Genomic DNA, 139,112 nt, shown 5'->3' on the forward strand with positions numbered 1-139,112 from the left:
GGATGGAGAGAGGGATAGATATATGTATAGAAATGTAATAAAGCAAGTAGAATAAAATGTTAACTGTAGAATCTAGTTGGTAGGTGTATGGGTGTGTCATGTAAAATTCTTTCACCTGTGTTGAATGAAAAAATTTGTAATAAAATGTTGGGGACTTTTTAAAAAAGGTGAATCAATGTAAGTAAAAGTATTAAATATCATTGCTTTATGAATGTGACAAAAATTTTGAGAGCGGTACTTGAATGACTGAAGTGGAGAAGTAGAACATTACTTCATTGAATCGGCACAGCAACTTTATGAGCTCGGTTAGGTACTAATAAAATCATTGTTTCAGTAATGGGGGAACTAAGGCACGGAAAGGTTAACTGACCTGCAGTGTGGCATGCCAGGATATTAACCCAGGTATGTTTTGACTCCAGCACACACTATGCTTCACTGTTTGTGCAAAAAATCTTTATTTCCCTGGGTTAATATATTACTTTGTATGTTTCTCAATTATGGCCTTTGCTACACTATAGTGATGTCAGGTATTTAGGCATCCGCATCCTCCTTTATACCATAAAGGGGTATAAAGGCCAGGGGAAAGTTTCCATCTTTGTAGCCTCCATACTTAGCATTGTTCTTAGTGTAGTGCTAACTAGCACATAATAACCTTTCCCTTAGGTTGCTGAATGGATGCAGGAAGGAAGAAAGGAATGCTCTCTAACTTGGATGATGCTTTCTGGCTTAACCTATCTCAACAGCGTACTCTTCCACCACTTTCTGCAGGATTCATGCCTAACCAGACCATTTGATCAGGGCCTATAGTTGTTAACCTGACTTAACAGCTGTGGGGCTATTTATGGTTACCTGACTGTAGGGCTGGCTTGTACAAGCTCCAAAGCAGCAGAATTTGGGACAACCATCTCTGGAGTAGCTGAGGAGTAGCAAAGACCTGACTCTACCTCGGGAAGAGCATTTATCAGTTTACAGACTATGGCTATAGTACAATTTGTCCAGAGTCTGACATCCACTGAATGGACAAATGAATGAATAAATGATGATGAAAGGCAACACAGATCAGTCATGGCAATTAATTCCTTGATTTGCCTCTCATAACGCCCCTCTCCTCATTGGGAAAACAGCTCTGTATTACAGTGTTTGTAAATAACCTTTAGGTTTCCTGGCTTAAGACAAGACTATTTCATTTATTTATTTATCTTTGAAAACTAACTTTATTCTAAAGCAGTAGTTTTCAAACTCTAGTGTGCACATGAATCACATGAAGAACTTTCTAGAATCTGAGAATCTCACCCCTGGGAAGTCTATTCAGTGGTTCAAGGGTAGGGTCCAGGAATATGTCATGTTTAAGAAGACCTTCAAGGTATTCTATTATAGGTAGTCCCCAGGTTACACTTTGAGAAACATTAGTGAAAAGAAATTGGCTCATATAGTTTCTGCAATTTCAGTTATCTCTGCCTCAAAAATAGCCCTGTCTTGTTTTCAAGTACTTTCCACCACAAAACTATGGCACCACTGACTTTTAGAACCATCTCCTTCCTCCTAACCTTTAGTGTCAATCAGCCCTAGAAGAGAAGTTACTATGGATATTGGTAACTTTGTGGATAGAATTGTTATCATTTATTGAGCATCTACTATCTACCAGAGACTATGTGAAATGCTTTACAAATGTAATTGCACCTAATTCTTACAACTTTGCAGGGTAGGTGGTATTGCTCTTATTTTAAGGATGAGGAAAAACTCTCAGAGAGGTTATGTAACTTGTCCAAGGTCACGTAACATAGCTGACAGACTTGTGATTCAAATGCAAGTCAAAGCCATTGCTTTTTCAAACATATAACCCCCATTATTATTGTATGAAATTATTAATATTAATTATTATTATTATTTCTATGCAGTCATGCCCTAAGCAAAACACCTTGGTCAATGGTGACTTCAGAACACAGGGCCTTTAAGGCTCATCCATCCATTCATGTATTCATTTAACAATAATTAAGCAACTACTATGTGCCAGAAACTGTGCCAAGCACAAGGGACACAAAGGTGGAGGTCTCTAGCATTATGGAAGTTACATGGATACAGACCAGTACATAGGCAATTATAATACAGAGTGAGTGCTATAATATAATTCACCTAATTAATCTACAAATTTAATATATCTCTCAATAATTACATAAAAAACACTGTTTCTGGAACTGGACAAGCTGACCTGAAAGTTCATTTGGAAAAATAAAATTGTAAACAGAACCAGGAAACTCCAGAAAAAGAAGAGTAGTGAGGGAGAAGTAGGCCTATGTCATTAAAATAAAGCTATTAGGGCAGCTTGATAAGACCACATGAATAGATGGATTAATGGAATGGAATAGAGAATCCAGAAACAGACTCAGATACAAATGGGAATATAGTATATGTATATATGTATGTATTTCACACCAGTAGGGAAAATATAAGACTATTCTGTAGAGGTGTTGAGGTGAATGTGTATCAACTAGAAAGATCAAAAAAAAAATTCCAAATGGATCAAAGACTTAAATATGTAATATAAAATTATAAAGGTACATAAAGGAAACATGGGATAAATGAACGCTGATTGAGGAGGGTATAAGGATGGTGGGAGGCTTCTACTGCATTGACTTTTTTTTGGCCTCACCACACAGCAGCAGGATCTTAGTTTCCTGATAGGGTATCAAACCAAGGACCCCTGCAGTGGAAGCGTGGATTCTTAACCACTGGACTGCCAGGGAACTCCCTACTGTGTTGACTTTTGTATCTTTAAAAACATATTAACAATGTATTACCCACTAAAAAATGTTTTGTTGTTAAGAGTGTTTGGCTAGGGAAATAAAAGTTTAGCTCTAGCACAGTGAGTGAGAGGTAGGGAGTCTTAATGAAGCTGGAGAGGTAAGAAGAGTCAGATCATGAAAGAACTCGACATGGCCGCACAGCCCGGCTTATGGGATATTAGTTCCCCAACCAGGGATTGAACCCGGGCCCTCAGCAGTGAAAGTGCAGAGTCCTAACCACTGGACCACCAGGGAATTCCCAGGACTTCACATTTTTTAAACGCGGGCTCTATAGTATGAATAATGGGGAGCTATGAAACGTTTTAAAGCGGTGGGTTGATACAATCATATTTGCATTTTAGAGAGATCACTCTTAGCTATAAAAAGAGTGCATAGATCTATAAGGGATAAAACTGAAAACGGGGAAGTGGACTTCTACCGGGTGAGGGATGATGATGGCCTGAACCAGGCAGGTGGTGAATGGCATGGTGAGGTGGACAGATTTGAAAGATGTTGAGCAGTTAGAATCTTGTTGATTGGATGTTGGAGATGAGGGAGAGATCTAAGAATGACAGCCGGACGGAGAAGTGGTGGTAGTAGGGGATTGGGGGAGTAAGTATAGGTGAGATAACGCATTTAGTTTAAGCGACTTCCAGATGTCCAGTTGGAAATGACTAATAGCCAGGCTTAAAACCCTGGAGCTTGACAGAGGGCTATGACTGGAGATAATGAATTTGGGATTCATTAGCATATAGATGGTAACTGAAACCCTGTGAGTAGATGAGATCACCCAAGGAGAGCACCTACTGTGAAAGGACCTAAGACAGAACGGATGAAGAAGAAAAAAAGAAAATGTTCCCTGAGAAGGATCTAGAGAAGGAAAATTTGGAGAGTGATGGGAAGAAGTCAAGTGAAAAGTGTTTCGGTAAGGAGAGAGTGGTCCTCAATACCAAAGGCTAGGGGTAGTCCAGATGAGGATGAAATGTGTTATTTGATTTAAATACAGGGGTATTACTGAAGATCACGGGAAGAATAGTTGAGGGGAGGGTTTAGGTTAAGCAGAAGATGAAGCGGAAGCATCTTGTCTCCGAAGTGCAAACATCTTGTCTCCGAAGTGGAGACAACTTGTTTCAAGTTCGCTAAAGACGGAGAGGAGAGTGCAGCAGCTGGGGGAAAGACATGAGCTTTTTTCTTTTTTAAGGATCAACTGAGCGTATCTAAAATGATGATGACAAAGAACCAATACTTAGGGAGATAGAGGAGAGAGGGAGGAATTGAGTAATACCAGATGCGAGGGGTGGGATCCGAGCAGATGAACCGCCGTGCCTTAGATTAGGAGGGATGCTTCTTGCATCGTAAACGAAGGGAAAGGAAAGGGGAAAGCTGGCAGATTCTAAAGGTTTGGTGCAGGGAAGCTGATGGAATTTCGGTTCGATGGTTTCTATTTAACTCCGTAAAATACGCCTGGAGTAAGGGGGTTGGCTGTGAGTCGAGGTTTGAGGAGACTGCGGATTTGAAAAGCCGTTTAGAAATTCCGGGCCGCCCAGGCTGGTCCACGCTGGGGCTTCGCTAGGGAGGCCCCGAGTGGAGCTCCGAGGGGGACGCCGCGGTGCGTCGCCATGGCAACCGAACCGCCGGTCTAGGCCCAGGACCAATTGTAACTCGAAACAGCCGCAGCGTTTTAACTCACTACTCCAGAAATCAGGGGAGGAGCCAACCCGAGGCGACCAAAGTGAAACCACAGATCCCGCGATATCACGGCCGCAACCTGCGAAACTGCACGTGACGCTACCGCCACGCAGCGCGACAGCGAGTATTAAACGTCATGGTACCGCGACGCAGTCGCTCTAATACAACGCTCTCCCGGAAGTGGTCGCTGGATCGGGCAGTGAAAGTGGTAGCCAGTTGTACCCGGTATCAGATCTCCGGAGGTCGTAGCTGAGCTCTCTTTTTGCGTTTCGCCTCGATCCTTCCTGAGTCATCCAGGTTCTCCACCATCATGGGGGGCGGAGACCTGGTAAGTGAGGGAGCCCAGGGCTGGGGGAGGACTGAGGCCGGAGACCGACTGAGGCTGGGGACGGAAATTGGTGGGGGTGGCAGTGGGTATTCTTGCAACGCAGCCGTTGGGGACAGGGAGCTGTAGCCCTGGACAGGGGACGGATAACTAAGGCCATGAGGGACCGGGCGGAGACTTGGGAAGATATGTGAGGTGGGTCGCCAAGGAGGGGAGATGGTGTTTGTTGACAGGGAGCCCCTCTGGCTGGAAATTCTGGGAAGACTCGGGGGCGGTTGGAACCATGGCTAGGAAAGGAGGCAGGTATGGAGGACGTGTCACTTTGTTTTGTATATCTTGTCTTGGGATACATCTCCTTTCCTCAGCTAGGAGTTCAGTCATGTCCTGGGCTGTAGTAGGGGTGATTTGTGCCCCCGTTCTCCTCGTCCCTGAGCCATGTCCTGGGGTCACGGAAGATCTTCCTCATGTTCACTTTTCTGACTTCCACTCCTTCTTCAGTGCTGCATTCTGATCTGTAGTGGCAGAGCTTTCTTCTGAATTCATAGCACTTAATACAAGTTATATGGCTATTTCTCTTAAACTGTATAGTTCATTTGTAGGGGGCTAAGCCTCCGAATTGGGCAAATGTACCCATAAGAGCATGGTGCAAGATCAGCAAAATGCTAATCTCCTGAAAGTGTAGCTAATTGAATCAGCAAATAGATTCGTTTAGCCACCTGTCCAGTAGCTATATTAGAGTTTGTCAGGTGTTATCAGTTAGAATGAGTTCCAAGATACCATCAAGGTTCTTCTGACTTAGTGTCTTCAAGTAGCTGCATTTAGGGATAGGAAAGCTCTAATCCAGAGTTTCTCAACCTCAGTGCTATTGACATTTTGGGCTGGAGATAATTCTTTGTTGTGTGTGTGGTCCTGTGCATGTAGCAGCATCCCTGGCCTCTAGCCAGTAGCACCTTTCTCCTTCAGTTGTGACAACCAAAACTGTCTACAGACATTGCCAAATGTTCCCTGGGAGGCAAAATCACCCATATTGAAGGCGAGAGACGAGGACCATTAGGACAAGGTGGAGGGTTGGGGAGGAAGGACTGAACAACCTGATGAGGGGAAAGGGAGTACAAGAAGAGAGAGAGAAAAGGAAGCTCTCATTAAAAAAAAAAAATTATTTTGGCCACACTGAGCAGCATGTAGGATCTTAGTTCCCTGACCAGGCATTGAACCCTGCCCCCTACAGTGGGAGCACAGAGTCCTAACCACTGGACCACCAGGCAATTCCCTCATTTAGGTTTCTTAACTGGTCTCCTGGCTTTCAATCCTGATTCTCTCCAATCCATTCTTTACATGCTAGTCTGGTCATGTCTCCCACCTGCATGTGAATGTTTAGTGTTTTCTGCTGTCAACAGGATAAAATCCAATCCCTTAACATGGCTTATAAGGCCCTTAATCTGTTGCTTTCTTAGTTGGCTTCATCTTGAGCCCCTTCCCATCAGCTTGCTCTCCTATCTCCAGCCATGCTGAATTATTTGTTCTTTCTCACCACTGGGCCTGCAGTTTTGTGTGCTGTTACCACTGTGTGGAAATCTACCCCACTCCTTCCCGCTTCCTGCATCACTGGGCTAATTTATAATTATCCTTGGATGTCACTTCCTCCAGGAAACCTTCCCTGGTTGGGAAGCTGAACCAAAGCAGTGGCTCATGGGGAGGAGGGAGAGGAGAAGCATTCCTTGAGGGTGAGGAGGAAGATCAGAACCAGGGGGAGATTCTTGGGAAGGAAGGTTGAAAGAGGTACTAGGTGGGGTTGTAAACCATGCAAGTTTAAGGCACGTTAAGTGGACTCAAGGAAAAGAAAACTGTGTTCATAAGAATGAACGTCCAGTGCCAAAGGCACTTGAATTCTTTTGCCTTTTAGAGTCTATACTTTCCTGCTTCTCTACCCCATTCCTCCTGTATTGTCATCACCAACCCTCACTTCAGGCAAGGCTAGTGGAAGTCAGACTCACACATTTCAGGTTAGAAGTATTTGAAGGGAATCTCGGAGGGGCCTGTTTTATCCTGAAGCTTTATGTACTTGAACAACCTCTCTCCCGCCCCGCCATGTGTGAGATTTTTGGGTGCCAGCCTTGCCATTGTTAAAGACATCTTGCCCTTACATGCCTGCCTTGGCATGAATATAGGGGTGGGAAAGGGAGGGCCAGTTATACTCACCACCCACCCACTCCGCGCATTGTTTTCTCCCTCCTTTCATTTACCACAGAATCTGAAGAAGAGCTGGCACCCGCAGACCCTCCGCAATGTGGAGAAAGTGTGGAAAGCTGAGCAGAAGCATGAGGCGGAGCGGAAAAAGATCGAGGAGCTTCAGCGCGAGCTGCGGGAGGAGAGGGCCCGGGAGGAGATGCAGCGCTACGCGGAGGACGTTGGAGCTGTCAAGTACGTGAGGAACTGGGGCGATTTGGCCTGGGGGTGTCTTGGTGTGTGGGGAATTGCAGAACTGCCTGCCGGTGCATCGTCCAGTTGTTGCATAATAGCTGGTTAAGAGCATGAGTTTGGAATCAGACTGGCCTGGGTTCTGAGGCTGGCATGGCATGGACTAGCCTAGCTGTGTAACTGGGAGCAAGTTTGGGAGCCTTGGTTACCTTAGTAGAACCGGGGGAATGAGAGTACCCAACTCCTAAGGTTTGTTGAGGATCGAATGAGATGACATATAAAGGGCTTAGTGTAGACCAGGTTCATGGCAGATGATTGCCAAACAACTGTGGCTGAGGATGATTGCCTATACCCTGCTTCTCAGTATGTGTTGAGGCCTCAGTCCTGCTTTTGTTTAGTTATGGATTGCAGGCTCATTTTAGGGAGGCAGAGAGGTCCCATGGAAGGAGGTAGATGGTGTGTCTGTCAGTAAAAGCTGTGTGAATGCGGGCAGTCTCATTCGATATTCCCTGACTTCAGTTTCCTCTTGTATAATATAGGATAGGAGTAACAGACAATAATTACTCTACCCATCTCATAAGAGGGGATGGGAATAAATGTGTTCTGAGAAAAATTAAAAGCATAAAATATGCAGTGCAGGTTTCCCAGAACCTGGGATTCTAATCTGGGGTGTGAGGATAGACAGTGGGAATGTTCTTCTTTACTGATTTCTGTAATTTAATAAGGCGAGATCAGCTCCGGGCCCAGCCGGGGCTCTTGGCCAGGAAGTGGCCGCGCAGTGGGGAGGGTGCCCTCAAGCGGAGGTTCCGCGGCCCAGGGAGGGCAAAAGCAAAGTCTCTAACTTGTTCTCAGAGGGAGGTTTCTTGAGCCAGGGAGGTGGTCTGTGGTGGCACTAATGGAGTTAGCACTGGATAGAAGCTAGGTGTTGTGAGAGCGCCCCAATTTTTTTTTTTTTAAAGCCGATCCAAATTTCCATCTCTATTTTCTTTACTCTTTCTTGTTTCTAAATGTTCAATGTACTTTTTCTGCAGCTAATGAAAAGTGAAGGTCTTCAAATGTCATGTTTGAGAGTACAGGTAGTATTCAGTAGAAATTGGGAGTCGTCAATGTTTTTTTTTATCCCAAGAACATAAAACAATCTGTACATACATATTTTTTGTAAATTTTTTTTTTTTTTTTTTTTGCGATACGCGGGCCTCTCACTGCTGTGGCCTCTCCCGTTGTGGAGCACAGGCTCCGGACGCGCAGGATCAGCGGCCATGGCTCACGGGCCCAGCCGCTGCCGCGGCATGTGGGATCTTCCCGGACTGGGGCACGAACCCATGTCCCCTGCATCGGCAGGCGGACTCTCAACCACTGCGCCACCAGGGAAGCCCTGTAAATCTTAAATGTAAGAAAATATAGTTAAAAATCACCTGCTTTAAAATCAAATATAAAATTATTCTTTGGGAATTTGTTTTTTTAAAACAGTGAAAAGCAATGAGTAGTGAATATACTAAAGATATTTATAATTTCTGACTTATTTTAATATACTTGAAATTTTGTTTCTGGTAAGAGCTTTTGCTTTCTTGTTTGACTTCCTGATTAAGGTTCAGTAAAATGTGCATATAATAACAACAAACTGTATTCTGTATGAAAAAAACAAATCCGAGAAAACCCACGTCTTCACTGGAACGATCACCAATAAATCGGTATTTTTTAATTAAAAAAAAATATGCAGTGCATTCCTAAATCAGAATTGAATAAAAACTCCAGATAGACTAAAATTGACTTATCTGTACTATCCCTTGTTCATATCCTAGTGGGCAAGTCTCCAGGGTGACATGTGACATACTTCCCCTGTTGGATATACAGGGCTTTTCCTTAGTAATTTCATGACAGGAGGATTTGTGACATTCAGAGGCATGTGTGTGTGTGTGAGAGAGAGAGACTTAGTTTCAGTTCGTGGAAATGGCATTATGGAATTTAGGCAGGATAATAATTACATTCTTTCTTTTTTTGTTGTTTATTTTATTTATTTTTTATATAGCAAGTTCTTATTAGTTACCTATTTTATACATATTAGTGTATACATGTCAATCCTGATCTCCCAGTTCACCCCCCCCATTTCCCCCCCTTGGTGTCCATACGTTTGTTCTCTAAATCTGAGTCTCTATTTCTGCCTTGCAAACTGGTTCAACTGTACCATTTTTCTAGATTCCATATATATATGTGTTAATATACGATATTTGTTTTTCTGTTTCTGATTTACTTTTACTTCACTCTGTATGACAGTCTCTAGATCCATCCACATCTCTACAAATGACCCATTTTCATTCCTTTTTATGGCTGAGTAATATTCCATTGTATATATGTGTACATTCTTTCAGGATTGGCAGAAGGCCATTCTGACTTAAGTATAAAATTTGAAATGTTTTAAAATAAATGGAGTCTTGGCGTTTTTAAAGTACAGCACAATATATTTAGGGCATTAATATATAAAATGAGGTAAAATAATGAAATGTTATAAGTTTTTTTTAACCATAGATACACATTAAATTATTTTACTTTATACACTTTGTATAAATTATATTCTTTATAATTTAAACTAAATAAATTTCACACATTTGAATTAATTCCTGGGCAGCTTATATGACATTTTTATATGTGAGGTTTGAGATTTTGTGAACCCTTGATTTTAAAACAAATGTCAATTTTAGACGGAATACCCATTAGTTATAAGAGTTTACTTTCCCACTAACCAAAAGTAAAAAATTATTTTGAAATTTTTATTCAGCCAAACATTACATATTCTGTGCCTGATATGTCAGAAATTTGGGCTTTGCAGAGTCTAATTAATGAGGTCAGAGTATAGATGAGCAGCTTCAGAGCTGGGAGTCAGTGTATATCCTGTTGCTGACCCTCATGCCCTCTTGTCTGTTGGGAATGGGAGGAAGGTGATTTTATATTCTTTTGATTTTTTTGCCCCCTCACATATTCTCCAATGTTATGAAACTCAAAGGTTAGCACGTAGGTCCCTTTTTTTGGTCTTTACTTGCAGATGTATTTACACGATCTGCTTGTCCAGCTGACTGGTTTGTGTAGTCCTTTGCATAGTGTCGTGCTTTTCCTTTATCCAATACAACCCTTTGCTATTTAACAATTCACTTGTACGGTTCAGATAATCTTTTCTGTGTTTATTATACAGCTCTCTTAGAACAAAGAAAAAACCTCAATATGCATGTTATCCTTGATCTCCATCCAAATCCCTCTTTGCAATAGGATGTTGTTTAAGTATTTACTGATAATATTAGAAAATTGTGTTTTCTTTACCAGCATTTTTCAACGCTTGCACTTTAGGGTGTCCTTGGAAGATTAGATAAATGAAGATGGGAGTGATTCCCACCCAAGCAGGCTCTCTAAGATTAGCAGGAGGTGTCTGGGGCTAGGGCATCTGGATACTTTAAGAGCTGCCCGGGTGACCGTCATGGGCAGCCTCAATTGAGAACCTGTTCTATATCCTTAGTGATAGCAACAGCAAAAATCTATACACCATTTCATTTTTATATGATTTTTACCCCAAATGTTCTTTCATTTAAAAACTCAGAGAGAGGGTCTCACTTTAAAAATGATGAGAGATGGCAGTTACCAGCTCCATTTTAGACGTGAGGATATGGAAGTGCACAGAAGTAACTTGCACGTTTACCCAGCTGGGTCGTGGCGGAACCAGGTCAAGTCCAGTGGCACTGGATCTCAGCGATACAACATGTTCTCTTACTGGAGGGCCTGAGCAGGACTGATATTAGTTGAGTCCTTTGAAGACTAGCTGTAGCCCTGAAAATACTACTTTATAGAAGTATCTGTCTTCATTTTTCCTATCCTTTCTTCTGGATACGTCTTGCTCCTTTGCCTGCCTATTCCTGGCCCTCCTTCCTCTTCATCCCGTCTCTTCTCTTTTATTCACTTGCTTAGCTTCTTTTCCCTCATCCAGTAACTGCTCCTGCTTCCCAGGGCTCACTGTTCTTCTCCCTTCATTCCTGTGGTACCAGTGTCTGCTTCATGCTGACGACTCCCACGTTTATCCCACACAAACTCTTGTATCTCTGTACATTCAGGCAGTTCTGCTTCAAGTGTCCCACAGTTACCCATCACATACTTAGCTCTCAGCAGCACTGTTCCGTAATTACTTGACCTCTGTGCCTCATCTGGTAGCCTGTGAGCAACTCAGCTGCCTGAATCTTTGTCATCTTTCTGACCTTCTTCCTCTGCCTGGCACATAGGAAATGTGCCGAGTCGTCGTTTACAAATGAAAAAACAAATATTTATTTCCAGTTTCCCCATCTGCATTCGTGTCAGGCATGCATAAGTATGATCCCTTGAGCCATCTTTGACAAGTCCTTTTAGGATCCCCCCCCCACTCGATCACTGAGACCTGCTTTTCATTCAAAAAGTACTGCCAGTTCCAGACCCATTGCCCATGAATTGTCAAACACTGAACATACTAGGCAACTGTCTGGGATTCATTCCAGCCATCTAGGAGTTTAAAAAAACCTGGTGGGAGATACAAAACACATACATAGAGAATAAAAAGACTAGCTAGTGGGAACATCAGTGATTATCCCCAGGGTAAGAAGACATGACAGAACTACAGGGTAGGTTATGGGATAGGAGGGGCAAAGAAATTATGAAGTACATATTTTATCTCAATACATTTATGTTTCTTCTGCCAGTTGATGAGTTGCCCTTGAAGTAAAACAAAGACAAAACAAAACAGACTAGCTAGTGTTTATTTAGTACTTACTTTGTGCCGTGCACTCTTCTGAACACCTTAAAAATTCATTGACTTATTTAATCCCCAACAACCCTATGAGGCAGGTACTCTTTTATCCTCATTTTACAGGTGAGGACACCAGTGCTCAGATGAGTTGCTTGGCTTTAGAGCCGGGATTCAAATCCATGTTGCCTGACTCCAGAGCTTGTGCTCTTAACCATTATGTTATACTGCCTTTCAGGAAAATGAGCTTGCCAGAATATTCTAGTCACCACCGGTCTTCTTGCTCAGACCTCTTTAAGCTCTTATGTAGTCTGCCTTTCACAGTCAGTTCCCTCCAACCCCCAGGAGTTTTTTATTGTTTGAATAACAGAACCCACAAAACCAGGCAGAGAAGTCTCCAAGGAAATGATGGTTTTGTTTCACTGTTATTTGTCCCTTGGTTCTTCATCTTCTAAGCACTTATTAGTTTCTTTTAATGCTGTTAGACATGTATTTTGATTATAAATACAGTCCAACTGTGAATAAATAACTGTATTGTCTTTTTACACCCATCCCCCATGTTCCTTTAAATAGAAAAAAGTGCTCACTATCTCTTAATAGCCTATTTGGCCATGGTTGTCTCACCTGTGATTTAAAAATACATTGTATCTTGATCTTCCAAAATCCTTCTTGAATTACAGCTTATTCTGTTAAAGAAATTCTGGGAAAGAACTCATTGATATTGTTGATAGTCTCCAAAAGGTGAGGGTGGTAACTGAGTTGAAGGCACCGGGGATGGATCTTCAGCAAACCGAGGACCATTGGGAAACTACACAGAGGCAGATCTTGTCAGTAAGATACCAGCTCCTCCAATTAACCCTAGGAGAATGCCACCAGTCACAGCTGACCCAGCAACTGTGGCCACTGGTCCCTTTTGGCTGCCAATATGACTCCTGTGAAGGCTTCACTTGTGACAGAATTCCAGAGGTCTTTCTAACATGCACCATCCAGCAGAGAATCATGGAAAACAGACCTCCCCAAACTGCAAAGCCACCTCCTAACTGTGGAGGCCTGTTTTTGTTTTTTTTTTTGGCGGTACACAGACCTCTCACTGTTGTGGCCTCTCCCGTTGCGGAGCACAGGCTCCAGACGTGCAAGCTCAGTGGCCATGGCTCACGGGCCCAGCCGCTCCGCGGCATGTGGGATCTTCCCGGACTGGGGCACAAACCCGTGTCCCCTGCATCAGCAGGCAGACTCTCAACCGCTGCGCCACCAGGGAAGCCCGGAGGCCTGGTTTTAATAGCTGTCAAACTCCCACGTAGTCTCTGGTTTACTCCCACTGGAGAATGGTGAAAACCTTTAATTGCATAAAAGACACTACTACCTGTGGTACCCATCATAAAGGCCCCACCACAGTTTTCCACATAGTTCTCCGGGGCACGGCTCTCACTCTTGCTCCTCCATCTTGACCCCAGTGGTGTGAGTGAGATTGGGTAAGCTGGGTGGAGCCTGACCCCTGTGGCCCACAATCAATTCTGTTTTCTTTTTTTAAAATAAATTTATTTATTTATAGCTGCATTGAGTCTTTGTTGCTGCACTCAGGCTTTCTTCAGTTGCGTTGAGCAGGGGTTACTCTTCGTTGTGGTGCACGGGCCTCTCATTGTGGAGGCTTCTCCCGTTGGGAAGCACAGGCTCCAGGCACGCGGGCTTCAGCAGTTGTGGCACACGGGCTCAGTTGCTCCGCAGCATGTGGGATCTTCCCGGACCAGGGCTCAAACCTGTGTCCCCTGCATTGGCAGGCGGATTCTTAACCACCGCACCACCAGGGAAGCCCCACAATCAATTCTTAATCATAGACTATAGTGTTTCTCAAGCCAATCCTTATAATAGGAAAAGAAATCTGAAGGGTTAGACCCTCTATTATTGGTTTAAATTATTTTTATTAAAGACATATGCAAAGATATAACTAGGAAGGTATTATTTATGCTCATAGTTGTTATATAATCTTAAACAAAAATAATTATACAAAATTTAAAAGTCATAGTCAAAAACCATTGCACCTACTGTTATAGATAATATTGTTTCGCTGAACCTGCTTTGCTACTTGTAGTGTGAATGTGGTATTGGCTGCTCCAACACGTGCTCTTATGAATGAGTTCAACACACCTTTACTGTCCGTTGTGTGAGGGCTCAATTTTCTCACCACTTTTTTTCTCTTAGAACCACAGGAAAATATTTGGCATGATACTGTGACATAATTTGGCTTCCCTCTTTTGGCTTGAAAGCATAACTTGTTATTGCTGGTCTTTTCTCATTATCCCCTCGAATGTATATTACCACTGGTGCCAAGGTGACAGTAAGCACCGAAACACACAGTAAACACAACTGCATATGTGGTCACTGAAATTGTTTTGGTGATGAGCTGATCCAGAACATGCATGTTAGCTCTTTCAGATTATCCTCGAAATGAAAGCACAACATAAAGACTTTGTAAAGGAGACTTGAGAAACCCTGAGCAGAAGATCCATGCCCCAGGCTGAGGAACTTTTTTTTCCTCATAAATTGCTTTAGGTGTGTGGAAATGATCTCTCTCCTAAAATGTAAACTCCATGACAGCAAGTACCGTTTCTTCCCAAGTGCCCCATGGGGTGTGGTGTTTAGCCCTTGCTAAGGGGCCTGTAGAATGAGTCCAGTTCTGACCAGCTGTGCCTTTTTTTTTTTTTTAAGTTTGGCCACGCCTTGAGGCCTGCAGGATCCTTGTTCCCTGACCAGCAATGATCAAACCTGCACCCTTGGCAGTGAGAGCATGGAGTCCTAACCACTGGGCCGCCAGGGGATTCCCACAGCTGTGCTTATCTATCCCTCATGTTCAGGTTTTGTGTGTAGGTTTGAGAAGTCTACATTTTCTTTGACTGTATTTTTTTTTTTCTTCAACTAGGAAAAAGGAAGAAAAATTGGACTGGATGTACCAGGGTCCTGGTGGGATGGTGAACCGTGATGAGTACTTGCTGGGGCGTCCCATTGACAAATACGTTTTTGAGAAGATGGAGGAGAAGGAAGCAGGCTGTTCTTCTGAGACAGGACTCCTCCCAGGCTCTATCTTTGCCCCATCAGGTGCCAATTCCCTTCTTGACATGGCCAGCAAAATCCGGGAGGATCCGCTCTTCATCATCAGGTACTGATGAGCGGCTGAGAAGGGGTTTTATTACAGAGATGCTTAGCAGAGATGGTATCTCACCTCTTGCTTTGCAGTTGGTTTCCTGTTGGCTTTTGTCTGCCATGTAAAAGGATTTGTCTCCATCTGGGCTTCTGATGTTGAAAAGGAGGCTCTATTAAGGGTGCCTGAACTAGGCTGTTTGGGAAGAGATTGGTAAATGTACCAGGCCAGACCAAATTTATTCATTTACCTTTGGCCCTTAAACAAAAATAAGAGGTAGAAGCAAGGTGAGAAAGACTGGCAGCTTCTTAGAAATTGGGGGATATGTGTAGAGTTGGCTGGGGGGTTGAATAGGCCTTTTCCCCTCCCCTCTACCCCTCCCTTTTGTTTGTTTTTTGCAGCAGAACCCTTTGAAAAGAAACTTTAGAATTTTATTTAACCCTAATATGTAACAGATCAAAGTAGAGCTGCATTTTGGGTGTTAAATGAAATCATGTGGTGCGTTTTTTTTGTTTTTAATTTCCATTTATTTTATTTCAAGTGTGTAAGGTTGAACATTAAAAAATGTTTATTTCTTATTTAATTTCTTTTGAAAATTCTTTTAAAGTTATCTATATATTACAGATATATATTTATATGTAAATATTTTCTCCCATTTTGTTAGTGTCAATTAATTGTGGTAAAATACACATAACATAAAATTTACCATCTTAACTTCTTTTTTCTTTTTTTTCAAGTTCCTTAAACTCACCAGCGTACAAATGTGAGCAGGCACTCTTCCCACACTCACATTGTATCATGAGTACATGTTTGGGTTTTTTAAATAAATTTATTTATTTTTGGCTGCATTGGGTCTTCACTGCTGCACACGGGCTTTCTCTAGTTGTGGCGAGCGGGGGCTACTCTTCACTGCGGTGTGCGTGCTTCTCACTGCGGTGGCTTCTTTTGTTTTGAAGCACAGGCCCTAGAGCGCATGGGCTTCAGTAGTTGTGCCGTGTGGGCTCAGTAGTTGTGGCTCACAGGGTCTAGAGCACAGGCTCAGTAGTTGTGGTGCACAGGCTTAGCTGCTCCGTGGCATGTGGCATCTTCCCGGACCAGGGCTCAAACCCATGTCACCTGCATTGGCAGGCAGATTCTTAACCACTGCGCCCCACGGAAGTCCCATTTTAACTATTTTTAAGTGTACGTTTCAGTGGCAGTAAGTATATTCACAGCATTGTGCAACCATCACCACTACCTATCCTTCTCCAGAACTTTTTCATCTTCGCAACTGAACCCTTATACTCATTAAACAGTAAGTCCCCATTCTCTCCTCTTCCCAGCTCCTGGCAGCCACTTCTACTTTCTGTCCCTATGAATGTAACTACTGTAGTTACCCATATAAGTGGAATCATATGGTATTTGTCCTTTTGTGACTGACCTATTTCACTCAGCATAATGTCATCAAGGTTCATTTGTGTTACAGCATGTGTCAGAATTTCCTTCTTTTTAAAAATTGTGGTAAAATACACATGACAAAATTTACCATTTTAACCATTTTAAGTATATATATAGTTCAGTAGTAAGGGTATCCAAATTGTTGTGCAACCAATCTCCAGAAATTTTTCATCTTGCATAACTGAAAATCTGTATCCATTAAGCAACAACTCTTCATTTCCTTTTCGCCCCAGCCCCTGGGAACAACTATTGTACTTTTCATTTCTATGAGTCGGACTATTCTGAACCTCATAAAAGTTGAAATCATTCAATATTTGTTTTTTTGTGACTGGCTTATTTTACTTAGCATAATGTCCTCAAGGTTCATCCATGTTGTAGCATGTATCAAAATTTCCTTCCTTTTTAAGGCTGAATAATATTCCGTTGCATGTGTATACCACATTTTTTAATCCATTCATCTGTCGTGCACATTTGGGTTATTTCCACCTTTTGGTTATTGTGAATAATGCTACTATGAACATTGGTGTACAAATATTGTGCATATTATTTTATAAACTCCTTTTTATCACCTAATCATATATATGGGACATTTTTCTGTGTTGCTGACTGTACTTCTGTCACATCATTTTTAATATCTATATTGTATGGATATACCATAATTTATTTATTTATTTTAAAACATTTTTTTGACACCTTCCCTTTCTTTTTTTTTGTTTTGTTTTTTAAAATTTTTACTTATTTATTTTTGGTTGCATCAGGTCTTAGTTGCGACACGCAGGATCTTTCATTGTGGTGCGTGGCCTCTCTAGCTGTGGTGTGTGGGCTTAGTTGGCCCAGCATGTGGGATCTTAGTTCCCTGACCAGTGATTGAACCTGCATCCCCTGCACTGGAAGGCGGATTCTTAACCACTGGCCCACCAGGGAAGTCTCTACCATAATTTATTAATATTCTCCTGTTGGATCCCTAACTTGTTTCCAAGTTTTCATTGTTATAACATGAACACCTTTTTAGTGACCTTCCTTGATTATATCCTTTCAGTAACAAATTCTTGAGGAAGCATTTGTAAGATTAAAGAGTTTGTGAGTATGTACAGGCTGTGATAAATGTTGCCGAATTGTCCTCCGGGAAGGTTGACCAGTTTACCCTCCTATGAACCCTATGTGAGAGTAAGACTTCTTGAAAGAGGTGTATCCATTCTGTTTATTTCCCAGGGGTTATCATGCTAAACAGTGGAGGTAGTATTGAAATGTTGCATACGTTTGATACACAAGATGACATACATTTACTTGACCAGTTGGGAAGCCCTGAGCATGAAGCTTAATAAGCAACAGACCAAACTCACTTTCTTGCACAACAGGGAACCAGTGTGAACTTTCCCCACAATATTCAATCCCTTATGCAGATTTGGGAAAGATTTCTGGCTTCCACACAATCATGCAGATTGCACCATGGGGCCTGTCTGCCTGCACTGAGAAGAAAGATTGCTGTATAGAATCATGGAGAGTAGAATGAATGGTTTAATCCCCTTTTCTGAAAGAAAGAATCATGATTTTTATAACTTCTCTTTAGGAAGAAAGAAGAAGAGAAAAAAAGAGAGGTATTGAATAATCCTGTGAAAATGAAGAAAATCAAAGAATTGGTAAGTAGTACATCAAATAAGCATCAAGAGCTACTTAACAGGAAAACTCCTCTCCATTTACTCTTATGAGAGGGAAAGCAGCATGGCTTTAAACATTTTTGTCTTTTAGAGACCTTCTCCTGGTGATTTTGTGCAATCTTAACATATAAAGCTTAATTATGCTTGATTTTCTCTTTTATGTCTTTTGGTTGGAAAAACAGCATGTGACATCATTCTTCCAGAAAAAGAGGGGTATTGGGATGTGCCTGTGGACAGCATGATCATGCAGTGTGTTCAGGAGACCAGGTGGTTTCAAGCCTTTAGGGCCCGTTCATCACTCATGTAACATATTATGTGATTGTTCTTGGATTGGAAAATTTAAAGGTTGATCTTGTGGTCCCTGCTTACTGTCAGCAGAGTTGCAGTCTTTTGACAAATGGGAATTCCTAAGCAGTGGTTCTGGGGACTGTTTCAAAACACAGATTCCCAGCCCCACCCACCAGAGGGTCCGTTCAGTAGTCTAGGGGCGTTTGTGCACAACCAGGGTCCAGACCCTCTAGTCTTCTCGACAGGGGACGTCTGATCATGTCCTGGACCCCTGTAGACCCTGAGGCCTGGAGGCAGGTAGTTTACACATGACCCTGGCCCCTCAGAGGGACTGACAGGGGTCCCAGTAATCTTGCGCGGTTATGTTCTGGGCATTTTCTAGTTGCAAATGAGTCTGGAAAAAAAGGAGAAGAAGAAAAAGAAGGAGAAGAAAAAGAAGCACAAGAAACATAAGCACAGAAGCTCAGGCAGCGATCGTGGCAGCAGCGAGGATGAGCACGGCCGGGAGAGGTGAGTGTGTGGAACGGCGTCCTGCACCGTTGATTCACTCACTCATTCATTCCACAGATACGAACTGAATACCTGCTCCGGGCCAGGAGCCACCAGGTTCTGGGGGTTCAGTGGAGAACACTTGCACACCGGCCCTCTGCCCCCAGAGCTGGCCAGCTAGCACTTGAGTTCCCGGAGGAGTTGGTGAAACCCCCAGGGGAGCTGGCTGTAGCTGTGTCAGTCTTAGGTCAGACATCCTGGATATGACTTTCATCTCAGCTCTTCATTCCTGCAAGACTTACGTGGGTTTTATAGAGGCTTTTTTTTTTTTTTTTTTCCCAAATGCATTAATGGGCCCATCTGGACCTGTTCTGTGTGTCTCCTTTGCGGGAGCCGCCAGCGTTGTCTCTGCTGACTCACTCGTAGTCCCTAGAATAGCAGCACGAGGTGAGAGGAGAATGTGCTCGGGCGCTGGGGCTGAGAAGCAAGGCCCACGGTTTTTCTCAGTAAAAACATGACTGTGCTGATGCATCTTCCAGCAAAGATAGAGAAACACACTCCCATGTGAGAGCCGGGAGGTGGGAGAGGTCACGTTTGAAACAGGAAGCACATCTCAGCACAAGAGCTGTAAACTGGACCCTTAGGCATTTTCTTTTTCAATGAATATGTGTTTTAATCTCTTAGATCTCAAAAGAAGATGGCAAATTCTTCCCCTGTTTTGTCCAAAGTCCCTGGATATGGCTTACAGGTAAGGATATGGGCTTCTCAAAGGGAGTGACTGAGGGACTGGAACGTGCCAACCTGGGTACCTTTTTGGACACAGAGCATATTTAGCAGCCAATCAGACGTGCGGAAAGAAGGGAGTTTGGGCGGCACAGACTGGAGAACAGGCCCATTCCTTATCCCTGAGCCTCTGACTATGGCTGAGGGCCCTCTGAGCAGAGAGGCTAAACTACCAGTGGGCATTTAGGCATTCCGTCCATCCCTCTGCATATAACTTACATGAAATGCGTACATGTTAAGGGTTGATGACTTTTTGATAAATGTACATCCCTCTGGATTCCTTTTTTCCCCTGAGTATGTTTAACCTGAGGTCCTGTCCTCCTCCGTATTCTGCCTCCTGCTCCTCCTTAGGCTGTAGCAAAGAGCCAAGCCAATTTAGGTGGTTGGGTGATACATCCTCTTAGGGCATTCTGAGGATAACTTTCGTAAGTTTATACAGCTCTCAGTGGTAACTGTGTGATGGGATTGGTATACCCAGTTGGCTCCTTACAGAACCTCAGTGCTTATTCATTTTCTTGTTTCACTGCATCTTTTCCTGAGCTGCTAGATTTTCCTATGAATAACTTTTCTTCCTTTCCTTGATGATATAGGTCAGGAACTCTGACCATAGCCAGGGACTGCAGGGTCCTCTGACAGCTGAGCAAAAGCGAGTGCGTGGGTTGAAGAATTACTCCAGGTCCAGAAGCTCGTCTCCCTCACCTCCCAGACATGCCAGCAAGAAGAGCACCAGAGAAGCAGGGTCTCGGGACAGGAGGTCTCGATCCCCAGGCAGAAGGTCACGGTCCCCAAGGCCAAGCAAACCGTGAGTATGGGAATTCAGCGGGAAATAACCTGTGAAGGTGGGGGCCTGGTTACAGCTGGTATTTACAATGTCTGTTCATCAACTCTTCCAAATGTCTTTGCTTTGTTATTATCTTTACTTTTTTTTTTAATGTAAAGCTCAGACCCCTAGAACTACATATTTATATATGTGGAATCTCTAGAGTGAGATTAATATCAAATCTTATGTATCCTTATGCCTTTGTTTTTCTTCCACTTCTTCCCTCTATTTTCTTCAATTTGGATTATAGTTCTAAAACTGTTAGCTTTTCTTCCATCATTTGACGGACATGATAAAAGCCACTGTATTGAAAAAGCTCTTCTCCTCTCTGCCCTCTGTGTCTGTTACAGGCACAACTCTAAGGTAAATAGGAGAGACAGAGGCCGAAGTAAGAGCCTATCACCTAAAAAAGACATCTACCAAAGGCGGCATGGTCATGGGTACACCAGGTGAGTCAAGAGCCCAGTAGGTTAACTTCAGACTTTCAGGCCCGAGTCTTGGAATGGCTCAGACCAGGGCAAGTGGATAATCTATATCACCTTTTTCGCCCATCCCTCTTTTATTCATCTTGGTCAACTTTTAACCATCTGCCCTGCCCCCCACCCCATGCGAGTCACATTGAAAGGACAAAGTAAATAGTTTTGAACTATTGAACTAATGACCAATTCACTAAGTGATTGTCTCTCAACACCTGTAAACATGTTATTCTCACAGAGATTTCTACAGGAAGCTTTTCTTAAGAGTATGCTCCTTTCTTGAGGCATCAGCTGAAAGGGAAGCAGGAAGGTGGTCTCCTTGAGGGCAGACACCCTAAGATAAACTCTGTATATGAGTTGGGTGTGGTGTGGGTCAGACAGAACATGGGTGTGCAGTCATGGGACCTGAGGGGAGTTGGCTGTGCCCATGAAAGGCTGTCCCTAGGGGTCTCGATTGCTCTTAGAAGTTTAGATGAGGGAATTCCCTCGCAGTCCAGTGGTTACGACTCGGCGCTTTCACTGCCGTGGGCTCCAGTTCAATCCCTGGTCAAGGAACGAAGATCTCATTAAAAAAAAAAAGTTTAGTTGACTTGGGCAACTTTTGTGCACTTCCTTTAACTGCCTCCCCCCGTTGGCTGCACATTAGAATCACCTGGAAAGCTTAAAGAAAAACCAAAATCCCAATCAATCCCTTGTTGCACCCCAGCCCTATTACATCACAGTCTCTGGGGATGGGCCCAGACATCAGTATTTTTAAAGCATCCCAGTGGTTCCAGTGCACAACCAGCACTGAGAACCACTGAGAGTTCCTAACAACCTCTTCTATTCAGTATGCTGTTAGAAGAGAGGCAAACCCTAAACTCCCTTTTAACTTTTAATTGCCTGATTCCCTAAGTTTAAGGTTTCATTTTCACTGGCAACTTTTCAAAATACGCATGTACATATTTCCCTGCCTTCCCAGAGAGGGAGGGTATATTATGCATAATTTAATCTTTTATTGGTGACACTGGGTCAGTTCTTCTGCTGTGCTATAATTCATGCTGTTCTTAGGGATGGATGCTCATGAGTGTATTTTTTTTGATGTATTTTAAGGCTCTTGGTCAGCGCAAGGTCTGCTTTTTCAGATCCCGCTTTGTTTTTCTGTCTCTTTTGCCATCTGCCATCACTTAAATTTGTCTCACTTTGTCAGCCTTTCTTATCGCCCTTAGAATCTTTGTTGAATTTTGTGATTTAAAATGAGTTAGAATAAACAACAAGGTCCTACTCTATAGGACCAATAGACCAATACTTCAATAAAGTTTTTTTTATAAATAAATTTATTTATTATTTTTGGCTACGTTGGGTCTTCGATGCTGTGTGCGGGCTTTCTCTAGTTGCAGCTAGTAGGGGCTACTCTTCGTTGTGGTGTGCGGACTTCTCATTGCGGTGGCTTCTCTTGTTGCGGAGCACGGGCTTTAGGCATGTGGGCTTCAGTAGTTGTGGCACTTGGGCTCAGTAGTTGTGGCTCACGGGCTCCAGAGCTCAGGCTCGGTAGTTGTGGCACATGGGCTTAGTTGCTCCGCGGCATGTGGGATCTTCCCGGACCAAGGCTTGAACCTGTGTCCCCTACATTGGCCGGCAGATTCCTAACCACCGTGCCACCAGGGAAGTCCCAGTAAAATTTTAAAAAAATAAATAAATAAAGTGAGTTAGAGCCCTCAAGACTTTTGTCTTCCAGGAATGGAAACACAGAAACTTGAAAGCATGGATTCTATGATATCTCTTTGTTTTGGTTTGGTGTTCCAGGGAGTTGAACACCAAAGATGGTGCTGAATTAAGACAAAAGAAAAGTTTTGGCTGTAAAACCTTTCTTAGCACTACTAGTTCCACTGTTTCTCAGATTGAGAATCACTGGATATTTCCTCAAGGGCCTGAGAGTTCTGTAAGAATAAAAATTTTTTGAGTTCTCTTTTGTGTGTATGTTTTGTTTTAATTAGTGATCTAAAACAACTTTCTTGTCAGCTGAAGCTTTTCTTTAGCAGTGAGGCTCTCAATTTAAAGCGATTTTTACAGACTAAGACTTTTTTTTTCTCTTAAGTTTTTTTGGGGACTGAGGGATTCCACATTATTTTTCCATTGCTTTCAGTGCTTCCTAAATTTCTTATAGTCAACACAGCACTTAAAAAAAATTATTCAAATGTAGTAGTTGATTTGCAATGTTGTATTAATTTCTGCTGTACAGCAAAGTGATTCAGTTACACACACACACACATATGCACATTCTTCTTCATATTCTTTTCCATTATGGTTTATCACAGGATATTGAATACAGTTCCCTGTGCTATACAGTAGGACCTTGTTTATGCATTCTATATGTGATAGATATCACGATATCACAACACTTTTTTTAAAAAATTTATTTAATTAATTTATTTTTGACTGCGTTGAGTCTTCCATGCTGTGCGTGGGCTTTCTCCAGTTGCAGCGAGAGGGGGCCACTCTTCATTGTGGTGTGCAGGCTTCTCATTATGGTGACCTGTCTTGTTGCAGAGCACGGGCTCTAGGTGCGTGGGCTTCAGTAGTTGTGGCATGCAGCCTCAGTAGTTGTGGCTCGCAGGCTCCAGAGCAGAGGCTCACTAGTTGTGGTACATGAGCTTAGCTGCTCTGTGGCATGCGGAATCTTCCTGGACCAGGGCTCAAACCCACGTCCCCTGCATTGGCAGGCAGATTCTCAGGCACTGCGCCACCAGGGAAGCCCCGCAACACTTATAATTTTAAAAAATGTGTATGCTCAAAACAAACTAACAAAAATCACTACTATAAGGTCATACCCCAGAAGTGGCTAAAATTCCTTCTGTTGGGCTTGTAAATTGCCCAGAACAAAGGTGGCAATAGGAAATAGAAAATGGAGTTACTATTCTTGCATTAATTACTATTATTAAGGCACAATTTCTTTAATTGTTTTGATCAAATAATAGACACCTTTTTTTTTTTTTTTTTTTTGCGGTACGTGGGCCTCTCCTGTTGTGGAGCACAGGCTCCGGACACGCAGGCCCAGCGGCCATAGCTCACAGGCCCAGCCGCTCCATGGCATGTGGGATCTTCCCGGACCGGGGCACAAACCCGTGTTCCCTGCATTGGCAGGTGGACTCTCAACCACTGCGCCACGAGGGAAGCCCCAACAGACACCTTTTTTTAAAAGGTAGTTTATTTATAATATTATATCAGTTTCAGGTGTACAACATAGTGATTCAATATTTTTATAGATTATACTCCATTTAAAGTTATTATAAAATATTGGCTATATTCCCTGTGCAGTATAATATATCCTTGTATCATATTTATTTTATACATAGTAGTTTGTACCTCTTATTCCCCTACTCTTATCTTGTTCCTCCTCCATCCCCCTCCCCACTGTTTACCACTAGTTTGTTCTCTACATCTGTGTGTCTGTTTTCTGTTTTGTTATAGTCATTCATTTGTATCATTTTTTAGATTCCACATATAATAACATACAGTCTTTCTCTGAGTTATTTTACTAAGCATAATATCCTCCAAGTCCATCCATGTTGTTGCAAATGGCAAAATTTTCACTCTTCTTTATGGCTGAGTAATATTCCATTATGTACCACATCTTCTTTATCCAGTCTTCTGTTGATGGACACTTAGGTTGCTTCATATCTTGGCTATTATAAATAATGCTGCTATGAACATTGGGGTGCATGTATCTTTTCAAATTAGTGTTTTTATTTTCTCTGGATATATACTCAAGAGTGGAATTGCTGGGAATTCCCTGGCAGTCCAGTGGTTAGGACTCTGTGCTTCCACTGCAGGGGGCACAGGTTCGATCCCTGGTCAGGGAACAAAGATCTTGCATGGCGTGGCAAAAAAAAGAGTGGAATTGCTGGATCATATGGTAGTTCTATGTTTACTTTTTTGAAGAACCTCCATACTGCTTTCCATAGTGGCTGCACTAATTTACATTCCCACCAGCAGGGTAAGTAGGGTTCCCTTTTCTCCACATCCTCACTGACCTTTGTTATTTGTGGTCTTTTTGACACCAGCCATTCTTCAGGTGTGAGGTGATATCTCATTGTGGTTTTGGTTTCATTTCCCTGATGATTAGCAATGTTGAGCATCTTTTCATGTACATGTTGACTATAAGAAGACTAGCCAACATGCACAAGAAGATATAGAAGACTATATCTTCTTTGGAAAAATGTCTTAACCTAACAACTTTTTTTTTCTTTTTTTTTCAAGTTCCTTAAACTCACCAGCGTACAAATGTGAACAGGCACTCTTCCCACACTCACATTGTATCATGAGTACATGTTTGGGTTTTTTAAATAAATTTATTTATTTTTGGCTGCATTGGGTCTCCATAGCTGCACACGGGCTTTCTCTAGTTGCAGCGAGTGGGGGCTACTCTCCATTGCAGTGTGCGGGCTTCTCACTGTAGTGGCTTCTCTTGCTGCGGAGCATGGGCTCTAGGCGTGTGGGCTCATCTTGTGGCATGCGGGCTCAGTAGTTGTGGCTTATGGGCTCTAGAGCGGAGGCTCAGTAGTTGTGGCACACGGGCTTAGATGCTGTGCGGCATGTGGGATCTTCCTGGACCAGGGTTCAAACCCATGTCCCCTGCATTGGCAGGTGGATTCTTAACCATTGTGCTACCAGGGAAGTCTCATTTTTTTTGTTTTGTTGATAGTTTCCTTTGCTGTGCAAAAGCTTTCAAGTTTAATCAGGTCCCATTTGTTTATTTTGACTTTTGTTTCCTTTGTCTGAGGAGACAGATCTAAACAAATAATTGCTGTGACTTATGTCAAAGAATGTTCTGCCTATGTTTCTTTTTTTATATATTATTTTTAAAAATATCTTTATTGGATTATAATTGCTTTACAATGTTGTGTTAGCTTCTGTTGTACAACAAAGTGAATCAGCTATAAGTATACACATATTCCCATATCCCCTCCCTCTTGAGGCTTCCTCCCATCCTCCCTATCCCACCCCTCTAGGTCACCACAAAGCATCGATCTCCCTGTGCTATGGAGCAGCTTCCCACTAGCCATCCATTTTACATTTGGTAGTGTATGTATGTCAGTGCTACTCCCTCACTTTGTCCCAGTTTCCCCTTCCCGCTCTGTGTCCTCAAGTCTGTTCTCTACATCTGCATCTTTACTCCTGCCCTGCCACTAGGTTCATCAGTACCGGTTTTTTAGATTCCATATATGTGCATTAGCATACAATATTTGTTTTTCTCTTTCTGACTTACTTCACTTTGTATGGTAGACTCTGGGTCCATCCACCTCATTACAAATAACTCAATTTCATTCCTTTTTATGGCTGAGTAATATTCCATTGTATATAAATGCCACACCTTCTTTATCCATTCATCTGTCGATGGATGTTTAGGTTGCTTCCATGTCTTGGCAATTGTAAATAGTGCTGCAGTGAACATTGTGGTACATGTATCTTTTTGAATTATGGTTTTCTCAGGGTATTTGCCCATGAGTGGGATTGCTGGGTCATATGGTAGTTCTATTTTTAGTTTTTTAAAAAACCTCCATACTGTTCTCCACAGTGGCTGTATCCATTTACATTCCCACCAACAGTGCAGGAGGGTTCCCTTTTCTCCACCCCCTCTTCAGCATTTATTGTTTGTAGATTTTTTGATGATGGCCATTCTGACTGGTGTGAGGTGATACCTCATTGTGGCTTTTTTTTTTTTTTTTTTTGCCATACGCAGTCCTCTCACTGTTGTGGCCTCTCCCATTGCGGAGCACAGGCTCCGGACACACAGGCTCAGTGGCCATGGCTCACGGGCCCAGTCACTTCGCGGCATGTGGGATCTTCCTGGACCGGGGCATGAACCTGTGTCCCCTGCATCGGCAGGCAGACTCTCAACCACTGTGCCACCAGGGAAGCCCTCTCATTGTAGTTTTGATTTGCATTTCTCTAATGATTAGTGATGCTGAGCATCTTTTCATGTGTTTGTTGGCAATCTGTATATCTTCTTTGGAGAAATGTCTATTTAGGTCTTCTGTCCATTTTTGGATTGGGTTGGCTTTTTTTGTTTGTTTTGGGGTTTTTTGTGTGTGTGTGTTTGTGGTACGCGGGCCTCTCACTGTTGTGGCCTCTCCTGTTGCGGAGCATAGGCTCCGGACGCGCAGGCTCAGCAGCCATGGCTCACGGGCCCAGCCGCTCCACGGCATGTGGGATCCTCCTGGACCAGGGCACGAACTGGTGTCCCCTGCATCGGCAGGCAGACTCTCAACCACTGTGCCACCGGGGAAGCCCCTGGGTTGTTTTTTTGATATTGAGCTGCTTGTAAATTTTGGAGATTAATCCTTTGTCAGTTGCTTCATTTGCAAATATTTTCTCCCATTCTGAGGGCTGTCTTTCTGTCTTGTTTATGGTTTCCTTTGCTGTGCAAAAGCTGTTAAGTTTCGTTAGGTCCCCCTTGTTTATTTTTGATTTTATTTCCCTTAGTGTAGGAGGTGGGTCAGAGAAGATCTTGCTGTGATTTATGTCAAAGAGTTCTGCCTATGTTTTCCTCTAAGAGTTTTATAATGTCTGGCCTTAACATTTAGGTCTTTAATCCATTTTGAGTTTGTTTTTGTGTATGGTTTTAGGAATTGTTCTAATTTCATTCTTTTTTTTTTTTTTTTTTTTTTTTTTTTTTTTTTTTTTTTTTTTTTTTTGTGCTGTACGCGGGCCTCTCACTGTTGTGGCCTCTCCCGTTGTGGAGCACAGGCTCCGGACGCACAGGCTCAGCGGCCATGGCTCACGGGCCTAGCTGCTCCGCGGCATGTGGGATCTTCCCAGACCGGGGCACGAACCCGCGTCCCCTGCATCGGCAGGCGGACTCTCAACCACTGCGCCACCAGGGAAGCCCTAATTTCATTCTTTTACATGTAGCTGTCCAGTTTTCCCAGGTGCACTTATTGAAGAAGCTGTCTTTTCTCCATTGTATATTCTTGCCTCCTTTGTCAAAGATAAGGTGACCATATGTGTGTGGGTTTATCTCTGGGCTTTGTATCCTGTTCCATTGACCTATATTTCTGTTTTTGTGCCAGTACCATACTGTCTTGATTACTGTAGCTTTGTAGTACAGTCTGAAGTCAGGGAGCCTGATTGCTTCAGTGCTGTTTTTCTTTCTCAAGATTGCTTTGGCTATTAGGGTCTTTTGTGTTTCCATACAAATAGTAAAATTTTTTGTTCTAGTTCTGTGAAAAATGCCATTGGTAATGTGATAGGGATTGCACTGAATCTGTAGATTGCTTTGGGTAGTACAGTTATTTTCACATTGTTGATTCTTCCAATCCAAGAACATGGTATATCTTTCCATCTGTGTGTATCGTCTTTGATTTCTTTCATCAGTGTCTTATAGTTTTCTGCATATAGGTCTTTTGCCTCCTTAGGTAGGTTTATTCCTAGGTATTTTATTCTTTTTATTGCAGTGGTAAATGAGTGTTTCCTTGATTTCTCTTTCTGATTTTTTGTTGCTAGTGTTTAGGAATGCAAGAGATTGCTGTGCATTAATTTTGTATCCTGCTACTTTACCAGATTCATTGATTAGCTCTAGTAGTTTTCTGGTGACATCTTTAGGATTTTCTGTCTATAGTATCATGTCATCTGCAAACAGTGACATTTTACTTCTTCTTTTTCAATTTGGATTCCTTTTATTTTTCTTTTCTGACTGTTGTGGCTAAAACTTCCAAAGCTATTTTGAATTATAGTGGTGTGAGTGGGCACCCTTGTCTTGCTCCTGATCTTAGAGGAAATGCTTTCAGTTTTTCACCATTGAGAATGATGTTGGCTGTGGGTTTGTCACATATGGCTTTTATTATGTTGAGGTAGGTTCCCTCTATGCCCACTTTCTGGAGAGTTTTTATCATAAATGGGTGTTGAATTTTGTCAAAAGCTTTCTCTGCGTCTACTGAGATGATCATATGGTTTTTATCCTTCACTTTGTTAATATGGTATGTCACATTGATTGATTTGCGTATATCGAAGAATCCTTGCATTCCTGAGATAAACCCCACTTGATCATGGGGTGCGATCCTTGTAATGTGCTATTGGATTCTGTTTGCTAACATTTTGTTGAGGATTTTTGCATCTATGTTCATCAGTGATATTGGCCTGTAATTTAATTTTTTTGTGACATCTTTGGGTTTGGTATCAGGGTGATGGTGGCCTCATAGAATGCATTTTGGAGTATTCCTCCCTCTGCTATATTCTGGAAGAGTTTGAGAAGGATAGGTGTTAGCTTTTCTGTAAATGTTTGATAGAATTCGCCTGTGAAGCCATCGGGTCCTGGGCTTTTGTTTGTTGGAAGGTTTTGTTTTTTTTTTTTAATAAATTTATCTATGTATTTGTTTTTTATTTGTGGCTGCGTTGGGTCTTCGTTGCTGTGCGTGGGCTTTCTCTAGCTGCAGCGAGTGGGGGCTACTCTTCGTTGCGGTGCATAGGCTTCTTATTGTTGTGGCTTCTCTTGTTGCGGAGCACAAGCTCTAGGCTTGTGGCCTTCAGTAGTTGTGGCTCACGGGCTCTAGAGTGCAGGCTCAGTAGTTGTGGCGCACAGGCTTAGTTGCTGCACGGCATGTGGGATCTTCCCAGACCAGGGATCGAACCCGTGTTCCCTGCATTGGCAGGCAGATTCTTATCCACTGCACCACCAGGGAAGCCCCTGTTGGAAGGTTTTTAATCACAGTCTCAATTTCAGTGCTTGTGATTGGTCTGTTCATGTTTTCTCTTTCTTCCTGGTTCAGTCTTGGAAGGTTGTACTTTTCTAAGAATTTGTCCATTTCTTCCAGGATGTCCATTTTATCGGCATATAATTGCTTGTAGTAGTCTCTCATGATCCTTTGTATTTCTGCCGTGTCAGTTGTTATTTTTCATTTCTAATTCTGTTGATTTGAGTCTTCTCCCTATTTTTCCTGATGAGTCTGGCTAATGGTTTATCAATTTTGGTTATCTTCTCAAAGAACCAGCTTTGAGTTTTATTGATCTTTGCTATTGTTTCCCTCATTTCATTTTCATTTATTTCTTACCTGATCTTTATGATTTTTTTCCTTCTGCTAACTTTGGAGGTTTTTTGTTCTTCTTTCTCTAATTGCTTTAGGTGTAAGCTTAGGTTGTTTATTTGAGATGTTTCTTGTTTCTTGAGGTAGGATTGTATTGCTATAAACTTCCCTCTTAGAACTGCTTTTGCTGCAGCCCATAGGTTTTGGGTTGTTTTGCTTTCATTGTCATTTGTTTGTAGGTATTTTTTGATTTCCTCTTTGATTTCTTCAGTGATCTCTTGGTTGCTTAGTAGCATATTGTTTAATCTCCATGTGTTTGTATTTTTTACAGGTTTTATTCCTGTAATTGATATCTAGTCTCATAGCATTGTGGTCGGAAAAGATGCTTGATACGATTTCAGTTTTCTTAAATTTACTGAGGCTTGATTTGTGACCCAAGATGTGATCTGTCCTGGAGAATGTTATGTGTGCCCTTGAGAAGAAAGTGTATTCTGTTGTTTTTGGATGGAATGTCCTATAAATATCAATTAAGTCCATCTCGTCTAATGTGTCATTTACAGTTTGTGTTTCCTTATTTATTTTCTGTTTGGATTATCTGTCCTTTGGTGTAAGTGGAGTGTTAAAGTCACCTACTATTACTGTGTTGCTGTTGAGTGCCCCTTTTATGGCTGTTAGCATTTGCCTTATTTATTGATGTGCTCCTATGTTGGGTCCATAGATATTTACAATTGTTATATCTTCTTTTTGGAGTGATCCCTTGATGATTATATAGTGTCCTTCCTTGTCTCTTATAATAGTCTTTATTTTAAAGTCTATTTTGTCTTATATGAGTATTGCTACTCCAGCTTTCTTTTGATTTCCGTTTGCATGCAATATCTTTCTCCATCCCCTCACTTTCGGTCTGTATGTGTCCCTAGGTCTGAAGTGGGTCTCTTGTAGACAGCATATATATGGGTCTTGTTTTTGTATCCATTCAGCCTGTCTGTGTCTTTTGGTTGGAGCATTTAATCCATTTACATTTAAGGTAGTTATCGATACGTATGTTCCTATTACCATTTTCTTAATTGTTTCGGTTTGTTATTGTAGGTCTTTTCCTTCTCTTGTGTTTCCTGCCTAGAGAAGTTCCTTTAGCATTTGTTGTAAAGCTGGTTTGGTGGTGCTGAATTCTCTCAACTTTTGCTTCTCTGTAAAGCTTTTGATTTCTCCGTCAAATCTGAATGAGATCCTTGCTGGGTAGAGTAATCTTGGTTGTGGGTTTTGCCCTTTCATCACTTTAAATATATCTTGCCACTCCCTTCTGGCCTGTAGAGTTTCTGCTGAAAGACCAGCTGTTAACCTTATGGGGATTCCCTTGTATGTTATTTGTTGCTTTTCCCTTGCTGCTTTTAATATTTTTTCTTTGTGTTTTTAGTTTTTGTTAGTTTGATTAATATGTGTCTTGGCGTGTTTCTCCTTGGCTTTAATCTTTGTGGGACTCTGTGCTTCCTGGACTTGATTGACTATTTCCTTTCCCATGTTGGGGAAGTTTTTAACCATAATCTCTTAAAATATTTTCTCAGACCCTTTCTTTTTTTCTTCTTTTTCTGGGATGCCTATAATTCGAATGTTGGTGCACTTAATGTTGGCCCAGAGGTCTGTGAGACTGGCCTCCATTCTTTTCATTCTTTTTTCTTTATTCTGCTGTGCGGCAGTTATTTCCACCATTCTATCTTCCAGCTCACATATCCGTTCTTCTGCCTCAGTTATTTTGCTATTGATTCCTTCTGCAGTATTTTTAATTTCAGTTACTGTGTTGTTCATGACTGTTTGTTTGCTCTTTAGTTCTTCTAGGTCCTTGTTAAAGGTTTCTTATATTTTCTCTATTCTATTTCCAAGATTTTGGATCATCTTTACTATCATTGCTCTGAATTCTTTTTCAGGTAGTTTGCCTATTTCCCCCTCATTTATTTGGTCTTGTGGGTTTTTATCTTGCTCCTTTGTCTGTAAGATATTTCTCTGTCTTCTCATTTTGTCCAATTTACAATATTTGATGTCTCCTTTCCCTAGGGTGCAGGCTTGTAGTTCCTCTTGCTCCTGTTCTCTGCCCCCGGTTGTGGGGTTGGTCCAGTGTCTTGTGTAGGCCTGCTGATGGGAGGGCCTGGTGCCTGCGTTCTGGTGGGTGGAGCTGAGTCTTTTCCCTCTGCTGCGTAGGGCCGTGTCAGGTGGTGTGTTTTGGGGTGTCTGTGAGCTTAGTATGACTTTAGGTAGTCTGTGTGCTGATGGGTGGGTTTGTGTTCCTGTCTTGTTTGTTGCTTGGTGTTTGGTGTGATGCATCCAGCACTGGGAGCTGCTGGCAGTTGGGCGGAGCCAGGTCTTGGATTCATATAGAGGCCTCCGTGAGAGCTCTCTGCGATTAATCTCCCCTGGGGCCAGGAATTCCCTATTGGTCCAGCATCCTGGACTTGGTGCTCCCACTCCAGAATCCCAGGCCCGACTTGTGGTTGAAGGACCAAGACCCCACAAGTCGCTCATCCCAGCAATAAAGGGGATTAAAAAATAGACTAACAAAACCCCAGACAAATGGTAAACAGTAAAATCAAACAAACAGAAACAAGGAAGCACACACACAAAAGAAACAAGAACAGAGCTAAATAAATCAAATAGCAAGGTAACAACCAGACAAACAAAAGAACCCAAGAACGAAATCAAACAATTAAGAAGAAAGCTGACAGAAGCCCCGAAACAAAACCAGAGCAGAGCACCAACCGAAGAATGAAGCAAAGAAACGAAACAAACCGACAAAAAGTGATATAAAAAGAAGAAGAGAGAGAAAGGGGAAAGAAGACAGAACAACAGAAAAGCAACGTAGAAACAGACATATAAAACAATAAAATAGAAAATATATTAAAGAAAAAGACAAAACCCTGGAGAAATGGTAAAAACAAAATCAAACAAACAAAAGCAGAAACAAGGAAGCACACACTCATGTAAAAGAAACAAAAACAGAGCCCAGTAAAACAGAAAACAGGAGAACCAGACAAAGAGAAGAACTCACAAATGAAATCAAACAATTAGGATTAAAACTAGCAAAAACACATGATCTAAAAACAAAACCAAAGCAGTGTGCCAGCTGAGGAGTAAAGCAAGGAAACAGAATAAACTGATTAAAATGATTAAAAAGATAATAATAATGAAAGAAAATAAAAAGGGAAAAAACACAGGACGACAGAAAAACAAAGTAGGAATGAAAAGATTCAAAAAAGAAAAAGAAAATGAGGAAGGAAGAAAATAAGGGAAAAGAACACAGAAGAGCAAAGTAAAAATAAAATTGTATAAAAAATAAAAATAAACAATAAAAATATGTAATAAAACATGGAGATCCCAAAAGACTGAAAAAAAAAAAAACTAACGCAACAACAAACAAAAAAAGAAACCAAAAAAAAAAGCCAGAACCAACAACAGAATGAATCAAAACATAATAAAATTAATAGTAATAATTATGTTTCCCTGGGGTCTCTGCTGTAAGTGTCCTTTCACATGCCATGAGCCACAGCCCACCTCCGCCTCCCCAAGAGGCTCCTCTGCCTCTGGGCTGGTCTCTGGACCTGCTGTGGGCCCTGTGAGCACCACTCAGACTCAGATCTGGCACAGTTCCTGTGTGTGCTTGCCCCCAAAGTCCACAGCTGCCAGAGCTAGACCGTTTTCATTTGTGGGAAACACTCATTGTCTACTCAGATATTCCACAGACGCAGGGTCTACCTAGCTGATCCTGGGGATTTAATCTGCAGCTTGTATAGCTGATGGAAAGATTTTCAATCTTCTTCCTTAGTTACCCTGTCCCTGGCGTTCAGCTTTGGTTTTATCCCCACCTCTGTGTGTGGTCCACCCACAGGAGTCTGGTCCTGAGGCTGCCTTGGAGCTCTTGGGTCTGCCCCTGTGAGGACGGGGTACAGAGGTGGTCCGACTGCTTGGATCGCGGGAGCCCGGGCCGTGCCAAATGCGCAGGGAAGCCGGCGGCCACGAGCGCAAGAGATATGGCCCTAGTGAGGGCCTTTTCTGGCGCCCAGCATAAGGCACGTGAGGGCCAGCCCTGGCCGGGGTTTTTCTGGCATCCGGCAGCAGGCGTGTGAGGGCCAGCCCTGAGCGGGCTTCTTTTATTGTCATTGGCAGGCGCCGGCGTGTGGGGAGAGAGAGGTTACAGTAGTGGCTCCTCCCCATGCATGTGACTCAGCAGTAGCGCCTGCTTTCATGGCAGTCCAGTCGTCCTACATAGGCATTTCCTGCTGCAGATTTCCTCCCTCTCGTCCCCTCAGTTCATCTTGCCACATCCAGCAGCGGTTCTCACTCTGGGCCCGTTCTCCAATCCCCATGCACCAGCTCCCAGCCCCCTTGCACACCTGTGAACACACGTCCCAGTCTGGGGCCTGCAGGCCCGCGGTACGGACCATCTGTGTATTTCTCACTCTGTCCCGTCTGCCACAGACTGGCCACTTCACCCTCTTCCAACAGCCTCAAATGCTTCCCTTCTGTCCCAATCGATTTTCCCGTCGGAGAGGGGGTTTCCCCGAATTCAGGACTCTCTCCTCTGCTTCAGCTCCCCCGCCCCAGAGTGCAGGTCCCCATCCGCTTCCTTTCTTCCTCCTTCTCCCTTCTTTTTTTTCCATCCTACCCAGTTATGCAGGGATCTTTATAGTCCTTTCTGGGGTCCAAGGTCTTCTGCTAGTTTTCAGCCAGTGTTCTGTGAGAATTGTTGTATTTATAGATGTATTCCTCATGTATCCGTGGAGAGAGATGAACTCCACGTCCATAAAACTAGGAGTTTTATGGTTTCCGGTCTTACGTTTAGGTGTTTAATCCATTTTGAGTTTATTTTTGTTATGTGATGTGAGAAAATGTTCTAATTTCATTCTTTTACATGTACCTGTCTGGTGTCATTCTCCTGTGTGGTTCAATTTCTCAGAAACTACTGGAGGGTCTGCCTTCTGGAGGGTCTCCTGTAGATGTTCGGGAGAGTAGTCACGGGCTTCCCCGAGTCAGGCATGAGGACCCCAGAATGTCTTAATTGCTCCTTATACAGACCTTAAATGAGTCCCTTTGTTTTCAACCCTGAGCACCACCCTCCAAAGTGCTTGGTTCCTGCAGTCCCTGAACCTTTCCCGGATTTTACATTGTGAATATCTTGCTTCTGATCAGTATCAGGCACTTAGGATTCAGTTTCCTCTAATCTGTTAACGTGGTTACTACTCCTTCATCCACTTCCATCTTCTGACAATTTGTTCACATCTCTCATTTAGTGTTATTTCCTCTTCCGTCTTCTTGTGCTTTTATGTATTTTAGTTAGTGGGGTTTTTGAAGGGGAGGCTTTTCATTTCGCTATAGATAACTAAATGTCAAATTTTAGTATCTTAATTTTCTCAAAATTGGGCTCCCACTCCCTTATGGGACTCCGATACTTATTTTTCCTTTTAAAGGGGGATCAGTACATCACACAAATTTGAGAAGCAATGGATATGGATGTCTGACATTGGTAGTGATCGAGCTGGTTCATCACCTCCTCTTCTTGCTCTTCATTTGCAGTGAGTGCCAGGAAAGACCTACCTATTACTGTCCGAGGCTAAATTGAATTCTTCAGACATCTTGCTTCTAGCTTAGTCCTAAAGTGGTATACTCGTGCACTACGTCCATGAATTTCTAAGCACCTCTAGTGGGTAGGTGGTAGATGTTAACCGTTACATGGATGAACTTAGTCCCCTGTTTTATAAGTTGTTGAGCAAACAACTGGAATATAATTGCCATAGCCTGAGGCTCCTGATTAGTTCTCAGTTTATTTTTTTGTATTTAATGTTTCAGAGTAATTACTCCAGAGATTATTGAGTGAGAGTATGGAATCCTTCACTAAAAGTCTTTGAAATTTGAGTGCAACCACCTGAATAAGATATTAGGAAGGAAGGAAACTCATGCTGAGTGTGGCACTGGGCTGGGCATTTCTGAGAGAAGAGAGCCATGGGCTAGAGAACCTGGGGTCCTACTTGGTTTCTCTTCTCCCTGTGGTGTTTCTCTATTTGTTGTTGTTGTTGCTGGGAGAGAAGTAGATCTTAGGGTGATTTTTGTGTTCAACAGAAAGCTCTCATCAGAGGAGCTAGAGCGAAAACGGCAAGAGATGATGGAAAACGCCAAGTGGCGGGAGGAAGAGAGGCTGAACATCCTCAAGAGGCACGCTAAGGATGATGAACGGGAGCAGAGGCTGGAAAAGCTAGACTCCCGGGATGGGAAGTTTATCCAGTGAGTGCATCATTTTCCTGCCTATCAGCTTTTGTGGCGATGGTCCCAAGGAGGCAGTTGGGCAACTGGTTCATTCATTGTGTTCCCAGTGTTTCTGTGTCGGTGCGGAGCTCAGCCCCCAGACACCATTGTTACTACTCCCAGCTTCTGGCCAGACAGTGGGACGTTTTTCATCTGAGGGGAGGAGAAGTGAATTGGTATTTTCACTGAATCTCCTTGGCCTTCTCCTAAGAATTCATGGCTCAGGAAGCCTTTTTCAAATGAAGCTTGGACTTATTTTCCAAAACAGATACATTTCCCTTATAAATTTATAAAAAATTGAGTTCCAGATGGAGTCACTCGAAAGTTATCTACATGGGCTTAAGAGAGTTTGTGCTTCTGCAGCTGCTTTATGGCTAGCAACCTGTTTCTTCTTACTCCGCCAGATAGTTGACCAGTTGACAAATGCATGTTACTTAACTTTCACCTGTCTTCTCTTCCCAGCCGCATGAAGCTAGAGAGTGCATCTACCTCCTCTCTGGAAGATCGGGTGAAGCGGAATATCTACTCTCTACAGAGAACCTCAGTAGCTCTGGAGAAGAACTTTATGAAAAGATGAAAGCCATCCCCTCTCTTGCTGGTTTTCCTGAAATTTCCAGGGAGGCTGCTGATCCCTTAAAAATTCTCTTTATAAGAGTTCAAATGGCTTCTTCCACAGATGTCAAACCACCACTGTTCAAAGTGACTGTCCTCCATGGATTCCAAAAACAGCCCACTTCTTTTGAGAACCAGTGTGACTTGCTCTATGGGACCCTCAGTAACTTGCTGGGTGCAGAGCAGGTCTTAACTGTTGTTAAATGGGTGGGCACTGGAACATCAAGGTGTGAGCACTCGTCTTGCTCTGGAAGGAGGCTCCCTTATGCCTCTTCCCTCCACCTGTGTGAACAAACCTATTCTGCCACCTCAGAATAGACTGGACCTTTCAGAAACCTCTCTCCCCAGAGTCACCCAGATAGTTTGTGCTTACCAGGGTAAACGAACATTTACTTGATTTAGTAGATAATGTGACAGATGATGTCAGATTACGGCAGAGCCAAGGGAGTGACAAAGAATCTGGAAGGGAAAACAATGCAAAAAAAACCCCTAAATGAACTGTTGAACTATTTGGACTATCTTTCAAACTATAAAGTATATTGTGTATATGTATAATTTTTACATGCTTTAAAAAAAAGTAGTTAGCTTTGTTAGAATATCTTGTTTGGTAAGTGGCTTTACTATGTAATAGAACCACATTGTATCTTGTTATCCAGTAACACAGTAAGGCAGGTCAGCTTTTCTTTCCTCTTGGAATCTGGCTAGTTGTGGAGGGGCCTGGGTTTATTGATAGGATCTAGGGTATCTATCCATTTACACTGCGTACGGTCTCTGATGTGGGCAGTGCAGTGTTGAAGTCAAATGATTTTAGTAGTCAGGACCAAACTGCCAGTATGCTCCCTGGCTCTTAAAAGAAAACATAATGGAAGCTGTTTATTTCATGGCTTCCCTTTTATCATGTAGTAATCTTATTACAATTCTCGATTTTCAGGAGTTGTTTGCTATTATTTTTTAGTCAGGTATTAAACAAAACAAAACAAAAAACCCAGACTCATGGGATCCATCTCCTTGTCTTTACCCCTTTCCCTTCTCTTTTATCAGAAGCCCTCATTTGACCCAGGAAGTCCTAGGCACTCTTGACCCACACATTAGCTGGGCCAGTTCCTTGTTCTGCTAATTCCTAACTCTGCTTAAAATGAATTTGGGTTTATATTTTTGAGCACTTATGATGCCAGGCACTGTTATGCTTAAAACCCAGTCTTTCCCCAGAGAGAAAGTAACATACACTTGTTAGGCATTTAATCACCTTATCCTGCTTCCCTATACTAGGGTTAATTATGTCTTTTATTTTATTAATTGGTAATAAAGGCTACATTTATTTTTGTAACTGTGCAAAAAGCCACCTGTGCTGAGTAACGAATTCCCATACAGAACAATATTGATCCGCAATTTGTGTCCAGTATAAAATGGAGAGCCTTAGTCTGAGAGGAATTATGTAACAAACCGTGGACAGTTTACTCAAAGATTTCATCAAGTGAGCCAGAGAGTAAGATGATTATAATTCTCTACCGAAGGATAGGTGTCTTACGGTGCCGGCCTGTCCCTTAACTGGACCCTTTGGCGGGAGGAGGTCGGCAGCCAGTGGGTGGGAGCGGGACCCATTCATAAAACCCAGGGCTCCCGGCTGGCTCCTTTCATTGGCCCTGGGGGGAGGAGGCGTGTCCTGCGGGTGGAGCGAGCCCCGGGGCCCAGGGGAGTGGGAAGATCCACGCCTGGGTGCAGCGAGGGGGCGTTTCTTTCCTTTCCCGGCAGGACTTTACCCCTCGCTGTGGTCCTCCTCTCTCCCCCGGGGTGGGGATGGTACGTCCCACCCTCCTCGCATTCCCGCCCCTCCGCCCCTCCTCCCCCCCGGAGCAGTGGCGCCGCCGCCATCTTGGCACGTCAGGTTGAGGAAAGAGCCAAACGCTAAATTTTGGGGCCCCGAACAGGGAGACCCTCCCGCGGTAGACAGCGAGACCTACCCAGCCCTCCTCCCCTCCCCGCTCGGCCGCGGGGCTCTGAGGCGCGCGGAGGCCGGCTCAGTTCCTGTCAGGCCCGGGAAGGAAGAGCGGGCCTGGCGGCCGCTGCCTCCCCAAAACGGGCGATACCACCCAGGCGGGGAGGAAAGGGCCTGGTGACTGCGGGGCTGCTGCACCGCCCGGGGGCGGGGTGCGGAGCGGGCCTGCCGGCTCCCTGGGGCGGGGCGGGAAGGGCGGAGCGTGGGGCGGACGGAACCACCGGGGCGGGGTGGGGAGGTAACGGGACGGGCGCGACCATGGCGCGGTGAGGGAGCGGGGGTGGGGATCGGTCCGGGGGAGGCCTGGGACCGCTGGCTCGTGTGCCGTCTCGGACGCCCCCCCTTTCGCTGCCGCCGCCGCCGCCCCGGGCATGTCGTCCAACTGCACCAGCACCACGGCGGTGGCGGTGGCGCCGCTCAGCGCCAGCAAGACCAAGACCAAGAAGAAGCATTTCGTGTGCCAGAAAGTGAAGCTATTTCGGGCCAGCGAGCCGATCCTCAGCGTCCTGATGTGGGGGGTGAACCACACGGTAACCAGCTCCCCGGCGCGCGCCCCTCCGAGCGCGGCCCCGCGCGTGCTCACGCCCCCCGCAGTCCCGGGCCTTTGCCCGGCGGGCCCCGCCAGTGACGCCTGCAACCCCTTGGCAAGCCAGTTGCACGCCCACCCCACCCTTGCACGCCGTCCCGGCCGGGTGTGCCTCCCCGCGCGCCACGCGAGGCCTGGTGTCACCGTCGGTGGTATGCCGTCGCGTCCTTCCCTTCTCTCCAGTCCCTCAAGCTTCCTGCGTCTGGCTTCGAGCAGCTCCTGGAGCGCAGAGGGAAGGCCTGGGTGGGGTGGAATGGCTTTCATCCCTTCTTCCTCTCTTCTCGCCTCACCCCGTTTGTTGCATTTGTTTTCCCCCATGTTCCTTATAATTGGCTGCCTAGCTCACTGTCCAGTTGACAGGGCAGGTGGCACTGGCCTGCCTGAGTATTCCTCTATTGCTGGTCGTTTGGTTGGTGTGACTGCTCAGAGTTTCCCCGTCCTCCAGTGACCTCCTGGCCACTGACTGGAAATCCTCCTTGGGTTTCCTTTTTTTCTTCTTGAACGGGATGTATCAACTGAAGAAGCACAGGCTTCCTTGGACCACAGACACTTTACCAGGGTCTTCCTGGGTTAGGGAGAAGGGAGAATGTAACCATTTGAGAGGGAGTGAGGCCTGCTTATGAGGACCACTCATAGTAGAAAGGATGTGTCTTCCTGAATACTGTGGTGTTCATGTCAAAGATGTTGACTTCTCAGTTACTGAGCTTTCTATTGTATGGTCATGAGGATGTGATAATGGACAGTGATTAAGATGAGAGAGAGGTTCCCTGGATCCTTGGGGTGTTTTGAGATTGGCCAACAGCTCCTGTTAGGAAGTTGGAGCCCCGCACAGTGTTTGATCTGGAGGACTTCGTTTGTGTCCTGTTTGTTTGGGATCTTCTTTCTCTTCCAGCCACTTGCTCCTTGCATTCTGACCATTTCATTGAGTCCCTACACCGGAAATGAGAAGAGGAAGTAAGAGGACCTGAAATGCCAGCTTCACCAACTAAAAGTTTGGAATGAGAAAAATGAAGCTAATGGCTTGAGTTTCCCGTGAATATCAGTTCTTTAGGCTCCCTGACTTTTCTGAGCACTTGAAATTGCCCACAAGACCACATGATGACAAAGGGGCGCAGGGCCAGCAAGACTTTTTGCTTTGCTTTTCTAGAAGAGCCTCTGGCTGGAGATTGATGAACCATAGTCTGAGCTGGGGTTTTAGATCCTTACCGCTAATACAGAAGTGCACATGGGGGTCTTGGGCAGGTTACTGTTTTCAGTAACCTCACTGAGGTGGACGTCCTGGCCAGGGTAGGGAGAACCGTTGGTTTAATGCCTAGACTTCTGGGAGCTGCTTTGATTCAGTAGTCCAGCAGCATTTGTTGCCACTGCTTCCTGCTGCCTCAGGGGTCATCTGACAACATTGCAAGGGAAACTGGGTCATCAAAATGTGAACCCTGTGTCCCTGCCTTGAAATCAATCCTTGATTTTGTTGTGCAGCTTGTTTCTCACTAGAAAGCATCCTGTCTGTATGGAGAATTGGTAGAGGTCTGAGAGTCAGGAATGTTACAGCTAGTCGTAAGGGACTTCGGGCCCCTGATTTTATACATGAAGAAATGGAGGCCCTGGATGGAGGATTAGGTCGCCTGTGGTCACAACAAAAGACGCAGCTCGTTGTGCAGTACTGTGGGCTGTGTTGGCCGATGGTGGTGCTTGAATAGGAGGTCTCATTTTATTTGCCTCCTTTTCCTTGTCCTGCCTCTCATCCAAGTGCCAGGACAGATGGGAATTATGGTCTTGTTAGAGAACCTGAATGTTACGGTCAGGAGTGTGTGCCTGTGCCTGCCAGTTCCCAGGAGTGTATGTGGTGCTTGGTTTTCTGATAGGCAGGCAATGAGTCTCTGGCAGATGAAGAGGCAACTGTGATTCCTAGTCACCCTCTATTTTTGTTAACTTTAAGAAAGTTTGTTTGAGAGCTAGCTAAGCAAGACCCAAGCCTCTGGACACAATGAACGAACACCTCAGGGGAGATGCACTGGGCACCACTGCCCTGGACAGGCCGAGCTTTGGAGCTCAGTTAGTCAAAAGTTTTCTTGCTTTCACTTAGCCTGCAATAAGGTCTAGAACTTCGTGGGTCCCCTTGGGAAATGGAGCATCTCCCCAGAAGACTATAAAACCGTGCAGTTCTCAAGGGGGTCAGGACCACATTGTTTTGGTGGATTGATAGCCTTTCTTGGAGGTCGCCTTCCTTCAGAAGCCCATCTTGCAACTTTTTGCAGTCTTTAAGTTTTCAGATACCACCTTTTCTTTGATTCTTTAGTTTCTCACCCATTTAAGCGTTTAGGCTGTGATGGTCTATGGTTGATGGTGTATGAGACATGAAGGATGGATATGTCTTTATCTGTAGTACAAGTCAGTTACATACTCTCTCATGAGGTGGTTGGTTTACTTCTGGGTGGAAAAAGAGGCCTTTGAACTCAGTGTTGTAACAGGAGCTCCTCTTGTGGACAAGAGATGCAGCCCCTGGACTTTGTGGAGGAAGACTGTGTAGGAAACAGGGAGAAAAAAATCAGAAGACTTTGGATCTGTCAGGGGAGAACTAATGGAGAGAGAAAACCAGAGTTTTAGTGAATGAAATACAGCCCAGAGGGTCTGGAGTTAGGAAAGAGGTGGGCTGGGAGAGGATGTGGAGACCGGAGGAGGCAGACCTGGCTTGATAACCTGTTGGCCATTTTAGGAACTGCGTATGTACGAAGCCTCATCCCAGTGATCAGAAGGAATAGGGGAGGTTGATGGTAACTATGTTTAGCTATTTGGAAAGCTGCCTGACTGGTTCTTCAAAGTGACTGCACCATTTTACATTTCTACCCGCAGTGTGTGTGGGTTCCAATTTCTCCACATCCTGTCAACACTTGCTATTGTCTGTCTTTTTCATTATAGCCACCCTAGTCGATTTGAAATGGTATCTCATTGTGATTTTGATTTGTGTTTCCCAGATAGCTAACAACATCGAACATCTTTTCATGTGCTTATCGGCCAGTTGTATATTTTCACTGGAGACATATCTATTAAGATCCTTTGCCAATTACTTTTTGCCCATTTTTAAATTGGGCTATTTGTCTTTTTATTATTAACTTGTAAGAGTTCTTTATATATTGTAAATACAAGTCCCTTATCAGATACATGATTTGCAAATATTTTAGCCCATTCTTTGGGTTATCTTTTTTACTTTCTTTTTTAATTAATTAATTTTTGGCTGTGTTGGGTCTTTGTTGCTGTGCGCGGGCTTTCTCTGGTTGCAGCGAGCAGGGGCTACTCTTCGTTGCAGTGCATGGGCTTCTCATTGCAGTGGCTTCTCTTGCTGTGGAGCATGGGCTCTAGGCACGTGGGCTTCAGTAGTTGCAGTGTGCGGACTCAGTAGTTGTGGCTCGTGGGCTCTAGAGCACAGGCTCAGTAGTTGTGGCACACGGGCTTAGTTGCTCCGCAGCATGTGGGATCCTCCTGGACCAGGGCTTGAACCTGTGTTGCCTGCATTGGCAGGCGGATTCTTAACCACTGCGCCACCAGGGAAGCCCTTTTTTACTTTCTTGGTGGTATCTTTTGAAGCTCAAGTTTTTAATTTTGATAAAGTCCAATTTATCTATTTTCCTCTGGTTGTTTGTACTTTTGGTGTCATATCTAAGAAGGGTTTGCTTAACCCAAGATCGTGAAGATTTACTCCTATATTTTCTTCTAAGAAAAACTCAGCGTTTTCTAAGAAAAACTCTTTTAGTTTTAGCTCTTACATTTAGATCTGTAATCCATTTTGAGTTAATTTTTGTGAATGGTGTGAGGAACAGATTTATTCTTAAGTCTGCTCAGTTCTCTCCCACATTCTACCCCCATTCTGTCCACACATTTTCTTTGCCTAATGCAGACCCAGCACCTCCTTTCCCTGCCTTTTTCTCTTTTCCTGCTACTTTAAAAATCTTTAGTAAATAGGGACTTCCCTGGCAGTCCAGTGGTTAAGACTCCGCGCCTCCAACGCAGGGGGCATGGGTTTGATCCCTGGGAGCTAAGATCCCATGTGCCGTGCAGCGTGGCCAAAAAAAAATCTTTAGTAAATATTCCTGCTCTAGTGAAGCCTTTGGATGAATTTGTCCTTCAGCAAACCTTCCCACCTCACAGCGAACACTGGGACTCAAACAGGAAAAGAAAAGCCAAGGTGTAAAAAGGAGGAATAAACCCAGGGGTGGATTTGTTGGCACCTGTGGCTCTCTGTTCTTGCCCCTTTCCTTTCTGGAGTTTCACATCTCGCTTGGACCTCCTTGGTCTCGGGAATGTGTTCCCCGACACGTCATGTTTTCTGATGGTGGCAGGTAACAAATGATTGTCAGTGGTGGCCAGCCCATTGATGAGCCACCCACAGAACCCTGGGACATGTCAGGAAGCCTGCATGCCCAACGCGCGCCTCCTGGGTAGCAATCCCTATGAAGGTCGCAGAGGGAAGTGGAGGCTTCTGGAATCAGAAGTTCACCGGACTAGAACTAGTGACTGAATTCTCGTGTCCAGTAGGATCAGCACAGAGTAAACCCTCTGCTTCTAAGTTGTTTCTCACGCAGCTTGTTTAGCCTCCTCATTATTTATGCTGATGGCTCATAGAGTTAATCTTGTGGATAATCCAAAAACCACTTACATGATGTGAGATACAACAGATTTACCATCCTAATATGTTCTGTTTATCATGCTACTCCAATGAGTTTGCATTCCGCAAGTGCACTTCTGCTGAAGGTGAAGGAGGTTGGCCGAGAAATGTGCTAGATAGTAAAGGAAAGGCACGTCTTCCTGAAACATTGCTTTAGTCACAACCTTTCATGCTTCAAAGCTTTTGGTCACTCTCCTTTATTCCCCTCTCCCTGGCATTTAAGACTCTTCACATTCTGGTCATAGCCTCAGTAGCTAACCTTAATCATCTTTCAGGCCATGAACCTTAGGCATGGTCACACCAGCTTTGCTATCTCTTTTTTTTTTTTTTTTTTTTTTGCATTACGCGGGCCTCTCACTGTTGTGGCCTCTCCCGTTGCGGAGCACAGGCTCCGGACGTGCAGGCTCAGCGGCCATGGCCCACGGGCCCAGCCGCTCCGCGACATGTGGGATCTTCCCGGACCGGGGCACAAACCCGTGTCCCCTGCATCGGCAGGCGGACTCTCAACCACTGCGCCACCAGGGAAGCCCTCTCTTTTTCTTTTTATCCTAGTGTTAGCCATCTTTCAGTCCCCCTTTTCTAGCCATCCATCCCTCCAACCAACATTTATTGTATAACTAATTGTGCCAGCCATTCTGCTAGGGACATAAAAATGGGTAAGGTAGTCTCTTCCTTCTAGGGGCTCACAGTCTAGTGGAGAAATGAAACATGTAAGCAAACAATAACCCAAGCGAATGTGATATTTACGATATAAAGATGCACATGGGAATGAGTAACTAGTTCAGCCTGGGGAAGACAGGGAAGCTTTCACAGAAGTGTTATTTAGTGAGATCTTGGATGATTCTCTTAGCTTTATTCAAGCTTCTTCTATTCTTGCTGCCATAGTCTACTACCTGAACTATTGTGATAGCCCCCTAAATGGTCTTGCTGCTTCTTATCTTTGCCCTGTCCAATCCTTACTTGATTTTGATTTCAGAATTACCTTTCTGTACCACCCATCTGATCATGTGAATTCCCAGACTTAAACCTGATCAGACTTAAACCTGAGAGGACTTCCCATTGCCTGCAGAGTTAAGTCCAAATTTATCATATAGTGGACAAACTAAGTTCAAATTCAGGCTATGTCCCTTATAGCTTTGGAGTAGTAATTTTTCTCTCTGAGATTCATTTTCCTTTTCTATAAAATGAGCATAACACTTTCCTTGCAGATTATTAGGACAGAGGAAAGGAATGGAAAACACTACCTTAGCCAAGGTAGCTGCCCATAAGAAGGATCGCACAGCACAGTGTAAAGAGCCCAGGCTTTGGCACCAGCAGACCTGGGAGCAAATCCTGACTCTACACATATTGTCTGTGTGACCTTGAGCGAGGTGCCTTGAACCTTTTGTAAAAGGCAAAATCAGATTAATAATAATTAATGTGACTATTAAATATTAGAAATATAGAATAGGATATATATGTGAGATATATGATATATAATATATAATAATATAAAGCACTGGCCACTTACAGACATTCCATAAATAGAAGCAGCTGTTATTTACTAATATTGATAATATGTGAGGCTGCTCACCTGTCTTTCCTGTACTGTCTCCCTCCACTACTTATTACCTCTGTCCTACCCTGCCACTCTCCCCCCGCCCCCCTACCTAAAATGGGCAGTATACTTTTACAGCTCTGAGGCTTGTTTCTGACTGTTCCCACAGCTGGGATTCCCTTCCTCGGGTTTTGTGTTTTGTTCCTTTTTCTTTTGGAGAACTACCCTCGTAGGCCTTTCTCACAGGTATTTCTCTATAGCTTCCTCTAGCCACCAGCTCTCCCATGCCCAGGCAGAATCAATCATTTCTTAAGCTACTTTTCCGTCTACCTTTATTCATAACTCTATAGCACTCATCACGTTGTATTTGTTATTTGTTATCTGTCTTCCCAGGTAAACAGAGACCATATCTTTTCATTTTTGTATCCCCAGCTTCTGGCACATAGTAAGGCTACACTGAGTAGAAGTTAACTGAATAGAAGTTTGGCAGCGTCTGAGCCAGATCAGGAAAGACCTTGATTGCTAGGCTGAGGAGTTACAACTTCACCCTGAGGTTGGTGAGGAGCCATGGAAGATTTTTAGGCAGGGTGTAACGTGATCTTGTTGTGGGTTCTTCCAGTGTCAAGTGCTCTTGGCAATACCAGGAGGGGCATTAGGTTCCGTTTCTAGCCTGATGTGTAAGGGCTGGGAGTCTGACTCTGACCATATTAACCTCACCCTCCTCTGACATGGCTGTTCTGTTCACCGTCCCTGTGTTCTCACTTACTTAAATGCTCCTTGACTTCCAGATTTACTGTATCATAGGTTTGTGTCATCTCCCGGATGAAAGGATAGGCCTCCCACTTCTGTGTGCGCAGTGCACACAGCGCTTCCCTTGCTGCACCGCCCCTTCTCCCTAACATAAAATGAAGCATGTAGTAGGTATTTCAGTAAGTGCTTGTTCAACTGAAATTGAATAGAACTCTCTGGGGATGTAAAATGTAGCACAACTAAAAAAAAGAAAAAATAGTACAGCTAATCCCTAGAGTGAATCGTCTACATGTGGCCCAGTGGAAATGAGGGTGAGTCTGCGTAGTTCAGCTATATGGATTGTCCAGCAGTATTTTATTATCTGTTAGGAATTTCCTGCTGTTGGATTGTATAGTCAAGAATAGATATGAATTGAGAACTAAAAACTGACCAACTTACAACTATTCAAACTATGCTGCACTTAGAATTACACAGAGAATTAACGAATGGAACATCCCTGAATAGCTCTTATTAGAATGATTCATCCTGGCTAAGGGGCAATTGACCCCTCGCAAGCAAGTGTTTTAGTCTTTCCTTCTCCCAGTAACAAGCCCTGGCCATGGCATAGAGTCTGGATTTTAGACTAACCCAAATCAATCAGTAGCAGATACTAGAACCTTTTGGTATAAAACCATATTCTTTGAGCCAGTGATATGTTCTTTCTAGCATGGTGGAATAAGCTAGAAAAGGCAGAACTTAACTTTTTTAAACTCTCAGAGCCAGGCTTAATATGCCAGGAAAAAGGAAGTGGGACAGCTACAATGAATTGTTTCTATTGGCAGAAAAATGATGCGAAATGGTTTCCTCTCTAGTCGCTCACTAAACAACCAGCTTGCCTTGTGAGCACCCCCTGGCATGGTAACTGGCAGAACTTTTTTCTGTGGCTGTTGAGCCAGTGGTGGGCATCTCAGACCTGGATGCTGGGAATTCTAAGTGTACGAGTTGAGGACTTTCGACAAAATGATGTACTCACGTAGTCATCATCCTAAACAACATATAGAACGTTTCTAATAGCCTAGAATTGCGCCTCTTATGTCCCTTTATAATCATCCACACCCCTCACAGCCCAGGCAGCCTCTTACTGGATTTCTGTCACTATAGATTCTAGAATTTCATAATAAATGAAATGGAATAAATAAATGGAATCATACACGCTGTACTTCTTCGTTTATGCCAGTCAGTTATGCCAGCAGTTTATTGTCTCTGCCCCACTGCCAACTTACACTGCTACCCTGCGGCCCCTCCCCATACACACACACTCCTTCATTTCCCTGTGAGTAAATTGGGTTTTTCACCAGCTCTAGGAAGGTATGGTTTCCCCAGCCCAGTTACTACATTAACTTGAACTTCCTCCATCCTCTGCCATTTCTAAATAAAAAAGGTTTGGAACATGAAAGGAGCAGCAAATTACATGGTATTTCCCCCCATTTATGCTCCTGGAGGAGTCCTAATGACTAGGTTATTCCCTCACTGCCACATGGGGCCTCATTGAGATAATAGGATTTGCAACGAAAGTATCCAGGAGACACAAGACTGTGCTCCCCCTGCCCCCTATCCATTAAGTCGGGACTAAGGTTCCCTCTCTAAATCCTGAATGCATTAGTGGCAACTGGGTTGAGGGTCAAATGTCAAATACTCTGCTGTGATGGGAGAGGACATCTGCGGCTAATTAGACCACTAATTGGCTAAACTGGGGATGGGGAAGGGCAGGAGCTGCCCTCTCATCTCTGCACCAATGGGAAGCCAGTTCCCTGTGCAGCCTTCAGCTCCCTGAAGCCGGGATGAAGGACAATGAGAAGGTTTGTTTGCAGTGGGGGCAAGGCACCCTCCCGCATCTCCCCCAGTTCAGCACAAGAGAGGACATGGCTTTAGGGCCTGGCCCTGCTTTAATTAGGAGAGTAAGAACGAGCCAGTGGCCAGATGTCTACCTCTTCTGCTCACTTTAATCCTTTACTTTGGAGATAAGAGTTACATACCCACATAAACCCATCCAGCTTTTTTCTTGCCCCAGGCTGATTTCTTGAGTGATCCCCAATTGTAATGAAGATGTTCAAAGCCCTCAATTAATACTCATATAGGTTGGGTGATATTTATTCATAGATCCATTTATTATTGCATTTGATAAATACATATATAGTACCTGCCATATGCAAATCGTGGTGCCAAGTACCATGTGTGGAGCCTCCAAGGTCAGTTAGATGATCTTTGCCTACAAAGATCAGTGATAGGATCTTGCCTAGCTTATAGTCAAGCAGGCTTGTGAGGTTTGTAAGTGTTAACTGCAATGTGAGGGAGGCTGTGAGACGGCCAAAGGATGGATACAAACAATGCTTCAGGAATCCCGAGATAGGAAAGAACATTTATGGTCCAGAGAATCATGGAAAGCTTCATAGGGGAGGTGCCTTTTGAGCTGGACCTTATCAGGTGGAGAGAATTTCAGTAGGTAGAGATGAAGTTGGGAACTTATTTGAAGAAAAGAACAGAAATAAAGATAAGGAGGGGGGCTTCCCTGGTGGCGCAGTGGTTGAGAGTCCACCTGCCGATGCAGGGGACACGGGTTCATGCCCCGGTCCCGGAAAATCCCACATGCCATGGAGCGGCTGGGCCCGTGAGCCATGGCTGCTGAGCCTGTGCGTCCGGAGCCTGTGCTCCGCAGTGGGAGAGGCCGCAACAGTGAGAGGCCCGAGTACCGCAAAAGAAAAAAAAAAAAAAAGACAAGGAGGGAATCCATGGACATGTGTTTGGTGAGATGGTGGCATCCACGGTGTAGCATATTGTCTCTCTGAGGCAGGTGCCTTGGCTGAGAACCTCACTTTCCCCTTGCTTTGCAGATCAATGAGCTGAGCAATGTCCCTGTCCCTGTCATGCTAATGCCTGATGACTTCAAAGCATACAGCAAGATCAAGGTGGACAATCATCTCTTCAATAAGTAAGTTGCCTGCTGAGTGGGCTCAGGTTTTGTGGCAGTTCCTTCCCTCAAGGCAGAGAGCTTCCCAAACCTCACCGTGGTGAGGACAGGCAAGCACCTAGCAGGGTGTGACAGCAACACCTGGCTCACAGAACTGAAAAACTGGCTGGGAAAATGCATTCATTATGTGCCTCTCCCCCTTGTGCCGTCCTGTCATCTCTGTCCTTTATCAGCCTACCTCCAGTGTCCCTCAGGGCTTGTGGCTCAGCCCAGGGTGATTCATCTAGGGCCAGTTTAGTTAACAGTGAGCTGCTCGGGAGCTGAGGTATCTAGTACGAGGCTGACAGCAGTGGCCCTATCTTGATCTTAGTCTGAGGCAAGAAGCTGCCAGGCATGTTCCTGGCCTGGGATGCAGCCAAGCTTCTTTCTTTCCAACTAGTGTGTGAACAACAGGCTGAGCATGGTGCCCAGGGGCGCTATCTAAAATCATTCTTCCCATTTTTGCTCATTGTGGCTTCTTGGATTAACACTGGTGTCTTTGTCTCAGACTTTGATGGAGCAGCTGCCTCACCTGGCACAGTTTGGGGCTTGCTGTAAGCCCTTTAGAGGCCTTGCTTTTTCATCCTCCTGTGGGTCACCCAAGGAAATATTTGCAGCTCACACTCTCTTCCTTTCTGCATTTGAATCCTGGTTCCACTCTCCATTGTCTCACCATCTCCACCACCTCACCAGCTGGGCTCTGTCACCCCACCATTCCCAGACTGTTAGCCCAGAGGAGAAGCTTGATTTGAAAACATCCATTAGTGGCCTCTCTCTGCCATAGTAAGTAATAACATCATATTCTAGAAGCTGTCTGTCTTCATAGCTGCTACTTGCTAAGTGGCCACCTGTATAGAAGAAAAACTGTTTCTCCTCTACTCTCACATCACTACTCACTTCTAATACCAAATGTGTGTGTTTCCCACACATCAAGCAATTCTTTAGGACACTAACTAGGTGTCCTACAATTCAGTTCAGTTCTGACACTCTCGACCTGGAGTTAGCATCAGGTCTCACAGGTTAAGGGCTGAGTCCCAGAGGACCGCCCCTCCACCCCGCTTCGGACGCCAGTCTCCAGTCCAGGTTGTCACCTGTGCTTCTGACGAATTTGCTGTAGATCAGAGGTTCCCATGACCCTCCCCCTTGGGTTGGATTAATTTGCTTGAGTAGCTCACAGAACTCAGGAAGACAGTTTACGTACTAGATTACCGGTTTTTTATAAAAGGATACAACTCAGGAACAGCCAGATGGAAGAGAGGCATAGGGCAAGGTATGTGGGAAGGGGCAGGGAGCTTCCATGCCCTCTCCAGGCACACCACCTGCACCAAACCTCCACGTGTTCACCAACCTGGAAGCTCTCGAACCCTGTCCTTTTGGATTTTTATGGGGACTTTTTTTATGACAGCGTGATTGATTAAGTCGCTGGCCACTGGCGACTGATTCAGCCTCGAGCTCCTCTCCCCTCCCTGGAAGTCAGGGGCATGGGACTGAAAGTTCCAACCCTCTAGTCCTGGTTGGTTCCCCTGGCAAAGAGCACCCATCCTTAGAGGCTTAACAAAGGTCACCTCGTTAACATAAATTCAGGTGTGATTGAAGGGGGTTTGTTACAAATAACAAAAGACACCTTTATTACTCTTACCACTTAGGAAATTCCAAAGATTTTAGGAGCTCTGTGCCAGAAACAAGGACAAAGACTAAATATATATTTGTTATTATATCCAGTATCACACCACCTAAGGAAGGAGAGGCAGTGCTACCCTGTGAGGCAGGAAAGGGGATTGTTCTGTGCCAGAGGTCAGGGCTCAGGTGTGGTCATTGTACCAGGGTCCGTGGTGTCCACCACATTGACATCTTGGCCTAAAGTGGACATCCAGTATCTTTATTTGTTTTTTCATCTTTCTTGATTCCTTTTGTCTTTTCAACAACTGTTTACATGCTAGTTATTAGACTGCAGTGCTGTTTACTAGAAGATCAGGCCCCTGCCTTCATGAGAGGCCACTGCTTTTTATTTCCTTGAAGTCTACCATCCTGGAGTAGTCAGAGGGACATACTTCTTTTTTTTTCCCCTCAGTTTTATTGAGATATAATTGACATACAGCACTGTGTAAGTTTAAGGTGTACAGCATAATGATTTGACTCACATGCATCATGAAATGATTACCACAATAAGTTTAGTGAATAGCCATCCTCTCATATAGATACAGAATTAAAGAAATAGAAAAAAAATTGTTCTCCTTGTGATGAGAACAGAGGGCCATGTTTCTGAAAGGGAGTTCCCAAGCAGGTTGACTGTTGTCAAGATGGAGGATTTGGAGGAGGCATCCCTTCAAGTTGATCTCCTTCCTCCTGGGAGTCTGTGGATTGACTAAGGAGTGGGGAGGACGTAGACTGGTGCCAGCAGCCAGCAAACGAGGCTTCATGGAAAGATGGGATCCCAGTCAGTTGACTGAGGACCTCTTCAATCTAAAGCACCCTCTCCTTCCATCCCAGTGGAAGCCAAGGGCAGGACTTGCTGGGTGTAACCATCTTCAGGATGTATTGATAGGAGCATCCCCAGAGGAGGGGGGTCCTTTGATGAGAAAAGCCTTTCCCTTTAGCAGTCAGACTGACATTTACCTCACAGCAGCTCTTCACATGCGGCCACCTACCTGCAGCAAGTACAACACTTGTGAAGTAGGGCCAACACTCAGTCTCACTTCTCTGCAGGTAAGGTTTTTTTTCCCTTTAATGTAAATTTTATTGAAAGGTAGCATGTACTCAGGAAAAGTACACAAATCATAAGAATACAGCTAGATTAATTTTTACAAAGTATATACAAGGAATGTGAAGTTTTTAAACTTTTACATGCTCAGAATCACCTGGAGTGTGTGTTAAAAATGCAGATTTCTAGACTGACCTCCAGGATGCTGAGGGCTTAGCAGCCTACATTTTCAGTGCTGCAGATTGCTCCGATCCAGGTGACCTGTGGACCACACTTTGAGAGGTCCTGGCGTATGAGTTAGAGGAATAAGAAGTTCACAAGAACATGTCTCTGCTTTTCCCCAGAGAGAACCTCCCCAGCCGCTTTAAGTTTAAGGAGTACTGCCCCATGGTGTTCCGAAATCTCCGGGAGAGGTTTGGGATTGATGATCAGGATTACCAGGTATGGGGTGTCTTTGCAAAATCGTAGGGGTTAGGGAGTGGAGGGGGGTCAGGAAGCCACAGGACAAGTAGGGAACCAAACGTGTCTACTGTTCTTGTGCTGCGTCTTCCTGTCATGTCTCACTCCAGCCCAGGCAGTCTTTCTGCAGTGTTGGTGGGCTCTTGGAGGAGTGAGGGCCTTAGAAGTGCTTCTCCTGATGCCTCACAGGCTCAGGCTCCTCTCCCTGGGAGGGAGCACAGTGGGAGGGAGACGGGTCTACGGAAGCTGCTTCATTTTAGTCTGACATTCCCAGTCTAGGCCGAAGAACCCTTCTCCTTCGTAGTTTGACTTAAAAGAGAGAATTATTGCCAGCGGGAGATGAGGCCTCTTAAAGCTGATAAGACAGATTATAAAAGGAAGACTTCAAGGGTAGTGTAACTTCTTGCCAGGTATGAGTGCCACCTCCTAAACTCCCCTGTCCTAACGTTGGGAGGGGGGCTAGGCATGGCAGGGCAGCTGCCCCCTTCAGGGGGTGATCATGTCACAGAGGCCTTTGGCCTATTGGGAGGAATCAGTCCCAATATCAGGGACATTCTAGTCTGACTCATTGTCTGGGGCTTCTGTTACTTCTCCACCCAGCACCTTCCTTGGACTTCCTCCCCTGGCAGACAGCCTGGTGGTGAAGGTGGGAGAATTTTCCACTTCACTTGTGCAGTAGTAAGAAATACAGCTGATTTTCAGTTGTCTGTTGGGGGAAAAAAGGAGTGTACAGCCTAGTGAAATCTAAAATGGATGCTCACATCTTGTAAGATACTGTCATTCCTCCCATCCCGCTCCCAGGAAGTCTTTCACAGAGTAGATCATGAGAAGCAGGGTCTCCTTCTCCTCTGTCCTCCATCCAGGGGGCCTCCTGAAGAGGAGGGTGAGGGAACGTGAGAGGAGGAAGAGATGCCAGGGACTTGCACAGTCAGGACCAGCCGTGTCCAGGAGGTGCTGGGAGGGCCTCCAGCCCCTCCTATTGGGACCAGACCCTGAACTAAGTCATGCCCTGATTGGAGCATGAGGTTTTTGGAAAACTTCTTGCCATTATTGGCAAGGTTGCTCGGGTATCTTCCTTCCATGGTGGCTCTTTCCCTTCCCCTTGGCCATCTAGCCACATCCTGTATTTTTTTTCTAATAGACTTTTGGGCAGATAATTGTGCTCAAAACTGAAATAGGGGCAGGGAAGATGGTGTTCAGGGAGGGGACTCTCTGCTCTTAGACTACCAGTGACTCAGAGAGACAGGAGATTCTGCCTGGAAATGAGGCAGGAGTAGAATTATGCTTGTCAACCCTCTGTCTTGTGACCTCCCGAAGGTCTTTTCCCAGCATCTGCTCTGTGAACACATCTCTTTGGTTGACTCGCACCTTCCCCTACTCCCTCCCCGTTTGAGGCTTCTCCTGCCTTCTGATCCTAATGGGAAGGGGGCTCCGAGAAGGAGCAGGGACAGAGCTAGAAAAGCTCCCTGGATCTGCCTCGTAGCTCTGCAAAGACAAACAGGAGTCTGAGGTCAGGGGAGAGGTGTTGCGCAGAGTGGTGAGGACCAGCTTCCTGCTTTGGGAAAGGTTTTCCAGCATGAGGGTACATACAGGAGATAAAGATGACTGTGTCCACTCCTTCTTCACGCTTGACTTCTTGAATATTTCCTAAGCTTTGTCTTCGTCACCCCCAAGAGACTGGGACAATCATCTCATGTTGCAGGTGAGGAAACTCAAGAGTAGAGGAGTTCCGTGGCTCACCCCAGGTCCTATCACACGTGAGCGTCAGGGTTAGAGCCCAGGCCCCTAACATCTGAGGCCGAGTTTTAGTTTCTAGAGCAAGTTCTCTAGGATCAGAATGAAAAGAAATATTTCAGTCAGTCCTCTTCCCATCCCAGTCAAGGATTAGGAGCAGGTGGTAAGGAACAACCCTTGTCTCTCTTATGGAAGACTTTTTGGGAAAGATGTGAATTTCCCATAAGAAATGGGGTAGATAAGGTCCCATCTGTCTCAGTGTTGTTGGCCTTAGAGCAATCTGACCCATAAGAGAAGACTCAGAATACAAGTCAGAGTCTTCATTCCCCTCCCAAGACCAGCTTTTGTCTTGGTCCATCAGAATTCAGTGACGCGCAGTGCCCCCATCAACAGTGACAGCCAGGGCCGATGTGGCACACGTTTTCTCACTACCTATGACCGGCGCTTTGTGATCAAGACTGTGTCAAGTGAGGATGTGGCTGAGATGCACAACATCTTAAAGAAATACCACCAGGTATGGTGAGTCAAGAGCCTCAGCAGCAGAGGATGGGTTGGTGGAAGAGGGAGAGGAGCCCCCGGTAGAGCTTCTTGGGGAGGGCTTGGTCCTCTTTGGTAATGGCAGGTACCTCCTGGTAACCAAGCACTTGCCCTCCCCCAGGGCCGTGTTTCTGTGAGGTGAAGTGCCTACTTGAGAAAAAGAGAAAAGAAATGAAGGCACGTTATGGATGCAGGCCCAGTTGAACAGCTGTGTCTCGTCAGAGTTGGAAAGTTTTCACACTCTGGCACCTGCCTCATTTCTTCTAAAAGAGGTCCTGTTGGCTCAGCAGGGCTGCTGCTTTTCCCGCTCCCATTCTCCTCTCATCTGGAACTTGCCCATGAGAAAGGCAGGGAGTGCCTGTCCGAAGCCTGCCTGGGTCTTCAGGGAAAGCTGGCTTCTCTCTGGCCACCTGAGAGGTGGTGAAAGGGACTTCTGGTGTTTCGGGAATTACAGCAGAAAACCCTGGGGCCTGGCATGGGCGAGAGCTTTGGGTACGAAGCCATTCAGTTTTCCCAGGCGACCCCATCACAGCCCTGCCTCTGCATCCTCTCTCTCTGCCCTTTGGCTTCCCCATTTCAGGCTGGCAGAGAAGATGCAAGTCCTAGATCAGTGATTTTCCTGCAGAATCCCAATCGGATGAAACCAAAGGGGCTCTGCACTGCCTGCTCAGCCTCTCCCTCTGCCTTGCCAGTTAGGGGTGGTGGCGGCTGTTACCTGTTGTAAGTCTGAGGAACCCCCGTGACTTCACAGAATCCAGTTTGGAAACCACTGGTCTAGAGGCTAGAATCCCAGGGAGCATGTTAGCCCAGGAAGAGCCCCGTCCATCCTGGCACCTTCACCTGTTCCTTCCCTGCCTTCCTTTCTAGTTCATAGTGGAGTGTCACGGCAATACCCTTCTGCCACAGTTCCTGGGCATGTACCGCCTGACTGTGGACGGCGTAGAAACCTACATGGTGGTCACCAGGAATGTGTTCAGCCATCGGCTCACTGTACACCGCAAGTATGACCTCAAGGTAAGGGGCCCTGTGTTTCCCAGCTCTGTGGCCTCCCTCTCCCTGAGGCGTGGAGGGGCCACGACTCCGACTTCCACATAATGGGAAAGCCGGAGTGTATGTTTTTGCATGGGCAAGTGGCTCTGGAGTTGATGTGCCCAATTCTTAGGAGCCAAAGGCTGTCTCAAGTCCAGGTGACAGTGACAAGAGGTTATTGAAGCCCCCAATGTACCATATTTATGTAACAATTGATGTGCACACAGAGGGCAGCAGTACGGGGACAGGCTGTGCTGACGCAGGCACCCTGGCAGCTGTCCAGGCCCCATGGACTGACAGCACAAGCACATTTCTAGACACGGACAGAAACACACGCGTGCCTGTGAACCACAGCACTCCGTTGTTCTTGAACCTGGCTTCCTAACTCCTGTCTCCTCACACCACTCTCCCTCTCTCTGCTGCGGCTGCGCTGGTTTCCTTTCCGTTCCTGCAGTGCCTGTGCTCTCCGCCTCCCCAGATCTCACATAGGCTGCCTGTGATCTTTTCTCTCCCTGCCCTTTTCTCCACCTCCACCTTCCCCCACCTAATTACTTCCTACTTAACCTTCCGAGCTCGGCTCAAAATCAGTTCTTCTAGGAAGCAGGCTTTGGCCACCGCCCCTCCCCAGTCTGGTCCCTGCCCCGGTACTACATGCTCTCAGAGTCCTGCCTTCTCCCCTGTACCACTGAGCACCATTGTAATTAATGGATTAATTAATCGTGTAACTCCTGCTTACTGTCTGTCTCCCCTGTTAGAAGGAGAGTTCCTTAAGGGCAGGGACTGAGTCCCTCCGTTCAGCCCGATATCCTGAGCGTGTGTCTGGTATATAGTCAGAGCTCTGTAAGGGGTCTGTGACAGAGGAAGTGAACAAGTTGCTGCCTCCTGGCCCCTCTAGGAGTCTAACCAGCCTACTTGAGTTCACCTGCTGCCTCTCCCTAAAGACCGGTGCATGTTTTTTCGATCAACGGAATTTGCCTCAGCTGGACTTCTCCTGATGGCTCTTATCCTTTCAGGGTTCTACTGTTGCCAGAGAAGCGAGTGACAAGGAGAAGGTATGCTGGGGCCTGTGCTGATCACTTGTGGAATGGGTCGCTGGGAATCAAAAACACCTTCTGTTGGCCATCCTGTCCCTTCCTCTGCTGCCGCCCCAGCCTAGTTCCCAGACATGCGGTCTGTTGATGTGAAATGCTGTGTCACTGAGCTTGTGTCTGTCCTCATCCTTGGCCTAGGCCTTGGTCTCCAGCCTTTTCCTTTGCCCTTGCTGGGTTCTTCATAGTCCTGGAGGGCTAGCAGTTTCCATCTCAGGCCAGCCTGAATCCGTGGGTGGCTGGCTGCTTGAGCTCTGAGGTAGTCTCAGGGCTCAGCAGGAAGTCCTTTGGTCAGTCCTCATTGTCTGACTCGTGCTACATATTTGCCATCCATCCCTGCCTGCCCGAAGCTGGGACTGTAGACTCCTGGACTGAGCTGTTGATTTGGCAGCTTGGCCACCTTTGTGCTGAGGACCCTTTCCTTTCCTGTACCATTGCCCCCAGCAGAGGACTCCTTGGGGTGAACAAATCAGGCCACCAGCCTAACACTGCTATTGCTCTCTCAGGCCAAGGACTTGCCAACCTTCAAAGACAATGACTTCCTCAATGAAGGGCAGAAGTTGCACGTGGGAGAAGAGAGTAAAAAGAACTTCCTGGAAAAACTGAAACGGGATGTAGAGGTATATATTTACCCTCGTTTTTACTTTGGTTAAACAGGACCTCCTCTTGTCCCCAGAGCAGGAACCTCTTTAATCTTAAGAAAAATTGAATTCACCACTTCCCAGGAGTGTAGACAAGAGGAAGGGTGGTGATTTGAGCCATGTAGGTAGTTATTTGCATCTAAAGCTAGTGCAAATGTACATTCCATTTGGGGGGACACAATTTGTGCCAGTAGAACGTGTGTAACTCAGTTTGGAGTGCTTTCCCTCATCTCTTCTCTAGTCTGTTCCAACCCCTCTTCACGCTTCCTTTCTGGTGGTGTTCCCATAGTGGAGGGGGCATCCAGCTGTCAGAGTGACAGGAAACCAGCTATTAAGATCTGCCAACCGGGCTTCCCTGGTGGCGCAGTGGTTGAGAGTCCGCCTGCCGATGCAGGGGATGCGGGTTCGTGCCCCGGTCCGGGAAGATCCCACATGCCGCGGAGCGGCTGGGCCCGTGAGCCATGGCCGCTGAGCCTGTGCGTCCGGAGCCTGTGCTCCGCAACGGGAGAAGCCACAACAGTGAGAGGCCCGCGTACCGCAAAAAAAAAAAAAAAAGATCTGCCAACCGTGCCTTTCTCTGGCTCTGATTCTCCTCTTACCTAGCAGCATTCTGGTTGGAACGGGACTTCCTGTGGAGAAGTTCCTTTGGGGAGGACAGGTGGTAAATAATGAATGTGATATCTGATAATTCAGTGTCTCCTATTTTTTTTTTTTTTTTATTTATTTGGCTGTGCCAGGTCTTAGTTGCGGCACGCGGAGCTTCATTGCTGCGTACGGGATCTTTAGTTGCGGCATGTAGGATCTAGTTCCTTGACCGTGGATAGAAACCGGGTCCCCTGCATTGGGAGCACAGAGTCTTAGCCACTGGACTGCCAGGGAAGTCCCAGTGTCTCCTATTTTAATAAACTGGGAGCCTGTTCATTAAAACCAAATTCTATAAACTTCAGAAAATGTTTTATTTTTTTAATTGTGGTAAAATATGCATAACATAAAATTTACTATCTTAACCATTTTGAAGTTGAGTTTTGAAGTTGTGCAACCATCCCCACCATCCATCTCCAGAACTTTTTCATCTTCTCAAACGAAAACTCTGTACCCAAGAAACACTAATTCCCCATACCCCCTTCTCCCTTGCCCCTGGCAACCACCATTCTACTTTGTGTCTCTGTGAAATTGACGGCTCTAGGAATCTCATATAAGTAGATCATACAGTGTTTGTCCTTTGTGTCTGGCTTATTTTCACTTACCGTAATGTCTTCAAGGATCATCCATGTTGTGCTATGTGTCAGAATGTCCTTCCTTTTTGAGGCTGAGTAATATTCCATTGTATGAATATACTACATTTTGTTTACCTGTTCATCCGTTGATGGACACTTGGTCACTAGTTAAGGTTAACTAATTAATCTAGTTTCTAGTCTCCAGAGAAACAGAATAGGGTGTAGAGAGATAGGTAGATGTTTATTATAAGGAATTGGCTCACATAATTATGGAGGTTGACACATCCCAAGATCTGCAGTTGACCAGCTAGAGACCCAGGAGACCTGATGGTGTAGTTTTAGTCCAGAGGCCAGCAGGCTTGAGACCCAGGAAGAACTGATGTTTCAGTCTGCATCTGAAGGCAGGAAAAAACTGATGTCCCAGCTCAGAGGCAGTTAGGCAGGAGGAGTTCCCTTTTACTCACAGGAGAGTCAGCCTTTTCATTCTTCTCAGCCCTTCGACTGATTGGACGAGGCCCACCTACTTTAGGGAGAGCAATCTGCTTTACTCAATTTACCAATTCAAATGTTAAGCTCACCCATAAACACCCTCACAGACATATCCAGAATAATATTCGACCCAATTTCTGGGCACCCAGTAGCCCAGTCAAGTTGACACATAAAATCAACCCTCACACTTGGATTGCTTCATTGTGAATAGTGCTCCTGCGAACATGGGTTTAACAGACTTATTTTTGTTAGTAAGCTTTACCTTAACCACCCCCTACTATGTTTGTGCTTTTATTCTGACATTTGGTTTGTCCAGAGTCTTTCTCCTCCTTTTCCTCCTTTTCTCCCTACTCTGCCTTCAGGAAGAATTTAAGGCAGTTAACACAATTCATTTGTTTTCACTTGCATGTTACTTTATAAATGTTTGCAGATGGACGGGAGGGGGTGTGGCTCACAGAGTCTCTCTTTACTGGGACCCTGGTCCCTTCTCCTTCGGCCTTCAGAGGGCATTGTCCAGAGGTGCTTGCAATGGTGCCCCTCACCTTTCTTTCCTGAGGAGATTCTGCTGATCTCCTACCACTGGGGCTTCTTATGCTTTTAGTTGTCTTCTGGGCCTGCGCATAGAGCCCCTCTGGTCCTATTATGATTCTCCGTCTAGTCAGTCAGACAGTTTCCTGCAGTGCTGCAGGTTCGTTTGTGACCATGGCAGGACGCCTGGCACATGGCTGATGGTGGCTGCTGGCTAGTTCACAGAGGACTTGGACCAGTGACTCTGGCGTCACATTAGTTAAACTGGAATGCCAGTTGGCCGTCTCCATCCTGTATCATTCCCACGCTCTTTGTTCTTCTCCGAGTCATTGAGTCCTGGCTCAGGAGACTTAGACACCATCCTGCTCCCAGCACTTGTTATATGGATGAGAAATGCGCAGGCAGCGTTCCATTATTTCTTTCCTCCACCTCACCATGGCTTCTCTTGATCCCAGACAGAATCGGCTCTTCCCTCTTCCTGCAGTGCTCCTTCTACTTTTACTCCCGCAGCCTCTGCCTGCCTGACTTCTCTTCATTCATCGGGTCAGGCTCAACTCCTTTCCTCAGGGAGGCCCTCTCCCCGCTGCTGTCGACTCCCGCAGCTCCTCGCCCTTGTGGAGTGACTGTCTTCTCCATTAGATAGTGAGCTCGTTGAGGGCAGAGGCTCTGATGTCTTATTCTCTGCTGTATTTCAGAATGGGAGAATTAAGTTGAAAGGAATGCCTTTTCTCCCCTTTCCAGATGCCACTTTGCCTCTCCAGATGTCCCTTGTAACCTGTTCCTTCCCTCTGTCCTCCCCCACGCCCCTAGTTCCTGGCCCAGCTGAAGATCATGGACTACAGCCTGCTGGTGGGCATCCACGATGTGGACCGGGCAGAGCAGGAGGAGATGGAGGTGGAGGAGCGGGCGGAGGATGAGGAGTGTGAGCACGACGGGGCGGGGGGCAGCCTGCTCTGCCCCTACGGCACACCTCCGGACAGCCCTGGCAACCTCCTCAGCTTTCCCCGGTTCTTTGGTCCTGGGGAATTTGATCCCTCTGTTGATGTCTATGCCATGAAAAGCCATGAAAGTAAGTAGGAGCCTCTGCCTGCCTGCCCTGCCCCCAGCCCTCATCCTACCCGCCCTCCCCCACTTCAGTGGGCCTCCATCTTAGTAACTGCTGACTTTGGCCCCTTTCTGCCTCCATCCTGGGTCACCAGCAGTAACGCTGTCTTCTGGGGCGCTGGGGTCCTTCTCTGTCAGGCCTTCCTTCACCTCTTTGCTTGTCCTGGATAGCTGAGGCCTGGTTTGGCTCTGGTTCACGGGCTGGACAAAGCCTCCTAAACGGTGTCACGTCAACCCCACAGGGTGGCTGTGAAGATCAAATAAGATAAGAGCTATGAAAGCTTCTGAGAAGAACTCCATGGGTCATTCCTTTCCTCACATTCAAAATGATAGGGATGAATCTGGGTGTCGTATCTGAAGGGTTATGGACCCAGCTGCTTTCTGCTCTTCTCCCTGCCTCTTCCTCCTTTCCTGCTTCCCCTTCCGCTTCAGGTGCCCCCAAGAAGGAGGTTTATTTCATGGCCATCATCGATATCCTCACGCCATATGATGCTAAGAAGAAAGCTGCACATGCTGCCAAAACAGTGAAACACGGGGTGAGTTCTCCGTGTCTCCATCCAGGCCCGGGGGGTGGGGCCTCAGACCCCCAGGGAGGCCTCCTGCTCGAAGGAGATGCTCTCGTGGCCCCTTCTCCCAGGACAGGGACCAGGAAGAGCAGCCCGCCTGGTTGCCTTGTGTTCTTTCTCCGCCGTCTACGTCCCATCCCCTCCCTGCAGCTGGCTGATATGCCCAACTTGCTTTTCTTCTAGTTCTCTGGCTCCTTCCCCCAGGGCTGCTGGGCATGTCATGCATCTTGTTGACTGCCAGTAATAGCCTTGTTTACATGCCCACACTGCTCGCCAGAGGCCTGTTTCCGCATGGGCTTCAAGCTACTGTTCTCTAAACAGGGGCCCCCCAGAGCTCTGGGGCCCCTCTGCCGTCTCCCCATTGCCTTGTTCCTGCTTCAGTGGGAGCAGCCCTGGGATTGTGAATCAGAGGAGCGGGGCCAGGGCACTTCTGAGACATGGGAACCATTTCTCAAGGTGGCCTGCCCAGTTTGGGGCGGGGGGTAGTATTCAACTCTAACGTGGAGCCAGAGGCTCCTGAATACCCAGGCCCCTCCTAGGTACAGCCTCCTGACTAGGGCCTCTGTGTATTACAGGCGGGAGCGGAGATCTCAACTGTGAACCCTGAGCAGTACTCCAAACGCTTCAACGAGTTCATGTCCAACATCCTGACGTAGTTACCCTCTACCTTCAGCCAGAGCCAGAGTGCTGGATGTGGGGTGGGGGATTGGAAGAGGGAGAGGGTGTTATTTGGGCTGGATGGGAGGGTGGGGAGCAGAGTGGCGGGTAGGGGAGGGCTTTAGCAATGCGACTGCAGCCTGTGACACTGGAAGAGACTAGCCGGAGAGGAGGGGACGTGCTGTGTGCACGTGCTCACAGGATGTAACCTCACCTGCTTACCCTTGATTTCCCCCCCATTTGACCCAGGTTAAAAAGGGGTTTCCTTTTTGTTACCCTGTAACTTTTTAAGATACCTTGGGGCTAGAGATGACTTTGTGGGTTTATTTGGGTTTTGTTTCTGAAATTTCGTTGCTCCAGATTTGCTGTTTATAACGATGTATGTCATCACCCTATCCACCCTCCCCATCCCTGACCTGCTCTCACTTCCCTTCGATTAGAGAAGCACCCGTAGACCCAGCGAAGGGTCCTCTCAGAGCACAGCGCTCTGGTGCCACAGGAGAGGAGGTTAGGCACCTCTGCCCTCGCTGCTGCATTTGATCTTGTCTAGGTTAACTTTTAATTTCATGGAGTGTTGTGCACCGCTTCCTCCACTTTTTCAGCCTCAGCTCCAAGTGAAATGTTACGTGATTCCTCCATCTAAGTGCTGTTCTTCCCGAAGGGACACTCCAGATCAACATCAGGCATCCTGGATCAGAATCAAAGATCTCAGAGGGGAGTGAGTTCATCCTCATGGGATGGTAAGGGGTCGGGGGCTGTTGGGCTCTCGGACAGCTGGTTCTCAGAGAACCCCATGATCACCACCCAAGCTCCTGGGCTCTCTCGGCCCCTGGAGTTCAGATGTCTTCTCTATAAAGCCTCCCACTGAGTCAAGAGGAACTAGAAAGCACCTTTGGATATAACAGGACCCTCGTGCTTATTAAATGGTTATTTCCCCTTGGGAAAGCCCAGAAAAGCTGATGAGTATCGAATGAGGTCCTATGCCCTCCATCCATTTACTTCCTTCTGACCTTCTCCCAGGCACTCTCATTTGTAGGTGAGCTTTTAGTTGGGGGCAGATCTCCATGTGCCTGGGGTGCTCCTTGCAGAGATACCTCTTCAACCCCCAGGGCTACCATGTAGGTAATCTGACTTCCTGTGGTTTGTCACCTGGATGGTTGTGGCCAGCAGGGAGTGGTGCCCCCCACCTTGGAGCGTGGCACCCAAGCCTGAGGTTGCTTCTGAGCCACTTGAGGATCTGACCTGGGAAATCCAGTTTGGAGGCTTGATGTGCGATTCAACCTGGCCCCAACCTTGGATCTGTTTTCCTCGATGGCCCCCCTAGACTTTTCGCAGATCTGCCACCCGCAAGCCTCCTCAGGAGTGGCATCCTGCAGCTTCCTTCAGGATCTCTACCCACCTTCTGAGCCGGCTACCTAAGCCTCAGAATTGTGTCCTTCTGCGATGCCATCAGGGCAGTCTGGTCTGGCTAGGAGAGAAAACAGCCCTGTGTTGGGGGAGGTACATTCCTGCGTCTTCTCACCATCTCACCGGGAACTGGGGTCTTGGGATGAGACACGGTAAAACTTGTAGATAACTCCGCAAATGGAAAGAAAGTGTGTGGAACCATTTTGAATGAATGGATTGGTTTCCTTGGCTCCCTGCAAACCTGGCCAAGCTCAGCTTCTGGAGCAGGAACAAGCACCATCTCTGTGCCCAACCCACGGTATTTAGGTCAGGGAGGAATGGAGACCGCATTCTTGGACTCTACTGGGGCTGTTGGAACCCTTCTGGAAGAGGCAGACAGGGGCCAAACAACTGCCCTGGCCCCAGGAAGGGGCTGTAGGTAGCTCTGAACGTCAGCAGCAAGACCGCGAAGTGACTGGGAGAAGAACTTGGAACCAAGTAGCTCGTGGAGAAAACAAATTTGACTTAGGAAGGGATTAGTAGGAATAATGTTTGGACTTGATTTCCCCACCTCCTAATCAAGAATGAAAATTTGGATCTGTTCCTAGTCGAGCCCAGCATCTCCCAAGCTTTTCAGGCTGTCCTCTTGCAGCCTCCACAACCTTGGGCTCCCTCGGCTTCCTGCATTTGGTCTGCTGATCATGTCGCCATCATGTGTACGAAAAGTGTAACCAGTTGTGTTCAGTTGAAGGTGAGCTACCAAGTATCTAACTCCTTTAACATCAAGTTTTTGTGGGCTTTTGTTTTTGTTTTGTATATTGTTTACATTTTGAGAGGTAGCATTCTGTTTTAAATGCTCTTTTTGTTTTTCTAACAGTATTGTTGACTGGGTCAAAACATTTAAGCTGTGGTTTGGTGGATTTTAAATTTTGTTTAAAGCTCATTCTCTGTGCTATCTTCAAAACCTTGGGTTTGGTCCTTTAACTCCTTTGGCATTCAAATGTTTAAAAGCTATTTATCTTGTTTTATACAAGTTTTTTCTCTTCTTTTTGTAACGATGAAGATGTTAAATTTGGTTTGCAGTCTGAGTGTAGAGAAAGTGAAGTGATCCCCAAACCTTTGTGTTTTTTCTCCAAGTCCCACCATGCCCTCTCTGGGCAGGTGTCTGAGGGGAAGTGACTACCCTCACCATCACTCTTTGGAGCCATGAAGAAAAACTGAATGGTCTTACGGCATCCCAGAATAATTTGTTCTCCCAAGAATAAAGGCATAAGAATAGAACGTGGCTGACTGGGTGAGGCCTGGATGGGGACAGGGCAGGATTTTTCTCCATTTTCTCCCTCTGCCATTTAACCAGTCACAGCTTCTCCCGCCCTGCCCCTCTTCTGAAAGTCTATGGCTGAGAAAACTCTAGTCTCCCAGGTCTCCCCACCAAAGTAAGGGGTTCTCTGAAAACTCCACCTAGACCACTAGAAGGCGGCCTCTGGCCCTTGTTCCTGTTAACGAACCACTGAGTCTTTGTCCCCTAGTGCAAGCTCATTCCCTGTGCCCTGCAGTTTGGGGGTTATGGGGCAGGCTAGGAAGCCAGCAGTTCCAGAAGCACAGCCTGAGGCAATGCTCGATGTCTCCTTATCTAGCTCAGGGGTTACTGGTCTGTGGGATGTGCTATGAGTCGCCCCTGTGGCTGCTCTCAGTGGCACTCCCTAGGTTCCCTCCACAGGCAGCTCGTCATCCCTTCTCCCTCTTCCTACTTCTGTTTCTCTTGCCTGTGCTTTAGGCCTCAAACAGGTACCCTGGTAGCGCTCAGGGCTTGGGACTACATACTCCTGCCCTACTGACTTTCCCCTCTTCACAGTCTGCCAGGGCCTGCCCCAGGGTGGTGGACCAAAGACCCAGGACTTTTCTCAGTAGCCAGTCCCACCCTCCTAACTGTCTTTTTACCAATTCAGGTTGGGAGAGAAGAAATTTCAGCAATCCCCAGCATTTGAGCTACTCAAGTGTTAGGGGCCAGAAGGGACAGTGTGTTTAAAACAACCCTTAGGAAGCTCTGGCCTTAGACCTGTGGCTCCCCCAGTACCAGAGACCTCACTTTTTTCTGGCAGAAATGTGGGGAGGAGGCTCCAGCCTGAGCACAGGAATCAAAGGGAAAACATTCAAACTGCCCCCAAATCTACCAGCCATCTGCAGGCGGCTTTGTGACACAGCCCTGGCCTTCTTCTGAAACGTGCCACTTATGAAGAGTGTCTCCAGAGGGACGAGGAGAATCGGCTGTCCCCGGCGGGCAATCCTTTGGAGGCTGGGGAGGAAACTTCCAGAGGAGCCCCTTCCCCTTACTCAGAGCCATTTTGGGAGGAAGTGGGAACCAACAACCTTTGGGGGAAGGCCTGGTGCGGCTCAGCACACCCAAGCATCAGGTCAGGTCATTGTAATAAAAGAATGTGAATGAAGTTTAGATTCAGCTTTTGGGGGAGCAGGATAAACGACCACCCCACCATATGTGTGTGACTTCTCAATTTCCCACTGCAATTTCCATTTTTTTTAAATAGGAATTTTCAACCCCCTGTGCTTGTCTAATGTCTGCTCGGAACAATTCGAGACCCTGTTACTGTTTTAAGATGCATGCATGTTAAGGTGAATCTCCAACCCGAGGAAAAAAATAAAATTCAAAAAAGGTTTGTGTACACACCTGTTATGTATGAGTCCTTCGGAAATGAGCCTTTTATCTATCTTTTTCATAATTAAAAGGTTTTGGTCCCAGTTTTAGGGGCTGCTTGGGCTAAATCAGGGTATGGCTTGAGTTTGGGGAAAGAACAGTCAGTGACTTCGGTCACCCACTCTCAGATGCAGTTAATGAGCAACGGTAAGAGCACAGGCACCGGACCATCTGCCTGTCAGCTGCCATTACCACACTCGCTGAGGAATGGACCAACAGCCCCTCACTTCTCCAGCCGCGTAGAACCAACACTTGCTGGGAGCCACACACTCGACACACCTGTCCTAGCTCTCCCTTGACTAGCTATGTTGCTGACTTAACAAGTCACCTCTATGTGCCTCCGGTTCTCCATCTAAACTTTTAGCTTAAAATCTAGTGGTTCTCGGGCTTCCCTCGTGGCGCAGTGGTTGAGAATCTGCCTGTCAATGCAGGGGACAGGGGTTCGAGCCCTGGTCTGGGAAGATCCCACATGCCGCGGAGCAACTAGGCCCATGAGCCACAACTACTAAGCCTGTGCGTCTGGAGCCTGTGCTCCGCAACAAGAGAGGCCCGCGCACCGTGTTGAGTGACCCCCGCTGGCCACAACTACAGAAAGCCCTCGCACAGAAACGAAGACCCAACACAGCCAAAAAAAAAAAAAAAATCTAGTGGTTCTCAAAGTGTGGTCCTGGACCAGCACCTGGGAATCATAAATTCTTAGGGCCTTCTGCAGCTCTGAATCAGAAACTGTGCTTTAACACAGTGACCTCCAACCTTTTTGGCACCAGGGATTAAAGACAATTTTTCCACAGATGGTTGTGGGGGATGGTTCAGGCGGTAACGCGAGCGATGGGGAGCGGCAGATGAAGCTACGCTCGCTCGCCCGCTGGTCCGAGGCCCAGGCATTGGGGACCCCTGCTTTAACAAGCCCCCCAGATGATTCTAATGGAGGCTAAAGTTTAGGAACTACTTGCTTATTAGGGCATCTGCTACAGGTTGCAAGCTGGAATCACTTGGGGAACTTTTCAAAAAAAGAGGTGCCCCAGCCCCTTTAAAAGGCCAGATAAATCAGGGATGGGATCAAAATACCATATTAGACCTAGGGGCCTAATATGCAGCTAAGGTTAAGAAACACTGATGTGGGGACTCCCCTGGTGGCACATTGGTTAAGAATCCACCTGCCATTGCAGGGAACACGGGTTCAGGCCCTGGTCCGGGAAGATCCCACATGCCACGGAGCAACTGAGCCCGTGCACCACAACTACTGAGCCTGTGCTCTAAAGCCCGTAAGCCACAACTACCGAGGCTGTGTGCCACAACTACTGAAGCCCGCGCGCCTAGAGCCCATGCTCCACAACAAGAGAAGCCACCGCAATCAGAAGCCTGAGCACCGCAACAAAGAGGAGCCCCCGCTCACCGCAACTAGAGAAAGCCCGCGCGCAGCAACGAAGACCCAACGCAGCCAAAAATAAAAAATAAAAAAAACACACACAAAAAAGAAACACTGATGTGCAAGGATATTACTTATGGGTACTTGGCCAAATTTCTACCTGAAACAAAGAAGATTTAAGCGTTTTCCAAGAGTTGAGTAAAAAGGATGCTAGGCTTTGGAGTCAAATGGAACATGGGTTGACATCTTTGCCCTATCACAAAGTGGCCCTGGGCAAGTTATTTAACTCATTAAACAAGGATAATTAATGTATATTACCTTGAGTCAATATGATGATTAAATTTTAGAATGTGTAAAGCACTTTGTGCAGGGCCTAGCACATAGCAGGTACCCAACAAGTGATTTGTAGATACTATCCCCACTGGTGGACCAGTGGAGCACGCTGCAAGTCAAGAAAACCTGAGGGCTGAGCTATACCCCGAGTAGCTATTTGTAACTGCCCAACTGGGGACAGAGATCTGTGGTAAAACACTCAAAGAAGCAGGAGTGAAAGAAAATCTTTTATTTAAAAAAAAGAAAAAAAAAAGTGGGCTCTGGGAAGAACAGAGTTAGTCCATCCGGGCCTTCAGTGTCCTCGTGGTGATTTTGTCCTTCTCACTGCAGAGGGAGAAAGTCACAGAACATCTACACCCATTCTAGGCTGGAGAACAAACTAGAACAGCTGTCCTAACTCTGGGGTTAACTGTTTTGCCCACGTTACACTAATGTTAGCTTGTTTTTCTGGCCTGTGGTGAGGAAGGGGAGAATGGAGAAACTTCCATAACTTGGAGCCATCAAGAGTTGGGATGATTCAGGGCTGGAGTGTGAAGCGCTCCAAAGCAGGGAAGGAGCTCCCCAGGCCTAGAGAACAAGTAACTTAGGAAGGAGGTGTGAGGTGTTTCACTCCAGTGAAGGGAAAAGATCCTTGGGGTGGTAAATTGTATTAGCCCCAACCTGTTTTTCACAGTAATTAAGCAGGTTACCCCATAACAAAAGGGTCCAAATGCTTGTTCTGGGAGGTTCCCAAGGAAAGCTGTTGGGAGGATACCAGGTTCCTGGTAACAGCCCCAAACAAGTAAGAGGGAAGGAGGGTGGCAGTTAGGCATCCGGCTGGGGGGTGGGAAAACATTCCCTGGGCCCAGCACACCACACAGTTGTGGGTCCCATGCTGGTGTGAGCTGGGAGAGGAGGGGAGCCCCCCACGATTTATTCTGATCAGTCTGCAGTAGCTCTGCTGTGGCTCATCCCCACAAAGGTCCCTGAGACTTTGGGGACAGTGCTCAGGAAGGAAAGAAATGTCTATTTTGAGCAAGGGGAGGAGACTCGGGGACACAGAGCCTCACCAGACGGAGGCCAGGGGAATCTAGGTAGGCTCCCACCTTAGCTGCCACCCTTAGGAAGCATGGATTTCTGCTGTCCCGGGCCTGCTGCAAGCGCCCTTCTTATTTCACACCTGACTAGGGACTGGGCAGACGGGGTGTTTGTGCAGGAGGGGAGAGGCACGTGTCTGCAGAGCTTCTAGACTTCCCCCAGTGCACACTTACACGATGTGAACAACGACTCCCATGCCCGACACCGCATCCCTGTCCACAGCGTTCAGCATGGCTTGTGAGATGGTTTCAAACAGGTGTTCTGGGTCCTGCCGACAGAGCAGAAACCTTTCAATCCCCAGAGCCTTGGACCCTCACTCGGTCTGGCCCCTTAACTCTCTCTTCTCTAGGCTCAAGGTGCCCAGCTCTGGCCCCTCCCGTGTCTGGAGTGAGGGATGGTTCCCTGGATGCGAGAAGCCCCCTCACCTCCTTCTCAGAAGGCAGCAAGGTTACATAAGATATAGTTCAAGCCCTGCACTTCCTCCGCTAACCAGCATTGTGACCTTGAGCAAGTCAATGTCCCTTCGCTAAGCCTCAATTCCTCTTCTATAAAATGGGGGAAGAATCCCCGTGGCTCCTATGTGCTTTACCAGCTATCTCATGGACTCTCCTCCTGGGTAGCTCAGAGGTATTGCACAACTCAACCTGTCCAACCATGAACCCATTTCCCCCCAAACCTGTTGCATCCACCACATCCTCTATCTTGGTTGGCTTAGCTAGAAAACTCAAGTGTCCTCAGCATCTCCACCTCCCTCACTTCTGTTTTAAGTGACCAAGTACTCTAGACTCTGGCTGCCCCGCTCCCCCACTGCCACTCTCTTTGCTCAGGACCTCAGTGCCACACCGACCTGCAGGCCTCTGGTGCCTCAGGTCTCTTACTGCCTTTGACACCATGTCAGAAGAAAAAGTTCCAATGAGGTATCACCTCTCACCAGTTAGAATAGGCATCATCAGAAAATCTACAAACAACACATGCTGGAGAGGGTGTGGAGAAAAGGGAACCCTCTTGCACTGTTGGTGGGAATGTAAATTAATACAGCCACTATGGAGAACAGTATGGAGGTTCCTTAAAAAACTAAAACTAGAATTACCATACGACCCAGCGATCCCACTACTGGGCATCTACCCTGAGAAAACCATAATTCAAAAAGAGACATGTACCAAAATGTTCACTGCAGCACTATTTACAATAGCCAGGTAGGTCATGGAAGCAACCTAAATGCCCATCGACAGACAAATGGATAAAGATGTGGTACATATATACAATGGAATATTACTCAGCCATAAAAAGGAACGAAACTGGATCATTTGTAGAGATGTGGATGGCTCTAGAGACTGTCATACAGAGTGAAGTCAGAAAAACAAATATCGTATAATAACGCATATATGTGGAACCTAGAAAAATGGTACGGATAAACCAGTTTGCAGGGCAGAAATAAAGACACAGATGCAGAGAACTCATGTATGGACACCAAGGGGGGAAAGCGGGGTGGGGGGGCGGGTGGTGGTGGTGGGACGAACTGGGAGATTGGGATTGACATGCATACACTAAGATGTAGAAAATGGATAACTAATGAGAACCTGCTATATAAAAAAAAAAAAAAAAAAAAGTTCCAACTGCTTGGCGTGGCATCCAAGGCGTTTCCGAGTCTCATCGTGACTTCACTCTCCTCCTTCCTCTCACCCCACATTCTGCCCACACGCCAGCGGCCACAGCAAGCTCTCTCCAGTCACTGAACACACTGGGCCCCTCCTGTACTTCTGACCTTTGCACAGGCTGCTCCTTCTGCCAGCCAGGCCCTTTCTTTCCTCCTGTTCCTGGCAAACTTCATTTCAACAGGTATCTGTGGGTCTGTCTTATTTCATTAGACTGCAATAAGCCCTCGAAGACAGGCTCTCTGGTTTCCCCGGAGCCTGGCAGAGCTGGCACAACAGCCGACCCTGTCAGGTACTGCTCCTGTCTTCCCAGGTGATTTCCTCACACCACCACTCATAAAATAGATTCTGCTATTATCCCCATTTTACAGCTAAGGAAGTGGAGGCACAGAGAAGTAAAGTGACTTACCCTGAACATAACTAATGAGATGGTAGGTGGATCTGGGTTTCCAACCCAGACAACCTGACTCCACAGCCCATTCTCCTGAGCTGCCCCTAACGCTATACCTTGTTAAATGTGTGTTCAATGAATGGATATGAGAACCCTGTAAACCCAACGTGGGGAATTATTTGTTGTTGTAGCAAATATCTGACTGAGGTCTCTTCATGGAAGGTGCTCTCCCTGGGAGCCAAGGCCCTTCCTTGTAGGGGAAGCAGATGGAGTTTCTGGATGCCCTTCCAAGGCTCAGCAGCTGTGACTTTCTTTCCTACCTGCACCATTCTTCCCATTACCTGCCAGGTAAACACATTTTCCCCTGATGGCCAAGGGGTGGGCACCTGAGAACCCAGCCCCGCTCCATGCCACCAACTCACCATGTTGGGTTCCCAGAGGGACTCGCACATCCCGTACATTTGTTCCGTGCAGGTACCACTGACTACAAAGTCATCAGTCACCATGGGGCAGCCGATAAGGTCTAGAGAGCAAATGAAGGGCTTAAAGGTCTTCGGGTCCAATCCAGCAATGACCGGCTCAGTGTAGTAGGGCCCAAACCTGTGGGGGCCAGGAGCAGAGAGAGAAAGTGGAGCTCAAGAACATTCACTTTCCTGTTCAGGCCTGTTCAGACAAGGCCCCGGCCCAGACCCAGGGAGGAAAGTGGAGGGCCCGTTTGGGACAATCCCCTTTCCCCCTCTCCTGGCATCTAGCAATGCTCTAAGACTTTCTTCTTTTCTCTGACACTTGCCTTCATATCCTCCTCACCCCGACCCTCTCTTCCTCTTCCTTTCTTTGGTTATTCTGTTGTTGTTTTTTTAACCTACTCTCCCTATTCTCATCCAGGTCCTATCACCGTTCAATCTTCTATTTATACACCTATACCTTTACTCCTTTCATAAAAGGATTTGAAGCAGTTTGTAGAAAAAACACTGAAAAATAAAACCAAACCGCTAAAACATAATGCCATTTGCAGCAACATGGATGGACCTAGAGATTACCATACTAAGTGAAGTAAGGCAGAAAAAGAAAGACAAATACCATATGATATCACTTATGTGGAATCTAAAATATGACACAAATGAACTTAATTATGAAACAGACTCACAGACATAGAAAACAAACTTATGGTTACCAAAGGGGAAAGGGAGTGGGGAGGGATAAATTAGGAGTTTAGGATTAGCAGGTACACACCACTATATATAAGATAGATAAACAAGGCCCTACTGTATAGCACAGGGAACTATATTCAATATCCTATAATAAACCATAATGGAAAAGAATATGAAAAACAATATGTATATATATGTATAACTGAATCACTTTGCTGTACCAGAAACTAACACATTGTAAATCAACTATACTTCAATTAATTTAAAAAAAAAAAGTTCTTCCTATGCACCAACTAAAGAAAAAACCAATCCCAAAATCAAGAATACAAGACACTCAGACAAAACACAAAGTTTTGTTTTGAGTCTCCCAGCAGACAAAGCAAACAAGGGTACTCAGTGAGCTGGGTTATTTTCATTGTTTGCCATTAGGAAATAATAGCTTATCAGAAACTTGTTCTAGACACTGAGCTTTAAGAAGAATCAATCTTAGGGATATTTAGATAGAAAACAGAAAATACTCAAAAAGTAGTAGCCACTATCCTCAATAGAAAGAGTAAGTAAACAGACATTTTCCACGTCTTATATCAGCTCTCAGTAATTTCTACGGGCATGATCTTAAGTTACAACTCTGTAAAAAATAATTCTAAATAAAAAAATACTCATTGTAAGGTGGAGGAAGAGGTTGGAGTAGCCACTTCGATCTGGCATTTCTCAAACAGACCCCTAGGTATCAAATTTCTCTAACAAATCTTAAATTTTGTATTTTCCTCTCAATAAACTGAAAACAAAGTTAATATAAGAATGTCCTGTATTATCTGGGTAATGACCTTAAAAATAAATACAACATGGCTCAGGGCCTGCGTTTGTACTTCCAGTCGTGTCGATGTCACGGTACCACCTAAAGGTCAGTGTTTCACAGAGGTGCTTGGATGGATTCTCTGGGGTCCATGAGAAGTTATTTACTTTAAAAAGGGTCTGTACATGGCTCAATTTTGCAAATCACTGCATTAGCCTATCCTGCTGGAAAATCAATGATTTCAGTTGGGCTTGTAGAGAAAGCTCCTGGTTACAGTAGCTGAGAATCTAGAATTTTCCAGGTCAGCTTCAATGTCCTGTATTTTTATTATGAGTAAACATGAGCCATTAAATATATACTGAAATGTGAGTTAATCTGTACAACTTTGTAAGACTTCCTCCCTATATCTGAAACTAATATAATATTGTAAATCAATTATACCTAAATTAAAAAAGAAAAAAGAAGGAAAAATAAAGACCTCTCCCCCCACCCCCATGAACCAGTTTTTAAAAATCTTTTGGGGCTTCCCTGGTGGCGCAGTGGTTGAGAGTCCGCCTGCCGATGCAGGGGACACGGGTTCGTGCCCTGATCCGGGAAGATCCCACATGCTGCGGAGCGGCTAGGCCCGTGAGCCATGGCTGCTGAGCCTGCATGTCCGGAGCCTGTGCTCCGCAACGGGAGAAACCACAGCTGTGAGAGGCCCGCGTACCGCAAAAAAAAAAAAAAAAAGATCTTTTGTTAAGCCTCTCTCAATTTGGGATTTTGATAAACATGGTTACTACATATGGCAGACAATTCATAGCTGAGGATATTAACATAAACCTAAAAAAAAGGTAACCATTTGTTTTGTTTATTTTTTAATAGTAAAAAGACAATAATATTGCTCCAGGTATGGAAATGGCAAAAACTTAGTTTTGAAAGCTAAAGAGTACTTTTGCAACTTTTCTATAAAGTCTAAAATTATTTCAAAATAAAAAGTTAAAAAAAAAAGGAAAGAAAAAAAGCTTAACCTGTCTTCTTGCCACCCAGTCTTTTTTTTTTTTAATGGCCATTTTTTTCTTTTCTTATTAGAGTATAGTTGCTTTACAATGTTGTGTTAGTTTCTGCTGTACAATGAAATGAATCAGCTATATGTATACATATATCCCCTCCTTTTTGGATTTCCTTCCCATTTAGGTCACCACAGAGCATTAAGTAGAGTTCCCTGTGCTATACAGTAGGTTCTCATTAGTTATCTGTTTTATACATAGTAGTATATATATGTCAATCCTAATCTCCCAATTCATCCCACCCCTCCTTTCCCCATTTGGTGTCCATACGTTTGTTCTCTACATCTGTCTCTCTATTTCTGCCTACAAATAGGTTCATCTGTACTATTTTTGTAGATTCCACATATATGCTTTAATACATGATATTTGTTTTTCTCTTTCTGACTTACTTCACTCTGTGTGACAGTCTCTAGGTCCATCCACGTCTCTGCAAATAGCACAGATTTGTTCCTTCTTATGGCTGAGTAATATTCCATTTTATATATGTACCACATCCTTTATCCGTTCCTCTGCTGATGGACATTTAGGTTACTTCCATGTCCTGGCTATTGTAAATAGCACTGTAGTGAACACTGGGGTGCATGTATCTTTTGAATTATGGTTTTCTCCACATATATGCCCAGGAGTGGGATTGCTGGCTCATATGGTAGTTTTATTTGTAGTTTTTTAAGGAACCTCCATACTGTTCTCCATAGTGGCTGTACCAATTTACATTCCCATTTGCCACCCAGTTCTGCCCAGAGGTGGGTGGGGAAAGTACCTACAGGGTTCTCCCTTCAATTTCATCCCAGCTTCTGCACTGAATTCTACAGTTAGGAGCCCCTTCTTTTCTCATCATAAAGTCCTCAAATGTCAAAAGTTAACATACCCAATTCCTAGGTTCTGTGTATTCCAGAGTATCCAATGACAACAGAATAAGCTCTTGGGTAAGGGTGGCTCCTGGCTGGGAGATGCCAGGGCACACTTTGGTAGCGTTAATTTTGTTTCCTGGGAGCAACTTCACTTGCTGCTTGCATTCCCTGTCTTCTTCTGAAGTAGCCCTTTCTTTCCTATTTGGTTGTTAGGTCCACAGAAAAGACCCAGAAAATAAGGATACTATCCAGCAAATACGAAATGAGTCAAGGAGGAGGAATCTCCTTCCTGGGTGCCCCCTCCATACTACTTTCCCAATCAAAGGTTTCTGCATTCCCCGAGTCCCAGGCTACATTTCTACTCACCGTTTCTCGTACAAGAGGTTGGCCACCATGCTCATGAGTGTGTAAGGCTTGATCTGCCGACCTTCCTTCAGCTCATACAGGTTCAGCCGGAACTTGAGGCGCTGGGCACTGTGGTAAAAGGAGAAAAGTGAGTTAGTAAGTCATTGCTGAATGTCCCCTGGTGTCCGCCTCATGGAGGTCAGGAGGTGCCTAAGGAGACACACAATCCCAGCCCCTGCCAAGAGACTCCTCCCCATCTGCCAGATTTTCTTCTGATTTTCTTACCAGAAGTCCAGCCTCACATCCGCTTTTCAGTCTTGTCCAACACTTCTACCCATAAACATGCCACTCTGCTAACCTTTTTTCTCATACTTTTTTTTAGGGTGAGAAAAGGGGAGTTAAGAAGTGGATTCTCCCCCCACTTTTTTGAGGAATAGTTTATACAGTACACTCTGGGTAGGAGTCTGCCTGCAGACATAATGATGGTGGCTTACAGTAGAAAGGGCAGTGAACTGAGAGAGCTGAGCTGGGCTAAGCCTTCATCTTACCACTTAAGTTTTCCATCCCTAAGACAGGGACAAAATAAGTCACCTTATTTTGTGAGATAATGTATGGGTGTTAATAAGCAGCAGCTGTTGCTAATGGACTGAAAGGCGCCTAAGAAAGTAGGCTGCACCTCCTCCACTCCCATCTCAGAGCCCAGGGACAGGCCCTGCAGGGAACAGACCAGTGACACACATGCTGGAAGCAGAGCAATGAGTAACAGGACACCAGAACAAAGAGCCTTCGACGTGACCTAAGCATCATACAGGCGAGGAAACTGAGGCCCAGCAAAGGTAGCAATTACGGCCCACAGACATGCAAACTCGGTGAGAAGAGGCTCCTGAAGAAAAGGAAATAGTGTGAAGGGAACGGCAGTGACTGGAGAGAGGAAGGCTGATGGGGGCCTTCATACTGACAGCAATGCTAAGCCGTCATTCTCTGATTCCACCAGCAATGGAAGAAAAGGGCTGGTTGGGTTAGATTTCAGGAAGAATATCCAAAATAGATGTTCTTGAGACTTTAGAGAGGTTTAAGGGAAATGAGAGAGAAAACTTTCTGACAAGCTCCCACCCACCTTAGTGAACTGTCAATCTTCTAAGAACAAAGTCCAGAAACTGCTGCTCCTTAGGCCACCTGTGACCACATCTTCCCTCTTGAAACGTTGACCCTCTTTTCCACTGGCCTCTCTTCTTCCCCAACTGACTGCTGAATATACAGTTCAGCTCTGGAGCTGCAGCTTGTTTCCCTCTGTGTATTCTGTCTCTCCAGAATCTGTTCCCATAGATTTAACAAATCACCAATGCCTATCTAGCCCTGAGATATAATCTCAAGACCCCAACTGCTCAGAAGATGTTTCTACTTGGCTTGCCTTGTCCCTTTAAAATCGGTATCAAAATCAAAGTCGTCACCTTTCCCCTAAAACCAGTCTTCCCAATTCCTGTATTTCAGTCATCATGCTCAAAACAGAAATCACCTTTAAAACACTTCTGGATTGCCTACATGCCAAGTACTAGAACAGATACTAATAACAAATAAAAAAGACACGAACCCCGACTTCAATGGTTAACTCTTTGGCCTCACAATATCCAAGTAGCTACTAAGGTTGGTCAGCAACCACTCTCAGAAATGCCTTCTTTTCCTTTCCCACCTCACCACCCCATCAGAACCACAACCTTCACACCCGGACCATCACAAGAGCCACCTAGTTCATCTCCCAGACTCTCCCTTCTCTCACAGAACCACGGTCAACTAGGTAACTGCTCTAGCAGTTAATATGGGTTCGTTATCTTATTATGGGTTAGTTATCTTTCTGTATGCCTGCCTTTTCTCCCAACTAGACCTGAAGTTCTTTAGGGGCTGAGCATGGGCTTTGGCCTCAGAGATTGGGATCCTGGGGGGTCATTCATTAGCTTACATCTTGGGCAATACACTCTCTGTGACCCTCAGTTTCCTCATCTGCAAAATGGGACAACATGGGAACGTGGTTAAGAGGATTAAAGTCCATGGATGTAAGGTGCTTTCCACAGTGTTCGGCAAAGTCTCAGATTCACTGATGTTGTTTAGTAGATGACTAACACCCACGCCACTCGAGCCGCTAGGCAAGAATGGTCCAAGAAGAAGCCTGGGTGTAGGTGGGGACCCCCGACACTCACACTGTCTGGACGTCGGTGGCGAGCCCGGCCAGGCCGATGTACAGCCGGTCGCCCATGGGAAAGATCTTCTGGAAGTCCGTGGTCACCATCTGGGCCTGGATCCCGAAGCGCCTGTCGGCAGCGATGGCCACACAGTTCTTCCCCTTCATGGCCATGACGGCCCCTCCGTTATAGGACATAATAGACTGAAACAGAGCGGAAGGGCTCAGCGCGTGGGGCCAAACGCGGCCCGGCGCAGCTCCTGATTCGGAGGCTCCTGTACGCATCGTCCTCCACTCTGGAGGCGCCTGGATGCCCTGAACTCCAGCTCTGAGATTAGCGCTGGGAGGCTGCGAGGAGCCCCATTCCCTGCCTCGGTCCTCACCGCGGTCCGCTCCCCCTTCAAACTGGAGCCGCTTCCTTCAATCGCCCACCAGGCCTCTACGCCTCCCAAACTCCCCATGACACCCCTCCCCATTCCTCAATCCCTACCCCGTGTCCCTTCTCCTTGCTCCCCACCTCACCATGATTGCGGCGTATTAGGACCTCCAATAGCCACAATTCCGGCCAACCTGCTATGGGCCTCACTGCGCAACCACCCTCGCTGCTTTCTCTCTATTGGCTGGGAGGCCGACCCTTCCGGGACATTTTGGCTTCCTATTGGCTCTGTGTCTTTGTCAGTCATCAGACAGGAGTTTGGTTGAGAAGCCAAAACCAAGGTGAGGAGAGCGCAAAGTGAAAAGTCACTCTCAGTGCGGAAGAGCCCGGCGTCGCGGTGCAAGCTGGTATAGCGGTGGACTCAGTCTCTGGGCGCAGGAGACGCGGGCCGGAGCCTGCCCCCACGTGGGCTAGTGAAACCCGAGATAAGGGCCTTTGGCTCCAGTGAAGGGCCACGGGGTTGGTTAAGAGCACGCTGTGTGGGTCGGGCATATTACTCATGAAGTTTGTTTCATTTATTCATTCCAGAAATCCTTACATCTGTTGTATGCCAGGCACCATGCTAGGCTCTGGACATGCACTGGGCTAGAGCTGTGCCTAGTATTTAAGAGGTGCCCGTAAAGTGCGTATTTACTCTTGCGAGGGGGGAGGGGCACAGGGAGGGTGTCGCGGGTATTCAGCGGCTGCAGGGATTGGGCTGCAAAGGGGACGTTTGGAAGCCGAAGGTGGTTCTGCTTTGGGGGACTCTCAGCAGGTCGACTTCACGTATCCCCAATATCAGATCACCCCAAAGAGAGACATCACGGGCTTCCCCAACTTTAAGATCCAGAGGAGGCAGGCGACGATTTCCGCCACCCCCGAGCCAATGGAGGGGAGGCGAGCACGTCCCGCCTGCTCCCCTCCCCAGTTCCGGACCCTTCTTTGGGTTTGACTTCTTTAGTCCGGTTATGGATTTTCTGAATTCTGCGCTGTCGCAGGCTCACTCCCATTGACTCGGCTCACTGCGACACAAGTAGTTACCGCCGTCTCTGTGGCGCAATCGGTTAGCGCGTTCGGCTGTTAACCGAAAGGTTGGTGGTTCGAGCCCACCCAGGGACGCTTTCCACTTTTTTTCCACCCTGAAAAGGAAAACCTAAGTGAATTATTCTCCCAACCGCTGAAAAGCCAAATTTTGTATTGAAATAGCGGACAACACTTTTTCTATAGCTAATCAGAGGGTCGTTGTGACTGAAAATTCGTTGTTGTTCCGTTAATGACGGGATAATGTCTCCAGCACTTCCCTCCTCCGCCTACCTCCCACCCGCCCCCAAGCTGGATTGCAGGAAAGGCAAAGACAGGTTTTTGTCTCACCATGCAATACGTTTAACGTTGCATTTTTCGTAGGATTAAGAATGAATTTGCAAAAAAAAAAAAAAAAAGAATGAATTTGCAGTGGAGGTTGAACAGTTTTACATTGTCTGCTTCAATCAATGTTACAATCTCGAAATATTACATTCGGAAAGGAATAAAGTAGTGCGAGAGACAAAGGCAGCGACAAATTGAGGGATGAAGAGAAAGGTGAGAAAGGAAGAACACAGCTGTGATATACGGAGAGAGACAGAAAGAGGGGACACGACAGAGAAATAGGCGGGTGAGTGGAAGGAAAACCCGGAAAAAATGGAGAGAGGGAAAAGAGAAGCAGTTAATATGAGAAGCATGAGAAAAAATAAATCAACAAAACAGGTTTTTTTCTAGAAATACAGAGACGTGGGGAAGAGGATGGGGAAACAGAAGCAGAATCTGACAAAGGACATTGTTTTGGGGAGAGAGAAGGAGTAAAGAACACAGTTAAAGATAGTCATAATATCACTAGAGGAGCTGCCCTCTCCTACCATTGTCATCCTCTTCCAGGAGATCTTATCCTCGCAGTATCTCTTCGTATATGTGCTGGAAATAATTACCTAGATTCCTGAGTTCCTGCCCTCTGGAAACTTCTAGTCTATGACACACACAGTGACTCTTCTGATGAAGAGTTTGTCAGCTAGGTGACCTCCTGAAATACTACAACTAACCCAACGGAGGGGAAGCTTTGGCATCTCACGTCCGCCAGAGGTGCCTCCCTGGGCTGGGAGTGGGAGCCTCCGCTTTTAAGTGGAGCTAAGCTAAGGACTCTCTCAAGCAGTTCCCTTCCACATTTGGTGTCTCCTCAAGACTGGGCTCAGAGGAAGCCTCTCTGAAAGCCTTCCCCAGTGCTCACCCACCCTTACCTCGAGCTTACAGGGGCGGGGGTGGGGGGCGGTAAGTGACAAACGGAAAGATACACAGTGCCCGTGAAAGCTAACGGGACAGGCTGCGTAACCCTCCCACTTGCCCCCGCCGGCCTGTGAGCACCCTGTGGGGCAAAAGCCCGGCTCATCAGCTTTATATCCCCTGCGCTTAGTGTAGTCTTTGACAATGGCACAGGACAGGTACTTCTTTGTCGGGAAACCTGGGAACTTCAGAAGTGAGAAAGGTTTGGTCAGAGGTTCTCCTGATAAAGCCAGAAAGGCCAGGGATATGGGGACTGGAAAGTGATGGAAGTGATTAAAATGAAGCTTTAGTGGGTAGTGGGGTCTTCTGTGTTGTGTTTTTGCTCGTGATTGGCGCTTAATAACTGTCTGAGGAACAAATGAACGGATTCCCGGTGAGCACAGTCGTCCCCTTGGGCAGCACTCCAGGATTAAAGGGCTGCAGTGGGGACTCAGAGGGACGTCAGCCTTCTTCCCAGTAGCTGATATCCTCCCACCTTCATCCAAGACAGCCCCTGGGTGCCCCCTGTGGATCATGGGTGAGACCGAGACCTTCGCGAAACCCCTACAGGTTTCCCTTGCCCGGGATCTTCTAGCCCGAAAGGAGTGGCAGACCAGGAGTCCTTACTGCTGCACTCCCCTCCCCGCAGGGTGACTGGGGGACCGTAGAGGATGCGCTAGCCTTCCCAGGCAGAGTCCAGGATGCCAGCAACACACTTGCCCCAGGGACAGTGGGCGTGTCCACGCCAAGAGCCCCCTTTCCGTGAAGGGCGGCGAACTCCCGGTCTCCCCGCACAAGGAAGGAAAGGAGAGCAGGTGACCGAATCCTCCCCGGCCCAGCTCCCGCGGGTTCTCAGACCACCCCCTCTGGGCGGAAATCTCTCCAGCCCTTCCTCTTCCTCCTCGCCCCCACTCGGTGGGTGTGCGCCAAAGACTGAAGCTCGGGTCGCTTGGCGGCCAGTGTCCGCAGGTCTTCTGGTCGCCAGCCAAAGGGTGAAAGCATTCAGCACGGTGGCCTCAGCTTCGGGTCTGCCTGGGCTGCGAAAGAGGAGGGAAGGAGGAAGAGGAAGGCCGTCGGATGCTTGCTGAAGATTCGTTTCCTAATTTCCTAACTTGACCCACCCACCGCCAGTGCGCTTAATGGCGCTTCTGGCCGGCTAATCGAGCTCTTTGGAGTGACTGACATAATGATCATCCCTAATCAATCCTGAATAACGAATACGCGAATCGACCGTCCTAATCTAATGAGGCGGGCCCACGCTAGTCTCCATAACGTAGTATCGATCGGCTTCCTCGGTGCCGGCCTCAGCTGCTGCTCCAAGGTTTTCCAAGCTCCCTCCTAGTCTTCTCCTCCGGCGGGAGCCACAGGGTACCGGAGCCCGGAGCAACGATCGGAGTAGGAGGGCATCAGCCGCCTCTGCGCTCGCCGGACTCCTCCCGCCGCCTGAGCGAGCGAGGCGCACCAACCTTGCAGAGGTCGGGGCGCAATCGGCGCGCGGGCGAAAAATGCGGGAATAAGTGCCCGGCAGGAAAAAAGCGCGGGCCCACTTCCGAGCCCCGGCGCCTTGTTTTCGAGTGCATTCGGGCCTCTCGCGTTAGGCCGGGTTACTGTGTCCCGGCCCCGGAGCCTGAGCTGACGTCTTCAGCTTGCCTCCCGGTCCAGGTTGCGTTCCGATCTTGACCGAGCACACCGGAGGCGCCAGCCTCCACCACAGCAAACCGACCCCTCGCCGCGAGACGTCCCTCCAGGCCTCTGCCTCCGTCCTCCCGGCGGTTTGCTCCCCCGAAGCGCCCGGGCCGGGTCTCGGGCGCAGCGTTTCAGAGCCGCCGATCGGGCCGCCGAGAGGGCAAGGGGAGAGGGGAGGAGACGCTCGCTCTCACCCATGCAGTTATTAATTTCAAGGGAGTGTCACTTAAGTGAATGAAAATAACCCAGACTTGTGGCCAGAAGCGTCGCGTCCCCCGCCTGAGCACATTGCCCTTAGATCGCGGCCGAGGGGTGGAGGGCTGCAGAGCGAGCCACATTTCAGCCCAGTCCTCATCTCACCATTTTCCAGGCGCTCCAGCTAGGGGGGAGGATCGCAGGGTCAGGGGGTAGGGGGGGCGCACACATATTTTGGGGGCAAGGGTTAGTTGAGGAAGGGTGAGGTCGTGGTCTAGTTTTGGGGGGCCCGGCACCCGGTTGGGGGCGCAGCCTTGTTAGCCTCTCCCCCCCTCCTCTTCCCCTCTCCGCAAACACCCTGAAGGAATGAGGTCACGTGGGTGAGTGGTGGGCGGGACCTACTCTTGTCTGGAGGAAAAAAGCCATTTTGTCTCCCCCCCGCCTCCGAACTCTGGTCCCTCCCCTCCCCCCTCCGTCCCCTCCCCTCCCCTCCCCTCTCTCCCTCCCACCCCAAACCGCTTTCACAAACTCCTTTCTTACCGTAGGTTTCTCCCCTCTCGCCGCCCGAGCGAGCGACACGGCTGCGGCCCCCCTCCCCTCCCTTCCCTCCCTCCCTCCCATCCCCCCCTCCCCGAGACCCACCGGACCCCGAACCCAGGTAAGCGGACGCGGACTCCCCTCTCCCTCCTTCTCCTACCCCGTAACCATCTGGGGACTGGGAGCCGGTACCTCCTTCTTTACAAACCCCTGTGGGGGTAGGTTCTGAGCCAGGCCTTCTCGCGTCTCCGCCCCACCCCCGCCGGCCCCTGTCCTAGCTCGCCCCGTCCGCCTTTCTTTCTCCCTTTTTTCTCTCTCCTTTTCCTCCCTTCCAAGATGGCCGAAGTGCATTCCCCTTTTAACGATTTGGCGTCTCCCTCGACCACCACCTCTTTGTGCCTCAGGCCCCCTAGACCCTGCTCCCGAGGTAGCGAGGGGGAGGGTCCGAGGCAGCCACAAGGGCTTTGGGGCTCCGCGCTGGGGCGGATCTCTGCCCCCCTAGCCCTCCCCGCGAGCCAGCTCAGCTCCTGGACCTCTCCCACTACTCCTTTCGGTTTGGGGAGGGGTCGCTCTCGGTTTCTTCGTTGGGCACCGGGGCGTAGTGGACGCGCGAGGACTTGAAGCGGGGAGGAAGGGGACGAGCTTTTCGATTGCTGCGGGGCCGGGGGAGGGCGCTCTTCCCTGCCGGGACCGGTCGTCTCGGGCACCTCCCCCAGTCGGTCCCTTTCACCCCGCCATCCCGGGACTGGGCGCCCCGCCCCTCCCCTCCCCGAGCCACCTCGGCGGAGCCTCTTTCTCCGGAACACCCCTCCTCGGGCCCCGCCGAAAGTTTGGCTCTAGGGAAGGTAGGAGCGGCCACCCGGTGACTGGGGTCTCTGATATTCTGACCCAGGTTCCTGGGGATGCCGGGGTGGAGCGAGTAGAATGGAGATGGGGAAGATTTATCGCGATATTTCCTATCGCCCGCAGATGCAAGATGGGGCTGGCCGGTCTTCCACTGGGGAGCCCGGCTGCCCCCTCCTTTCCTAGGTCCTCCTGCTTCTATTTCTGAGAGAATGGGACCCCTCGGCGAGCAGACACCCCTGTCCCTCCTGTCTCCACGGGGGGGCCCAGGCATGCCTCTCTCCCTCCCCCACTAACCCCGTCTGCCCAGAATTGCTCCGGATGGCTTGAGGTGGGGAAGGAGGAGGCCTGGGGATGGTGAATTTGCCTGTAAATATCGTGGAAGCGTTGCCCCGCGCTTCCCCCTGGTCTTTGTCTCTCAGAGAGCCCCCACCCCCCACCCCCGACGTGCTGCCTCAGTCTCCAGGGCTCCCTGTCGCTGGGGGCGGGGGGTGGGTCTCCTGGTTGTCTCCCACTCCGTTCTTAAGCCTCCTTCTCTGGGCCTCTTGCAGTTTGCATCTGTTCCTGAAACTCTATAATTTCTCTTCCTCCCCCTCTCCACTCTGTTCCAAGGTGCTAGTACTCGGAGAAGGAGCATAAAGGCAGCTCTGTTATAGCTTTTCGGTGGGGAGGTTTTCCCCGGGGTTTCCTGGTTTGGAGTTGGGGGTTGAGGTCTTAGAGCTGTCTTTGGAATGAGGCAGGAAACAGGCCTGAGGTGAGACTTGGGACTTGGGATCCAGAGTGTAGCTGGGTGGGGTTCAAGTTGAAGTCTTTGTGGGGGGTGCTCTCTCCTGCTTCTGGTCTTCCCTGGGAGATCTTGTTTGATGGAGCTGTTGCCATGGGAATGGAGAGAGCCTGAACAGGAAGAGGTGACATCTTCGTGCAGGTTGGATGCCCACCCCACTCCTCCAGCCTCTGGCCCCCAGAGCAAGGCCGGGAGCTGCACTGCCTTTGTTGCTGGAAGACTTATGTTATAATTTACCCTCGGTAGACCGGGGATGCACAGAAGGGTGGTGTGTGTTTGCAGCTCTGGTTTCAGGCAGGGATGTCAGACTCTGTGCTCCTGGGGTGGGTGGGGGTGGCTTGTACATCTGGCAAGCGTGGGCCTGGCTCTGGTCTGGCTCTATGTGTGATGGGGTGTTTCTGTGTGTGTGTCTGGCCAAGTGTCTGGCCTTGTGTGTTGTGAATGTGAGAGAGAAATGGAGGGGGTGTGTCTGACTGTGTGTGCATATGTGTGTGTGTATCTGGCAGTGTGTATCTGTGTATATTTTGGATTTTTGTCTTTGTTTGATCTTAGGAAACTGAGAGGTGGGAAAGGGAGGGAAGGTAGGGTGAGCCTGTCTTCAGGAGACTAGAGGACTTTTTTGATGCTGCTGGTGGGAGGCGCAGATCCTCCACCCAAGGTCAAGGATCAGGGAACATTGAGAGTTTGACAGCGTCCCAGACAGACCTCCACTCCCTACTCTCCCTACACACACACAAATACACAGGCTTGCACAACTGAACCCAAACTCCTGGGACCCAGTACAGTCTGGCTCACTGAGCTTCCACAGAGCCTGCTTCCATATCTGTATCAGGAAAATTGGGTGAGGCCATTTGCCTCTGCCCCCTCTTTCTCTTTCAAGGCGAGAATGTGTGCTGTTGGTTATGTTTTGGCCCACATGGCTCACTGAATGGTCTTCTGTGGAACCTGGAGTCCTTCTACCTTCCGCATGCCTGGATGGAGTCAGGCCAGGCTTATTGGTTCCTTAGATGAGTAGGAAGCCCGGCCTGGGTGCCAGTGTGGAAAGAGCACTGGAACGGGAGTCAGGCTGCGTCTAGTCCTAGAACTGCCACTGAGTGACTGCGTGACCTGAGACAAGTCACTTCTTCCTGAGTTTCTTCATCTGTAAAATGAAAGGACTAGACAGGATGCTTTCTAATAAGATTCCTTCCACCTCTGCCATTCTAGATGTCTGGATGTGACCTTCAGTGACTCTTCCCAAGACTTGGAGATTTTCTAGTGAGGGAGTTGGGTGAATTTCATGTGGAGGGAAAGCAGAGCAAAGAATTCTGTAGCTGAGCATCTGAAGGAGCAGAAGGGAACCTCTGGGTTATCAGAGATTGGCTATTTCTGCAGTGGAAAAAGAAAAAAAACTAACGCTGAGAGAAGTCTAAATTACCGGGGAGCTTCCAGAAAAAGACTGGTAAGAATGGAGAGATGGGCGGTGATCTCTATAAGTAGGGGACTTTGAGAATGGGGAAAGACACAAGCCAGGCTTGGGTGGCAAGGAGGAGTTGGGATTGGGTGCTGATCAAGCTCCTTTCCTGCCACTATAGCTGAAACCTGGGGCACCAGGGGCCAGGAGCAAGGGCTGTTCCACCATGATGCCCTTGCAAAGACAGTGGTTTGGGGACAGAAGATATTGAAGGACTTGCCCCCCGGTTGGGGGAGGTATTGTGGGTGGGAAACAGTGCTCAGGTCCACTGTGTGGATGTGGTCAGTACTGACCTGTGAAAGCCTCCAGAGCTCCACAGGGCCACTTCCAAATGGCCCTTGGTCTCCCTTTTTCTGCTTCTTGGGACTTGTCTCTCCCTCTCCTTCACCCTCAGGCTCTTCCCTAAGGTGATGGGAGCTGGAGGTCCAGCCAGTTGCAGCTGGGGAGGAGCTGGGTATGAGGTGTGGGGCCCTGGAGCCTCGTGGGGGGAGAGATGGTGAGTGGGTGAGGGAACAGGGCTCCTGTCTACAGTTGTTCTTGGTACCTGCTGGCAGGGCCCTGCAGGTAACCATGGTAATCGGGTGAGGAACCAATCAGTGCTTCTCCCCACCCCCAGCCCCAGAGGTCTGAGGCCCCTGGGGATGGGGCAGGGGGAGCAGGGAGTTTGGCAAGGGAGCTCATTTCTTAAAGGGAGAAGGAGGAACATTTCATCCAGTAAGCACCACAGCTCTCGCCTTCACCCGTGCATCCAGAACAGAGCTTGAGGGGTAGTCTTGGTCTGAGTGCTTGCAGAAGTGAGAGGGTGAGGGTCACGGCCATTTGCTTAGGAGCTCTCGCATGTTGAGGCCACAGTTGGCCTGGAAGGAACTGCATGACAGTTCTTAAAAGCAAGTGTCTGTTTTGAAAACACAGTGAGTATGTGAATGAGGTAGCTAAGGCAGTGTGAAGCGTGCGTGTGTGTGTGTGTGTGTGAGAGAGTGTGTGTGAGAGACAGAAAAGAAGGCATGAGATTTGCCAATAGCAACCAGGACCCTCATACATTATCAGACCCCCAAATGTTTTGTTTCTGGCTGTGCACACACACCCTGAGATTCATCTGGACAAGGCACACACATGGGGCAAGCAGTCACATGAAGTACCGTTGGAGGTCCAGCAGCATGTACGCATCCGATGGATATTACACACGCTCAGCGAGTCAGCCACTTGGAGTTTGTTCCCTCCTCTGGATGGTTGTAATAATATTTGGGCATCTTGCCAGGGGTTACTATGGGAACGACCAAACAGTGTAGTAGCCAGCAAGGCTTCTACATAATTATGAAGAGGGGACCCGTGCAGGGAGAGCTGGCTGAGGGGAGGCGGGAACCCCTTTCCTTCCTCGGGCCATGTCTGCTGGTCTTGGCCGCCGCGTCTCCGCTGGCTCTGGGCTTGCTTGTTCCTCTCCGTCTGCCCTGTAACTTGGTGTCTCTCTCACATGTGGCCTTTGTGTCTCTCCATCTCTTTCGGTCTCTGGCCAGCCTCTGTTGGCTGTTTGGGTCCTGGCCAAACTCATTCTGGGGTCTCTATAGAAACTGCTGATTCCCAGCTGTGAATTTTGGGTCCTAGAAAACCCAATGTGTTGGCTTTAGAAATCTTTCTGGAAAGGAGAGAAGGATGTATGTTGTAAAAGAGCTGTCGGGACTTGGCCGCCCTCCCCAGCCTTGCCCCTTGGGCTTCTACTCTGGGAAAGAGGAGGGAGGTGCCATCGCTCCTGGGTGCAGGCTGGATTTCTACACCAAGAAGTAAGCACGTCAGCCAGTCCAGACCTGGGCTGTGCCCTTCCTCCCCGGACCCCGCCCGGGCCTGGCTGGGCACTTGGTGGGCTGTGGGGAGAACTTTCTGCATAGCTTTGGCAGGCATCTCTGAGAGCCTGTGGTCTGTCACTGGGCAGCTTGTGGCCGGGTTGCAGACAGGATACAGCGGGTGGGTAGCAGTGCCCACGTGGGGAGATTCCTGCGTGTGCCTGGGAGGGGCAGCGTGCAGCAGGCTCTTTGTCGGGGCACATGGTGGCCTTCCTGTGGAAGGGGCAGTAGCAGTCTTTTTGCCCAGACTTTGCAGTTAACCTGCAGAGTCCAGGGCTGGGCCAGGGGGCGGGTTGGAGCCGTGTGTTCCCAACTTTGGGCACATAAGGACCATCCTCAGTACTTCCTGCTTGAGCACCAGGCCTAGAACCTGCATGGTCAGCATATGGTGCATTTCCAGGGAGCTGCTCCGGGGCTGGGGCTGGATGCAGCAGTGCAAGGATGAGTTATGGGGTGCCCCCTTCAGCCTTAGGGCGGATGTGCCCCCAGTGTTTCCAGGGAACGCGTCCTGGAGAAGGAGTGATGGGATGGAAGGACGGTAGGATGGATTAGAAGGACCCAGTCAGATGTCTAAGTTTCCTCATAGCTCCTAGTGAGTTCACTTGAGTGAATATGGATTGGGATCAGGGAGATTTTTAAAAACTCCATTCTCTTCCATTTTCATGCCTCCCCACATCCTCTGGAGAGTTGAGTAGTACTTCCTGTGGTCTAACCTCAGTCTTTCTGCTGTCCTGAGATAGAACCTGACCTTGTTGCTCAAGGTCGTGAGATCTCCAGAGCCCCTGGCACCCAGTGAACACTCACAGGGGGTCAGAAAGAACCATCCCCACATGTGCACCCTGTCCGGCCTTAAAGGGAAAGGAAGGGCCTTGGGCCCAGCAGCGGTGTCGCTTGTGGGGCAGGTGGAGTAGAGTGTGGGAGGGGCTCTTGGCTCTGTGGGTTCCTGATTCCATGTTTGTTCCCCAGGGTGACGCTCCCCAGTCCCCTGCCCCCCACCCCGGCATCATGCATCGGACCACACGGATTAAAATCACGGAGCTGAACCCTCACCTCATGTGTGCCCTCTGCGGGGGGTACTTCATCGATGCCACTACCATCGTGGAGTGCTTGCATTCCTGTGAGTTGAGTCGAGGGGCTGCTCCTCGGGTGGGTGGCCTCTGCCCTGAAGAGCAAATACGTCCATGTGTCTGGTGAGGGTCCCAGGTCCCTGAGAGGCTGCCTTGGAGGGGACACTGGAGGGTTCAGCTCAGAAGTTCATTTGGGGAATTTTACCTGAAATCTCAGTTCTCTCCTTGAATCTCTGTGGCTGAAATTGCACTCCCGGAAGGTGCAGGTGCCCTGGTGTGCACCACGGGCTTGTGGCTGGGGGTCGAGGACCCTGGGATAGGGTGTCTAATAGTTTGGCTATTGTTTAGCACTCCGTCCGGGGGGCTTGGGACTTGGGGCTCACCTCGTGCATGGTACATGACACTGGCTACACACACACACACACACACACACACACACACACACACACACACACACACACACCTGTCCTCCCCCAAGGATGGATGACAAGGGGTAGTTGCCATCTGTGCGAGACAGGACTGTGTTGGGTCTTTGAACAGGCCTGAGCTGCGGGAACAAGGTGGAGAAGAGGGGATACCTGAACCCGAGCAGGGGGCATGGGGGCTGGTCCTGGGTGATGAAGGGGACTCTGACTCTTCCTCCTCTCTCCACACCCCTCCGCCAAGTCTGCAAAACCTGCATTGTGCGCTACCTGGAGACCAACAAGTACTGCCCCATGTGCGATGTACAGGTCCACAAAACCCGGCCGCTGCTGAGCATCAGGTGGGCCCAGCACTTCCTCCTGTCCCCGCCCGTTCTCTGGGGCAGCTGCCCTCTGTCCCCCAGCCCTCCTTGCTTCCTGAAGCCAGGATGGCAGGTGGAGAAGCACCAGGCATGGACTGAATCCCCTTCCTTCCCTCAGGGGTGTATCCAGCTGAGAAATTCTAGAGAGGTAGAGACAAGGCCTCTAGGGACCCCCATGCCTGGGCCCTGGGTCTCAGGAAGGGAGGTGGGAAGAAGGGGCCCCAGGCTGGAGAGTCGGGGTGACGTGGTTGCCAGCAGGCCCCTGTGTACTTCTTTCCAGATCTGACAAAACCCTTCAAGACATCGTCTACAAATTGGTCCCTGGGCTTTTTAAAGGTACCTACACCCTTCGTTGTCCTGCCACCCCCCCCACCACTGCTCAAGCATGTTGCCCCCCGCCTCAGCCTGCTCCCTCTCTTCTAGATGAGATGAAACGGAGGCGGGATTTCTACGCAGCTTACCCCCTGACAGAAGGTGAGTGTGTTCACATGTGTGTGTGCGTGGTGCTGCCCCAGGTATAAGGGCCAGATGCATGGAGGGCCGGTGGGCACCGCACACGGCCTCCCCAGCCCAGGAGTGGCTGGACTCACCGCACTGAGCTCTGAGATCCCTGGGTCCTTGGTGGGGCTCCTGTCCCCGCCTCCTAGGCCGATGCCTCAGAGCTCTCTCCTTCCGCAGTTCCCAACGGCTCCAACGAGGACCGTGGTGAGGTTCTGGAACAGGAGAAGGGGGCTCTGAGCGACGATGAGATTGTCAGCCTCTCCATCGAGTTCTATGAAGGCGTCAGGCAAGTCTGGCCCGTGCCTGGTCCTTTTGGGGTCCTAGGCTGGGTCCCTTCTCCCATGCTGTCCCCATTCCCCTGGGAGGAAAGGGTGCTTCCAGGAGGGCCTTCCGGATGTGTGCAGTTAGATCCTGCCTGCACCAGGGTCTCCCTTGCTTCATTCCTTCTCCTTCTGCAGGGACCGGGAAGAGAAGAAGGGCCCCCTGGAAAATGGGGATGGTGACAAGGAGAAAGTGAGTGCTGGGGCCTGCCCAGGAGCGGGGTGTGGGCTGGGAGAGAGTGCCGGGGTGGACCCCAGTCCTTGGGTGCCTCTCCCCCACCAGACAGGGGTGCGCTTCCTGCGATGCCCAGCAGCCATGACTGTCATGCATCTCGCCAAGTTTCTCCGCAACAAGATGGATGTGCCCAGCAAGTACAAGGTGAGTCCCTGGGCCCTTTTGAAAAACGTGTCCGTGTGTGGATGTATCTGACAATCTGTGCATCTCAGCCATTGTTCAGGGCTGGCTGGGTGTCACCAAGGGCCTGCACGGTTGTGTAATTGAGCCCGTGTAGAAGGGTAACTGAAAACTAGATTGGGGTGGGGCAGTCTGCGTCTGCTGAAGCCAGTGTGCAGAGGTGCAGGAGACCAAGATGGTGTGTGTGTGTGTGTGTGTACATGCTTGCACGTTTAGAACTATGGCAGAGGTGTGTGTGTAAAAATGCAGGGCCTTACGTGGGCCAGCTGGCTGTGGGAATGCTGGTCTGAAATTGCCAAGGAGCTTGAGGACGTCGCTCCTCAAATTTGAATATGTATGTGGCCCCCTAGAGATCTTGTTAAAATGCAGGTGCGGGTTTTTTTTTGTTTTTTTTTTTTGGCTGTGCCTAGAGGCGTGCGGAGTCCTAACCACTGGACGGCCAGGGAAGTCCCAAAATGAAGATTCTGATTGAGTAGATTTTGCATTTCTGGCAAGCTCCCAGGTGCTTCCGGTGCTGTTGGTCCATGGACTATTGAGGCTCTAGGACAGTGGATCCCAAACTTTGCCACATGTCAGAATTACGTGAGGGGTTGCTTATCGAGATTAAAACTCGATTCATGTCATACCAGTTAAAACCATCTCTGGGAGTGAGATCCAAGCACTGGTGTGATTCCACTGTGCAGCCTGGGTGAGAGTCGTTGCTCCACAAGTTCCTTCTCACCTGGGCCTTTTCTTTGCCTGTTAGCTCCTCTGGAGAACATACCAGAGATAGAAGGGGACCCAGACCACCGTGTGGATTGCTGGGGCTGGGGCTGGGGCTGTTGATGATGTGGGTATCTTCCCTTCCCACCTGCTGGTCAGGAGTGATGTTGGAACGGCTCTGATAGGGAAGTCGAATCCATCATGAAACCCCAGAGTAATGAGGGACCACCCGCTTGGAGCCTCTTTGCCAAACAGCTGGAGGCTTGAGCTGTGTCCTCCCGTCCCTCCTCCAGGTTGAGGTTCTCTATGAGGACGAGCCGCTGAAGGAATACTACACCCTCATGGACATCGCCTACATCTACCCCTGGCGGCGGGTGAGTGGGTGGGGTGGTGCCAGCAAGGGGACACTGGGCCATCACGTGGGCCACCCTGCTCTAATCACAGACAGTTTATCCCTCGTCTCATGAGCTGGACATGTCCAGGGTGGCCTGCCACACACCAGGTACGCCTCCGGACGCTCTCTCACTGATGACTTTCCGCACTCAGAAGGAGAACAGGACCCCTGGGCAGACCACGTGCCCCAGTTGGGTGTGGAGGAGTGAACTTTGCCTTCTGCTCTTTGGCCTCCCTCTCTCCTTTTTCTGTCTCTGGTCTCACGTGCGCTCTCTTCTTCTCTGGGTCTCTGTGTGCCCCTGTCTCTCCGGCCTTGCTTGGTCAGTCCCACGTCGCGTGTCTCCTCCTCTCTATCCAGTCTTTCTCCTCTCCAAGGCCTGGACCTTCCCTTCTCCCTGTTTGGGTGCCGTGGGGTGAAGGTGGGTGGCCGCCCCATTAGCCTCTTTCTCCTGACACCCTCCCCTCCCCTCTCCCTGCAGAATGGCCCTCTCCCCCTCAAGTATCGCGTCCAGCCAGCCTGCAAGCGGCTCACCTTGCCCACAGCGCCCACCCCCTCCGAGGGCACCAATACCAGCGGGGCATCTGAGTGTGAGTCAGTCAGCGACAAGGCTCCCAGCCCTGCCACCCTGCCGGCCACCTCCTCCTCCCTGCCCAGCCCAGCCACCCCCTCCCATGGCTCTCCCAGCTCCCATGGCCCCTCGGCCCCCCACCCAACCTCTCCCACGCCCCCCGCCACAGCCAGTGGGGCCACCACAGCTGCCAACGGGGGCACCTCGAACTGCCTGCAGACACCGCCTTCCACCAGCAGGGGGCGCAAGATGACTGTCAACGGAGCTCCCGTGCCCCCCTTAACTTGAGGAAAGGGACCCTCTCCCTCCTTTTCCAGCTATGCCTCTCCACCCCTCCACTTTTTCTGGGCCCCCTTTTCCACCTCTTCTACTTTCCCCAGCTCCCCCCCACCTTAGGGGTCGGGGATGGGTTTTATAAATAAATCTATATATATATGTACATAGGAAAAACCAAATATACATACTTATTTTCTATGGACCAACCAGATTAATTTAAATGCCACAGGAAACAAACTTGATGTGTGTGTGTATGCGTGGGGGATGGGGTGCTCAATTTTAGGCGGTCTTGTGTAATTTGCTCTGCTCTTTTTGGGGGTGCCTAGAGGTGGATTGGTGGGGCCACTTGAGGCTCGGTGAAGCCCTGCCCCATCCTCCTCCTGTATCCCAAGGCATATGCGGTGTTGGAGGGGCCCCCACCAACCCCCAAAGCTTTAGGCACAACTCGAACTGGCTGTGTATGAGGTCCACCCTGCTTCTCTCCCCATCTTGGCTGCTGTCCTGCCCTGACCCTGACCAGTACCCTCCCCCCCACCATTGTTGAATGTCCAGAGAATTGCTAAGACAGTGCCTTTCACAAATGCAGCCTATCCCCTGGTTCTGAGGAGCAAGTGGGCAGTGGAGAGGGCATCTCCCTTACCTCCTCCTCTTGCAGTAGAAACTTTGTGTAATAGATAGTTCTGCCTTTTTTTTTTTTTCCCCCGTGTGTGTGGCCTTTGCATCATTTATCTTGTGGAAAAGAAGACTGAGGCCACAGAAGACCTCAGCCCTTGAACTTCCACTGTGGTGTCAGCATTGTAAACCGCTTCACCCCCTTCTTCCACGCCCCCCACCCAGGAGCCCGCACTAGCAAGGCAGATGGGGAAGTCTCACCTCGGGGCCCGTAGTGGAGAGGTGGAAGGGGGGGGGTTGACCTCAGATAAGCACAGACCCCAGATTTTGCCAAAGGCAAACAGTCCTCCAGTGCCCTCCCCACCCGCAGCTGAGGCCAAGTCAGGAAAGAACAATAGGCACCTAAAAGCACAAGAAGACAGAACCTGTGAGATCTGACCTCAGCTCCATCCCAAGAAGTCAAGTGGTCTGCCCCCTGAGGGGCAGACCCCAACAGACCCCTGCCCACCAGTTTTTCCTCCAATGGACATAGGTCAGATCGGGACGAGGGGAGGAGGCAAGACTATCACAGCCTGTGTGTTTGGGGTCAGGTGTCCCCCAATGGGTTTGTCTGTGTTCACACCTCGTCCTGTGTCTGAGGTGCTATGGCTGTATCCTCCTCCTGGGACATCTGTATCTCCTGGCTTTGTAATAAATGCTGCATACTCTCCAGAGCCTGTAGTTCTTTGGGATAGAGGGGACAGGGAAAGGGTGGCTGGGTGCCCTGGCCTCCTCCTCTTGTCTCTGGGCTCAGCCTGCCTTGGGGGACCCTATATGGAGTGAACCTGAACTGCCCCCTCCCTGTGGCCAGTCAGGTGTCCCCAGCCCATGTTAAGATCCTGAAGGGGGACCGGTCATGTCCCTCACACCAGTGACCACAAGAACGCCACTCTGGGCCAGCACGCCTATTTAATGCCATCTTTGCCAGCAGGCATTGGGGCAGGGGCCAGTTCCAGCCACCCCAGATTGGAGACCTCGGGTTACGGGAGCAAGTCCTTCACGAGCCAGCTACGGGTACTGGGGTCCCTGGGGTGATCCCTTCTTGGGCCGGTCAGCAGCCGCCCCCTCAGAGTGGGGAGCCCACTTCTGCCTTCTGCACCTGCTCACTCCTGTGGGTGCCATCGCAGTATGGGGGCTTCTGGGTGGCCTTGCAGGTACAGAGCGCCACCATGCGGGTCTCCTGGGCCTTGAACTTGAGTGGGGATAGGCCAGTGCGTTTGAAGAAGTGGGAGCCATCACAGAAGGGCTGGAGGGAAAGAAAGAAAGTTAGAGACCCAACCCCACCTGCTGAGGCCGGGCAGGGCTGGGAGAAGCAGCACACGGGGCTCAGGGCCCAGACTCCTAAGTGATGCTGCCTGTGGTCGCTGCCACACCTGTCTCATCTGTAATGTGACAGTAAAAAGAGTAGCGTCATCCCAAGAAAATAAAATGCATTATGCTTACCATGCACTCTGCCGGCAGAAAGTGTTCAGTAAGTATGAGTCTTTACAGGGAGGACCAGGACACGAGAACAGAATTTTCAAGGCGAAATGGGCCCTTAGGTATCAGCCATGTTTATGCTGATAGGTGTTTTTTGTTTTTTGTTTTTAATGGCTCTGAGTCTCCATTGGTTCATGAAATTCATTTCCTTCTCCACGTTCTTGGGGTGAAAACTTCTCTGGGTGGGCTTTAAGACTGGGGTATCAATTTTGTTTGGCTCCAGGAAGTAACTGGGAAGGGGGGAAGGGGACGTCCCACAGCAAACTGGCTGCCTGGTGTGAGCATCTATGCCCTTCCATCCTGGAAGGTGTTCCTGGGTAATGGAAACAGGCCCAGAGAGGTGGTTAGCTAGTTAGTTAGTGGCAGAGCTGGACCCAAGGCCTCTTGGCCTTGGAGTCAGGGTGGGATAGGAGAATGGAAGAGAGAAGTGTGCCGATAAAAATAAGCAGCCTGTCCCAGAGGGCAAGAGGCAGAGAGGCACAGAGGGCCCTCCTGTGCTAGGCCTCACCCGTGGGTTGCACAGCGCCACCCCCGTGAGGACCTGCTCGAAGTCCACAGCAAATCAGTGGCAAAGCGGGACTCGGGGCCCTGCGCTGCTGACACCACGCCATGCCGCTTGGAGGAACACAGTTCAGAGCCCACTCAAGAAAGAAAGGGACCCCGGAGGCTAAGAATATGGGGCAGATTCCTGCTGGACGAAAGGCTCCTGGAGCAGAAGAGAGAAGGAGTTGGGAGCAGGCCGCCAGGCTGACAAGACAGCAAGAAACCAGTTCCCTCACAGAAACTGAGGGAGGGTTTTCAGGAGCAGATGCCAGGAAGGGGCACACAGGGCCAGAGAGGCTGTGCAAAGTCTGCCCAATGCTGGGGTCCGAGGCCTGGGAACCTTTGACCCAGATGCTTCCTAGGAGGAAGAAGGAGAGAGGGGAGAGAGAGACAGGGCACAGCCCCGGAGCCTCTGAGAAGGAGGGAGCACTGGAAGAGGAGGACAGAACCCTGGCTCCACCCGACCGGCCCCGGGACTGAGTTTCTGGCTGCATCCTGAAGGAGGGATGCAGAGAACGGTGAGCTCAGGGCTGTGAGTGGCGCTGGCCTGAGAGTATCCCTCCCCCCCAGTCTCCCTTGTCGTCCCTCAGGTATGTGTGGGAAAAAGAGGAACGTCTTGGGTGGGAGTTCCTGGGCAACATGTAGCGTCCCCAGCCACAGGTGTCATGTATCAACGGGAAGGGGGACACAGGTCTCTCACCTGCTTCTTGCTGTGGCCACACACACACCACCTGTAGGTTTTCCCAGCCACCAGCTCCACCTTGATGGGTGTTTTCAGGGCCACCACGGACTTGGCTGGGGTTTGGGGGAACCATTGGGCCTGTGGCAGAGAAGATGAGGGAGTGAGGGTCAGCTCATGCCCTGGAAGCACTTTCTTGCCTGTGGCCTTGTCCAATTTCCCAAGAGCCTTGGCTGGTGACAGGCTTCCTCTGCAGGAGGCTGATCTGATGCCACCCTGCAAGGACACTCCCCCCAGGACACCATAAGGCCCCTGAGCTCCAGACAGAGAAGAGATTTCAAGGCCATGCAAGCACATAGGTTTCGGGGTCCAGGCCTTCCTTTCAAACCCTGGCTCTCACCTGGGTGCAAGGGACGGGAGGCTCAGGATCCTGCCAGCCTAGGCGGGGGTAGCTGCACCTAGGGCTGGGTTTATCAGGCACCGCTGTTCTCAGGGCAGAAGGCTGCTCCCTGCCACTCTATCTCCCCTGAGCCATCGGGAAGGTAGCTATGGACAAGGCAGTCTCAGGCTGAAATCTACAAAGCAGGGCTGACCCATTCTGGTTCCCTCCTCTGGTCTCTACCTTTGGGGTCTCTGGGCCTGGGGGACTAGGGCAGAGAGAAGTGGAAACGGGGTATTGGTGGGTAGTACTTACCAGCCAGGAGGTGATGTCCCGTCTCTGGTTCAGCTTCTGCAAGGCAAGCAGGCATTGCAAGACGGTGGTTTGGAAACAGAAAAATATAAAGTCAACGGAAAGCGGAAGACTTCCAGAGGGAACTCACTTGGGAGGGAAGAGACGACAGGGCTTAGGCGAGTGGGAGAAATACGAGGGTAAGAATAAGGGGTCCCAAGAGAGGAACGGGAGTTGCTGGGGGAGGTGCTGGCACCCAGCGGGCGCTCGGGGAGGGCTGCGAAGGACCAGGCGACGTAGGGGCTTGAGGGACGCTCAGCTGAGGGGCGGGCGGGCGGGCGGGGCGGGCTCGGGAGGGGAGTCGCGGGGGCCGGCCGGCGGGGCCGCGGCTGCTCACCAGGGCCGCCGGCCTCAGGAGCGCCCCCGCGCCGCCCATGTCGGCCCCGCTGCCGCCAGCGCGCCGGCTCCGCCTCGCGCCCCGGTCACCTTCCCGCTTCCCCGCCTCCCAGCGGCCCGGCCCCGCCTCGGCCCGGAAGACGCTGCGGGGTTCGCGCGGTGCGGGCCGCGGGCCTGCGCAAGCCGACCAGCCCCAGCCGCCGGAAGTCGGGCCGAGGAGCCGACCCCGCAGCCGCCTAGGGGGCCCCGGGGTGTGGAGGGCTCTCCGGCGCCCCCTTTGGTTCCCGCGTGTCTGCGAATGACCCGCGCGGAGCATCGCCGCTCATTTCCTTGCCTGCGCCTCCCGGGCCCCCCACTTGCGAGCGGGGACCCTGACCGGAACCGTTTTCTCTTGCGGAGCCTTAGGGCAGTGCTTCTAGAAGCGCGGTGCGGACACATCTTGTCGCCTCGGGAGCTTGTTTTATCGGATTCGCTCCTGGCCCAGGCCTATACATTACATTCTTATGGGTGGGGCACAGGTAGCTGCGTTTTCAATATGCAGGGTATTTCGGGTATGTTGTGCATTTTGGTCTGTGAACTACTATTCCAGGTGCTTAAAGAAATGTTCATTGACCATCCCCCGACCCCCGATCCCTTCCCAAGGCTCCCACGGATGGCACGCCCTCTCCCTTTCCCTTCAGTAAAGCCAGACAAAGCAGGGTCTCTTTGGATTTTTTTGTTTTTTTTTTGTAAAACATTCTTTTATTAAAAGAACAAGTGCTGTTTACGAACTGCCCTTCGTACAAATAACATCCGTTATACAAAGATACAAGATCCGAGTTATGCACAATTCCAGGCTTGGAGGTGACAGGGTAGGGGCATTGCCTTTTGGGTTGAGGATATAAAGGAGGCTTTAGAAAGAATGAAAAAGGAGCCCCTGGGTTTGCAAACTGTAGCTTCCCCTCCCTGCTCCCCTAGGAAGGGTCTACTACATTGAGACAGGCTGGGGCGGAAAGGCAGGGACAGGCGAGGAGCCAGGGTTTGGGTCTCCAGTCCCACCACCTAAGTCCCAAGTTGGGCTGAAGGACGTGACCAAAGGGCAATGAAGGCACGCCCTCAGTCCCCAACTTTTCAGTAGATCAAGTCAAAGTGGTTGGGAGCCAGACACACTTTTAATCTGGTTTGATGTGACCGGAGGGAGCCAGGGTACTATGCCCCGCTTTCCTGCAAATTCCCAACTGAAGTGACCTTAATCCCTCCAGGCATCTCTCCCCAGGAAATAAATTGGGATAAAGGAGAACTGGAAGCAAGCTGCCTACCCTTAACTCTGGCCCACCACACACCAAGGAAGATGCTGGAAGCTGGCAGGGGGAGCCTGTGCCTTTGAAAACTTGTCTGCATTTCCAGTTTGGGAAAGGGCAGTGTGGAGAAGGTCACCCTTTCTCAGAGCTGGCTCTTTCTCTTTCCCAGGCTCTGGCTCCCTTCCTAGGAGTACTTCCCTAGAAGTCAGGACAGGAGTGGGCAGGGGTGCTCTCATCGGCCTCAAGGGTAGGGCACCTGGAGGCAGCAAAAGACCTAGGAGTCTGAGGGGAAAAACTCATAAACAAATCGGAAAAACTTAGAGAAGAAAAGGCAACCTTTAAAGTGTCATTGTCTCTGGAGAGGATCCATCAGCTCTGAGCTAAGACAGTCAGTGCTTCACAGATACCCCCCACCCCGGCACAGCCCTGCACTCACACCCCGCATCACACACACAGGGACAGACGGACAGCCACAAGGAGGCAGCGCGGTGGGACAGGAGAGCCGAGGACCGGGAGGCCAAGGTCCTGAGGGCTGGTCCTGGCTCTGCCCCTGAGCCCCTGCCCCTCCTAGGCTTGGAGCTATCACCTGTGAAGCAACGAGCTGGCTCAAAAGTCACCTAAAGACAGGTCCCTTCCAGCTCTGACATTCGTGCACTAGTTGTGACCTCAAGGCCAGACAGCGGCTCTGCATGCACACTGCAATCACACCTCTGTGCTGAGGGGCATGACGTACTAAGCGCCACTCTGCATTTTCAAACTCCACTTCCGCCCTGCAAACCACATCCTTCCCCTCCCCTAGACAGAGCCATATATAAATCTGCATCCCTTTCTACTCCCCATCCAAATTCATCCTAGAAAAAGGGACTGAGGCTGGGAGCAGGGGCGCGGGGCGGGGGGGGGGGGTCTCGGTAGCCATACCCCTTGCACTGGGACCCCACTCCATCCTGAAGCGCTCCAGACCTTTCCTATTATAAAGCTCCCTCGAAAGAGGAAATGCACCACCGCTCTCATGTCCCCCTGCCCCCAATTGAGGCACAGCACCAAGCCATACCCAGCCTGGGTCCCTTCTTCAAATCTAACCTGCCTACCTGCCACTGCACCCCAGCCTGGGGAAAGTCAGAAAACAGAGACTCTTGGAGATGAGAACCCCAGACTCTCGGGTGCTGGAGGGAAGGGGAGGTCTTGGTTCCAGTGCACTAAGTCCTTTGGACCTCTCTCTGCCACAGCGGCCTTGGGGTGGATTGACTTCCCTCACTGTCCAGAACAGAAGCTGACTTTGGCTGTAAGTGGGCTGGCCTTGGGCAACGGTGTGGGTGTGAATGAGCAACTCTTCTAAGAACCTCTGAAGGTTATTTTTCTTTTCAGTGGTTTGGGGGCAGGGAGTTAGCTTAATAGATGAAGATGAATAAAATGCTGAATTCTATCATTTGTTTCTAACTGATATTTAGCGTTAATAAAAAGTGAGTATTTCTGAGGTCATCACAACTGCCTCCCCCCTCCCCCCCCAAGCCCTTGCAAGTGCCTAAGAAATTGCCTCTGAAGGATCCCACCCACCCCCTCCATTATCAGCTCCCTAACATCTTACAAAGTCTTATCAACAGGAATATTAATATTATTTTCAGTATCAGAAAAAAACCAGTTGAGCAGCACAGGCAAAAATATATCTGCACTACGTTTCTGTCATTGCCAAAAATATACACATCTTCTTTTCTTTATTTAAAAAACAAAACAAAACCAACAACAACGAAAACCCAAACAGAAACACACACACACACAAATCCACACATGCAAAGAGACTGACTAGACGTGGTCATCAGGGAAGCTGGCCACGCTCCTCCTGGCTCCGACCCCAGTGCACCCGACAGACACAGGCTTCGACCTCGCCCCTCTCCTGGCTGTCCCACCGGCCCTCAACCTTGGCCACCAAAGGCTCTGGGCAGGTGGGGACTCTTTAAGGTGAGAATTGCCCACTACACCCTGGGGAAATAGCTGGTGGGTGAAGGGACAGTTGTAGGTCAGCGTAAGCTTAAGTCTCCCCTGGTGGGTGGGGGTGGGGTGCGGGAAGGCAGGCTGGCTAATCCTGGGAGGAAGGTTTCACTAAAAGAAGTGGCACTTTACCCCCCTTGCCTCATCCCCCAATCCCTGGGGCTCCCCTTTGCCAGGGAAGCAGGACCAAGTATCAGTGGGGGAAGGGGAGCGCTGAGGGGGCACTGAGACCATGTGGAGTCTGGGGGAGGAAAGGCAGGATATTACCCTGATTCAAAGCCCCCAGCCCCCAGTTACTCTCCAATATCGGAGTACGGTTCTGTTTTTTGTTAACCATTCAGGCCCCAGAGAGAGACCAAAGTTGGTGAGGTGAGAGGGTGCAAACAAGAGCTGGGAGCGCCCCTCTGATACTGTCTCATCAGAGCACTCCTCCTATCCCTGCCCTCAGCTGCCCGGGCTCCAGCGGTAGACAGACAGACAGACGGACAGACACACACACACGCATACACGCTCTCTGAGTCAGGCAGCTCCATCTCCCCACCCTCGGCACTCCTAAATCCAATAGTGCAAACAAGGGGCAGGGGATCGAGGGGGCTGGGCCGCCCACCCCCTGCCTTCCCCCAGCCCATCACTGGGGCCCACCCCCCAGAGGTAGGGAGGCTTGGGCCAAATTTGATGCCATCCTACCCCTTCTTCGGCCCCCTAGTCTGTGGGCTTTTACAAGCTCAGCTTGTGACCCTTGTCGGGGGCAGGGGAAGGGGCCCAGCGAGAAACAGTCCAAGGAAGCCCTCTTGCCATCTGCCCAAGTTGGGAAGAAACTGCAGGTCAAGTAGGGCCACCCCTTCTTCCATAAAAGACTTCCGCACAGGGGCAGGCCCAGGGCCTAGCCCCCCCACTTATCCCACTCAAGTGCTAATCCATTTTACGTGGCAGGTTCAACCAACCCCCCACTTATGCCATGGCCCACTTTGCTCTCTGGGGAACCTCAAAACATTCGCTGAGAGTGGGGGCTCCTAGGCGGGCTCGGAGCCTGTCCTCCTTCTGAGCCCCTCACAAAGGGGCCAGTGCAGAGGGGGAGGGGGGCCAGATGGAAGGGGCTCCCCTCTCGGTCTCAGTCCTCGGCACCAGAAGCGACCCACACTCCCCGGGCCTCAGCACATGCTCTGGGCCGGGGCTCTCCAGTGTCTGGGTGCAGGTGCCTGCTCCAGGCTGGGACCCCTCAGACCAGGATCTGCCCCTCCACTTGGGGGGTCAGCAGGAGCCTGGGTGGCTTTAGCCTTTTTCCTGGTTGGCTGAGGCTCCTTTGTCAGCAGTCTGGAAAAAGAGGAAGGGAGACTGGGGCTTTGGGAGGTGTCTGGTCCTAACACCCAGTTGAGAATAGCTTCCTGGGTCAAGAAAGCTGACGTTGGGTGCAGTAAGGGTCTGGGCTTTGGTGGCTGCACACCAGGGTCACCTTGTGTGTGTGTGTGTGTGTGTGTGTGTTTGGGGGAGTTGCCCTGCATAGGGCACCCAGCTAAGCAGGCATGTACCAGCTGAGGCCCTTTGCCCTCAGAAGGAGAAGGGAAGGCCTTTCTTGAAATGGCCCACCCAGAGCATCATCTCCTTCTAAATGGTCCAATCAGAGAGGAAACAGCCTTTCCTAATGGGTCTCCCCAGAGGAACGCCGTTTCCTAATTGGTCCTTTCACTATTAGCCCATGTGCAAAGTGTATCTTTCTTGGATCTGCAGGAGGGCACCCGTGTGCTGGCAGAGGCCCTGGGGTCTAGAGCAGGGCACTCTGCTGCCCTAGGGGTTGCTTCCTTCCTCCTTCTGATGACGCATCTGATGATATACCTTCTAATGCTCCCTCGCTGCCCATCCAGGAGAAGGGAGACAGCACGGTCCCTCTGCCCCACTCCCGGCCCCTCCCCCAAGCCGGACCCCTTACTTACCCCTCCTTTGGGGCCACTGCCACTGCCATCCGCCCCCGACAGGCTGAGGAAGGGGTTGGTCTGGGCAGTGAGGACTGGAGGCCCGCCTGCTGCTGCTACTGCTGCGGCCGCAGCTGCTGCGGCCATGAGACTTGTGTTGTTGCCGAGCGAGGGAGCCACCAGGGCTCCGGCGGGCAGCAGAGGTGGGGCAGATGCTGTGGGCAGCAGGCCAGGAGTGCCCGCGGACAGCAGCGGGGTGGAGCTCCCGGCCAGCAGGCTGGCCATGGGCAACTGGGAGCCCCCGGCCATCTGCAGCCGCTGCAGCTCCCGCTTCTGCTGGATCTGCTGGATCATCTGGTAGACAACAGTCTGGTGTTCCTGCAAGGGGCCCAGATTGCTTACTGGCCAGCGGTCCCCAGGGTCATCTTGCCCTCACTGGCCCGGGCACCATCCTATCACACTAGGACCATGAGGCAAAAGACCTGGGAGACACTCAAGGTTCCGTCTAACTCCCTCCTCTGGGCCTCAGTCTCCCCACCCAGACCAGAGAGTGGTTGCACACCGTCAGCATCTGGCGCAGCCACGGCCAAGTGCAGGGGGTTTAGCATCCCTGGCCCCACCCCCCTCACTAAATCAATTCCTCAGTTGCTATGACAACCACAAATGTCCCCAGGGATGATATGACCCCAAGTTGAGAAACACTGAATGAGGTCAATAGTTTTCAACTCCCCTCTTTTTCATTTGTTTTTTCCCTTAAGAGTCATTTATTTTTGCTTTGAATAGGCAAAGCATTTTCAGTGTTCCAAAAGCCAAAGTGATTTATTAAGGCTTATCTTCAGAAATCTTGCTTTTACCCCTGCTGCCATCTGGCCTCTGTAACCAACTGAATTGGTTTCTTATGTATCTTTCTCATATTTCTTTATACGAAAATGAATATTTTTCTATTTTTTCAACTCCCTCCTTTTTAAAAGGAAGAATTCCTTTCCTCCAAAGGAATTTTTAGCAGAACTCAACACACAAGAAAGACCCAAAAGGGGCTGCTCTGGTTGAAGCGGTGTCTGTCACCTGCTTGGCCACTGCTCTACGCAGACCCTGAAGTTCCCCACTGAAGAGCCTTGGGGCTGGAACTGGAAATGCTTAGTAACTGAGGACTCACCACCCTCCAGAACCCCTCGCTAGGATGCGATCTGGGGCCACTACAGCATCCCTTCCCCAGTGCCCAGGGGCCCCCCGAGAGGAACCCTTATGCCCTCTGACCCCACGTGACCCTTAGGGGCAACCTCCACCCAGCCTGGGGCTGCCCTCCCTGGGCTGGCCCAGACCCTCTGAGAGGGCCCTTCCAGCAGAGCTGGGGGAGGGGCGGTGGCCCAGGAAGGGAGGGGCATTACCGGGGTCAGCTGTGGGGACGCCAGGAGCTGCTGGAGCTGCTGGAGCTGCTGCTCTTGCTGCTGCAGGAGGTGTCGCTGCTGCTCGGTGAGGCTGAGGCAGGGGGACAAACCACAGACCATGGGAAGGGACAGCGGAACCCTCCTCGCCTGCTCCCCTAACTTCCCAGACTCCCTCAGACCCAGGTGGGGAGAGGCAGGGATGTGAGACATTAGAGGACTAGAGCGAAACGGACTGAGCTCAGAGAGGACAGTGGGAGGGAGGCACATCAGAGGGAAGAACTTTCCCAGAAGGAAAACCTAGGCTAGCTAGGGTACAAGGCATAAACAGACGACTTTGTCCCTGGAGAGCTACCATCTGGAGGGCACTCACATCTAACATCTAAGGAGAACCTGGGGTGACTAGATTCTAGACCCTGTAAGATCAGAGGACAGCTTTCCTTCTGAGGAACTGTGGGTGTTTGGGGGGATTCCCTCCCAGAGCCAGCCTCCCCCTTCCCTTCCCCAGACTGAGCTCTCCCTCACCTGTTGAGACAACCTGGCAGCTGCAGCGCAGGGGCCCCGCCAGCCTGGCTCAAGCCCGCGGGGTTGGGGGCGGCAGCCCCATTCAACCCCCCCAGGAGCCCATTGAGGGGCAGGGCCCCGCTGCCCGCCAGCCCCCCCAGCAGCCCCTCAGCCAGGGGCATAGTCCCCAGCCCCGCTGCCCCGGGTGCCCGGCCTAGCCCATTCTGTGGCTGGGGCGGGAGCGGGGCAGGGCCCCCAGGCAGGGCCAGGGGCAGAGTAGCAGGGCTCTGCTGGAGCAGGGGCAGCGGTGGGGGCGTGCTGTGGAAGGACAGCGACGAGCTGCTGCGGCTTGGGCAGCCTGAGTGTGGGTCCTGGGGAGGGAGGGGGAAGGGAGGGGTCAGAGGGGCAGGGGGCCAGCATGACCTTTCTGGCCCCCGGCCCGGCACCCACCAGCATTCTCACAGAGCACAGCCACCCCCCCCTTCCCCCAGGCAGAGCCACCCAGGAAGAAGCAAGGCCCAGGATAAAGGACAAGAATCCAAACAGTCTTCACAAGTCACTTCCTAGGGGCCCAGCACCCCTCACGATGCTTGTTTAACACTGAACAGTGATGACGGTAGTGACCACCTGATGAACCAGACCCAGGGGGTTCAGTGCCTGACCTGGACTAACTCGTTACTGCCTTTTTATGGGTGAAACCACTGGTTCTTAGACAAGCTAAACAACTCTGCAGGCAGCTGGAGTGAAAGATTCAGGCTCAAATCCCATGTCCACAATTCAGTGGCTTGAGTGGCTTCTCTGTTTTAGTTTCCTCACTCATAACAGGGGGGTAAGAGGAGAACCTATTCCATAAAACTATTGTGAAGACGAAACACACAAACCCTTTAAAAGTCTCAGCACAAGACGTGACAAAGGGCAAGTATGCAATTAATGTCGGTTACTATTATGACTATTGTTGCCCAAGTCACACATTTAGAAAGTAGCAGGGAGAACAAGAACCCACTTTGTTTGATTTCCAGAAACAACCACAATATAACAATAGCAACGGCTCCCCCAACCGCCAGCAATTACACGGGGATTATTTTGTGTGCAGCTACAACAAACTATAAGAAACTCTTCACAAACACTTCTCAAAGAGGCCTTCCCTAACCACCTTATATTCAGAGAAGAACCCCACCCTCCATTCTTTCTCATAGCCCTCAAATTATTTCCATCTTAGTACTTTTCCTGATTTGTAATTATTGACTTTCTTGGATTGAGCCTGTCTCCAGGAGCAAGACTGTCCGATTTGCACACTCATTGCTTAGCCAATGCCTGGAGCGAAGTAGGCACCTCATAATTACTACTTATTTAATGAAGGAATGAATGGGTCAGTCAACCAATTACTCAGCCAGTCACTCCATTGTCCAGCCTCCAATAGCCGCAAGCTAGAGATGCAACTAGAAGGCCCTTGCACCTCCCCGCTCCTGCCCGTCCCTGGTGCCCCTCCCCGTGGCGCCCACCTCGGAAGACGTGGACAGCGAGTTGTCCAGGCCCAGACTGTTCTTCCCCGGAGGGCTCTTGCTGGTGCTCAAGGAATCGCTGCTGCCGGCTGAGGGAGGGGGATCACGGAAGGAGGTCAGGGGCTGGAGTCAGGGCCAGTTCCGACCGCACAGCAGAGGCCTCCATCCCCAGGCTGGGTGGGATTCCCCTTACCTTGGGGAGGCAGGCCATAGGGCCCAGGGACAGGGCCGTTGGTGGCAGGCAAGGCGGCAGGCAGGGCGGCGAAGGGCACAGAGAGTTGCACGTTGAGAATCTGCAGTCGCTCTTTCTTAGCCGTAAGGCTCAGGATCTGCTCCTGAAGCCGCTGGTTTTCCTTCTGCAGTGCATGCAGCGCCTTCAGCATCTCCACGACTGCAGACAGAAGGCGAGAGCGCCTGAGCCCCGCGGGCCTGGAAAGGCTGGGGGCGGGGCCAGGTGACCGGGGGCGGGGCCTGGAGAGGCGGGGCCTGACAGAGGAAATAGAACTGAGACCTAGCAGAGAAGGCGCCGGCTAGCGAGGGACTCAGGTGAGTCCTGGGGAGCTAGAGGTGTGAGGACCACAGGTGGGGCCTGAGGCTTGGGGTGGAGGCCAAGTGCTTGGGAGGGAAGGGGCGAGCGGAAGTTGGGGCTTAGTAAAATAAGGGCCAGGAGGTCGTGAGGGCCAAAAGCCCTGCGAAGAGGGGGCGGGCTCAGGAGCAGGACCCAGCGAGGGTTAAAGGCAAGGCCTGCGGTTGGCCAGAGTTAAGGCAGGGGCGGGGCCGCAGGCGGAACCTTAAAGACGTTTGGGGACCTGGCAGAGAAAGGTGACCGAGTCTGGGGGTGTCCTAGGACAGGTCACCCAGCCCGACATCACCCCTTCTCACTGTTGACTCCGGCCTCGCCATCGCCCTGCTTCTCCAGCAGCTGCTCCATGTTAGTCGTTCCGGGGGCCGCTGGGTCCAACTGGCCGCCCCCGCAGGGTGCTGTCTGGTCGAAGAGTGCTGGGAGACTGCTGATAGGGGACCTGGGGTCAGAAGGGAAAACCGAGCTCAGGCTTACCATACTCCCCCACTCCTGTCTCCCTGCCTTCCTCCCGCCTTAGGGGTTTCAGTCATCCCCTCTGGATCCCACCCTCTTCCCCGCGCCCGCCTCTCCGCTCTCTCCTCCCTGACAGCCCCTCCACCCCGCTCCCAGCCCCTCCCCCAAGCCGCCACTCTCTCCCTCACATGGAAGACAGACTCTCCTGGGGGGAGGTCCCCCGACATCGGAAGCTGCAGTCCTCCAGGTCTGGCTCTTGGAAGGAGAAGGAGGGCAGGGATCAGCGAGGAAGAGGTGCCGTCGGCCTCACAGTCCCCGCCTGGGAAGTGGGTGCGGGATCTGGGACCGTACCGCAGACCCCTTTCCCCAGGATCTCCCAACCCCAGATAGCCAGTTCTAGTTCTTAAGGGGCTGGGAGCCCTGGCTTGGAAACCCAGCGCCGTGGGAGGCAAAGCCATGAGATCTCGTCCCTTCCTCCTTCTCTAGGCAGAAAGGCTCCTGCAGCCTGGCTACTTTCAGATCCACCTCCTAATTTTTTTCCTGGAAAACTTACAACTTCAGAGTCATAGAAACTTGGGGCCTACACAGTCCTGAGTTGAACTTGGATATGATACTTACTTGCTGTGTGACCGTGGGCTTGAAACTAACCTCTCTGAAGTGATTGTTATGAGGATTAAAATAAGGTAGTAAATGTGAAGCGTTAATCTGAACGGCTTAGCTGGCATGCAGCAAGGCCTTAACTACTGTAGCTATTATAATCAGTTTTATATGACTTTGATATTAATAAACTAAAAAATTAGGCGTCAAAACCCTCTGTTGGGCCACTGAATTCCACTTTGCGTTTTGGAAAAATACAGTCACCTACTCTGTAGGGTTCTTAATTCTGGAATCAGATTGGCCCCCTTAAGGCTTACCTGAACTGGTAAGCCCCACCCTCCAGCCGGCCAGGTGGTACCTCTGCACCAATCAGCTCTCTGGGGCTGGGTTGACTCTCCAGGGAGAGGGAGGGGCACTTGTGACCCACCCCCTTAACTCCTAAATACCCAGAGAGGCTGTTGTCCAGCTGGTGGGATCTCTGTAAACTCTGATCCCAAGAACTCACCAAGAGGCCAGCAGGGAGCTAGGCTACAGCGGTAGAACGAGGCTTGGAGCTAGGGTGCCAGAATTTCAGCTGCTGTGCTGCCTTTCCCTACCCCAACTGCCTTGAGCGAGTCATTCATCTCTCTGCCTTTTTGTTTTGTGAGAGGGAGCAGTATTTATTCTGCCCTGTCCTGTCCCGCCTCCTCACGGGGGTTTTAATGTGAAAGTGTAGGTTTGTTGTGTGTGGAATGTTTTTTTGCAGGGTGGGCAATGGCCAGAGGGCGCGGGCAGCCAGAAAGCCCTCCCATCCTTTCTGGGGTGACAAGCAGGTGACAGGTGCCCCTCAGGCCTTTGGGAAGAAAGGGGAATGGGGTCAGAGACTCACATACCTGTGTGGCTGCTCTCGGCTTGGGTGAGAAGGGGGTTAACGGCACCCATGGGGGTTCCAAAGATGTGGGTAGAAGGGAGACTAAAGGTGGAGCCAGCCAGAGAAAACACCTGAGGGAAAGGAGGTAGAGTCCAGCCTGGTGGTTATTCTTGGATCTAGAGCACAACTGTGTGCACCGGGGTGGAGGGGACCAGGTGTGCTGGGGAGGAGAGAGGACCAGAGAGAGGGAGAAGTCTGGTGGTGATCAAGCCCAATCTCTCAAATTCCCATGGGAAGCTGGGGTCCTCAGCAGGCTGTCCCCCACCTGCCCAGGGATGGCGGAGCCCAGGAGTAAGGCCTCACCTGAGTGGTGGAGATAGAAGCAGAGGAGGAAGGGAGGGTGCTGGTGAATGGGGAGCGGCTGAGGCGGGGCAAGGCCGAGGTCCCTGGGGGCCCCAGAAGGCTGGAGGAGAGGGGGGTGCTGCAGACAGCCCGCAGCATTCCACCACCGTGGGAGATGGGGTCCTTATTACTGGTGTAGATGCCTACAGGCACAAGACAGACACAGAGGGCAGCTTAGAGTCACCCCTTCCCCACGCCCCACCTTAGTCAGGTGGCTAGAGCAGCCTCTCCCCAAGGAGAACACTCCCCTGGATCTGGCCACACACCAGTCTCACCCTCTTGCTGCAAAGATGTCACTTCTCGCTTGGGTGACATCTGCTTGCATGCCTGCTTATTCCACTGCCCTGCTAAACCTGGAGAATTCCCAGTTTTTCTAATCCCCCAACCCAAACTTGGTTAAGTCCTGTTGGCAATCTCTCCCGCTACAACCATGCAGAAAATGGGTATGGGGGAGTGTCTCAGAGGTGACTGTCACCTGCATCCTTTGTCTTTTGGAGCAGTTTCTATCGCATTTCCTTCTAACTGTATGTTTGTGCCTCTGTCCCCTCACTAGACTGGCTGGGCCCTACGATACCCTCCATCCCCAAGGGTCACTAACCTGCCCCCAGCAGTGGGGACTCCAGGCTCAGGCTGGGCAGGCTCCCGGAAGGCCCAAAGGTACGGGAGGCCAGACCACCCAGGCCAGAGCTGACAAGGGAACCTCCGGAGAAGGGTGAGGCAGCAGTGGCGGTAAAGCCAGCCAGCTGGGCACCGGGCAGGGAGGGAAGGGCCGGGCCCCCGGTGCCCTCCTTGTTGCGGCTGCCCTTGGGACGGCCTGGCCCATGTCGGCTCCTCTTGCTGGCTTTGTGCTTCTTCTCCTTCAGGCCTGTCTCAGGGGCCTCCTCAGCAGGCACAGGGGCGGCGCTCAGTGTGGGCATCCGCTTGTGGGTGCCTGCTGAGGTCCCGGACCCCGAGACGTGGGGTGACTTATAGTCCCCAGGGGACGGGGCCCGGGCCCGGCCCGAGCTGGAGGTGGTGGTGGAGAAGCGCATGATGGGCCCAAAGCCAGAGAAGACCACCTTCTGCTCAAAGAGGTCAGCCTTGGGGGGCTCGGGGGCTGAGGGAGAAGGAGGAGCTGAAGGGGGGCGCACTGCGGGCTTGGAGTACTTGTCCTCCTCTGGCTGCTCCAACTTGGGGAATGCAGAGAAGTCAGGGGAGCTCTGCAGGGACGAAACTGCAGAGGGGGAAACGGAATTACAGCTGGACCCCAGATCCCCTGCCTCCCTCCCACTCAGTGTACACTAGTAGAGAGAGCTCTGGTCAGGGGATGGGGAAGCTGAGTTTCCTGTCCCAGCTCGGCCACTGTCTCTGTGTCCTGGGACGAGTGTCCCCGCCCTCCAGCTTTCCCACCTGTGATAAAGTAGGAGGAGAATAACTCCCACCCTAGTGAGCTCACTCGATGACTACAGAGATTACAGGAGGTTAGAGCTGGTGCTTTAAACGTGGTACCTGACAGCATAAGTGCAGGGGATAATGAATATGGTTATGGGGGTTGGAGAGGTGGGCCCTGAGGGAGACCGGAGGGGAGTTCCACCTCGAGAGGAGAGGGCTGAGGGGAGGCTGTGGACGGGAGTCACTTGGTGGGGATCCCTCCCCACCCCAACCACTTTAGGAAGCAAATGAGACGCAAACCAACATAAAAAGGCCCTTGGTAGAAAAGCTCAGGGCCAAAGACTGTCCCGCTCCCAGCCTCCTCCGGGACGCCCACACTCACCTGCAGGCTGGAAGGGCCCCCCAGAGGAGGAGGAAGAGGAGGAGGAAGAAGAGGAGGAGGCGGAGGTAAAGCTGCTCACACCTTTCCCACTGCTCAGCTTCTTCCCCTTGTGACTCAGGCCATGGCTGGAAGACTTTTTCCCCTTTGAGTCCCTGCTGCTTTCAGAAGTCTCCTGAGTGCTGGCCTCGTGGTGGGAGGAGGAGGAAGCTGAGGAGGAGACCTGAGGGAAGGAGGAGAGGAAGGCTCGAGGCCGGCCCCCAGGGTCTGGGCTCACCCTGACTTGGGAACGGAGCAGGACACAGGACCTAGGGCTCTACTGGGGGAGCCCAGAGTTAGCTTCAGGAAGGATTTTTGGGCAAGGGGATAGTGGCAGGAGCTCCTAGACCAGGGAGATGGGGAGGCAGCTCTGTAACTTCTGGGTGTGAAGAGTTGGGAGCTCTGAACCCAAGAAACTGTCTGTCCTTCACCTCGGGCAGGCGAGAAATGAAAACAGTTTCAGAGCCTGTACTGATGCACGTATCTTCTTGGTCACTCATTTAAGAAATACTTAGGGGCTTCCCTGGTGGCGCAGTGGTTGAGAGTCTGCCTGCCGATGCAGGGGACACGGGTTCGTGCCCCGGTCTGGGAAGATCCCACATGCCACGGAGCGGCCGGGCCCGTGAGCCATGGCCGCTGAGCCTGCGCATCTGGAGCCTGTGCTCCGCAACGGGAGAGGCCACAACAGTGAGAGGCCCGCGTACCGCAAAAAAAGAAAAAAAAAAAGAAATACTTAGGCCTAGAGCGCTGGACTTGTGTTGGGAAGTGATGTACGCAGGGAAGAGGAACTCCAAGGAGAATGGCCCCATTCCTGGACCCTCCAGTCCCCACCACTCCCTCCATGCTCACCCCCAGATGCAGCCACCTGGCCGACAGCCTGCTCCCCAGCCACTCCATGCCCTTCCTAGACAACCTGAGCTTCCATGCCCAGCCCTCTGCCCAGAGAGCCTAGCCTTCCTCTTCCCAGGAAACATCTTCTCCTTCCAAATCCAGCTCGAGAGCCCCCTCTTCCGTGAAGTCACCCTATAGCTACCTGGGGTGGAACAAATCTTTCTGTCCTCTTATTTCCGGGTATCGTGTACCCACCCACATCAGCCATCAGGTGCCACACTGCGGTCCCCCACGTCTGAGGGTGGCAGCAGTGGCTGGAAGAGCAGGGTCCCTGGGGTCTGTTAGCCTGGTGGGTTCTGCCGTTTACCACCGTGTTATGTTGTGTGGTCTCTCAACCTCACCGAGCTTCAGTGTCCTTATGGGGCTAATTATGCCTATTTGGAGAATTACGAGGACCACAATGCCAGATACATAGTATGGGGTCAATAATGATGATGATTCTGATGGCATGGCTGCTAGTGATACACTGCAGAGACAGTGTCCTGTGGTGGTTAAGAGAACAGGCCTTCAAGCCCGACTGCCCGGGTTCAAATCTTGACTCTACCACTCCCTAGCTGTGTGCTTTTAGGCAAATTACTTAACTTCTCTGTGCCTCAGTTTCTTCATCTATTAAATGGGGTTAATAAAATACCTACTTCATTGGATTATTTTGAGGATTAAACGAGCAAATCCCCCAGGCATCCCCTCCATCCCCCTGTTCCAGAAGGGAGCCTGGCATGTGGTGAGTGAGTTAGGGCTTTGTATTACTACCAGGGATGGCTTTTCCTCCTGGTGGAGACCAGGTATTCAGTAAATGAACAAATGCCAGAGGGAGGATGGATGGGAGAATGAGAGCCACCCGTGCTGCCCCTTCCTGGGCGGAGCCCTGGCCTCTTGTCTTTTTCTTTGTTCTTTTCAACAGCTGGAGTTCTGAAGGGAGCCAGATGTGGTTATGAGAGCAAGGGAGGAGAGGGCCCAGGGGGAGGGGTGGCTGAAATGCTGGGGTGGGTGGAGGGGGATGGGCAGAATGCTCCAACACATCCAAAGGGATGCCCAGCCACTGGGATAACTCCTAGATCTCTGGCCCTCTCTTTCCCCCTGCCTGCAAACCCCAGGGAAAGACCAGAGGGCGCAGACATCAAGCTTTTCCAGGTGAGCCCTGGGCAGCAGGGAGGGGAGAGGGTTACTGGGACAGTTGCCACAGCAACGTCACCCTGGAAACCTGATACCTGAGCCTCCTGCTAAGATGCCCAGAGCTCTGCCAACCTCCTGAGGCCAGTGGAGGTGAATGGGGCAGTAATGGTGACAGGAGGAGGCAGTGTCTCCAGGCCCCTGTTCTCCTTCCATGGGGAGGACGGACTGGAAGGAGGGGCAGGGAGGGCTGCTCTGGCTTGGATTAGCCATTCCCTGGCCTCGGATAGGGCCTGCTGGTTGCTTATCCAGATGTTGCCAGTTTCTGGAGTCAGGCCTGACATGCCATGCCCCTACCAGGAAGGTGGGCTCAGTGAGGGTTTCAGGGTGTGGTCCACAGGCCTGCCCCGCAAGCCATCAAGGGCCACACTTTCAGTCCCTCCGGCCTGCATGGAGCCGGCTTTTGGTTAGGCGACAGGCTCTGGGCAGCCTCCTGATGTGGAGGAGGGATGAGAGTGAAGGGGTCCTCTCTGCCTCTCTTTGGGGAAATGGGCCCCAGAAAATCAGAGAAACACCGTGAGTACTGTACCTGCAGACAGGAGCCCAGTGCTGAGGCCCTCTGTCTGGACAGAGGCAGATGTGAACATCTGGCAGCCAGCAGGCAGGGTGGTGCCCCCCACCCCACCCCTACCTCTCCTGTTTGGGCTGAGGAGCAGAGGCCCCTCCCGGGCTAGAACAGGAGTAGAGCGGGGCGGGGTGGGGAGCAGAGGCATATTAACACGAAGCTGAGGAGGTTCCCAGGGGTGCTCACCCTGACCCCTCACCCCGTGCCTCCCTCCCGCTGCTGTGGCCATCCCTCCTGGGTGTAGGCAGCAGTACCTTGTCAGCAGTGGGGACCACAGGTGGGGTGAGGATGCTGGGGGGTGACTCAGGCCGCTTCTTGTGCTTCTGTTTAAGGCGTTCTTTGTCCTTTCGACTCTGGGGAGGAAGAAGGGACTGGAACTGATGCTGGGGAACAGTCTGGGTCAGGATAAACACAGCACATGCATGTGGGGAGTGGGGTCCTTTCAAGGACAAGGCTTTGTGGGCACCATCTCCCCCTATGGAGGGACTGGGGGACTTTGGCGGGACAGGAGTGGCCCAGGCAGGTTCCTCTGAGAGCCGACAGCCCTTCCCCCTCCTCCTCACTGCCTGCTAAAAATAGCCTGTCCCATTATCATGCCAGCGACACAGAGCACCACTCATGTGAGCACACACCCGGGACACCGAGCTGTGCGGAGGGGCGGGAGCCGGGGACGCAGGCATGTGCACTTACAAACTGGACCGACACATGGCTAGACTGGGGCGTGTGTGCAAATGTTGGGGACACTGTCGTGTCATGGGGAGGACACGGAGGAACCACACAGATACAAAGAGCCCCAGGGAAGCCAAGCCTTCACCTCACCCTCTGTGACCCTCACATGTCACTTCCTCAGTCCCCTCTCTGCCCTCAGTGGCCTCAGAGGAAGGAAGGGGGTAGGCCCTATGGCCTTCCGGAGACCTGGGTGGCTTCTTGAAAGAAACAGGTGTTTGTGAGTGGGCAGGAGGGGTAGAGGGAGAAGCCTTTTACCTTCTTCTGGCCCCTCTCGTGGTGGGAAGGGTGCTTCTCCTGCTGCGTGGACGGCGAGGCCGACCTGCTCCTCCGGCCAGCGATGAAGCCGCTACCGCCTCCCCCTGTGCCTCCCCCTCCTCCGCTGCCTCCCCCGCTCGTGTGCCGGGATGTCTTCTGGGGAGAGAACCGAGAGGAACTGCCATACCCTCCTCTCACTAGCCTAGGAAAAGGTTCCTGAAGATCAGGGACCCCCCCACCCCCACACTGCCCGTCACTAAGAGGACCCTGTGTCCTTAATGATACTCTGCTCAATGGAAGTGCATTCCCTAGACTGGAATCCTAGTTTCCCCGCTGGCTTGTCCAGTGCACAAGATTCAGCAGGAGCTGAGGCCCAGAAGAGGTGGGGCGTCTCAGCCCAGCAAGGCACAGCGGAGGCCTCTCACTCTCCGCCCACCTCTTCTCACGGTGCCCTCTCGGCCCCTCTCAGGCCCTGGGCCACGGCCCACCACCACCTCCTTCCCTGGGGTGGAGGACATACAGGACAGCCCTCACGGGAGCCCCTGCTCCCCTGTACTCCATACCCCATCCTCTCCTCCAGACACTTTGCTCCAGCCATCACCCCTTCTCCTTTGTTCCTGGCCCTCCACCAAACACAGTGGTTCCTTTTGTCCCAAAGGACCTGCTGCCCTTAAGAAGCAGGGTGGAGTAAACATCCATAAGAAAAACCCAGATGACCCTTGTGCTGCCATTCCCCCCGGGCCAGGGCCTTGGACTCCCCACTGCCTGGGCTGATGGCTTCACCTGTCCTAGACTTAATAGCTGTTCCCTCTAAGGTCACCCACTACCTCCCAACTGTCAAATGCAAGCACTAATTTCAGGCCTCGTCTGACCCCATCCCTCCCCAGCAGTGGGTACTGCTTCTACTCTGCTGAGCTCTGAACTCCCCACCTCATGGTTCTCTTCACACTTGAGCCCCCAACCTGATGGGCACCCGGGGATTCCAGCCCCAGCCTTATACACCTGGGGCTGCCACTACCACCCTGCCCGGGGGCCTCACAGCCACCAAATCTGAACATCCCCACTTGGCACCTCCGATGAACCAAACCGAGCTCCCTACGTTGTCTTAAGGTGATATCAAACCCTGCACCTAGATGACCCTATGACTTATGATCCAAAGTAGGACACTTCTGAAAATGAAAGGGGGAGCTATTAATAATTACACCAGGGCAAAAGGCACAAACTGGGACTCTCTGGGGCAGACCAGGACATATGCTAGCCCTACAGAAGCGTACTGCACCACCTGTTCACAGCACAGGTGCTCAAGCCCCATCCACCCAGCACTGAGAGCCTGGATCCTACGTGCCACCCTCAACTCCTCCTTCTCAGCTACCCCGACATGTAGGCAAGTCTATCTAGAAATGGTTCTAGAACCCAGCTTCATCCCTCCATCCCCCCTTTCTCACAGCTGTCTCCCAGCCGCCGCCCTGGCCCTTCAAATCTGGCTTCACAGTGGCTGCCAGGGTAATCTTCCTAAAACACAAATCTGATCATGTTACCCTCTTGCTTTCAAGCAGCCTTATAAGCCTGTAGCCTGGGGGTGAGGTCCAAGCTGCCTTCCCAGTCAGGCCACAGCATTACCTCTCCAGGACACCCCACAGCTTCTGGAAATGCACGTCTCTCCACAAACATGGATTAGCACCCCTTCTCCCGCCTCTCCTTGGGCCCCTGAACCTGGGGCAGAAGCAAGTCCAGCTCTGGCCCGGCTTGGGCTTTTTCGCCTCATCTCCTGCCTTGTCCTTCCCCCACACCCTGTTCGGCCGCTTATGAATGCTTTCTCATCTCGGGGCTTTACCCACGCCAGTCCCTCTGCCTGGGATTCCTTTCTCTCTGTCTTTGCTTAGCAGGCTGCTGAGAAGCTTCAGACTGTCTGTTCTGAATCCCACACACCAGCTATGAGATAAATAACAGAATCTTAGTGGGTCTTAGCTTACTCATCCATAGAAACGGGGAAATGCAGTACACCTAGTTCTTAGGGTTTTGGGGATGATCGCACAAAAAAACACACATACAGAGATTAGTACAGAGGCTGGGACACAGCAAGCCCCACAAATGTTGGCTCAGCTTAAATGCTGCCTCTTCCTTGAAGTCTCCCAGACTCTGACAGGCAGGGCCTGAGCTCCGTCCTCTGGATGGAGCCTGGTTCGGCTCTGATTCACACCCCTCAACTGTGCTTCAATTATTCCTCATCCAGTGGTGAGCTCCTCAAGGGCAGGGGCATAGTTCCTTCCACGTCTGTCCTCCCAGCACCAGGCACTGGCCTGGCCTGGAGCCCATACCCTCTAAACCATGGCTGACTGACCCATTCATGCCCAGATGAAACTCACCATTTTGCTGAAGTGGTATTTGCAATAACCACAGTACTTGACATTGTCGACCTCCAGCACTTCCTCCTCACACAGCAGGCCTGCCATTTGGGCACTAACCAAGAAAGGTCAGCCTGAGAAGGGTGGCCACAAACCAGACCGGCCACCTCCCCTGCACCCTCCTAGATCCCTGCTGGGGTGAAGCCAAGACCACCCAAGGAAAGCACTGCCATCATCTCCAAAGACACAGCAGCTAGGATGAACCTATTTGGCAGCCACCCATGGCAAAGCTCGGAGAGGGTTGGTACAGCTGGCTAGAGAACCCTTCAGGGTGGGTGCAGGGCAGGCAGGGCTCTCACCAGGTGACATGGAAAGCTTGTCGACATCCGTGGCGGTTACAGGTCATGCAAGCTCCTGAGGCTGCCTTGCTTTCCCGGCCCTGCTCCTCACAGATGTAACATGTCTGCAGGATACAGTACAATCGTGCCCTCCTCCCTTTCACCTGAGGGATCCTTTGGTCTCCCCCCTCAATTCCATCCTCTCCACGTGATCCTAAGTCAGGGCTATCCAACAGCTCTTTTGGTGATGATGGAACCGTTCTCTACCGCACTGCCTGATGCAGCAGTCACAAACCACGTAAGGTTACTGAGCACTGGAAATGCGGCCAGTGTGACTGAGGACCTGAGTTTTAAATTCTATTTGATTTTAATTAATTTACATAACCACATGTGGCCAGTGGCTACTATACTGGACAGTGCAGTCCTTGGACGGTGAGCCCTATAAGGCCAGGGACTGTGTCTGCCTTCCTCACCGGTGAGCTCATCCCCACCTCTGGGCCTTTGCACATGCTATTCCTTCTGCCTGGTACCTGGAACTCTCCCCCCTCATCAAGGATGGCTCCTTCTCATCCCCCAGGTCTCAACCAAAATGTCTCTTTCCTTGACTACTTTATCTAAAGTAAGCCCCCCCGCCCCCCCCCCCGCAGGGTATCCTTTATTTCAGTACCTTGTTTGTTTTCTTTACAGCACTTAACACAAGTTGCATTTACTTTATTTGCCTGTTTATTGATATCTATAGTCTTCCCACCCGAAGTGTGAGTTCCGTGGGGCAGGGAGCACACCTGTCTTGATCAATGTAAACACTGTGTGTCTAGCATCTGGCTCCAGTTTTGGCACATAGTAGGCACTCAGTAAAACGTGCTCAGTGAATGAATAAGTGAACTGCTCGCTAAGGTCTACCTTCAGGCAGTATTTCTGCAAGGGAACCTACTATTTCACTTGAGTTCCAGAGCACGAGCTTGAATCTATCAGTGGAAGGTGCCTACCCTCCTCCTGAGTTCCCCGAAAGTGTAGGCTGGACAGAATCAAATTACACTGGATGAAGGAAGGGCTGGAGGGACCCAAGAACGGTTGGCTAGGGAAGGGACTGGTATGGGGCAGGTAGGGGCCGCTGACCTTGTTGAAGCGATCATGAGGCACGTACTGCAGCACGATGGGCTCCATGGTGAGCACGTTGGCAAACTGCACCTCAGGGATGTAGAGGGCACACACCACGTGGGCCCAGCCTGGGGCAGTGTGGGGCTGGCCTCAGCTGCGATGGCGAGCCCAAGACCCCCACCTCTCACAACCCCATACTGCAGATGGTCCCCTCCTCCATGGCCTTCCCATCAGACTCCACTGCCAGCCAGGGAAGGGAAGGGAAACCAGCCTCTGCATTCCACCCCCACCCATAGACCACTCCTGCCTTCCCAGACCCTGCTCAAGGAGCCTTGCTGACCTCAGTAGATGAGCCCTGGGGCTCAGCACCCCCCTCACCTCCATTGTCAGTCCTCTTCAATGCCCCATCTTTGTGTGGGCACAGCTCACACCTCTGCCAATAAAAGGGGGCACAGGGGTTTGGGGGGTGGGCTTTCCCAAAGCGGGTGGGGGATATGCTGAGCTGGGCCCTCCCTGAACACATTCAGAGGGCCCCAGGATGTAATGATAAGATGTCTAAGGAGGAACTGGTGGGGGTACAGAGAAAACAGGATTGACCACGAGTGATCATTGTTGAAGACGGGTGGTCCACATCAATGTGAGGTTCGTTAGAGCACTCCCTCTACTTTTGTACAGGTTGGAAACTTCCCATAATAAAAAGCTCAAACAAACAAGCAAACAAAAATAAAAGGCCCGGTGCCTGAGGTGACACAGAGTGAGGGATAAGCTGAGGGACAGATGGGGTTGGTGATAGGTGTGCAGGAAGCAGGAAATCCTGTGTGACAGTCCCACCCCAGCCTCAGCCTCAGAGTCCCCTAGCTCGGTGGGGAGTGGGGGGGGGGGGTGCTCAGGTGTACAGAGGGGAGAGAGGAGTCTCAAACTCACCACCCTGGCTGCTCGCTCCTGAGATTCACATTTCCTGCAGAACCAGGGTCCTGTTGGCACCTGGACGATGCCATAGCAAGCTGGGGATGAGGGAGGAGGATCACCAAGCAAATCTGTCACCAGGGGCTGTTCCCAGAATAACTGGGGGAAGGGGGTGACTCTAAGGAACTAGGCCAGGGGGCTGTTCCCAGCCTGGGGGGCACTCACTAGACAGCAGGACCACAAGGAATGCCCAACAGCACGCAGCCAGCTTTCAACCACACAACCAAGTCCTCCAAGCAGAGGTGGGAAGTCTGAGTCCTTGACCTTAAACTTCTAGAAGATCCTCCCCTCATGCCCTTTCTGTACCCAGCTTTCTGTTTCCCAGCTCCTGCCAGGACCAGTCCTCATCATCAGGAAGAGAAAATCAGCGGAACAACATTTACGATAGACAAACGCGTTTTGTTGTTATTGGGGGGGGCATTTCTTAAAGGGCCAGTAATGGAAGAGGCGGGGAAGTCGGGGGTCTAGGGAGCTCATCTTCTGCCACTAACTATAATAGGTACAGCTCAAAAGTCAAGGCCGAGAGCAGGTGCAGTGCAGGTAACCAATAGGAGAGTGGCGGGAAGACCCGACAGCGACAGGATTAAGGCTGTCCCAGGAAGGGGGGGGCGGGCAGCTGGCTGTGCCAGACAGGCGGGAGATGCCAGTCTGCGCCCTCGGTAAGATTCCTCAAGGAGTTAACTCCCGAACCATGTGCTGCTGGGGGAAACTCCAAACCTCCCTCTTCTCTATTCCCGGCCCCCTGCGCAACCTCTCTCCTATCCGCAACTCTTTCCCGGAGGATTTTAGGAGTCCCCTCTCCCCTGGGACCCTTCTCCTCCCTTCCCAATTCCGCTCCTCCCAGTATCCGGAAGCAGGAGGGGAGGATGACCCCCCCCCCTTGACCTCTCCCTCCGAGAGCCGGGACCAAAATAACCGGGCGGGAGGGTACACCTCGCAGGTAAACATTCTCCAAGCAGCCCCGACACTGACGGTGTGGGGCGCGTTGAGTGCACTCATTGGCCCCTAGACTGTCCCCAAACTCCCTCAACTTGGGGTGGGGGGCGCGGGACTGGAACAATAGGCAAGAAAACAATGCCTGACCCGGTCCTCCAGGACCGGGCGGGGGCAGCCCCCCGACTCCTCCCTTCTCTTCAGGTGGGGTGGGGGAGGGGCGCCCGAGCCCCGGGAGGTCTCCAGAGGGCGCGGCCGGGGGCTCCCTGCCCACGCCGCCCCCTGGGTCCCTCCGCCCCCCCGCGGGCCACCCCCATACCTTGGTGGACAGCCACGCTGCACGCGTGCCCATCACAGTAGACCAGCGGATTCTCGGCCCAGCCCCTCTCGTCCGAACATACGCAGCAGCCTCCTACCATCTCCTTCATACTCCCATGAGCTCCCTCCGGGGCTGGGGCGGGGGGCCGGCCGGCGGGGGTCGGGGGTCAGGGGGGGAGGGAGGGAGCGGGGGGCCGCGCGCCTCCTCGCTCCCTCCTCCTCCTCCTCCGCCGCCGCCGCTTCTTTTCTTTGCCTCCTCCTTCCTCCTCCTCGGCGTCCTCCTCCTCCTCCTCCTCCTCGCTCGCTCTGTCTGGCCGCCCCCCCCGCCGTGCTCTCGCCCTCATGCCCCGACGGGCCCCCCCCGCAACAATGAGACCCGCGCGCCGGGCTCGCCCCCTCCGCGCCGCACGCCCAGCTACCAGGGCCGCCCGGCCGCCGCGCAGCCCGGGCCCGGCGGGGGAGGTGCCGAGTGGCACATCGCGGGCGCCCGCCCGCCCCGCGCCGCCCGCTCACGCGCCGCCTCCCCGGCCCCCCTGCCCGGCCGCGGCAGCCATGGCCGCGCGCCTCCGCTCGCTCGCTCCCGGCCCGCCCGCCGCCCGCCGCCCGCCGCCGGGTAAAGTCTTAGGTTCAGGGAACAAAGCCTGGCTTGGTAGGGAGCTTTTCTCCCGCTCGCTCCGCGCTCATTCTCCCTCTTCCTTTTTCTTTCTATGGCTCTCGGTTGGCCCTCCTGAGCCCTCCATCTGCTTGCCCTTCGGTCTCGGCCCCGGGTCTCCGATTCGCCAGCCCCTTCCGCCCAGGTCTTCGTCTCTGCGACTGTTCTTCAACCCCAAGGAAACTTGGAGGTGGAGATAAGGGGAAGGGGAGCTAGAAGCAACGGGAGCGACGTGGGCTGCTCACCCCTCGGTGTGCGGGGGTCTTTTTGGGTGGCCGCTCGAGGGCTCTTCCCTCGGAGGCCTGTCTGGAGGGTAGACAGTGTTACACGCAGACATTTGTTCATTCAACAAATATTTATTGAATGCTTACTATGTGCAGTCGTTGAGATAGAGCAGTGAACAAACGGGTGTTCCTGCCCTCGGGGAGCTTCCGGTCCAGCTCACAGGCACACACGCACGCACAGGGACTCAGACTCCTCAGAAGCACGCCGAGGCACCCACAGACACACAGAGACTCACTCTTAGCTTCATCCAGCCACACTACCCTACCCTCCCAGAGGGGCACACCCCAGGTCCAGCCATTCAGGCGTGCTTAAAGACCCACGCGAGTTAGAGAGCCACTACTGCGGAAGTGCTCACGAACAACACATTTACACTTGAGCTCGATACATGTACACAAACACAAAACACAGACTCACACACAGCACCCCAAAGTATTAAAGTCCCTGAAATTGGGTCTGGGGAAGAAGTGAGGGGGCGTCGTCAACCCGAAGGCTTCATCCCCAAGGCCGGTGTGGGCAAGGGGGACGAAACCTGACCCCCCTACTTCCTAAAGGGGGGTGGACACCCGCAGGGACCAAAGGTCACACTCCCGCAGAGTAAGATGGGGTGGCGGAGGGGAGAAGCAGCCCTGGGGGCTTCAGCGACACTTCAAAGGCGTCGGGGCCGGGAACGCTTCCTGCGGGGGAGGGGCTGACCGAGAGGAGGGGGGAAAACCGGTCGGAGGACTGAGGCGTGGAAGAGGCTACCCCCACTTCGGCGCAGGCCCCCCTGGCCGACTCTTCCGCCGGGTCCGCCTCCTTTTCACCAGCACCTGTTCAACCGGAACATCAAGGGGCCGGGGCCCGCCACCACCCCTCCCTTCGCGTCTATTTAGTACCTTTCATCCGCGAAGGGGGGTGAATTCACACCCAGGAGGGGGGAGTAGGGCGGGGGAGAACTTGTCCTTGACCTGGTCTGTGGCATCAGGGATTTACTCCCTTAATCCCGACGAGACTGGAGTTTGGGGAGGTCGGGGAAGCTAAGTTCTAGGCTGCAGTCCCCAACTCCCCTTGCTCCTGTAGGGACACAAGAATCCGGAGGGCCGCCAGGTCGTAGAGGCTCTGTATAAACTGGCTGGGCCGGGGGTGGGGGAGGCCTGTCTCTGCCGCTTCCGTGCCTGGGGTAGGGGGCCGAGAAGCAGGGTATTGCTGGGGGCCGGTCCGAGGGCCGGGATCCCCGTAAGGACTGCCCCGCGCCGGCAACTTGGTCTGCTTTGCGAACTTCGCTCATACGAAAAGTTAAACAAGACACAGACGAGAAGTCTCACTTAGGAGTTTCTAACGAATAACCTTTACTGACAAGAGTAAAACATCAAGGAAATTAAACGCAAACGTGTCAGCCCTAGCCATGCGCCAGTTTTGGAATATTTGCTTTCGCGACCGACCTTGGCCGAGGTGACCGACCGTAGTTTCGGGTTTCGCTGGACGAGGGTCACTCGAAGACCCGTCCGTCCCTCCGTCCAGGGGTGGGCGACTTGCGGACTAGGGCAGAGGAACTTTTGTTCGGGTTCTCACCAAGTACAGGTATACCGCCCGAAGCTTCTGGGATGGACGGGTAGCTATACCTGTGCTTTTAGTTAAGTGTACTAGGAACATTGTTTCGTTTAAGCCACCCACAACCCTTTGGGGTGTATGTTAATATCCTCCATTTTATTGATGGAGCAACTCAGGTCCGGGCAAGTGAAGTGACTTGCCCAAAGCTACACTGTCTGAAACCGGCAGAGCGGGGATTTGAACCAAGTCTGTCCTCTGCTAGGGCTGGGGCTCCGCCACCACGTGTTCGCTGAATGCCTGCGTCGAACTGGGATGTCCGCCCATCGCAAGTGTTCCCTTCCGAGGTCTGGGGAAACCCGGTGCCCCGTAGGCTGGGCTGGATTCGCAGGGGTACTCCCAGGGCTGAGCTGTCAAGCTCCTTCTCCATCTTCCAACATCTTCCTGAGCACCTACTATGTGCCGATCCACGAAAAACAAGCAAGAGCAGGACTCAGCCAATAAGTGGTTCAAGTTCATCGCGCTCTCCTTGGTGTAACGGAGCACTGATCTGGGATGTCAGGCTGATCCTGGCTGTGCAGTTTTCGGCGGGTGACTTCACCTCTCAGAGGCTCAGCTTGTCCCTCTTAAATGGGGCGTTAACCCCCTCCAGCAAGGGCTGCAGTGAAGATCTAACGAAAATCCTTTTGTAAAGCACTAGGGCACACAGTAGGCGCTCAACCCCTGCTCGTCCCCTCTCCGCCCCTCTAAGCGTGCCAGGGCAGCGCCTTCCCGCTCCCGCTTCCCGCCTCCGGCACGCTCGCCCGCCTTGCGCGTCCCGCGGCTAAGGGACTGGGGCAGAGAGGACCAAACAGAAAATTATTTCCGCCCGCTCGGCCCGCCCCGCCCCGCCCCGCCCGTCCCCGGAGCCAGAAGGGGATTGTGGGGCCGCCGCGGCCGCCGCCGGAGCGGAGCGGGGCGGAAGCGCGCATCGCGCTGCTGCTCGGGCCCGACCGCGCCGGCCCCCGCACCTCCCGGCCCGGGACTGTGGGCTGTGGTCTGGGTGGTCCAGGGATCCGAGGCGGCTGCCGCCGATCGCATTTCCACGAAACCTTGCTCGCTTGTTCCCGGAACTGAGCGGGGGAGGCTGAAGAGTGTTGAGGTTTCGCTTCTGCTAGCTGGCCGGGCGCTTCGCCGGCCCCGGGGGCGCGCCCTCCGCATTAGAAAGCCCCGGGCTCCGGTAAAGGACTACGCCGGCGCCCGCGGGTTTGCATTTTATTTGCGTCTCGTTTGCATATCACTTTCTCCCCCGAAAGCAAAGATTCTGACCTTGGGGGAGTTCAGAGAGGTTAAGTTACTTTCCCGAGGTAGCCCAGCCAGTAAGAGGCTTCAGGTGGTTTACCTGCCGGCTGGGAGAGTCTGGCATGGCCAAATGGAAAACGCGGGCACTAGAGTCAGAAAGACCTAGGTTTGATACCCAGCCTACTCATTTACTGGCTTTGACCATGGATTAGTAATGCCTTATCAGGGACCCTCAATTTCCCCATCTCAGAATGTGGACGTAGTACCAACTTCAGGGTTGATGTGAGCAGTGACACTGTCAGGTACCTGGTACAGCGGGAGGGGTGGTTTCCCCGTCAAAGGTTATGACTCTGCCGTGGTCTCTACAGTAGGCTTGGTTGGGGTGCAAGGGTGGGTGAACAGGTTCTTTCCTAAGTCAGACATCCTGTGCAAGAGGGATAGAGGCTCGATTTAAAGAGGAACTGGTGGGAGTGAGGGGATTCCCCCAAGCATTAGGAGGCCCGTCGTCATGATTATTGTAAATAGTGACTCTGCCCCGGTGGGATTTTTGGCTTTTCAGGTCCTTCTACAGGAAGAGCACAGTGCTTAGTGTCAAATTAGCTAGTAGTGTAACACAGTCTCACTGCCTCTGTTTGCCAACCTGGAAAATGGAGATAATTGGATCCTCTCCTCCATTTGGCAACTCCAGCCAGCCAAGCTCCCAGCAGGTGTTTTAAGAGCTGTGACTGAGCCCACATGGTCCCTTTGCATGTTAGGACATAAGGGACTTCCTTTAGGGAGTTAAAATGGGTAGGAAGGGAAGAGGTCCATGAGGTGAGGTAGACATCTGCCCAAACTTTTTCCAGAGCTACTTGGAATCAAGTCCCAGCCCTGCCCCTAACCAGCTGTGTGACCTTGGGCAAAGCAGTTGCCCTCTCTGGCATTTGGTTGGGTGACTGGATCTTGAAAATCCCCTTGGAGTTAACATTCTGTGGTTGATGATTTTGCTCTTGGGGAAATTTCCAGGCTGAGGGATGACAGATGAATAGCACATTCGCCCTGCTGTGTTCTTCTTTTCCACTAGTTCCTCCTGAAGTCTAATCATCCCTCCTGTTATAGTTGCCATCAGGACAGAATTGGAAAAAGCTGTATTATTCCATCTTTCAGCAAACACTTCATTGAATCATCATGGGCAGGCCATAGGAGATACACAGATAGTCCCTGGGATGGTGGGAATGACAGATATATAGAGAAATGACTTCAAGATCATAAGGGCTGTGACAGTGCTAAGAACAGTGCTGACACTGGCAGGAAGGAAGTAACCATGTTTACAGGATCAGGGAGAGCCTGAGCTGGGACCAAATGAGTGAAGGAGGGCTTGCAGGCAGATAAGGGGCAGTAGAGCTTTCCAGGCAGGGGGGACAGCTTGTTCAAAGGCACAGAGGTAGGAACCAGCAAAGTGTGTATTGATGTTGTACACTGTGGACACCCCATGATGGTATGTGTAGTGGGAGAACAGGAGGGAGGGTTAGAGGGATGACCAAAAACCAGATTAAGGGGACCTACGATATTTTGCTAAGAAGTTTGGATTTAATCCTGAGGGCAGTGGGGAGCCAGTAAGGGCTTTTAAGTAAGCGGTGCATAGCCTTATTTGCACACTGGTTGTCAAGTCTGGGATTGGTTAGGGTGGGGGGATTCTAGATTAGTAGGACAGCAATTCTCAACCTTTAAAGTGCATGTGAATCCCCTGAGAGCCTTGTTAAAATGCAGGGTGTGATTCAGTAGGTCTGGGGTGGCGGTCTGAGACCCAGCATTTTTAGAAATTCCCAGGTGATGCTGTGTTGCTGCTCCAAAGAGCACACTTGAATAGCAAGTGGTAGGAGACTTGTAAGGGCCCAGTTGAGAGATGAGGGTTTGACTCTGGCAGAAGCAGAGGGGATGAGAGAAGGGCAGGGTATGAGGATGTAAAGAAGTGGGATGTTAAGACCACGACAGGGACTGTTTTGTAAGGCAAGACCGGGAGGATGCCTCCCAGAGGTGCAGCCTGGAGGATTTGCTGGTTGGAGCTCATCTCTGCACTCACAGTAGAACTCAGGAGTGGGGGTGGGGTGGTGAAGCTGGCAAGGAGCCGCTTTGGACATGCCATCGCCATCGCCATCGGGTGTCTGTGACACATGGGGTGGTGATGCTTGGTAGGCAGTTGATTGGGTCTGGATCAACAGTCTGAGCTGGAGAGAACCAGAGTGAGCAGGCCAGAAGGGTGTCCTGAAAAGCAGGGAGTTCATGTCATGGAAGTCAGAGAGGGACATTTAAGAAGGAAGAAGTGATGCCACTGAGAGGTCAAGGGAGGAAAGTGTTCTATGAGGAGGAGGTCCCTCCTTGGTGACTTTCCGCCTGGAAAGTTCCAGGCAGTAGTGGGAGTGGAAGGTGACCACAGTGGGTCAAACGTGGACTGGGGGGTGAGAAGGGAGGAAATAGTAGAGAACAGCACTAGGGGGATGGGTGGGTCAGGAGGCAAGGATGGACACCTATGGTGATGGTGGTGATGATGATGACAAGTGCAATGCTAACAGCAGCAGCTCACTTCTGATGAGAGCTGATGTGCCAGGCGCTGTGCTAGGCATCTACCATCCTCCTTGCAACAAACCTGAGATAGATTTGACTCCTGTTCTCATTTTACAGGGAAGGAAATAAGCTCAGAGCACAAAGAGCACCACAAGCAGAAGGTGCAGAAGTGGGATCTGAACCTGCTTTTAACCACGGGGTCGCGGTCCAGATGATCAGTAAGGGGGCTGCTCTGGGGCTAGCTCAGAACTCACTCTCCCCTTCTCACCAAGCCTCTCCCTATCTCCCTAGTAGTAGTCACGCTACTACTAATTCACTGTCATTTATTGAATCCACCACCATTTGTTGACCCCTACTATGCGCCAGATAATGGGCCAGGCACTGCAGAAAAGATGATGCAGAAAGGATCAAAGCGGGTTGCAGCCCTGCAAGGCGTCCAGGGTGGAGAGGAAAAGCTGGCAGGCAAACTGCACCATGCAGCGTGATATGTGTTATGATGAAGGGTGGACCATTTACAGAGGGAGCCCTGGAGAAGAAGCCCCAGCGTCTGCCTGGGGAAATCAGGCAAGGCTCCTCGGAGGAGGCAGGGTCTGAGCTGTGACTTGAAGGTGACCAGGAGTTTGCTGGATAGCCAGGCGAGGGAGAGTATCACAGGCCAAGGACGAGCGAATATACCTGCTAGCGTGAGAGCCCTGCTGTGTTCAAGGGGTACAAGTGTTCCATGAAGGAGGAGTGGGAAAGGGAGTGGGAGGGAAGGGATCAAGACACATTACCTGTGGCCCAGACTTGACCTCAGGAACATGAGGTCCTATGGAAGATGCTGAGCAGATGTACATGTTGCAAAGTTCAGTAGCCACAACAGAATTGGTGGTCAGAGGGGTAAAGGTGGAAAACAGAGTGACTTCTGAAATTATTGCAAGCTCTAGAATATCAGTTCCATGGGGCAGTGATTTTCTTCTATTAAAGTGAGCTGATTTCCAATAGTGTGTTAGTTTCAGGTGTACAGCAAAGTGATATATATTTTTTCAGATTATTTTCCACTATAGTTTATTACATGATAATGAATACAGCTCCCTGTGTTATACAGTAAATCCCTGTTGCTTACCTATTTTATGCATAGTAGTTTATATCTGTTTGTATCATGCACCTAATTTATCCCTCCCGGGTCCTTTCCCACTTGGTAACCATAAGTTTGTTTTCTATGTCTGTGAGTCTGTTTCTGTTTTGTAAGTAAGTTCATCTGTGTCCTATTTTATATTCCACATATAAGTGATATCATATAATATTTGTCTTTCTCTGACTTACTTCATTAAGTGTGGTATTCTCTAGGTCCATCCATGTCGCTGCAAATGGCAATATTTCTTTTTTTATGGCTGAGTAATATCTATATCTATCTATCTATCTATGCCACATCTCCTTAAACCAGTCATCTGTTGATGGGCACTTGGGTTGTTTCCATGTCTTAGCTATTGTAAATAGTGCTGCTGTGAACTTTGGGGTGCATGTATCTTTTTGAATTAGAGTTTTCGTCTTTTCTGGATATATGCCCAGGAGTGGGATAGCTGGATCACATAGTAGCTCTATTTTTAGTTTTTTAAGGAACCTCCATACTGTTCTCCATAGTGGCTACACCAATTTACATTCCCACTAACAGTGTAGGAGGGTTCCCTTTTCTCCACACACTCTCCCTCTATAAATTATTTATAGACTTTTTGATGATAGCCATTCTGACCTGTGTGAGGTGATACCTCATTGTGATTTTGATTTGCATTTCTCTAATAATTAGCATTTTTTCATGTGCCTGTTGGCACATCTGTACATCTTTTTTGGAGAAATGTCTACTTAGGTCTTCTATAGGGCAGTGATTTTTACCTGTTATGTTTACTGATGTAACTCAAGCACCTGGATCGGTGTCTGGCACATAGTAGGTGCTCAGTTAATACTTGTTGAATGAACAAATGAGTGAATGGATGAGTGCTTGAACGTGTCTGAGAGTGAGGAAGAGGTCCTGGACTGGAGTGTTGGTGGGGATGGCGAGAGGGAATGTGTAGGGAGTAAAACTGAGGGAAGCGGGTAATTGACAGTTGGTGATCATGGAGTGGGAGGGTGACTCCCAGGTTTCTGTCTCAAACAACTGGACTCCTGAAGAAGGGAGGAGGAGCAGAATTGGGAGAGAGTTGATGAGTTCAGGTTGAGCTTGCTGAATTTGAGGTCTAGTGGACCATCCCAGAAGAGGGTTGGATACGTTTATCACTTTAAAAATTGTAAAATGCTGTTGAAGCATATGTAATATTCTGCCTACCTCTTCTGCCATATCCTTGATACTCTGAAAAAATATTCAGAGATATCTTTGAGCGTTGTCAGCAATAGATGGTAACTGAAGCCCTGGCATGGGTGAGATCACGCTGGGAATCTGCGCAGGTACAGAGAGCAGAAAGCCAAGGCCAGAGGTTCAGGGAACGCCTGTATTTAGGAGGGGGTAGATGGGGGGAATCAGGCAAAGGAGCATGAGAAGGAATGTCCAGAGATGGAGGAGGACCTCCAGAAAAAGTGGTGTCATAGAAACCAGGGAGGAGAGAGGAAGGAGGGAGGGAGTGGCCCGCAGGGCAGGTATCTCAGAGAGGGGCAACGGGTCCAGCATGGTGGAGGAGGTGTCAGCAGATTGGGTGAGGAGGGAGAGAGAGAGTGTGAGCGTAGACATCCTTCCTAGGGGCTGGGCTGGGAGCGAGAGAGAGACAGGACAGCAGGGGAGGAGGATGCAAGGTCAGGGAGGGGTGGCCTGCCGCTTACTGGACAGTCTCCAGCACAAGGGCTCAGGTGGACGAGAGGGGGCACATTGCTTCCCCCAGAGAAGGGAGGAAGTGAAGGATGGGGACAGATGAATGTGTGTGTGTAGGATTTTTCTGCTTGATAGCATGTATTTTTTCCTCAAAAAATTTTTTTTAGTTTTCTGTTTTTTTAATCAGCTTTTTATGGTATAATTTACATGTAGTCAAATGCACACATCTTAAGTGTGCAAGTGATGACCTTTGACAAATGTATAGAGCCGTGTAACCACCACCCCAATAAAAATATAGAACATTTCCATCTCCCTAGAAAGTTCCTTCATATCCCATGGCAGTCATTCCCCCAGCCCCAGGCGACACTGATCCGATTTCTATCACTAACAGATCTTGATAGATTCATTTTGCGGATTCTAGAACTTCATAAAAGTGGAATCTTAGACTGTGTTCTCTTCTGTGTTCAGCTTCTCTCGATCACCACTGTATTTGCTTTCTGAAACAGGAAGCAAAGCCATTGCTGAGATGGGGGCTCAGGTGGAAAGCAGGAGAGGAGCCCCTTGGGGCTGGGGGATGGAAGGGCTAGGTGGGGAGGGGGCCAGCAAGTGGGCAGTGTCCCCCAAATGTGGCAGAATTGGGGAAAGCAGCCGCGTGTATTTGGGTTCAGATATGAGGCTATGCTCAGTGCGCTGAGGATTTGGGGATGCAGCAGACCTTGGTCATAGCAGGGGCAGTGTGAGGTCTGGGGGCTGTAGTGGTGTGAAGATGAGGAAGCCTGGACTCAGATAGACACGGAAGGCCTTTAGGATGGCGGGAGTTGGGATTCAAAATCCTGGAGTCATGCCTGTCGCCGCCTTCTCTCTCATCTGCTGTTGGCCAGCCACCTCTTCTTTTGACGTCTCTGGAATCTTCCCTGTTTCCTGACCCTGGTCCAGACCCTTAGCCCCTTGAGCTTGAACCTCTGCTCTCCTTCTTGTAGAGATTCTTCTTTTTTTTTTTTTTTTTGGTTGCACCGGGTCTTAGTTGCGGCAGGCGGGCTCTTTGGTTGGGGCTCACCAGCTCCTTAGTTGTGGCATGCGAACTCTTAGTTGCGGCATGCATGTGAGATCTAGTTTCCTGACCAGGGATCGAATCCAGGCCCCCTGCATTGGGAGAGCTAAGTCTTATCCACTGCACCACCAGGGAAGTCCCTCGTGGAGATTCTTTATCCTGATCTGCAAGCTCTCCTTCAGCTGCCTCTTTCCCCTCAGCCTCCAAATGGGCTCAGGCCACCTCCATCCGAAAGGCCACTCCCTTGGCCTTGTCTCTCCATCCCTCTGTCTCCCATCCGTGCTCTGCTTTGTAAATCAGGAGGCCGGACCAAAAGCTCGGTCTCCACTTACACAACTCACATTTACGCTCTGGCTTCCCCTCGCCCCTGCTGACATTGCTCTGCCAAAGGTCACCAGCAACCACCTGTCGCGGATGTTTCCTGGAGGCTGTGGCTGCCCAGTGTCCCCCTGTCTATTTCAGGGGAACGCCCCACTGGGTGATCCACCCTAGACCTCTCCAGCGACCCCACCCGTGCCAGCTGCTTCACCCACAGCCTTCTCCATCTCGATTGATGGCAACTCGATCTTTCGAGTTGTTCAGGCCCAAAGCCTGGGATCGGTTCTGGTTCCTCTCCCACATCCACTCTGTCAGCAGATCCTGACGCTCTACCTTCACAGTACACGCAGAATGCCATGACTTCCCACCACGCCACCGTTATTCTCTCCCCGGGATTCTCGTGGTAGCTTCCTAAGCAGTCTCCCTGCCTCCATCCTCGCCCCTGCCATCTGTTCCCTACACACTGGCCAGAGTGATCCCCTTAAACTGTACCAGGTCAGTCCTGGGCTTCAAGTCCTCCAGGAGTTCCCACTGTGCTCAGAGGGAAGCCTAAGTCCTTACAGGGGCTGACAAGGTCCTAACCGGTCTGTTGCCCCCATGCCGCTGGCCTCATCTCCACTCTTCCTCTGGCTCACGTGCTGAGGCCGCATCGCTTCCTTGCTGGTTCCTGTGCGTGCCAGGCATGTCCTGCCTCCTCAGTTAGGCTTTCCGTGGCCACCTTATGTACACTGCGATCCGCACCCTCCCCCACCACTCCCAATCTTTCTTATACTTTTTCTTTGTCCTTAACCTTCTACATTATTCACATATTTATGTCTGTTGTTGTTGTCAGTCTTTCCCCTCTAATGTCAGTGCCGTGAAGACAAAGATCTTTGTGGATTTTGTTGCTGTATTCAGGGGCCTAGAGCTGGGCCTGGCACATACCAGGCACTCAGTAAATATTTACTGGAGGAACTGAAGGAAGGAATTCTGAGCCTCTGTCTTGGTGCCCTGGGAACTGAGATGTGGGCATGTGATACAGCCTCGCCAGTCTAAGGCCTTCACGCTCTGCTCTGAGCAGCAAGTGACCAGAACAGAGGCTGCTGGCGCGGGCAGGGGGTGGTCCCCTCTTGGTGGCTTTGCTCCTGGTGCCCAGTAGGTGACATGTCCTGTGTCTGTTCCTGCTGAGAGCCAGCTCTGCTTTTTGCTTCTCGGGCTCCATCTCTAGGTGATCCCTCCCACTTCTCCATTTTTGCTAAGAAGCCGAAGTCGGTTTCCCAGACCCTTGATTGGTTCATCTGAGAATCACAAAGGCCGGTAGCTCCTCCATCATTGTCCTGTGAAACCTCTCCATGGCATTTGGTCCCCATGACCGCCCTGCATGTCTCGCTCTCTCATGTTTCTCAGTCGCTTTTGTTGGGGTCCTTTCCCGAGGCAGGGACAGGGGCAGGGGGTCCTCTTCTGGTTCCACATGACTTTCCCTGGAAATGCTTATTCATGCCTGTAGTTTCTCCTTTGGCCCCGTGGGTCTGTGACTTAGTTCTGATGGCTCTCCAGTCCCAGCCAGCCTTTCCCAGGTCTCCTCAGACCACACCCACTTAGATTTGGTTCCTGGTTCAGTCGACGTCTCACCATCCCTGGACCCGCCCCTCCTCTTGTAGCTCCCCCCTTAGTCAATAGCCTCCACCTTCTCTCCTGAGACAAAACCCCGAGGGTCCTTCTCAGTTCTTTCTCTTCCTCCTTCTCTGAGTCAGCCACTAAGTCCCATAAAATCTACCTTGTCTACACTTCTTAAATGGAAACGTTTCTCTGTTTCCCCTAAACACAGCCCTTTTTCTGCCCTGAGCATCCTTGTAGCCAACCTCGGCAGCTGCCTCCCAACTGACCTCTGAGAACCATCTTCCATGTCACTGCACCCTCCACATGGTTCCTGGAACCAACCTCTGGACCACACTCCTGCTGGGCATTGAATGTGCAGGTCCCAGGACCCCACCCTAAGGCAGCTCCCTATCGGGGGGAGCCCACACTCCCAAGCCCCAGAGACAGATAAACTGTAGCTGAGAGAGCAGACAGCCCACACGCACCCTGACATCAGTCTCTGGCCCATTTGGACCAAGAGACAGAGACAGAGAGAGAGAGAGAGAGAGAGAGAGAGAGAGAGAGAGAAGAGCTCCGCGTTCACACTCACCCTGTAACACTCACGGAAAACAGGCCGTGTCAGAAGGAATGGAAGAGTGTCCTTACTTTGAATGAAACGCCAATGAGGGCTATCTTAAGCTAATTATCGAGTCATGCTGGAAGCCAAATATAGACATTGTCCTGTTATAAACACCATTTCTCAAGAGAGCGGCTTGGAGACCTCTGGGCAGCTGGGAGTCTGAGCTCCTTAACTTCCCCTCCAACCTGCTCCATCCCCTCCGGCATCCCACCCACAACCTGCATGAAGTCTCAGCTTCAGCCAGGGCTCCCAGTTCCTCTCCTCCCCACACCCAGCTAGTTCTAAGTACCGATGATTCTCCTTCAACCCCTGTCCACGCTCATGGTCACTGCCTTCCTTTAGGTCTTTACTAGTTCTTTGCTGCGAACTTGGGTGAGTGACTGAATGAGTCAGAGCCTCCATTTTCCTCATCTGTAAAATAGCCTTTTTCTTTTAAAAGCAGGGAAGGTTTCACTTGTGTCAAGTATGCCAAGCACGTAGCATAGTGTCAGTTCAAGCTGAGCATTCAGGAAATGCTAGTTCCCTATTCCCTTTACGCCTCCTCACCCCTCCCTGTTGCCAACTCTGATCATGTGATTTCCTTTTCTTGAAAGTGGTCCATAATTCCCTGTCCTACAGGATAGAGTCCAAATTTCTTATCAAGGCCTTTGGCCCTTTGCATTCTGGTTCCTGTCTTCACCACTGTTCAGCCACACTGACCTACTTCATTGATTAAAAACACAATCATTCCAAAATATTGTCCCATAGATTACTTTCTGGCTCTAAAGGAAGAAAATGCAACTTCTCCATAAAGGAATCAGCTGTCCCCAGTGGGATCTACCAATCAGCAGCATTCCATCAGCAAGAGAGGAGCTCGGGCACTGGGGGCACCCTGACGTAGTGGCCGAGGGAGGAAGCATCATGGCCCAGGAAGTGTTTTTGCCAGTGTAGTCAACCTGAATCCAATGGAGCCTGTACATCTAATTTCCAGTTTACAGGAAATACAGGGTAAACACCACCACGAGGAAGCAATAAGAGAAATCTAGAAGGTGGGACATGATGTCTATAATTTACCTAAAATGCTTTAGCAATTCAACAACTCAATGGCATAAGGGGAAAAAAGATTATTCTAGATTTAAATGAGACGGAAGAGACATAACCAAATGCAACGTGCGGACCTTATGTAGATTCTGGTTGGAACAAACCAAAAAGCATTTTGGGGGGACAATTAAGGAAAATTGAATATGGGCTGGGTATTAGATGATATATGGAATTATTATAATTTTGTAAGGGGTGATTATAATATGGTACTAAGAAAACTTCCTGAAGTATTTAAGGGTTAAACTGTCAAGCAAACTTGAAACCACTTTAAAATATTTCAGCAAAAATGATAAATATAGTAAAATGTTAATAATTACAGCAGCCACTATGGAGACCACTATGGAGTTTCCCTAAAAAACTAAAAATAGAGTTACCATATGATTCTGCAATCCTACTCCTGGGCATATATCTGGAAAAAACAAATTCAAAAAGATACATGCACCCCGATGTTCACAGCAGCCCTATTTACAATAGCCAAGACATGGAAACAACGTCAGTGTCGATCAACAGATGAATGGATAAAGAAGATGTGTGTGTGTGTGTGTACACACACACACACACACACACACACACACACACACAATGGAATATTACTCAGCCATAAAAAAGAATGAAATGATGCCACTTGCAGCAGCATGGACCTAGAGATTATTATCCTGAGTGAAGTAAGTCAGACAGAGAAAGACAAATACCATATGATATCACTTACATGTGGAATCTAAAAAAATGATAGAAAAGAACTTATTTACAAAACAGAAATAGACTCACAGACATAGAAAACAAACTTATTGTTACAAAAGGAGATAGTGGGAGGAGGGGGGAGAGATAAATTAGGAGTTTGGGGTTAACATATATACAGTACCATATATAAAATAGGTAAACCACAAGGACCCACTGTATAATACAGGGAACGATACTCAGTATCTTGTAATAACCGGTAATGGAAAAGAATCTGAAAAAAGAATACCTGTGTATATATATATCTGAATCTCTTTGCTGTACACTTGAAACTAACACAACATCGTAAATTAACTATACTTCAACTAAAAAAAACTTTAAACTAATTACTAACAAAATTACTTATCTAGGTAATGGGTATATGGGAGTTCATTTTATACTATTCCCTACTTCTCTTTAGGTTGAAATATGCATAATAAAAAAGATTTTTAAAAATGTATTTGAGTGCCAGTTATGTGCTAGTCACCGAGCTAAGGCAAAATCTAACGTGGCCCTTGAAACACAGAGTGTGGTATGTTTCAAGGGGAGAGGCGGATAATCAGTTAACTGCACTAACAAATGGACAGTGACAAGCGGATGAGAGGGCTTTGAAGGAAAGATACACAGATCTTGATGGGGGATGATGGTGGAAGCTGACCTGGTCAGTCTGGAGGGGTGGGGAACGGCTTTCTCCCAGGAAGGAATGAATCAGTGGAGCTCCGAATAGAAGCAGGCGTGGGCCAGGCACAGGGGAAGGGAGGTGGGGGAAAAGTGTACGGTCAGAGGAAACAGTATGTTCTAAGGGAGGGAGAGGAGGGAGCTGGATGCTTGGGTGCTAAAAGGGGGCCCGAGTGGCTGAAGGGAGAGAGGACAGCACAGGGGAGGTGGAAGGTGAGGGAACCTGTCCCCCCGCCCCAGGAGAACCTGTGGGAGGTTGTCTGGCTACTGCTGTAACCTACCTGTGAGCCAAGTTAATGGTTTCATTCTTCATCCTGAAGGCAATTGGAAGCTACCAAAAGGTTTTGAGTAGGGGGTAACACAATCCAGTTTGCGGCTTAGATAGAGGGCATGGCCGGGTTGGCCAGAATGGAGGTGGGGAGAAGAAGACCTGGGATGTAATGACCACGTGACCGACTGAGGCATTGGCTAGGAGGTGCCAAGATGACGCCTGGGTTTCTGGCTGTGGAAGGGGGTGGATGGAGGAGCCATGCATTGGAACAGTTTTCCCTGAACCTGGAACATGTCGTAGAGGAGGCAGGTCGCTGATGGTTTGAGACAGGTTGCGTTTGTGGGGCTTTTGAAATGCCTGAGGTGGAGGCCAAGAGGCCAGATGGTACCTGTGCAGTGGACACAGAAGAGTGTCCAGAGAGAGAAGAGGGAAGTTCTGGACGAGCCTTAAGGAACCCTGATGTTTGTCTGGGCAGAGGAGGGAAGCATGAGCCTGGGCTGCAGACCAAGAGGGAGCAGCTGGTGAGGCAGGAGGACACCAGGAAAGTGCAATGCCCAGAATGCAAGGGACTGGAAAGTTCCTAGAAAGAGGAAGTGGCCAATCGTGTGGGATACCGCTGAGAGGTCAAGACAGGAGGGCTGATGAGAGCCTGCCAGTTTTGATGAGATGGAGGCCACTGGAAACACAGCAGGAGCTATTTCAGTGGCAGGTGGAGGTGGAAGCAGATGGAAGTGGGTTGAGGAGGAAGTGGGAAGTGCGAAAAGGAAGACAGTGTGTAGACAGCTCTTGGGGGAAGTTTGGCTGGGAGGGGGAGGAGACAGGGATGGGGCTAGAGCCTGTGGGGTCAAGGGAAGATGTGGCTTTTTAATGGGAGAGACACGCGGATGGAGTTGGTAAGGGAAATGATGAGGGATGACTCTCCGAGGGCAGATGGCACGGGACCAATGCCAGGGCCCCCTGTACTTCACAGGAGGGAAAGATGGTGACGGCTGGTATCTGGCAGCACAAGGGCAGGCACTTTCTTGCCTCTGTTCCTTGCCCATACTGTTTCCTCAGCTGGAATTCTTCTCCCATGTCTCCTTTGAGTACTTTTGCCTATCCTTTAGAGCCTAAGTGGAAGATTACCTTCTGTGAAAAGACTTCCCTCTTCTACTGTCATCCCGCCTCTACCGTTCCAGGGACCATGGTCATCCTTCTATTGTCACTTCTCAGATTAGCCTAGAATGTCCAGCTCTCCCACCAGACCGTGTCCCCTTTGCCTCTGAGTCCCCAGGGTCTGGTCTGGGGCTTGCCACAAGGGAGGTGCTTAGGGAATGTTGGGTGAATAGATAAATGAACTAACTACAGACCGGCAGAGGACATATAGCAGGAGGAGGGCAAACCCAGAGTAATCCCTGGGGGTGTGGTGGGGTGTGTGGAGCAGGGATGGTAAAGGGAAGAAACAGGAAAAGGGGACAAGGCTAAGCTACTGCCAAGGACACTTGCATTTATCAAGGTCTTCTATGGACTGTGTGCTAAACATACGGGTTTCTCTTTTAATCCTCACAATATCCCCAGAAGGAATGTTGTCTGCTGGTATATTACCTGGCTTCCCCTAGTTTACTAGAACGTACACTCTCGAGATGGGGTGGGGTTTGTCTATCTTGCTCACCACTGTGCCTCCAACGTGACATAGGCACATAGATAAGGCTGCCAGATGAAACATAGGTTGTTCAGTTAAATTTGAATTACAGAGAAGTAATTTTTACGTGGATTGATTACGTAACACTGTGGGACTGCAACCAGTAAATTCTAGACTGTGGGAAATCTAGACGACAGTTGGGTATCTTCAATGAATGAATAAGTTGCAAAGAGAAAATAAAAAGAGAAAAAGGAGGAATTTATAGATTAAAAGAGAGTTAAGAAACATATCAATCCCTTGAAACCCTTCCTTGGACCCTAATTCAAATAAGCTAAATAAATTGTAGAGAAAAAAATATTTTAAGATAATTAGAAATTTGAAGACTGGCTATTTGATGAAGTTAAAGGATGACAATTCTGTTTAGGTTTGATAATAGCATTGGGGTTATGTTTATTTTCAAGAGTCCTTATCCTGTAACAATATGTATTGAAATAGTTTGGAATGAAATGATATGATACCTGGGATTTGCTTCAAGATAATATAGGGTATGTACTCTATCTTAATTGTGGTTAGTATGGGTATATTCATTTGTGAAAACTGTACACTTAAAATGTGCATTTTATTGTATGTAAATTGTACCTCAGTAAAGTTGGTTTTTTAAAAATGGGAGTAGGGAAGGAAATGGATGAAGAGAAGGATGAAATGAGATTGGCCATGAGTTAACAAGTTTTGAAGTTGAGTGTTGGGTACATGAAGGTTCATTACACTTCTCTGTTTACTTTTGTATAGGTCTGAAAGTTTCCATTTTTAAATCTTTTTTTTTTTTTTTTTTTTTTTTGCGGTACGCGGGGCTCTCACTGTTGTGGCCTCTCCCGTTGCGAGGCACAGGCTCCGGACGCACAGGCTCAGCGGCCATGGCTCACGGGCCCAGCCGCTCCGCGGCATGTGCGATCCTCCCGGACCAGGGCACGAACCCGCGTCCCCTGCATCGGCACGCGGACTCCCAACCACCGCGCCACCAGGGAAGCCCAGAAGCCATTTTTAAAAACTGCATGGAAGAAGATGCCATTTCTATTTTATGGATGAGGAAGCTAAAGCAGAGGTTAAGTAACTTGCCCCCAGTCACACCGCTGGTAAAATGAGGAGTCTGGAATATGAAGAGACCCATTTGAGTTCAGAACTTAAGCAGTTAACCTCAGCAAATTTCCAGAGCAAAGTGTGGATGTTGGCTAAGGGATGATACAGACTTCTTGGTTGACACAGGCTGACTTAGGGAATTCTGGAAGCAAGATGGATAAAAATGGTGGTGGCTGTGGTGTGGCTGGCGAGAAATTGGCTTCCCTCTTAGATTCATCGTCTCGGGGTAGACCCATGGTTATGAGCATGGACTTGGGACCCAGCTGCCCCTGACACTTGCTGGCAGTGTGAACTTGGGCAAGTCACTTAAAATCTCTGTCCCTCACTTTCCTCATTTGTGGCATGGATATTAATAGACAGTTTGGCAGTCTCTTTAAAAGTTAAACATAAATTTACCCTATGACCTTGCAATCCCACTCTTTGCTATCTATTCAAGAGAAATGAAAACATGTCAATGCAAAGACTTGTATGCCAACGTTCATAACATTATTATTTATAATAATCAAAAAGTGGAGGGCTTCCCTGGTGGCGCAGTGGCTGGGAGTCCGCCTGCCGATGCAGGGGACGCGGGTTCGTGCCGCGGTCCGGGAAGATCCCACGTGCTGCGGAGCGGCTGGGCCCGTGAGCCATGGCCGCTGAGCCTGCGCGTCCGGAGCCTGTGCTCCGCAATGGGAGAGGCCACAGCGGTGAGAGCCCTGCGTACCGCAAAAAAAAAAAAGTGGAAAAAAGCCAAATGTGATTGGATAAACCAAATGGGGTATATCCATACTACGGGATACTTGAAATAAAAAGGAACGGAGGGCTTCCCTGGTGGCGCAGTGGTTGAGAGTCCGCCTGTCGATGCAGGGGACGCGGGTTCATGCCCCGGTCCGGGAAGATCCCACATGCCGCGGAGCGGCTGGGCCCGTGAGCCATGGCCGCTGAGCCTGCAGGTCCAGAGCCTGTGCTCCGCAACAGGAGAGGCCACACCAGTGAGAGGCCCGCGTACCGCAAAAAAAAAAAAAAAGGAACGGACTACTATAATATATGCTACAACACTGATAAACCTCAAAACATTATCTTTTTGTAAAAGATGTCAGACGCAAAAGACCGCAAATGGCCTTTCCATTTCCATGAAATGTCTAGAAAAGGC

At 49.8% G+C, this 139,112-nt stretch overlaps 6 protein-coding genes, 1 non-coding gene and 1 pseudogene across 7 annotated transcripts; 4 read left to right on the plus strand and 4 right to left on the minus strand.

Annotated features, from left to right (window-relative positions):
- The first annotated feature begins 4,782 nt into the window (after positions 1–4,782).
- Positions 4,783–36,916, plus strand: CWC25 (CWC25 spliceosome associated protein homolog). The gene is made up of 10 exons (XM_065897539.1): positions 4,783–4,800; positions 7,046–7,218; positions 14,886–15,122; positions 18,112–18,181; positions 18,870–18,997; positions 19,661–19,724; positions 20,350–20,561; positions 20,930–21,028; positions 36,157–36,318; positions 36,802–36,916. Exons 1-10 carry the CDS (start codon positions 4,783–4,785, stop codon positions 36,914–36,916), a joined length of 1,278 nt encoding a protein of 425 aa, XP_065753611.1.
- Positions 12,681–13,411, minus strand: LOC136138917 (mitochondrial import inner membrane translocase subunit Tim17-A-like; annotated as a pseudogene).
- A 2,402-nt stretch (positions 36,917–39,318) lies between the features above and the next one.
- On the plus strand, positions 39,319–62,247 carry PIP4K2B (phosphatidylinositol-5-phosphate 4-kinase type 2 beta). Its single transcript, XM_065896798.1, has 10 exons — positions 39,319–39,477; positions 49,351–49,448; positions 52,512–52,608; positions 54,722–54,874; positions 55,765–55,911; positions 56,940–56,978; positions 57,521–57,634; positions 60,700–60,958; positions 61,426–61,529; positions 62,135–62,247. The coding sequence occupies exons 1-10, from the start codon at positions 39,319–39,321 to the stop codon at positions 62,213–62,215; spliced, it is 1,251 nt and encodes a 416-aa protein (XP_065752870.1). The 3' UTR covers positions 62,216–62,247.
- A 5,981-nt stretch (positions 62,248–68,228) lies between these two features.
- PSMB3 (proteasome 20S subunit beta 3) lies at positions 68,229–78,120 on the minus strand. The gene is made up of 6 exons (XM_065897163.1): positions 78,031–78,120; positions 77,528–77,712; positions 75,354–75,461; positions 71,563–71,740; positions 69,268–69,362; positions 68,229–68,341 (listed from the first exon to the last, which is right to left on the minus strand). Exons 1-6 carry the CDS (start codon positions 78,031–78,033, stop codon positions 68,293–68,295), a joined length of 618 nt encoding a protein of 205 aa, XP_065753235.1. The 5' UTR covers positions 78,034–78,120; the 3' UTR covers positions 68,229–68,292.
- Positions 78,121–78,968: 848 nt separating this feature from the next.
- TRNAN-GUU (transfer RNA asparagine (anticodon GUU)) lies at positions 78,969–79,042 on the plus strand. The gene has a single exon. It is a non-coding gene; the product is annotated as a tRNA-Asn (tRNA).
- Positions 79,043–88,551: 9,509 nt separating this feature from the next.
- PCGF2 (polycomb group ring finger 2) lies at positions 88,552–93,896 on the plus strand. The gene is made up of 9 exons (XM_065897085.1): positions 88,552–88,665; positions 89,282–89,378; positions 89,680–89,735; positions 89,823–89,873; positions 90,078–90,186; positions 90,359–90,413; positions 90,504–90,599; positions 91,631–91,711; positions 92,210–93,896. The coding sequence occupies exons 1-9, from the start codon at positions 88,554–88,556 to the stop codon at positions 92,585–92,587; spliced, it is 1,035 nt and encodes a 344-aa protein (XP_065753157.1). The 5' UTR covers positions 88,552–88,553; the 3' UTR covers positions 92,588–93,896.
- Positions 93,897–94,292: 396 nt separating this feature from the next.
- CISD3 (CDGSH iron sulfur domain 3) lies at positions 94,293–97,033 on the minus strand. The gene is made up of 4 exons (XM_065897805.1): positions 96,995–97,033; positions 96,622–96,657; positions 95,949–96,068; positions 94,293–94,472 (listed from the first exon to the last, which is right to left on the minus strand). The coding sequence occupies exons 1-4, from the start codon at positions 97,031–97,033 to the stop codon at positions 94,293–94,295; spliced, it is 375 nt and encodes a 124-aa protein (XP_065753877.1).
- Positions 97,034–101,531: 4,498 nt separating this feature from the next.
- MLLT6 (MLLT6, PHD finger containing) lies at positions 101,532–119,955 on the minus strand. The gene is made up of 20 exons (XM_065897117.1): positions 119,844–119,955; positions 118,550–118,629; positions 118,004–118,058; positions 117,644–117,753; positions 116,549–116,652; positions 116,211–116,304; positions 113,845–114,000; positions 113,115–113,213; positions 110,199–110,418; positions 109,044–109,658; positions 108,407–108,588; positions 108,066–108,174; positions 106,785–106,851; positions 106,443–106,582; positions 105,754–105,951; positions 105,561–105,649; positions 104,080–104,429; positions 103,558–103,648; positions 102,191–102,547; positions 101,532–101,573 (listed from the first exon to the last, which is right to left on the minus strand). Exons 1-20 carry the CDS (start codon positions 119,950–119,952, stop codon positions 101,532–101,534), a joined length of 3,267 nt encoding a protein of 1,088 aa, XP_065753189.1. The 5' UTR covers positions 119,953–119,955.
- Between the last annotated feature and the right edge of the window lie 19,157 nt (positions 119,956–139,112).

This window comes from Phocoena phocoena, chromosome 19 (genome assembly GCF_963924675.1).
Source record: "Phocoena phocoena chromosome 19, mPhoPho1.1, whole genome shotgun sequence".
In the NCBI taxonomy this organism is placed as follows: Eukaryota; Metazoa; Chordata; class Mammalia; order Artiodactyla; family Phocoenidae; genus Phocoena; species Phocoena phocoena.

Bases quoted from the DNA above. Each gene is read 5' to 3' on its own strand.
- MLLT6 (XM_065897117.1), bottom strand. From the start codon at position 119,952: ATGAAGGAGATGGTAGGAGGCTGCTGCGTATGTTCGGACGAGAGGGGC. The intron at 114,001-116,210 runs GTGAGTTTCATC...TTCTCTCCCCAG, and splicing joins AATACCACTTCAGCAAAATG to AAGACATCCCGGCACACGAG. The intron at 108,175-108,406 runs GTGAGGCCTTAC...CCTTTCCCTCAG, and splicing joins CTTCTATCTCCACCACTCAG to GTGTTTTCTCTGGCTGGCTC.
- CWC25 (XM_065897539.1), top strand. The intron at 18,182-18,869 runs GTAAGTAGTACA...GGCATTTTCTAG, and splicing joins TGAAGAAAATCAAAGAATTG to TTGCAAATGAGTCTGGAAAA. The intron at 19,725-20,349 runs GTAAGGATATGG...TTGATGATATAG, and splicing joins TCCCTGGATATGGCTTACAG to GTCAGGAACTCTGACCATAG.
- CISD3 (XM_065897805.1), bottom strand. From the start codon at position 97,033: ATGGGCGGCGCGGGGGCGCTCCTGAGGCCGGCGGCCCTG. The intron at 96,658-96,994 runs GTGAGCAGCCGC...CTTGCCTTGCAG, and splicing joins TCCTGAGGCCGGCGGCCCTG to AAGCTGAACCAGAGACGGGA. The intron at 94,473-95,948 runs GTGAGAGACCTG...CTTTCCCTCCAG, and splicing joins GTGGCCACAGCAAGAAGCAG to CCCTTCTGTGATGGCTCCCA.
- PIP4K2B (XM_065896798.1), top strand. From the start codon at position 39,319: ATGTCGTCCAACTGCACCAGCACCACGGCGGTGGCGGTGGCGCCGCTC. The intron at 52,609-54,721 runs GTATGGGGTGTC...TTGGTCCATCAG, and splicing joins TTGATGATCAGGATTACCAG to AATTCAGTGACGCGCAGTGC. The intron at 54,875-55,764 runs GTATGGTGAGTC...CTTCCTTTCTAG, and splicing joins TCTTAAAGAAATACCACCAG to TTCATAGTGGAGTGTCACGG.
- PSMB3 (XM_065897163.1), bottom strand. The intron at 69,363-71,562 runs GTGAGTTGGTGG...CTCTGTCGGCAG, and splicing joins CCCTCTGGGAACCCAACATG to GACCCAGAACACCTGTTTGA. The intron at 68,342-69,267 runs GTAAGTGTGCAC...CTCCCTCTGCAG, and splicing joins GGAGTCGTTGTTCACATCGT to TGAGAAGGACAAAATCACCA.
- PCGF2 (XM_065897085.1), top strand. From the start codon at position 88,554: ATGCATCGGACCACACGGATTAAAATCACGGAGCTGAACCCTCACCTC. The intron at 89,379-89,679 runs GTGGGCCCAGCA...ACTTCTTTCCAG, and splicing joins CGGCCGCTGCTGAGCATCAG to ATCTGACAAAACCCTTCAAG. The intron at 89,874-90,077 runs GTGAGTGTGTTC...CTCCTTCCGCAG, and splicing joins AGCTTACCCCCTGACAGAAG to TTCCCAACGGCTCCAACGAG.